This window comes from Peromyscus eremicus, chromosome 15 (assembly GCF_949786415.1).
Source record: "Peromyscus eremicus chromosome 15, PerEre_H2_v1, whole genome shotgun sequence".
In the NCBI taxonomy this organism is placed as follows: Eukaryota; Metazoa; Chordata; class Mammalia; order Rodentia; family Cricetidae; genus Peromyscus; species Peromyscus eremicus.
The window spans coordinates 71,534,474-71,674,502 of NC_081431.1; the positions used below are offsets into that span (position 1 = coordinate 71,534,474).

At 48.0% G+C, this 140,029-nt stretch overlaps 2 protein-coding genes across 2 annotated transcripts; both read left to right on the plus strand.

Moving 5' to 3' along the window:
• The first annotated feature begins 9,625 nt into the window (after positions 1-9,625).
• On the plus strand, positions 9,626-87,602 carry Cfap221 (cilia and flagella associated protein 221). The gene is made up of 24 exons (XM_059280584.1): positions 9,626-9,688; positions 11,543-11,728; positions 15,459-15,559; positions 19,813-19,899; positions 20,069-20,167; positions 22,928-23,028; positions 42,890-42,993; positions 50,197-50,356; positions 51,763-51,880; positions 51,958-52,069; positions 52,272-52,380; positions 54,597-54,684; positions 56,687-56,776; positions 58,198-58,296; positions 60,487-60,592; positions 64,648-64,775; positions 65,868-65,948; positions 67,300-67,407; positions 67,777-67,908; positions 69,014-69,172; positions 71,218-71,309; positions 79,727-79,819; positions 85,573-85,668; positions 87,317-87,602. The coding sequence occupies exons 2-24, from the start codon at positions 11,590-11,592 to the stop codon at positions 87,423-87,425; spliced, it is 2,511 nt and encodes an 836-aa protein (XP_059136567.1). The 5' UTR covers positions 9,626-9,688; positions 11,543-11,589; the 3' UTR covers positions 87,426-87,602.
• Positions 87,603-100,305: 12,703 nt separating this feature from the next.
• Tmem177 (transmembrane protein 177) lies at positions 100,306-101,767 on the plus strand. Its single transcript, XM_059280492.1, has one exon. It carries the CDS (start codon positions 100,384-100,386, stop codon positions 101,317-101,319), a length of 936 nt encoding a protein of 311 aa, XP_059136475.1. The 5' UTR covers positions 100,306-100,383; the 3' UTR covers positions 101,320-101,767.
• Positions 101,768-140,029: the final 38,262 nt, after the last annotated feature.

Here is a 140,029-nt window from a genome sequence, read left to right on the forward strand (position 1 = left end):
TCTGTGAGCCTTGGGTAAGAGACCCTGTTTCAAAAATCAATCAATCAATCAATCAAGGTGCATGGTGCCTAAAGAATGACTCCTGAGACTCACTTCTGGCCTTCACATACATCGCACATGTGTTCACATGCCTATACGGCACACATACACACACACACACACACACACACACACGAACACACACACACACACACACACACACACACGAACACACGCACACACAGCATATAGGAAGGTGTCAGACAACCAAGCCTGGTAGATTTGTACATCAGCTAAGCCCTCCCGGTCACCAGGCTTATAGGCCACGCACATTTGACTCTCTATATTTTATAAGGGCCAAGCCTGCAGCCATGTACAGTTTTGTCTGCCAGCCCCCATTCTTCTTTTTAATTACACAAATTTCTCTTGTCTGCTCTCAGACCATGGACCCTGTTGGGGCTTTCAGGAAGTGAAGCCCAAGAGTTATCACATGACCCAGCATGGAAGCCGCATCAGCACCCCTCAATCAAGTAACGAGTGATTGGTTCTGAGACAGGCATGGGGCTCATTCCAAGCAAGAGGAGTGGAACCAACACCTATGTGGGCATCATGAGCAAATTAACAGCAAGCTGTCAGTCTTTCCCAGAGCATGGGGACATCCTCGTTGAGAATGAAACCAGGCAGAATGGAAAGAACCAGTGATGGAGAGAGGAATGACCCAGCGTGTGTCATCTTGGGTCAGCCATCACTGAAATCCCAACTTGCTGTTCTTGGTTATTGACTTGACCACATCTGGAATTAACGAAAACCCAAGCAGCTGGGTACATCTGTGAGGGTCTTATTTTTCTTTTTTTTTTTTTTTATTAGTTTTTAAAATTTGGGGGCTGAAGAGATGGCTCAGAGGTTAAGAGCACTGACTGCTCTTCCAGAGGTCCTGAGTTCATTTCCCAGCAACCACATGGTGGCTCACAAACATCTGTAATGAGATCTAGTGCCCTCTTCTGGCCTGCAGGGATACATGCTGTATACATAATAAATAAATCTTTAAAAAAAAAAAAAAAATTTTACATACCAACCACAGTTTCCCCTCCCTCCTCTCCTCCCGTTCCCTTCCCCACCTCTTTTCTACCCACCCACCCCCATCTACTCCTCAGAAAGGGGCAGGTCTCCCATGGGAGTCAGCAAAGCATGGCATATCAAGTTGAGGCAGGACCAAGCTCCCCTCCCCTGCATCATGGCTGAGTGAGGCATCCCACCATAGGGAACAGGTTCCAGAAAGCCAGCTTATCCACCAGGGACAGATCCTGGTCCCACTGCTAGGGGCCCCACAAACAGACCAACCTACACGACTGTCACCCACACGTTTTTATTTTTTTTCTTAATTAAATCATTTGAAGTGGGAAAACCCACTTCTAATCCCGATCTTGAGGTGGGAAGATCTGCCTTTAGTCTAGACCACACTTAATGGCTGGCGGCCTATACAAAGGACAAGGAAAAAGGAAGCTTCCTCTCTTTACCAGCTTGCTCTTGCTCTCACTGAGAAGTTCATTCCTTCACTGGCATTGGAACCTTCTTCTTCAGGATTCCAGTGTCATCGAAGACCAGTTGAGACATCCAGCCTCGGGAACCTAACAACTACTGGATTCTTGGACCTTCTATTGTCAGACAGCCATTGTTGGACCAGCTGGACCACAGCCTGTAAGCCGTTCTAATAAATCTCCTAGATAGATGGATAGATAGATAGATAGATAGATAGATAGATAGATAGATAGATAGATAGATGATGGATTCATTCTATAAATTCTGTTCCTCTGGAGAACCCTGACTGATACACTTACCCTCCGCAAGGCTTCCCTGAGGAAGTAATATTTGAGATTTAGTGGTTTGGAGGTTCTGGGAAGAGATAACAGAGAAAAGAAGAAGAAATCGACTGCTCCAGGTGTCTGAGTCCAAGGTCTGCATCAAATGACCGCGCAAGTTCAAAGAGAGCCATCAGAGGCCTGGAATCAGCTACCTGTGCCCTGAATGGCAGCTTTACTGAGAGCAGAACTGATGTTTTATTGATGAGCCGTAAATAATGGGCCAGAGTGCTTTCCTATTGAGCGCTGAACTACGAAGGTTTAACATTCACATTTTAATGAGGCTTTTATGGGCCGGCCACTGTGTTTACTCTCTAGAAATATAAACTGCCTTTCGCAGGGAAGCAGTTTCTTCTTCACTTTTTTATTTTCCTCCACCACTTGTCAGCATTCTTTTGAACTTTTATATGAAATATGAGAGTTTAAGCAGAACCAATGAAAGAGCAAACAAAGCCACCTCTGGGAGCGCGTCAGCGGGGTGTTCACAACCTCCCCTTCCCGGGAAGGTCAGGAGCACCCAACCTTCCCGCAGAAACCCACATGGCATCTGGTAAGAAAAGCAGAATACTTGTGGGGGGTTGAGAGGGCTCAGCAGGTAAAGGTGCTTGCCCCCAACTCTGATGATCTGAGTTCAATTCCGGGGACCCACATGGCGGAAGGAGAAAACTTACTTTCTTAACTTGTCCCCTGACCTCCATGAATGCTCTGTGGCACACGCACACACACAAGATAAACAAATGTATAAATAAATAAATAAATAAATAAATGTTATAAGAATTAAAAAAAAATATTGGTAACAGCCAAACCTGGATTCAAACCCTGACTTATCCATCAACTACTACTAGAACCTTGGGCAAATTACTTGTACCCTGGAGACTTGGGTTTCTTTATTTATGCAGTCGGCGGGGGGGGGGGGGGGGGGGTGTAAATATCTGTCTTTTTTACCATGTAGTAAAGGGACAGACATTGTCTTCAGCCCTGTGTCTGCTGCACCCACGAAGTTCCAGTAGACAGCTCCAAAGCCCTGTTCACACTCAGCTGGCCCTGGTCACACTCAGCTGGCCCTGGTCACACTCAGCTGGCCCTGGTCACACTCAGCTGGCCCTGGTCACACTCAGCTGGCCCTGGTCACACTCAGCTGGCCCTGGTCACACTCACCTGGCCCTGGTCACACTCAGCTGGCCCTGGTCACACTCAGCTGGCCCTGATTACACTCAGTTGGCCCTGGTCACATTCAGCTGGCCCTGGTCACACTCAGCTGGCCCTGGTCACATTCAGCTGGCCCTGGTCACACTCAGCTGGCCCTGGTCACACTCAGCTGGCCCTGGTCACATTCAGCTGGCCCTGGTCACACTCAGTTGGCCCTGGTCACACTCAGCTGGCCCTGGCCACACTCAGCTGGCCCTGGTCACACTCACCTGACCCTGGTCACACTCAGTTGGCCCTGGTCACACTCAGCTGGCCCTGATTATACTCAGTTGGCCCTGGTCACACTCAGCTGGCCCTGGTCACACTCAGCTGGCCCTGGTCACATTCAGCTGGCCCTGGTCACACTCAGCTGGCCCTGATTACACTCAGTTGGCCCTGGTCACACTCAGCTGGTCCTGGTCACACTCAGCTGGCCCTGGTCACACTCAGCTGGTAATGAAACAAAAAGACTTGGGTGAGAGACAAGGACGTGTAGGGAGGGAGACTAAAAGGCACCAGAGTGGGGTTCAGAGAGAGAACACATTATACATGAATATATAAAATATATAGTGAATATATCCAGTGATCTACCTTAGTGAGTAAAGGTGCTCACCTCCAGCCTGACCACCTGAGTGAACCCCCCAGCTTCCAGTGGGTAGAAGGAGAGAACTGACCTCGCTGGTACCCGCTGCTTTACACATGTATGCCATGACACATCCTCACAAAACAAATAAAATATAAAAAGAAAAGAATGTACTATATACATGTATGGGATTGTCAAAGAATAAAGTTAGTAACTGTTTTGTTTTGGTTGGTTGGTTTTTGGTTTTTGTTTTGTTTGTGTTTTAAGAAAGAACAGAATTTAGTGCATGTAAATAGTGTGTGTAAAAAATGAGATGTCCAGGAAGAGTCCCAGGGAGGGCCCAGCATCGATGGTTAAGCAGAGACCAGGGGCCTTGAACCCGACCAGTGATTCTTTGCAATGAATGCCTGCATGTAAAGATGTGTGGATAAAGGGGTTTACAGTGTGACTCACTGTGTCACACTGCAGCTTCCACGATGAGATTTTCCCTTCCTTCCTTTTTTTTTTCTTTTTATCTCTTAAGTGTTATTTTGTTTTATTTGAGGGGGGAGGGTTGCAGGGGCAGGATGGATGTGAAGGGACAGGAGATGGGTGGGATTGGGAGGCATGATGTGAAAGACACAAAGAACAAATTTTAAAAAAGTTAAAAAAGAAAAACTAATAGTTGGCTGAGAGCTTCCTTTAGAGTCCCAGCTGACAGCATTGGTGTCCACCATCAGATGATACCTTCGAAGGTCTGCCTCCAAGATTCCTGGCTTCAAACTGAAGTTCTAGCCATTGGGGAGGAGAGACAAGCTTTCTGCTGTGTCTTACTATATGTGTGTGTGTGTGTGTGTGTGTGTGTGTGTGTGTGTGTGTATACATATATATATGACAACTTTTGAAAGATTTATTTGTTCTATTTTATGTGGATGAATGTTTTGCTTTAGTGTATGTATGTGTACCACATGCATGCCTGGAGCCGTCAGAAGTCAAATGAAGCCTTCAGATCCCTGGAAATTGGAGTTACAGATGGTTGTGAACCACCATATGAGCGCTGGGAATTGAACCCAGGTCCTCTGCATGAGCAGCATCTCTCCAGTCCCCTGTTGTTTCTTATTTAAATCATTGTTTCAGAGAAACCATGGGAGCAAGAATGAGAGAAAGATCATAAAGGATTATAGGAATCTGAAAGGATCATTAGATAAATACAGCACATTAAAAAAATCTCCAAGACGGTGGGACAGTGTTGACACACACCTTATTAATCCCTTTATGTAATGTGGATCTCTCTGAGTTCAAGGCCAGCCTGGTCTACAGAGTGAGTTCCAGGACAGCCAGGGCTGTTTCACAGAGAAACCCTGTCTCGAAAAAAACAAAAAATATAAATAAATAATAAATATATTTTTAAAAAATCTTCAAGACAAAAATCATTAATAGCATATTCAAATATCAAGTGTGGTGATTAATTGTCAACTTGACAGGATCTAGAATCGCCTTGGAGACAAGCCTCAGGCATACCTATAAAAGATAATCCAGGTTAGGTTAGTCTCTTGGAATGACTAAAGAAATAATCTTGATCAGGTTAACCGAGGTGAGACTCGCCGACTGTGGGTGGCACCATCCCCTGGCCAGTCCTGGACCGTATAAACGGAGCAGGCTTGGTAGTCGCTCACGTTCCTGACTATTTGATATTGCACTATAAAACAACCACCATGCTACTCTATCTCACAAACGTGAGGATCTTAAATTCAGGTGGGGCTCAACTGGGTAGTGAAAACAGTCACGGATTCATTAAGATCCACGAGGAGAGGACAGGGACCACAGCCCTCCACGGGAGTAGAGCGGATCAGTAACCGGTCTAAACCACCACACTGCAGGCAAAGGACAGTGGGGGAGGCTGGCAAAAAGAGAAGGGTAGGAGCAGGGTGGCAGCTGGGTCCTGCCTATCCCTGAGAACGTGTTAAGCATTTTGAGCTTTATTCCCCATACAGTGTGAAGGCACCAGAGAGATTTAAACAAGGAAATCAATGGCCCTTCCTGTTCTTGGAAACTTGTGACAAGCTTCTGGGCCTGTTGTCTTGCTCATCGCCTCTTGTTCTCCTGGGGCCTGGGGCACCTCTCTGTCTGGTCATTGTGAATGCCAACTGCGGCATGCACATGAATAGAGGAAGTAATTGACCATCTAGACCAGCCATAATTGTAGGGCATCCATGGGATCCAGAATTCTCGGACTTTAATGAGCTTGCAAATATCCTGGTGGAATTTTATTAAAATGCAGTTTCTGATTCGGGAGGTCTCAGCTAGCCTGAGATCCTACAGTCTTAACAAGCTCCAGTGCCATGGCTTATGCTGAATGAACGTCGAGGGTTTAGAAGTCAGGCTGGCAGTGGGGCTGGGGATAGCTCGCTCAGTCAGTAAAGTGTTCGCCTCGCGAGCATCAGGACCTGATTTTTGATCCCCAGAGCCCACGTAAAGAAAGCCAGGCATGGTTTCACCAGCTTGCAACTCTAGTGCTGGGAAAATGGAGACAGGAAGATCCCTGGGACTTACTGATCCCATCTAGCCAGCCTAGATAAAGCGGTTTAGTTCCACGTCTCATGTCTCAAAAAACAAAGTGGGTGATAATTGAGGAATGACAGCGGAAGTTGTGTTCTGGCCTTCATATGTTCACATACATGTACCTGTACACACATGAAAGCATGTGCAGGTACACACACAAAAGAAATCACTGTGTCAGGTGTTGGAAGCTTAAGGGGGATCGTGGGATGTAGGGACTTAGCAAGCAGAGGTGAGAAGGTGAATTCAGGTCTTCCTTCTGGTCTCCTGTCCTTGGCATTCCTTTCACTCTAACGCTTCTGACGGCTGCTGCAGCTCCGGAAAATATCTTCAGACACCCCATCGCTCAGAAAGAGAAAGATACGGCAATGGCTCAGAGGGACGATTAATCCCACAGGACCCAGAGTCACCCGGGAGGCAAATCTCTAGACTGGTCTGCAAGGGAGTTTCCAGGCTGGCTAAACTGAGGTGGAAAACCCACCTGGAATGTGGGCAGCACCATCCCACGGCCTGGGGTCCTGGACTGAAAAGAAAGGAGAAAGTGAACCCAGCACCAGCATCCATCTGTCTCTGCTTCCTGACTGAGGATAGAATGTGACCAGCTGCCTCACATATCATCCCCATGGCAGACTATGCTCTTGAACTAAGCCAAAACGAACCCATCTTCCTCAAGTTGCCCTCCAGGCTCCTATTTCCCCCCACTAACACCGCCGGCCCCCCCCCACCCCCGCAGCACGGCACACACTTGCTGTTCTGGCACTGGGGAGGGAGAAGCAGGAGAATCAGACATTCAAGGCCATCCTTGGCTACACAGCAAGTTTGAAGCCAGCCCAAGATGCATGAGACTCGATCTCACAACCAAAATCAAGGCACACGCACAAGTAATGATGGGTGTAACTCGTAAAGAGATAAAGATGCTGGAACACAGTTGGGTGTGGTGGCACAGGCCTGCAATCCCAACACGTGAGAGGTAGAGACAGGAGGATCAAGAACTCAAAGTCATCATATATTATTTGGTATTTTACTCTTTTGTGGGGGGCACCATCCAGCTCCCAAATAAATCACACAAGGAGGGTTATTCTTTTTTTTTTTTTTTTTAAGATTTATTTATTTATTATGTATACAGTGTTCTGCCTACATACATGCTTGCAGGCCAGAAGAGGGCACCAGATCTCATTACGGATGGTTGTGAGCCACCATGTGGTTGCTGGGAATTGAACTCAGGACCTCTGGAAGAACAGCCAGTGCTCTTAACCGCTGAGCCATCTCTCCAGCCCCTAGGCTTATTCTTAATTATGAATGCCTGGCCTTAGCTTGGCTTAGTTTCTGGCGAACTTTCCTCAACTTAAATTATCCCATCTACCTTTTGCCTCTGTGCTTTTCCTGTTCTCTTCCTTCTGTATCTTACTCTTACTCTGTGGTTTGCTGTGTAGCTGGGTAGCTGGCCCCTAATGTCCTCCTCTTTCTCTGGCTCCTAGATCTTAGAGCTCCAATGCCTCTTCCCAGGTTTCTCCTCTATATATACTCTCTGCCTGCCAGCCCCCACCTATCCCTTCTCCTGCTTTGCTATTGGCAGTTCAGTTCTTTATTAAACCATTAGGTGTTTTACACAGGCACAGTAACACAGCTTCACAGAGTTACACAAATGTAACACAAACAAAAGAAACACACCTTAAAATAGTCTACTTAAAATATGAAGAATTCTAGGCCATTCTAAGTTAAATGAGACCTGGACTCAAAAAAGGTGTGGAAAAAAGGTCTATGAAAACCCGAAGAAGAGTCTCTGTGGCTGGGAAAGTTATGAGGAGGGTTGAAAGTGAATCTTCCCTGATGCCAGTGTTGACAGACACTATTTTCATTGTGTGTGTGTGTGTGTGTGTGTGTCTGCTCGCACATGCTCACACATGCACTCATGCCACAAAACACATGCGGAGGTCAGAGGACAACAGCTTGCAGGGGTCACCTCTCTCCTTCCATCATATGGGTCTAAGGATCAAACTCAGGCCCTCTCACTTGGAGCACATCTAACCACTGAGCAATCCTTCCAGTCCCAAGATGAGGTTTTTAATAGGTAGTAATGACGGTAAGGAGAGAGGGGAAAGTGGAAAAAAAAAAAATCAATGAACCTTTGCAGGTGGGGGAAGGGCTACATCCAGCACAGCAGATGTAGGAAGTCCACAGTTTGTAGGAAGTTAGAGTCTTCTGGAGTCTTATCACATATGGCTGTAAATAACATCAAGTGCCAAGTCATACAGGAAGGGAGAGAGACCAGAAGAGCACGTGGAAAGAGGGAATCCTGAGTCGACTTTATAAACTTCCAATGCTTTGGGATTAGATTTGAAGTCTTCTCCACAAGTAGGAATCCAGGCCTGGTACTTCAAACCCAGTCAAAAACTCGTGGCGGCTGAGGTCCATGCTCTAGGAAAGAACCTACTACTGTGGTTTCGCTAAACCAGATGTTGCCGATCGGTCTTCTAAATATTTATGCCTATACCATAGATGAGCACAGTCCTCCACCGTGGCCCCAGAAGCTGCTCTCTGCAGTGGGCGGCAGAGATTCACAACTGATCGCAGCGCTATGTGTCTGTTGAGTGCTCAGCCTAAATAGAACATCTGCATCAACCCCACTTCTGATCCAGTGCTCAAGGAAAATCAAAGGAGAGTAGAAAGACCGTAAGAGCCAGAGGACGGGAGGAAGGCTGTGAAATGCTGGCTTCTGGGACGACACACACGGCCATTGCACCCGTGAACTCCCTGCAGCTGTGGTTATCTGCCCCAGACCTGCACCAGACCTGCACAAGGTCAAGTCAACAAGATCAGTCAACATTCCCCCTGCAGCGCTAATTAGAATCAGTGGGTTATTCACAAAAGAGGAAGGGGAGGGGGAGGGGATGTGTGGAGGGCTCTTGGTCAGGGCTGGGGGTGCGGATCATCAAGATACATTGTTTGCATGTATAAAATTGTCAAAGAACAAGTAAAAGATACACTATTTTCAAAAAATATGGATAGAAAGGCATGTGGGAATGTCTTTAAAGTAATAGAAAGTACAGACGAAATTTGGTTGGCTGAGATTTGATCATGGTTGCAGCTCGGGAAGCAGAACTTCTTTTTAGCGGTCTGCCTACCTTTGCTAGTGTATAAACTTTACCATAAACCAAACCTTGAAACCGAGGGTGGGGTGGGGCGCAGAATGCACTGTAGGAGGCCCCGCCCACTGTGCTGGGAGGCCCGGCCCCCATCTGCTCCGTCAGACTCCCCAGTCCATGGTGTCGCCAAACTTTCTCAGCTCCTCTGGGGAATTCACTGGTTTTCCACATAGTTAAGAGGCTCTCTCTAGTCTTTCTCAGGCTCTGCACACTGCTCAGAGCCCTAAGAGTCCTAGCTCCGAAACAGAACCGCCCAACTTCCCCCATGTTTGCGGACTATTTGGGCGCGTCCCTCAGCATATCCTGGGAATGCGTCCACGTTGTCATGGCGACGCTCTGAGTAGGTTCCTGCACGCCGCGGAATCCCGCCCCGGCCCGGAACTATCATCTGCAGGGTAAGAGGCCTCGGACTTGGGGTTTGAGTGTCTCATGGTGACCGCTGAGTTGCTAAACGGGGGAACCCCAGGCAGGTGTCCAAAAGGTGTTCACCTTGGGACTGGGCCGGGCGTCGGGGTGAGGGCCCAAAGAAATGATGAGGGGTAGTGGGAGAGTCTGCTTTCCACCCAACCCTTAGCATGGATTGGAGTTAAAGGAAGAAGGGATTAGCCAGGGTGAGGCCCTGCCCAACTTGACCCTACCTGAAATACAGGCAGTGACTGTGTGGGACCCAGGGCTGCAGGGCCTAGAGGGGTGAAGTGGGGCACCGCATTGGAAGGCAGGTGTGCAGGAGGAGGGTTTAAGCTGTGCTGCAAACCGCCTTTGCTACTGGGAGGGGGTGCAGGGGAGAAGACAGACCAACTTATTTCTGAAAATGATTGTTAGGCCGCTACTCTGTACCTCCCTGTATTTCTGCGTTCTCCGGGGTCTTCTCCAATGCTATAGGACTTCTCCAAGAAAAACAAAAGCAAAACTCATAAACATTCATTCTTAATTTTACCTTCAATTTCAGGGGCTTCTCAGAGCAGCCCCCTCCCTGGCTTGTGCAAAGGCCTCTAGTTAAGAGTTACGTCTGATATAGAAAATGTGGGGTTTGGGCCGGGGAGATGGCTCAGTAGGTAAATGTGCTTGCTTTGCAAGCCCCAGAACCCACATAACAGTGGAAGGAGAGAACCAATTCAGGTTTATCCCCTGACGGCCACATGTACACCGCTGCTCCCCACCCCGCGCGCACGCGCGCGCGCGCGCACACACACACAAAATAATAAATAAAATTTTTAAAAATGTGGCATTTATAAAGTCCTGTTTCAAGGTAATAAATTATTAATGCCAAATGACTTATAAAATAGTAATTGACAAAGAATGCTGAAGGGGTTGGGAATCAGTGTTTATGGGGAAAGCAAAGTGGAATTTCCAATGACTGTCAAGGACAGTAGGGACCCCCAGGTTCCTAGGCATGCCCCAGGTCTGTGCGACCTGGCCACCTGCAGGCTTAGGTGACTTAGGAACGCCTGTATCTCGCCAACATCAAAATGTTGAAGGGACCCTTGTTCACATATCTCTGAATGTGATGTGGAGACATGTCAGAAGAATTTTAACTGTCAGCTTGACACAGTCTAGAATCGTCTGGGAAGAGGGTCTTCATGAGGAAATCGGGATTAGATTGGCCTGTGGGGATCTGCCGATTGACTGTTAACTGATGTGAGAAGGCCCAGCCTGTGGTGGGCAGCACCATGCCCTAGGCTAGGCTGTGCCCTGTGAAGAGTGAAGAAGGCCAGAGGGCACGTGGCACGGGAGCATTCATTTTTCTTGGCCTTTGCCTGTGCATGTTAAAGTGACTAGTTGTTAGAGTTCCTGCCTCAACTTCCCCTTGATGATCTGGAGTTGTAAACCCAAATAAACCCTCACCCCCCCAATCCCCACCCCGCACTGCTTTTTGTCAGGATGTTTTGTCATAGCAACAGAAAGGAAACTAGACACACTTTCCAAACTTATTAAGCTTTGAAAGCCCCAAACCTCCCCCTCCCCCCGCTTTGTGTGCCCATGAAGCATCCCAGGAGCATACTTCAGAAAAGCTCTGAAGAGCCATGAGAGAGTTTGGAGTGTGTTGCCATATTGGGTTATGGTGTGTGATGTCAAATGATTAATGAGACAGCCGTGTGTGGGAATGCAGCGTCCAGCAGACCAGAGCGGGGAGGGCTGGGGCCACAGCACACCATGCACGGGACAAGAGGTACATTTGTCAGAAGCTAAGAAGAAATGTGTGCGTGATTTCTCAGCATGAGTCTACCACTCCTGTTTTCCTCCCCCAGGAAATGACCTTTGACCCTAGAAGGACAGCTCCATTTTTCACGAGAAGATGGCAGTTGTGAAAACACCCATGCAGGAACTAAGAAGTGCAGAAGAACCCTTCGATAAGGCGTCATCCGTCCTCCTGAAGAGCCTGGTGGAGGAGCCCAAGAAAAGAGCGGAAGTGCCCAACCACCTCCTGGAATCCAGTGAGTGGCAGCGGCCATTTGTCTACGAATTACGTCTCCAAGGCATCGAAAGCCCAGGAAGCTGGGATTGTGGGTGCTGATTAGCTGTATCATTTTATAGGCTCATAACAGTTTTTATTGTTAAGAACGGTAGTTCTATTTAGATCAAACTGTTTGCATGGCAGGTTTAAAAACATATATTTTTATTTTCATTTATGTGTATGTTTGCATGTATAAGCCACATACATATGTGTGGGTGGCCATGAGGCTGTAGGAAAGCCTCAGATCCCCTGGAGGTGGAGTCACAGGCAGCTGTAAACCATCCAGCGAGGATGCTAGGAACCATACTCTGGTCCTCTGGGAGAGCTGAAGTGCTGTGACCATTGAACCATTTCTCTTGTCTCCAGACAATAGGTTTTTGTGGTGTAAATTAATCACCAAGTTCCATGGCTTCATTCCCTCTCACGTCTTTTTGTCCTCGCTGTGTGAGGAGAGTAGGGTGGGAAGCAAGGCAGGATTAGAGCCCAGTGAGTCAGTGCCTGTCTGAGGAGCCTGAGGACAGAGTGGTGTGCACTTGTTACCCCAGCTGCACCGAAGAGGATCCCCGAAATTCGGGATCCCTGAGGCTCTCCGGCTGGCCATCCTAGCCTAAGTGGCTATTGCCAGGCCAGTAAGAGACCCTGCCTTAAAAAACAACATGGACAGTGGATGACAGCCAACAGTCTACACACACACACACACACACACACACACACACACACACACACACACACACTCATGGTTAACATATGAATAAAAATCCAATGTCAGAGAAAGACTGGAATACTCTCCCACCAAGGCAGATGTGTAATAAAGCATTTGCAGAGAGTGTGAAGGCTACTCAGATGACCCCAAAGCACACCACACTGGGGGGATATGAGGATCCTAATGTACACCATCCACCACTGAACTTCCGACCTTTCTCCAGTCCTGCTCCTCTTCTGTCTCCTGAAGTGCTTTTCTCTCAATAAACTATTTCCATTTTACCACCACTCACATGTCCTGGTGCACGATTCAGTTCCTTGCTCTGGGATGCAAGAACCTGGAAATCCCAGGGAGCACCCTCGGGGAGCACCCTCAGGGAGCACCCTCAGGGAGGATCCTCCAGTGTCTCATATTTGCCTGTAACACCACAGACAATCTCCATCCTCAGCAGCTCTTGGGACCACCACACTCCTCACCTCAGTCTCCTCCCCTTGGCTTCCTTCCCTTACACCCATCTCTGTCCTGCTTGAATACTCAGGGACTCTCTGTATACCGGATAAAGTGACAGTTCTGCTCAGCATGAGGGGATAGAGACAGGGCTCTACACTGTCACCCTTCACAGCCTGGGGAGCTCCCCTAATCTTTTAGGGACCTCACTTGGGCCAAACCAGGATTCATTTCTTTGACATGGAAAAAAAAATTTCATAACTAGCCAGTTTAGGAAGCAGAGCCGGGTTTATTAAATACATTTTGACAAAGGCTTAGGCACAAGGGTTAAGAGAAAGAGAGGCACTCAGCAGAAAGCAGAAAGACAGATGGGAAGCCGTTGATGCGAGCTTCTCCAAGAAAGTCCCCGGGAGTAACACGTACCCCAGTGTGGTGCAGGCTCCTGGAGGGACAGCTGTAATTAATGGCCTTATGATTAGGTGTATATTCCATTTTGGTGGCTCTCAGGTGACATTTCAAAAGGTTGCTAAGAACTCTCTTCTTTCCTTGTCTCTCTCTTTTGATGAGATTTCAGGGTGACTCTGGCGATTCTTTAGACGGACTTACAATCTGATAAAGTAAAACAAGAAACCACTAGGCTTGTGGAAGGGGTTTCCCGCAGTCCCTTCCCTGTAAAGGGGGTCTCTGGCTGCTTCAACCGGACCCCAGGGCGAGGGGCTCCTCTCCCTTCTGTCTCTGTTTCCCACCTCACCCTGAGCCGTGGGACCTGACACCATTGCTGTGCACATGTTGTGTCTGACTCGTCCCCAGGACTAGCCACACAAGTCACCCGCCAGGAAAGACTCTGGGAGAATCCTGCGGCTTGATGGGAGAGGGTCACCATTGATCTGCATGAGTTTCACCTGGCGGTCCTACAACAGCTTCCTGAAAACATTCTAGTTCTGTTTCACTGTTGGAGCAGCTGACGCGTGGGGAAGTCCCACCGGTTACCCAAAGTGGACACCTTGTGAGGGAGGAGGTGACATTCAGCTGGTGGCCAGCCATGGCCAGCTCTGCATCTTCATGTTTAGTAACCACATTCTAGTTTCATTTCCAATGCTGCAGTCAAACACCCTGACAGAAGTGACCCAGGGGAGAAGGGTCAATTTCTGTCCACAGTTCCAGGTCACAGTCCATCCTAGCAGGGAAATCAAGACGGGGGTTTGAAGCAGCTACTCACATCCCACCCGTAGTCAAGAGCAGAGAGAGAGAAATGCATGCTTGTGCTCTCTGATAGAGCCCAGGACCCCCAAATCAGGGAATGGTGCCTCTGGCCTCAGGCTGGGTCTTTCCACATCAAGACAGTCTCCCGCAGACATGCCCACAGGCCAACTTGATCTGCAGTCTAGATTCTAGACAGTCCGTCATTGAGACTCTCTTCCTAGGTGATGGTAGGTTATGTCAAGTTGACAGTTAAAACTAGCCACACCCCCAGCATTTATACCCTGATCCTACAAGCCCCACCTTAAACCTCAGCACTGCATTGGTTCCGCATCACTCTTTGTCACCTCAAGACTGTCAAGGACACATTGGTATACCTAACCGTTTCTGGGTCGGAGCACAGCATGCTGCTTTATGACCCCAAACCAAAGAAAACTGCAGCATTAAAAAATGGCTGCAAAGGATGGCGCCCAGTTGGTAGTGCCCTGCCTGACACGTGTGAGGCCCTGACTCCAACACCGCAGAAAGGAACGCGGTAACACGTGTCTGTAGGTCCACACTCAGGAGGGAGCTTTCCAAAGGCATGTCAGATATGAGGTTGTGATCCCAGCACTAGGGAGGCAGAGGCAGGCGGCTCGCCAGCCAACTGGCCTGGCCTACTGAAGACTGACACCGGAAGTTGTCCTCTGACCCCCACAAGTACACACACAGACACGCGTGACATGTGAGAGTAAATAACTAATAGGTCATAAGCGTGTCTGAACAAAAGTGAAAAGGAGGGGATGGTGAGAAGACCAGTCCTTCAAGGGCACGGGCTGCTCTTGCAGACCTGAGTTCGGTTCCCACCACTCCTATCAGGCAGCTCACAGCTGTCTGGAACTCCAGCTCTGGGGATCTGACATCCCCTTCTGGCCTCTACAGACACACACACACACACACACACATGCACACAGAGACATACACATGCACACACGCGCGTGTGCGCACACACACACACAGATACACACACATGCACCTACACACACACACACACACACACAGACATACACATACATGCACACTCACACACACACACAGAGACATACACATGCACACGCGCACGCACACACACAGAGATAGATACACACACATGCACACGCACACACACACAAATAAAAATAAATCTTTTTTTTTTTAAATAGAAAAGGAGACTCAGTCCAGTTTATTTGAGACTCATCATCCATCTTACTGGCAGCTGTATCCACTGTGTGCACATTGCACGTGCCTAAAGTGCCCTAAACTGAAGACAGCCCCCACCAATAAGACCTTCTTCAGTGCGGTATTCTCCATAGCTCACGACGGACCTGTCTTTCCATTACAGAGGTTTATGCCAAGCTTCTGAACAACAAGGCCATCCAGGCCAGACCAGGCATAGTCCATTTTGGAGGCTATGAGATAGAGAAACAACATGAACAGATTCTGGTAGGTACTTCTTAAGGGCATGGGGTCGGGAGAGCATCTGTGGTACTAATCCAGATACAGAGCAGAGGCCAGGGGGATGGCTCAGCTGGAGAGGGGTGCGCTGCACAAGCCTGAGGACCCGAGTTCGATCCCCAGCACCTTGTTAAAAAGCTGGGTTTGGTGGAATGGGCTTGTACGCCCATTTGCCAGGAAGGTGGGGACAGGTGGATAATGGGGCCTACTGGCCAACCAGACCAGGTGAATTGAGCTCCAGGTAAAAGTGAGAATTCTTGTTTCAAAAAACGATGGTGGTGGGCAGTGAAATGACTCTGTGGGTGAAGGCACTTACCAACAAGCTTGACAACCTGAGTTCAAGCCGTGGGACCCACACAGTAGAGGGAGAAAACTGACTCCTACAACTTGTCCTCTGACCTCTATAAGCAGCCATGACACACGCCACCCCCACAAGTAAATAAATGTAATAAAAATAATTTTAAAGGTAGGGCCAACAAGATAGCTCAGCCGGTTAAACACTTGCCGCCAACCCAGACAGCCTGAGTTCGATCCCCAGGATCCCCTTGGCAGAGTGAGGGATGTTGTCTGAGCTCCATACATGTGCCACGGCACATGCTCACCCTCCAAATAAATAAAAAAATTGAAAAAATTAACTAGAAAATATTAAGAAAGACACCCAAGGTTGACCTCTGGCCTCCATACACACATGCACAGGTGTGTACAAGTGCTTGAACACGCACAATACACAGAGAGAGAGAGAGAGAGACAGGAGAGAGAGAGAGGGAGAGATTGCTTACTCAGAAAGGCAGTTCCTTGTTAGAAAGGGACATCGGTGTCCTGGAATAAAATAACTCCAATCTGCCAAGGGTCCCCTCTCAGCTCTTTTTCCTGTGTCTCAAAACTGTGTCCCTCCTGTGCCACTGAGACCAGGGTCTGGGCTTCCCAGCAGCCCTGTGGACGGGGCATCTAGAGAAACTCCCAATTGCATAAGTTTAATCCACTTGTTCAGTGCACGGCATACTGAGTGAGAGGTTGGGACTGTCTTCCTCCAATACTAGGGAAGATGATATCCCTTTCATAGGACGTCCCAGGCAGGGCTGCCTTTGACCTGCTCTGGTCAGATGCCAAGCCTGCCCAGAGAAGATGTGTCTAGGTCTGGGAGGAGGCGGTGGTCACTCCAGTGTACACATTCTCTCTGCCAGAATGGCCGATTTAGGCATGGCACCTCTTTGCTGTCCTTTTTACCCTGTGGGGTGGGATTCAGATATATCATGAACAGCAGGAGGGGACTGGAGAGAGGCTTTAGTAGTTAAGTGTACCTACTGCTCTTGCAGAGGCCCTGACTTTGGTTCCCAGTGCCCAGGTTGGGCAGTTCACAACTACCTGTAACTCTAGCTCCATGGGATCAGACACATCTTCCTGGCCTTCACAGGCACCAACATGCGTGTGCACAAACACAAAGGCATACATGTACACATAGTTGAAGGTAAAATCTTTGAGATCTGAAGTCTCCACTCTGCTTCACCCTCTTGGAGGGCAGCCACATGCCTGCCTTTTTTTTTCACATGACTACTTCCTCAGTGCCCAGCGGCGCAATGCTCGACACACAGAAGACATTCAATAAACCCTAGCAAAGGGAAGACTCTGGACTCACTCTCAGACAAGGTTGACTTGGCAGTGTGACGTCTAAAGCATCACATTGATCCTATCAGCCACTAAAACAAACAAGTAGATAAAAGTACAACATGATTTCACCTTACTAGCATTCTGGGAGATGCTGGGAAAGCCAGCTTCCTGTTCCCATCAGTAAAGCTAAACAGAAGCCCAAAGCATTTACCTTAAGATTCTTATCAAAAGCATTCATAACTGTTAGAAGCTAGGAGTAAGTAAGTGTGTGGGCTCAGCCGCAGAAGAGACGTCTATATGGACCCGCTTCCCCACCCACAGAGCTCAGGGGACAGTAATGAGCAGGGAGCAGAAAGAGTGGAAGAGCCAGGCGATGGGAAGATGCTATGAAATACGGCCTTCCGACAGGACTTGGCTTTGCACATAACTCACCACAGTCATGGCTGCCTGCACAAGACCTTTGCAAGATCGAGCCAGTCAAAATGCCAGCAAGGCTTGGGGAAGGCTGCCGAGGCCCCACCCCCAGCTGAGGAGCTACTGGCAAGAGGGAGAGTCGGTTTTCTTCTGAGGTGTGTTCACTGCAGGTTGCTTATGCCTCAGTAGATGACCTCACACTCCTGCACATATGGGCGGCCCTAATTTCTTGCCAAACAAGGGGAGAACTCTTAACTGTTATGTTTTACTAGGGTTTCCTCCCCTCATCCCAAACCCTGCAGTTCAAACCAAGAGATCCCTTGTTCTGAACGGTGGTGTCGATGGGGACGTGGGCACAGGCTTGGGCACCTTTGGAGCTCATCTTGAAGTGGAAGCTGAGTCTCCGGCCTTGGCCATGTTCTGGGTGAAGCTACAGATGGTCCAGGTAGCAGCCAGCTCCTGGTGGTTTGCTCTCCTGTTCAACTGGAGTCTCCTTTTCTTTCCAAGGAGATTGAGCCCTGCATAGACACCTTTGAGGTCCCTCAGGACGGTTCAGGGTAATCACATCCCCTCAGAGTGAGGGAGACACTTTCTGGAATGTGAGTAGTCTGATTGCTGAGATGGTCTCCATTCTTGTAGTAGATGAGACAAGGACTTCTACTAGGTTTTGGCACAGGAAACTATGCAAATTGCCCACAAGTGGAATGATCGAGTGTATGTTCTTTAACACTGAGGTCATGTAAGGTTTGAAGCATTCTGTGTGCATGAATATTAATATCAGTGCTTCAGTCTACTTGGAAATTTTAAATGATCTTTGTTTTGTTTTGATTTTTCAAAACTCAAGACCCCTTACATTCTTTTTTTTTTCCTTTAGGGGACCAATTTTTTTTGTCTCAGAAGTTATATTTATTAATAAATAAGCCATCACTTTTCCTAGGAGACAGCCAGTGTGGTTGTGGGCCCAGACAAAACTCATTAACCTGTAATGAGCGGTGCCCTCTGGCTTTCTGTTCAACCCCCTGTTGCAGCTTTTAAAGACTCTATCCTTCCCAAGATGTTGATTCTCAAAAGTAGGGCCAGGACGAGCAATGTCTTCTCCTCGGGATGAGGGATGCGGGACCTTAACATACAGGCATGGTGCATCCTACCTGAGCGTTAGTGTGGTTTATTTATTTATTATAGTCATTAGCTGGCCATGAATGCAAGAGTTAGGCAAAAATCAACAAGATCATTTAGTTATCTATTTATTCATATATGAGAATGGTCTGTATGAATGTATGCCACATATGTGTGGGTTCCCTCAGGAAGTCAGAAGAGGGCTTTGTATCCCCAGGGCTGCAGGTACAGGTTACACTTTACATGTGTGTTGTATGTGTGTGAGGGGGTATGTGCATGTGAGTGCTAGTGCCTGTGGAGTCTAGAAAAGGGTGTGGGATCTGCTGGAGCTGGAGTTAGAGGCGTTGTGAGCCTCCTGGTGTGGGCACTGGGAACTGAACTCTGATCCTCTGGAAGAGCAGAAGGTATTCTTCACGGCTGAGCCATCTCTCCAGTCTTAACAAATCATTTTGTGATAACCAATTGATAATCTAGAACTTTAAATTAAAAGTCATCATATGTCTTTTTAAAGTTGTGTGATATTGATCATATTAAACATTATATTACATGTAAACATATGTGCATAAATGCACATGTATAACACACATGTTCTAAGAAGATGGGAAAAGCCATTTTTTTCTAATTACCACTCTCTACTTTCTCTTTCGTGTGTGTGTGTGTGTGTGTGTGTGTGTGTGTGTGTGTGTGTGTGCATATGTGTATGTGATTGCATGCACCCATGTGTATACACAAGCCAGAAGAGGGCGTGGGTGTCTTTCTACCATATTTTTTGAGACAGAACTGGAGCTAATCCGTTCTTCCAGGCTTGATGGTCAAGGAGCCCTAGGGCTTCTCCATCTCCTCCCCAGCACTGGGGTCCCCAGGTACAGCTGCTGCACTGTACCCAGCATTTTACATGGGTGCTGGGTCTGAACTCAGTACCTCGCACCTGCCAAGCAAGCAGTTCCCTGGCTGATCCATCTCCCATCCCGTATTTCATGTCTTCTAAAAAGTTGAAAATAACATGTGTCCTCGAATCCTCTTTGTCATAAAGATGAGGTGTAAGCAGTGAAGAGATGAATCTGTAAATAAGTCCAATTCTAACTCACCTTCATCTCCCCCAGTACATTGCCAATATTTCAGATGAAGACACACACCTTCATATTTTACCACCGCAGACCAAATACTTCAGGATCGCCTATGAGAAGAAGGTACTGTCCCTGCGTCACCTTCCCTGCTGAGGGAGATGTGGGGTGGGTGGTGGTTTCTGTCTGGGGCCTGCCGGGTCAGGAGTGTGTGCATCCTCCATCCCACCCTACCCCCAGTGCTGCTGTCTGTCAGGTCTGGGGCCTGTCCCAACACAGCTTCCCTGACTTCCAGGAGCATCGCCTCATCCCAGGGTTGTCGCTCATGGTCACGATTACATTTTCTCCAGATGAGTGGCGTTACTATTATGACTGTATCCGCATTCACTGTAAGGTGAGTTTCTGGAAGAAGCTATCCTTCGGGCTGGGATGTGTGTGGAATGGGGGTGGGGGAAGGTTACACTTCATATCCTGAAGGAGGATGAAGGAGAGCTAGAAGGACCTTGGTTTTTCAGTGTTGTAGGAGCTAGATGGTCCTCGGCTGCACCTTCCTCCTAACTGGAAAGAGATTTGGACATGGTGATCCCCACAGGCTCCCGAAACATCCTGCTGGTCTCCCCTGGTGCCTGACACTTAACACATCATCTCCCGAAAGAAAGAAGACAGAGCCAGGATGACCCCTCAGCACTCTCTGAGTGGCAGATGAGGCTGTAGGCTCAGGGCTGTGCCTGCATCCCAACTGGGAAGACCTTAAGGCACAGAGAACCTGGGAGGACTCCCAGGATACCGCCCTGCAAACCTCTGCTGTGTGTGCCAAGCCTCCATTTATCTTGTGGTGCTGGGGCCCCGTGAAAGCTTTGTCCAGTGACTTTTATGTGCTCCTTTAAGTGCAGGGCTAGAAAATAAATAGTGCCCCGTTCTGCAGTTATAAACACCGGGACTGGCCGGAGACTCCAGCAGCAACGTCCACAGACAGGGAGGCCCTGGAGAGGTGGCCTGAGGTACCCGCACTGGTTGAGCCCTCGGGAGTCTATCCCAGATCTCTTCACCGACCCTTCGGCCTCCAGCCTGAGTCCGCAACTCCCACGGTCACCTCCACTCGCCTTTCTTTTTGGTCACAGGCCCTAGTCTCGGAAGTTCAGAAGCCACAAAGTCAGCTGCACGCAGTGGAAGGTTACAAATTAGCAGCAAATGAGTTTCTTCTTTCTTTCAAATAATGTTATTACTTACAATTTATATAGTAAGGTCCGGCTTAAAGATAGTTTCCCTTTGAATTTCGTTTTTAAAAGGCCTATGCCTATGCCCTGAAGAGGCTGTGGCAGAAGGGTCTCAAGTTCAAGGCCATCCTGGGTTATATAGCCAAACCCTGTATAAGAGGTAAAGTCAAGGCTAGGGAGACAGTTCTGTGGGTAAAGCACCTGTTTTGCAAGCCTGGGGACCTGAGTTCAAATCCCCAGGACCCAGGTAAAAACCTGGGCATGAATGTACACAGCTGTATCCCCAGCACTGTGCCGGCACAGAGACAGGAGGATTGCCCGGACTACCTAGTTCTAGGTTCATGGAGAGACCTGGTCTCAAGGGAGTAAGGCAAAGAATGACAGAGCAGGGCACCCACACCTTCCTCTGGCCGCTTCATGCATTCACAGGCGTGCATGCTGACACACACGTGTACAAACATTACATACATAGACAATAAAAGTAAAAAACAAGCAAATACATAAAAACTGAATATTCTGACATAATACAATCCAAAGATCCACTGATTTGATACATGCCAAGGAGTAATAGAGAAAAGAAGAAGACACCATCACTGCCCAGGAGCAACAGAATAAAAGTGAAGTCCGCATTTTCCATGATTAAAGCATTATGTTCCTATAAGAACAGAAATATTTCAGATGTACAATTAAAAGAACTCCACAGTTAATAGTGTGCAATAGTCTTGACTCTGAGCCCAAGTGTTTCAGACAGTCTCGACCGTCATCGTTTGGAGTCACAGCACACAAGTGTACATGTCCCATATTCAGAACCAAGGCTACAGTGACATCAAACGATGAACCATGAGTGAGTGTTACTAGAAACATCTCAGATTCACCACGCATTTGATTTTTAAATTAACCTTGGATCTTTGTGCATTTAGAAAACTTTTACTATTACCAAATATTTTATAGCCCCACATTCAGTTATGTGACCTCATACAGAGTCAAGAAGCTGGGGTGTGGAGTCCCAGGGGCACATTCCATAAGGCAAATATAGTCCATATTGACGCAGTACTTTTTGTATTTTAAGGCCGTAGCCTGCTTTGATTTTTAAAGATATCCTCAAGGGAAAGAATGATTATATCCACTTTGTTGAGGACGAAACAAACCCGGAGAAATCAAAGGCCTTGTTCAAGGCCACCAAACTAGAATGAACTAGAACTGGTCTTTGTGCTCTTCCTGCTGATGGCTTTGCACTCTGCCTTGCGCTTCTCTTGGTCCCCTAAATAATGTCTTCCCTTATAACCTCTCCAAGTGGAAGCAGATAGGGCAGCATCTTTGTATCTACACAGGGGGATTAGCACCTTTAGCTTCCATGGGTAATAGCGAGCATTGGTCCCGTAAGATAGCCTTAAACATCTTTTGTGCTTTGTCTGTGGTTTACGAATGCAGTTTTTAGGGGTCGAGAGACGCTCAGTCAGTAAAGTACTTGCCATGCAAGCGTGGGGACCTGAGTTTGACCCCCGGACCACACTTTTAGAAATGCTGCTATGGTGATGTGGACTTGCCATCTCATTGCTGGGGTAGGGTGGAGACAAGAGGACCCTTGGGGCTCACTTGCTAGCCATTCCAGCGTGTTTGGTTAAGTTCCCGGCCAGAGAGAGACCTGTCTACATAACAGAAAGGTAGATGGCACCTAAACAGTGATATCCAAAGTTCCAGCTTCCACACACACGCACACACCTGTGCAAATGCACCTACACACACACACACACACACACACACACACACACACACACACACACACACGTCCGCTCACAAAAGAAACCCAGTATTTCTAATGTTTTACTTAAAGCACTGAGGTTTCCTAAGGAAATTCTCTAATGGTTAAAAAAAGTTTATCTTTCAAAATGATAGTTTTCTAAATGCTAAACTTAACCTCCTTTCCCCAATTTCAGGGAGATGACACCTTGCTTGTTCCCATTCACGCCTACCCTGTCTTGAATAACCTGGACTTCCCCACATTTATAAATCTACCAGATGTCCTCCTCGGAGAGAGGTAAGTTCCTGGAGTGAACCAGTAAGACATCACAGGGGTGGAAGGTTAAGGAACTGAGTGCTGGAGGATGGCTCAGCAGTTGAGAAAGAACACTTGCTGCTCTTGCAGAGGATCAGAGTTCAGTTCCCAGCACCCATGCCCTGTGGCTCACAACACCCTCTTTCACCTCCGCAGGCACCCATGCACAAGCGCACACAGATATGCACACATACACATAAAGAATTTTTTTTTAAATTAAGAAACACATATGTGGGGCTGGGGAGAAGGTTCAGTGGGTAAGAGTGATTGTCACACAGTCATGAGGACCTGAGTTCAAATCCCAAGTGTATAAAAAAAAAAGCTGGGTGTGGTGTGATAGTTTGAATGTAATTGGCCCCCATAATCTCATAGGGAATGGCACCATTAGGAGGTGTGGCTTTCTTGAAGTGGGTATGGCCTTGTTGGAGGAAGTGTGTCACTGTGGGGGTGGGCTTTGAGGTTTCCTATGCTCAGGATATGGCCCAGTGAGTCAACTTCCTGTTGCCTACAAGATGTAGGACTCTCAGCTCCAGCACCACGTCTGCCTGCACGCCGCCATGCTCCCCGCCATGATGATAATGGACTGAAGCTCTGAACTGTAAGCCAGCCATCCCAACTGAATGTCTTTCTTGTAAGAGTTGTCGTAGTCATGGTGTCTCTTCACAGCAATAGAAACCCTAACCAATACCTGTGATCACACGCACCTGTAACCCACGTGCTAGAGTTAGTGGAGACAAGGAGAATCACAGGGTCTTCATGGCTAGCCAGCCTAGCAGAAAAATGACGAGCTTGAGTGTGCTGATGAGTTGTTTTGTCAACTTGATACATACAAGTTAGAGCCATTTGGGAAGTGCGCCCAGCAGTTGAGAAAATGCCTCCATCGGATTGGCTTGTAGGCAATCCTGTGGGGCATTTTCTGGGGTAATGGTTGATGTGGGAGGGCACAGTCTACTGTGGGCGGTGTCACCCTAGACAGATGGTCCTGGATTCTCTAAGAAAGCAGGCTGAGGAAGCCATGGAGAGCAAGCCAGGAAGCAGCATTCTTCTGTGGCCTCTGCATCAATTCCTACCTCCAAGTTCCTTCTCGGCTTCCCTTTGTAATATACTGTAAGGTGTTAGATGAAACCAGTCCTTTCCTCCTCAAGCTGCTTTTGGTCATGGTATTTACCCCAGTGGTCAGAAAGCAAAGCAGGACATTCAAGGCTCAGTGAGAGATCCCATCTGAGGGAATAAGGTGACAAGTGATAGGAGAAGACACCTGGCATGCTTCTCTGGCTTCCACACAGAAGCACGTGGGGTACACGCCTGTACATACACACACACACACACACACACACACACACACACACACACACACGTGCACATGCGTGCGCGTGCGCGCACACACACACACACACACACACAAATATGTTCACAAGAGAAATTGTAGGCTTGTGGTTTTTCTGATGGAAGTTAGTCCTTGCACCTCAGTTAGACAGGATTTACAGTAACAAAAGACAAAACAACACAGTTCAAACAGTTCAAACAAACTCGTTCAAAGCACTGGTAAGGAAGGAAGGGGATGGACTGGGTCGTTTGAACTCCCCAGGTATGGCTGGATCCAGAATCAGTTGGAACACCCTGGCTCTCGCCATGCCCTGTGTCTGCTACCCGAGCTGTCCTCCTCATAGGGCCCTCTCACAGAAGGCCCATGCTAGTGGCCCATGCTAGCCTGGAATAGAGGTGATGGGTAGAGGGGACCTGAAGAATTAGGTCAAAACTCATGACTCTGTCTATTGGTCCAGCTCAGGTCACATGACTTTCTATCACCCAGTCTTCCTTTAGAAGAAGGGAAAGCAAGCGAGACCAGATCTCAGAGTCTGCTCTTCCTGCTGAGGAAATGGCTAATTATTCCAGTGGTTCAGTTTGTATCTCATCTGTGTGTGTGTGTGTCTGTGTGTGTGTGTGTGTGTATGTGTGTATGTGTGTGTCTGTGTATGTGTGTGTCTGTATCTGTGTGTTCATGTGTGTGTCTGTGTGCATGTGTGTGTCTGTGTGTTTGTGTCTCTGTGTGTGTGTGTGTCTGTGTGTGTCTGTGTATGTGTCTGTGTGTCTGTGTGTGTCTGTGTATGTGTCTGTGTGTGTCTGTGTATGTGTCTGTGTTTGTGTGTGTATGTATGTGTCTGTGTGTGTCTGTGTGTGCATGTGTGTGTTTGTCTGTGTGTGCATGTGTGTGTCTGTGTGTGTCTGTGTGCATATGTGTGTCTGTGTCTGTGTGTGTATGTGTGTGTCTGTGTGTGTCTGTGTGTGCATGTGTGTGTTTGTCTGTGTGTGCATGTGTGTGTCTGTGTCTGTGTGCATATGTGTGTCTGTGTCTGTGTGTGTATGTGTGTGTCTGTGTGTCCGTGTCTGTGTGTCTGTGTCTGTGTGTATGTCTATGGCAAGAGCCAGAAGATAATCTCAGATGTTGTTCCTCAGGTGCCACTCACTTTTTATTTATGTTTATTTATTCTTTTGAGACAGGGCCTTTCATTAGCCTGGAACTTGGCAAGTAGTCTAGACTGCCTGGCCCATGAGCCCCAAGGATCTACCTGTCTGCACCTCCACAGCACTGGGATTACAAGTGCACACACCACCATGTCTGGCTTTCTCTTATGTGGGTTCTGGGGGTCAAACTTAGGTCCTTAGACTTGCAAGGCAAGCACTTTACCAACCGACCTGTCTCCCCAGGCCCATGTATCTCATTCTTTCAGCAAATACTAAATGCTAAATACGAGATGGCATAGTGCTATCTGCCCTAGAGATGTCAAGGAGATGGTATTTGGCTGCTCGTTATACATAGAGTGGGGCCATGTTGGTTGTTCAAAGCTTAAAACACTCAGCTCAGGTTACATAGAGAGCTGGTCTCTAAAAGAAAAGTACTGAAATCTTTTTTCAGCCAGAGAGGTGACTCAGTGGGTAGATGTACTTATTTCCAAGCCAGACAACCCGAGTTCAATTCCTGGAACCCATATGGTCAAAGAAGAGAGCCCACTCCTACAAGTTATCTTATCAGCACACAATGTGACACTCCCAATGAATAATAAAATTAAAAAACATTGTTTTGGTTTTCTTCAAGACAGGGTTTCTCTGTATAGCACTGGCTGTCCTAGAACTCACTCTGTAGACCAGGCTGACCTCAAACTCAGGCATCCGCCTGCCTCTGCCTCTCAAGTGCTGGGATTAAAGGCGTATACCACCACCACCCACCATAAAATAAAAGTTTAATTTTTTATTTAAATAAATCTTTCTATTCTGTTGGGAAATACCTACTGTCCTGAGAACTCCATCTCTCCACCCCAGCTGCCTGGCTCTCTCCTGGCCCACCTCCCCTCTTTCATTGTGACAAAATACCCTGATTAAAAATGACTTAAAGGTGAAAAGTGTTATTCTGAATTACCGTTGAGAGGGATAGTCCATCTTGGTGGGAAAGACAAAACGCCAGGCAGAGAAGGGATGGCCGTAGGAGCAGGAAGCTGGCTGATCACATTGTCATCCCTACAGAGGAAATAGAGAGAGAACTGAAGAAGGAGGAGGCATAAACACCCGAAGCATACCCCGATCCCTGTGACTTATGGCCTCCAGCAAGGTCCGGCCTCCTAAAGGCTCTGCAGCCTTCCCAGAGCTCACCATCAGCCAATGTTCCAACACCTGCACCACTAGGGGATGCTTCACATCCAAACCACAGCCCACCGAGCCATCTCCCAGCACACAGCTTGTACATTCTTGGCCCCATGCCTTCCTAGTCCCCATTTTCCCAAAACCATTCTGACAGAACTCCATGCACCCCGGTACTTTCTCCTTCTCCCCCTCAACCCTTCCTGTCCTCACCATCTCCTTCTCAGACCAAGTGGTCCCTATAAAGACCCCAAGCATCTAAAATGTGAACTTGCTGCACTTGCAAAATAAATAGCTACTTCCTGTAGGTGGGCAATGCCAGGCATTTTATCAAAATCAGCGTGCCAGGGAACAAGAACTCCCTGATTTGAGAGTTTTTCTTTCTGTCTGTAAACCACCTCTCATTTGGGTCATAAGCAAGGCTTATGGGTTGAGGAGAAAAAATGGTCTAAGTGGTGCAAACAGCATGCCTTCTACTGTGGTCATCAGTCACCGGCCCTTGAAACAAATGTCCACCCTCCCGGGGGCCTCCCCCAAGCTATTTTCCACATAATGCATCTCATTTGTATTCAGAATGAAAAATTCAGCTAAACAATTTACTTAATTGAGTTACTGTTTATAATGGTATAATATATTTTTTTAAAATCTCTTAAAAGATAAACACGCTATTTTTCTCCTCCAGACATCCTGGCAGCAGGCGGTACCTTCCCAAGACTTTCTGCCTTTTACAGTCTCCTTAGCAACATTTAATCACTCAGACCCTTCTTCACTTCATTTGACCCAAACCATGCGCTGCGAGAATGATCTCTTTGAATAGGCATTTCCCGAAAGTGTTCCGTATGAATCCCAGACCACCTTAGTGGTCCAGTGTATCATTTGGATGGGTTCTTTATCCAGCATCCATTTCATTCATTCATTCATTTCCTGAATGCCTGATGTGTTAGGTACTGTCTCAGTCAGTTGTTTTGTTGCTATAATAAAATACCTGAGACTGGGTAAGTTATGAAGGAGAGTGTACTTCAGCTCTTTGTTCTTGAGGCTGGGAAGAGCATGGTGCCAGCACCCCTCAGCTTCCAGGCAGAACCTAAAGGAGGTAAAAGAGACAAGACTTGGGGCGGGGGGCGGGGGGCGGGGGTGTGGGTGGGGGTGTGGGTGGGGGGAGCTTATCAGTGACGTCACTGCTGTGGCACGTAGGCAGGAGAGTGAAGCAGCTGGTGTCATGTGACCACAGTCAGGAAACAGAAGGAGATGGACGCACACTGGTCTCAGCTTCCTTTCCTTTTTATTGAGTCCCAGACCACAGCCCATGGGATGGTGCCATCCACATTCAGGGCGGGTCTTCCCTCCTGGTTACCCAGTCTAGAAACTCACAGACATGCCCAAAGGCTTGACTTCTACTTAGGATTCTAGATCCTGCCAAGATGGCCGTCAGCATTGACCATCACCGTTCCCCTGCAACCCCCCTGGGCATCATGCACAGAGACTGAAGTGGAAGGGCAAGTGTGAGGCATCCCAAGCTAGGCTTTCACAGAACCAGTGTCCTTCTCTTTTTGATGTGGATCATTGGGCTCAAAGTCAGGTCCTCGTGCTTGGCCCGGCAAGCACTTTACGGACTGAGCCACCTCCCCAGTGATGTGTGTGTTCTCTTAAAATGGCCCAGTAAGATAGCATTTCTTCTTCCAAAGAAGGACCACTGGCCGTTATGAAATGGAAAAGCGATGGAAAGACGGAAATCCACCAAAGGGCAGGGTTCTGGTTTCATCCTTTCTGTGACAGATACTCTGGTCAGAAGCACCTTAGAGGGGGAAAGAATTCCATTGGCTTGGGAGTCCAGGTCATGAACTTGAAGGCAGGGCTGTTTGCTGTTCCATGCAGCATTACCTCCCAATAAGGGGCTCACCTCACAGACAAGTACAGCAGGAACCCTGGAGGACGCTGGGTACCGGGATGGCTCGAAGGCTGCCTTATATGATTCAGGACCACCTTCGTAGGGATGGTGCCACCTACAGTGGGCTGGGCCTCCTGTATCTATTAACAATCAAAGCACCCCAACCCCCCAACCCTCACCCCCACACAGATATGCGGGCAGGCTAACCTGGTCCAGGCAGCTTCTGCAGCAAGAATTCTCTCTGATGGCTCTAGGCTGTGTCAAGCTGACAGCCAGAGCCAACCAGGACACGTGGACTCAAAGGAGCCTGTTTTTCCCTTTTCACATAAAAGAATTTGGACAAAATTGTCAGAATCTGAGGACTTGTGCTGAAGTCACTCATGTGGCTTCCTCGCTGTGGGGTACTTGTATACTGTGGGGTACTTGTATACTGTGGGGTACTTTCATTCTGTGGGGTGCTTTCTTGCTGTGGGGTATTTCTGGGGAGGAACAACCGTGATCTGACCAAAGCTTCTATGAAATCCGGACCGTATCTCCATCCATCTTCCTCTAGGTCCCAGGGTGGACTTGTTCACATTCATCATCTGCATTTTTTGGTGGCTGATCTGACCGTTGTTAAGTTTTCCTTACTGAGATAAAATGCCGTGAGGACACTTGCCAGCTAGCCATAAACAACTCTGGTAGCTTAAGATCTGCTAAAATGCACCCTGACAGTCCCTGTAAATAAGAAAGTTGCATTCCAGTGTCCATCCAACATCTCTAAATCAAACAGTGTCACTGGGTGCAAAGGACCTGCAGTTCTCTGTCCCTCCATAGGGTCCCTTTATAATTTGCAACTAGATAATTCAACCGTGCTGGCTTGTTGAGTGTGGTAACCATGGGGCTAGGGAGTGGCTCAGAGAGCAGGTGCTTGCTGCACAAGCTTGAGGACCTGAGTTCGGATCCCAGCACCCACATAAAGCCCAGATGTGCACCTGTGGCCCTGGCACTAGGTAAGTGAAGATGGGAAGGTCCCTGGAGCACATTGGCCAGCCAGTTAGCCAAACCAGTGAGCTCCAGGTTCAGGAAGAGACTCTCAGCAAAGTAGGTGGAGAGCAATAGAGGAAGACACCCAATGTAGACCTCGGGGCTCCTTCCACATGTATGTACACACACACACACACACACACACACACACACACACACACACACATACATACAATTCCCATATACACAATTTGATAATCACTTGATATCTCTGAGAGTATTGTAGTTACAATGGAATCTTAGTCTTCCTATATACCAAAATAAATAGCATACTTACTTGTATTAGATACAGAGATTTTGTACTGTTTCTGCTCCTGGATCTGTGTTAACTCACCTTCTGCTGTAGTTTTTGCACACTGTCTCTCTGGCTGGGTGTGATGACAATACCCCTGGGATTCCCAGCACCCAGTGCACAGAGGCAGGAAGATGTACGTTTAGGGTCATCCTCAGCTATATAGTGAACTGAAGGACTGTCTCAAAAAATAAAACAAGAGTCTTTCTGGTACCACACAGCCAGCTGAATCCCAGAGGCATGTTCTCCCATCATTCCATCTGCCTCGCACCATGCAACCACTGACGACCAAGCGGCTAGTGAGTTGTAAATAACTTGGGATGGTTCATCTTGATCGTCAACCCAATAAGACTTAGAATCGCTGTAGAAACAACCCTGGGTGTGTCTGTGAGGGAATTTCTAGATGTGGACCATTGAGGTAGGAAGACCCACCCTGAACATGGACAGCACCATCCCATGGGCTGGGGTCCTGGGCTGAGCACAAAGGAGAAAGTGAGCTGAGCCCCATTATCCATCTGTCTCTGCTTCCTGACTGTGGGTGCCATGTGAGCAGCCGCCTCCAGCTTCTGCCATCATGCCCTCGCCACCATTATGGTCTGCGTCCTCAAAGCATGAACCAAAGTGACCCAACAACAGTGAGAAAAGTGACTAATGCAGGTGTTGGGCCTCGTGGCTCACTTATGTGTGGGAATGGCCAAAGTCGGAATGTGACGTTCTGCCTGGCTTTTAAAGCCCATGGGCTGCATGGGAATGTGCATTCTCCAACCAGCGCTGACAGGAAAGACTGTTGACACAGCCAACAGCCAAGCGCGGCTTGCTCTTTGCAGACTCTGAGCCTCTATTTGAGGATCCGAGAACCACTGCAGCAGGTCACAGCAAACACATTGGAAGAAGGCTAGAAATCCATCTCCATGAAGAGCTTCCAAGAAGAGAAAAATTACCCTTCCTCATAACAAGGACTCTGTTATGTGTCTCAGACTCAAGGTAGAGTTAAAGACGTAGCAGTATTCTACTAAAGTGTCCCCATGTTGGCAAAGATAACAGCACATTTAAGAGACTGAAGAAAACGAAGCAGTTTTTAATACACTGTTCTGCAGGAAGAGATGCCAGCATAGAGAGAAGGCAAAAATGGCTAGCACACTGATTTGTGTGGTTTTCTCATACAGAAATGGAGAATAGCAGTTTGTTTCTTATACCAATAAGGATGACTTGACCTTGGAGAAATGTGTCTTTATTTCAGCTTCTACCTGGGTCTCTGGGACAGCGGTTAGTTTACATCTCAAAGTCAGTCTTTGGAAGAAAGAAATGGCCATGGGCTGAAGAGATGGCTCACTCCACTTGTAGGCTGCTTGCCTCACGAGTATGAGGACCTGAGGTCAATCCCTAGAAGCCCATAAAAAAGCTGGGCTTGGGCTGTGGTGGTCTGAATGAGAATGCCTCCGATAGGCTCATGTTTGAATACTTGGTCCCAGATGGTGGAACTGTTCGGGAAGGATTAGGAGGTGTGGCCTTGTTGGAGGAGGTGTGTCACTGAGGGTGAGCTTTGAGGTTTCCAAAGACTGTTAACCATCCCCAGTGTGCCCCTCTCTGCCTCCTGCTTGTACATCAAGATGTGAGTTCTCACTTGTTTGTGCCACCGGGCTTTTGTTCCACCACCATGAACTCTAGGCCTCTGAAACCACACACCCAATTAAATACTTTTTTTTATAAGTTGATTTGATCATAGTGTTTTATCACAGAAACCGAAAAGAAACAAATACAGTAGTGTGTTCTTGTATTCTCAGTACTGGGCAGGCAGAGACAGGAAGATCTCCAGGGCTCCCTGGACAGCCAGTCTACCCTCCTGGTGAGCTCCAGGCCAAGGAGAGACCCTGTCTCAAAAAACAGGAAGAGTGAGGAACAATATCCAAGGTTGACCTCTAGCTGCTACACACATGTGAACATGCACACACACACACACACACACACACACACACACACACACACACACGTGTGCATTCTCCCTGTCAGTCAACAAGCACCCACGTTTTTGTTATCTAAACAATTCTCTCCTTTGTGGTTAGAATACCTTTGATTTAAAGTGCTTTCACTGTACACACATCTATCTAGTTGTTCTTGAACCAATCTCCTTTTCTGAATCTTAGCAGGAAAGGAAACCATTTCCACTCTAAACTCGAAGGATCTCTCTGAACAGAGGGGACTTTCACCGGAAGACCTGAGTTAACTAATTTTTTTGTCTTACTCTAAAATCCTGGACATAAGGATCCTGGAGAAAGCAAAGGAAAGCCTAGCTTTAAAACTCTAACAGGCTCTTCTCCTGTTGACTTTGTGCTAACCGTTCAGGTGGCTTGCATGATGGGTAAAGTGGCCTAAATGTATGATAGACCCCAAGAGCAAATGAGTGTGTGCATGGGGAGCAGTTAAAGGTAGAATATTTTTCAAGCTAGGGTCATCCAATCTACAATTCACACGGTCAGTATTCATGCTTAAACAGCCAGGCTAGCGTCACACACCAAGTCCTGATGATCTTTATTGTTGGAGAAAGTCTTCACAAGGGCTGGGGAGGTGGCTCAGTCTGTAAGTACTTGCTGGGAAACATGAGGACCTGGGTTCAGATCCCTAGAACCCTCGTCAAAAAAGCTGGGTGTGGTACATGCTTGTGATCCCAGCACTGGGAAAGTGGAGACAAGGCGACCCCTGGGGCTTGCACACACACACACACACACACACACACACACACACACACACACGGGGGGGGGGGCACTGACACATACAAAGTATTCCTGGATAAATTGCTAGGCCTAACACTTAAGAATATATCATAAAGAATGGCAGTGTCTCCCCAAAGCACAGTCCTTCCTGGCGCGAAGGGAAGTCTGGATGGTCTCCAGTGCTTGAGCAACAGGGCTCCTCTTCCTCATTTGGTTCACATGACTGCTATCTCCTACACTTACGTCACCCCAGAAGCCAGTTGGTCAGAATGGCTGCTGCATCCCAGATCTGTAGTACTGCACACATGACATGCGATACATGTGCACAGGCCCACATGAATGCACACGTAGGCACACAAAGACATGTGCATGTATTAAATGTGCTTTTTACAGTATGAAGATTGAGGGCCTGTCGAATAGTGAGGATGAAGGAGTAGCTGCCAGCTCCCAGATCTACGATTAAAATTCCTTTCTTTCCTTCTTTGTCACACCGTAGCCCAGGCTAGCTCCAAACTCCCTATATGGCACTGAGAGCACAGATGTGTACCACCATGCCTGGTTTGTGTGGTACTAAGATTCAAACCTAGGGCTTCCTGCATGCAGGGCAAGCATCCTGTCAAGTGAGCTACATTCCCAGCCACAGCTGTAACTTCATGCACAGCTGTCTTCTCTTGTACGTGGCCCCAGTTCTTACACACAGCAGCTTCAAAACCAGAAGTATTTGAGTTTCACTTGTTTTACATTACAGGGAATCAATTTCCTTTCCCTAAGGGAAGAGCACAGCAATTGTTGTCCAATACCAAATGGTCAGCCCTGGAAGCATAAGTACAAGTAACATTACACAGACTGAGCAGGTTATATTTATGTATTTGGGAACACATGCACAGCAACAACAACAATTAAAGAAAAGAGACCATGAATTTGACAGAGAGCTGGGGGTGGGGTACCTAGAGGGTTTGGAGAAAGGACAGGGAAAAAATGATGTCATTATATTATAATCTCAAAAGAGAAAGTCTATTTTAAATAAATGAAAGAAATACATTTCTTATGCCAACAAAGAAGGAGCCTTTTCTTTTGATAGCTGCAGGTGGTCGGGCCACCAGGACAGGCAGGCTGGCAGCAGGGTGCCCTGCTGGCTGTGTCAGTCAAATGTTCTTACAGGCTCTAGCTGGGAGGAACAGGTTTGAATACAGTCAGCTTCTATCCCTCTCTAAAGGATAGCTTCTATCCCTCTCTAAAGGAAGCCGTTGTTCAAAGCTTTTACTCTTCATATCTTACCCCAATAATGCTCTATTTTTCTCCCTATGAAAAGCCGGTACCTGCGGGAGGCCTTTCTTCTTCCCTTCAATCAGCTGAACCCCTCCCTGCCCCCATCCCCTCTCCCCCCATTCCCTCTCCTTCCAGCTCCCTCCCCTCCCCGCTCCCCATTCCCTCCCCCCCTGCCCCCCATTCCCTTCCCCCCACCTCCCTTCCTGGATCCCACCACCAGCTCACCCTCTTCTCTAGGCTCCAGACACAGACCCGGCTTCCTACTATGGAGCTGTCCCTGAATTTCACTCTTTATCTCCTCTAGCCCGCGTTCCCTACACCTGTGGGAACTGTAAAGCACTGTTTGCTATCAAACGCATTGTTTCTATTAAGAATTTTGTGTTGAGTGAATTTAACATTTAGTTTTTTCGTGTGTATGTTTAGGTGTGTGTTTGTGTTCATATACAGGGGTGGGGGGGGCGGCGGGGTCTGATATACATTTACACATGCGTGTGGAGGCCAGAAGACAACCTTGGTGTCATTCTCTGTAGCAATTTAAGACAGGTTCTGTCACTGGGACCTGGGGCTCCATGGTTCCACAAGGCTGGTTCGCCCCCAAGCCTCAGGCATGAGTCTGCCTGTTTCTGCCTTTTCAGCACTGGGATTAAAAGTGCAAAAACCACTCCACCCAACTTTTTACATGGGTGTGGGGATCTGAACGCAGGTCTCTATGCTTTCATAGCAAGTGTTTTACCGACAGCTAGCCCCCAGCCCCCTTACTATGTAGTCTGTAAAGACATTTTATTCGGCAAGATTCTAGTCATAGGAAGGACCTACAGTCGTTACATTCTTGGAGATGGGTGTAGTTGTGGCTGCCAGTGGCTGGGGAGGAGAAAACGTGAAATTAGACAGAATGGGGACAGGGTTTAAACAAAGAGAAAGAGTCCTGTGGGTGGCTGAAGGTGGCGTGGCAGTGTGGTGTATTTAATGCCTCAGAATGGCATGCTTAAAATGTTTATATAGTATATGTTATCACGATTTTTTTTTTAAGAGTGGGTTTTGGGGTTTGGTGCTGAGATTTGAACCTAGAACCTCACACATGCTAAGCAGGTGCTCTACCATTAAGCCGCAACCCCATACTTGAAGGTGTTTATGAAATGTGAATAGGCTGTATATTACCTGTACAGATGACAGATACCCTATCACCTCTGCCTTCTGTGTGTGTGTGTGTGTGTGTGTGTGTGTGTGTGTGCTAAAAGTTGACATTGAGAGGCCATCTTCTCCTACTCTCTATCTTATTCTTTTAGACAGGGTCTCTCTGAATCTGAAACCTGCTGTGATCCCAGACAGGCCCTGGGATCCACCTGTCCCCACTCTCCCAGAGCTGGGATTCCAGGTACACCGGGCCACACCTGGCTTCTGCTGATCCTGGGGATCAGAACTCAGGTCCTCGTGCTTGCACAGCAAGACTTCACATACTGGGCCATCTCCCCGCCCCCAACTCCATCTTTTTCTAAATTCAATTATGTTCCAATGCCCACAAAAAGAGTATCTTCTATCAGGTCTGGAGCAGCAAGTTCACTGAATCCAGGCTGTTCCCTAGTGTCTTAAACGGCTGGTCATAATTGCACATGTGGGTTGTAAAAACTTTGGCAACAGAAAAAGTCTTCCAAATGTACGTCCACCAAAAATTAATTCAAAATCCAATGTGTCATGCATGAATCTCAGGTGTTTTGAGCTGCGCTTGCCTGTGTTGCATGCAGATACCGTGTGTGCTCACTGAAGCCTCTGAACACAGGGCATGTGCATTTTACATGCTGTCACACAGCACAACGCTGCTCGGATAGGAGACTGTTGCATTCTATGAACAGCACATACCAGCTTTTTTCTCTAATAGAAACATAATGGACCCCACCGTAGAGGAACTGTGTCCTGTGTTTATTGCTGCTTTATTCACTACAGCAAAGTCCTGGTCACCTAGTTGTCCATCAACAGATGAATGGATAGTGAAAATGTGTTTATATATATATATATATATACATATACATATATGCATATATATAAACACATACATACATATATATATATATATATATATATATATATACTATTCGGCTCTAAAAATGAATTTTAAATTTTGCAGGAAAATGGATAGATTCAGAATGTATAATATTAAGCAAGGTCTCATAATCTCAGAAATAAAAACATCTACATGTTCTCCTTCATATGTGGAATCTAGTCAATAATACATATTCACATGTGAACAACTGTGCATGTGGTTAGAGAAAGGACAAGATGCATGTAACATGAAGAAAGGACAGGAAAGGCCAACAGAAGAGGGAGAGGACTGAGTGCAGCTGACAGACACGTCATAAGGAGGATATAAAGCCGATTGTTTTCTAGTTGTAACTCTGTCATGGAGTTTCAGGTTTTGGTGCTAATTCTAACTGTATAGAAGTTCATTGAGTTGTGTACACTTTGGGTCTGCTTCATTTTGGTGTGTGACATTTATATTTATTTGCAAGTTTTTCTGCAATAAAGTTTATAAAATTAAAAAACAATGATTTAATTCTAGAAAACCAAGACTTTACTATTAAATATTAGCATTAATGTTTTAATATTTTCCTCATGTAAGCATGTAAGCATGAAGTCAGTATCTTTGGATATGACAGCATTCTCACAGTTCTGGGCCCAAGCTCATGGTGTCAATGTGAGCTAGTTCTAGTGAAGGTTGATTTGTGTGTTTCCACTTAAAAGAACATTAATCCTACATGTCCAAGGTCCAATGTGCATGATGGAGGTGGGATGTGTAACTAGGTGTACTTAAGGTCGTATGAGTGGGCCCCTAACTCTGGCAGTGTGTGTGTGTGTGTGTGTGTGTGTGTGTGCATTTTCATCCTGCCCATCTTTTTATGTGGGTTGTGAGGATCTAACTCAGGTTCTCACATTTGCAAGGCAAGTACTTCGCCAGCTCCGTTTCCACAGGCCTTTCCCTAATGTTTTATGAAACACAATAACTAACAATTAAATTGCCATGGCTGCTGAGTCCAGCCATCGTGCAATAGCCCACATCTGTCATCCTTATTGTCCCTTGCCCTTCATTCTCTGGCGAAGGAGCCAAATCCTATTATGGTAAAGTGTTCAGGACTCTCTCCAGACACGCAGGGTTTTAAACAATTTATTTGATTTTAAGTCATCTCCAATAAGTTCACTTTAAAAAAAAAATCAGAGATGGGATGAGAGAAATTTGAATTTATTCTCTCTGTCTCTGCCTCTCTTTTCCTCTCTCCCTCTCCTTTCTTTCCATCCTCTCCTTACCCTTTCTCCCTCTCTCTCCTTCCTTATGACAAGGTCTCATGTAGCCCAGGCTGACCTCAAGCTCACTATGTAGCTGAGGATGACCTTGGTCCTCCTGACTGCTTGGATTGCAGGCGTGTACCACCGTGCTGGGTTTATGCAGTGATGGGGCTGGAACCCAGGGCTTCATGCATGCTAGGCAGGCACTCTACCAACTGAGCCACATCCCCAGCCCACCCTTCTCATACTTACTTTTTTTTTTTTTTTTGGTTTTTTCGAGACAGGGTTTCTCTATGTAGCTCTGCGCCTTTCCTGGAACTCACTCTGTAGACCAGGCTGGCCTCGAACTCACAGAGATCCGCCTGCCTCTGCCTCCCGAGTGCTGGGATTAAAGGCGTGTGCCACCACCGCCTGGCTCATACTTACTTTCTATAAGGTAAATTTGTGATCTCTTCTGATGATAATGAAACTTGTACATAATATAAAGGCTTAATATTTAAAAGCTTTATGCTGTAATTTATTTAAAGACAGGAAGTGATTCTTTTAAAGTATTAATGTACTTTTATACACAGTCCTAACAAGATTGATGAAATGATTAAATAATAAAGTAAGGGGGATAAGCGTTAAGGTTCCCCCCCACCCCAGAGCACTAACTCCCACCTGCTTTTCTGATTTAATTACCTGATTCTTGTCAGTTAAAGAACAGACTTAAGGTCCTGTTTGCTTCTGAGGAACAAGAATGAGGTGTTTTTCTTTACTGTAGATCATTTTAATGTATTTATCAATAGGGATTTAGCTTAGAGGTGAGTATGTGTGAGAGAGAGAGGCCAAAGGAGAATATCAAGTTCCCAGCTCTACCATCTTCTGCCCCATTGCCTTGAGTCGGAGTCTCCCTGATCCTGGAGCTAGGCTGGCGGCCGGCAAGCCTCAGCATCCTCGGGCCACTCTCCGCTCTCGCGGTACTAGAGTTGTAGGTGCCCTGAAGTCTCACCCAACGCTCTAGGTGTTTGAACTCAGGCCCTCAGACTTGCACAGAAAACACCCTTAGCTGGCTGAACCGTGTCTCCAGTGCCGAGGACGTTTATTTATTTGAGATGCTGTCTCAAGAAAGTTGCCAGGCTGGCTTTGAACTTCTGATCCTCCTGCACCTGGCATTTCAGATTTGCACCATCAATCTCAGCAAACACCAAAGGACATCAGTCTTTTTTTCTGGTACCGGGCTTGAACCCAGGACCTCACGTCTGCTCAGTTTCCTTTCCTGCTGCTGCTGTTACAAAAGACCCTAATTAAGCAACCTGAGGAAGAAAGGGTTCAGTTGGCTCACAGTTCCAAGTGCTTGGCTGGCTTCCTCCATGTTTGTTTGCTTGTTTTCTGCTGTTTTCCGGCTCAGAATCCCACTCGCCCACCCTCACCCTCTGCCCAGGGAACCTCCTGAGGTCTCCCTCCCTTAGTTAACGTAAGAAAGATAATTCCACACAGCTGGAGGCGTTGTGGTGCATGCCCTTAATCTCAGCACTGTGGAGGCAAAGGCAGGCGGATCTGTGAGTTCAAGGCTTGTCTCTCAGGTGATTCTAGATTCTGTCACTTTGGCAAATTAAAATTAGCTGTCCCTTAGGGAGTGGAGAGACGGCTCATTGGTTAAGAGTGCAAACAGCAGAGGACCTGAGTTCATTTTCCTGTGCCAACATCTGGCGGTTTACAACCACCTGTAACTCTAGCTCCACAGGTTCTCACAGAGACGAGCACTCGTGTGAACGTAAACACACACACACACACACACACACACACATACATGCACATACATGCACACAAGGCTGGAGAGATAGCTCAGAGGTTAAGAGCCTTTGCTGCTCTTACAGAAGAGCAGGGTTCAGTTCCCAGCGTCCATATGGTGCACATACATACATGCAGGGATTTCACACATACGCAAATAATAAAAATACAAACAGCTAGTCACTGCGGTAGTTGAGCACTGGGCTCCTGAGCTGCAGTCCAGCCCCACCATCCCGACTGCCCTGACACTGATAAAGGAACAGCAGTAAGCGGAGCACAGCACAGACTCGTTGCGACCTGGGTAACTGGCGTGGGTCTGCTGCCTTCTGAACCTGTGCTTGGAATTCTGTTCCTTGAGGAACTGTTTATTTTTCCAGGCTGGCAAGTGCATCAGGAACTTGGCTCCTGGTAATCACCACTAAACAAACACCTCAACACCTTTTCTGAGAACTGTCAGAGCTTAGGGGTTTGTTGAAAATGGGCCATTTATCACCAACGGGAAGAACCCCCAAGGGAGTTTTGGGGGAATTGTTTCAGTTCAAAAACATTCAGCCATGTAGCATTTATCAGAAGAGCCTTGAACATCAGACAGGGCCTCACTGGGACAGCTCTGAGCTGACACCTGCAGGTGTTGGGGGAGCTGTAGAGTTCCCTGCCTTATCCCCAGAGACCGCATGGACAGCAGGAAGCCATTGCCCGCACCCTGCTTCCGTCTTCAGGGTGGATTCTGCTCCCTGCTGCTGTAAGGAAGGGTGTTAGTTCAGTCTCAGCAGTTTGGTGGGGCGGCTGACACCAAGAGTGTCTCAGTGTCTGCCAGGCTCATCTTGTGCAGTAGACAAAATTGGGAGCCTCCAGCGTGGTATGACCTCCCACAGCCATGAGTTTTCATACTTTTCTGGATGCTGTGACAACAGCAATAACAACAACAAAATGATAAAAATCAACTAAAGAAATGGTTTGTTTTGGCTTGAAGTTCTAGGGTACAGTCTGTCATGGTGGGAAGGCATGGGGCAGGTCATGGGACCACGAGGCCGCTGGTCACTTGGCATCTGCACTCAAGAAGCACAGAAAGGTGAATGCGGGTGCTCAGCTCCCTCTCTCCTTTTATTCAGTCTCGGGTCCCAGCCCATGGGATGCTGTTGCCCACACTTAGGTAGGTCTTCCCACCCCAGTTAATCCAAACTAGAAAATTCCTCACGGACATGCCCGGAAGTCTCCATTCATGGCAACTCTAAATCCCATCAAGTAGACAGTTAAGATGGACTGTCACACCTTAAAATGCAGCCACCATTACACACTGGTTTTCAGAATCAGAACACTTCTCAGGGAGTTCTGGTTGGCTGTACACCTCTAGCAGAACCTGAGGTGGATCAGAATGTATAGGTTTGGTAGAAAATCCTGTAAACTGGGCTGAAGAAAGGAGCCCGTGTGACTATTACCCAGGATTTATGCAGAAAGTATCATTGTTGGAAGCCTGGGGTAGCCTTGTCTCCTGTGGGGGATACCTACCCTAGTATCACAGAACATCACAGCTAAGGAACAACATTTAAACAAGAAATACCAGCGGAGGGCGGGGGGTGTGGCTCAGTGGGTAGAGTACCTGTCTACCATGCAGGAATCCCTAGGTTCCATCCCCAGCACCACATAAACCAACTTCGGTAGCACGTACCTGTCATCCCGGCATTTGGGAGGTGGAGACAAGAACAATAGTTCAAAGTCATCCTCAGTCACACAGGAAGATTGAGAAGAACCTGGCCACCTGCAACCCTGTTTCAAGAAGGGAGGGAGGGAGGGAGGGAGGGAGGGAGAGAGGGAGGGAGGGAGGGATCAATTACCAGTGGACATTGCCTGGCAGGTGTCAGGAGTGGTCTTCAGTCAGAGCACAGATCTCTTCAAAGTCATTAGGTACACTTCCTCAAATGGAGCAGGAGAGGGTGAGATGTCTAGTCAGTAAGGTTCTTGCTGGGCATGAGGACCTGAGTTCAGGTTCCTAGCATGAATGTAAGAAAGAAAAAGAAAAAAAAAAAAAAACCTAGATATAGCCCCCTGCACCTGTAATCCCAGAATTTAGGAGGCAGAGACAGGTGGCTCTTTGGTCACCCAACTGAATTGTCAAGTTCTAGGTTCAGTGAGAAACTCTACCTGTCTCAAGAAAATAAAGTGGAGAATAATAAAGACACCAGGTGTCTTCCTCTGAACACCACACACACATACACACGTGTGCACACACATGTACACACACACAGATGGAGCAGGGAGTGTACCCTTGCCCAGCACCGCTTCTACTCCTGATACCTATCAGTGAGCACTGTGACACCAAAGAAGACCTCAGAGGGACCTGTGCAAGTGAAGCAATCAGACAATGCCCTTCAGCAGAACAGGGAGAAGCTGCAACATGCGGGCTCAGGGGCTGCAGCGGGCTTCAGGCAGGCTCAGGGGCTGCAGCAGCGGGCTCAGGGGCTGCAGCAGCGGGCTCAGGGGCTGCAGCAGCGGGCTCAGGGGCTGCAGCAGCGGGCTCAGGGGCTGCAGCGGGCTCCTAGCTGTGGAGTTCATTCCCGTGGGATCAAGGAGGCCACGGTCCCACTGATCCCGGGGAGTAGCACCCTCCCTTGCCTGGAAGCTGAGTGGAGACAGGTTCTCTTCTTCATCCAATGAAAGAAAGCCAATAAACTTCCCTGACCTGGGCCTGGCCCTTCAGACCCAGCTGGGGATAGAGGCAGGTAGAGGACAGTGACAATCAGGTTATGATGCTGAGGGGGCCGAGCTGCCCTGCTGGCCCAGTGGCTGGGGGCAATGTCCTCTAAGACAGCTGCCCTATAGGAGCCCCAGTGTGACAGCTAACTTTTTATTCTTAGAGATCTCATACATGAATACAGTACACCCCGATCCTTCCAGCTTCTCCTGTGCACCCCATCCAGATCTTCCTCTCAACTTCATTTCCTGGTCCAGTTTTTTAAACGTATCACCTGCGGAGTCCAGTTGGTGTCACCTGAGTGCCCATGGGTGGAGAGCTGGCTCCTAGAGCCCGGACAGCCTACCAAGGGCCGCGTCCCCGAAGGAAACTGGCTGGCTTTCCTAGTAGCGCCTGACGCAGGAATGGGCTTTGTGAACCCTTCTCCCGTCCATGCTGGAATCAGCTGATGTATCTTCTGCAGGTCTCAGGAAGTAACCGCAGCCGTTGAGAGTTCTCTAGTGCACTGGCAATTTGACTCAAGTTTGAAACCACCCAGAAAACACACATGGGTGTGCCTGGGAGTATTGGTGCAATTATTAAGGCCACTCCACATAGTTAAAAGGGGGGTTTATTTAGTGGCGTAACTTACAAATGAAGGGATAGGTAGGTTGCAGGGTCTGGGGAAGACGTAGTGCAGTCCGGCAGTATTCTCTGGAGAACTCGGTCTACCTCTAGCGTGCAGGGTCCCGGAACCAAGAGAAGGCAGCGCATCTGGATCTCGGGTCTTCAGGGCCCTCTCTTGGCCCCGCCTTGTAGGCGTGATAGTTACCGAAGCCTCAATGGGGGTTGGAACTTCCAGATCAAAGCTGGAATGGCTACCCACTACATGGGAGGGCATTTCTAAAGGAATTTCACTGAGCTGGGAAGACCCATCCTGTATGTGGGTGGTGCCATCCTGTGGGGTAGGGTCCCAGGTTAGTAAAAAGGAGAGAGCAAGCTGAAGACCATCATTGCTCACCATCTGCCTCCCTGACTGGAGATGTGGCGTCATCAGCCGCCTCCTCCTCCTCCTGTGGCCATGTCTTCCCAAGCATCAAATGTCGTGATATTATTAAATACATAGAAATTTTATGTATTTAAGAAGATCCTCAGTAAGGGTCACCCCCACAAAGGAAGAAGGAACAGAGATAGACAAGGACTGTCCATCGGTGATGCTTTATTTCTTTGGAAATGCTTTAGAGTTCTTAGGGATGAATAAAGAACGACGTGTTCCACTTCCTTCTTGTGCTTTTTTGCAGCAAAAGCTACGTGATCCCCCTGCAGTGCAGCTGTCCTGTGGATTTCGAATTCCACATCACTCTGCTTCGGTCTCATCAGGCCTTTACAATTGCGCCGAGGTCAGGTGAGGAGGGTGTGACGTCACACAGCCAGTTGCCCCAGCAGTCTCGGGTCAGAGGCAGGGCTTGGAATAGTCGTCGCTTTCCTTGTTGCTGTGGCAAAAACAATGTAAGGAAGGAAGGCTTGTTTGTCTCACAGTCTAAGGGGACAGCCCATCCTGGTGGGGAAGGCGCGGCGGCGTGAGGCAGCTGGTCACATGGCATTCGCAGTCGGGAAGCAGAGAGGGATGAACACTGGTGCTCAGCTCACCCTCCCCTTTTTGTTTAGTCCAGAATCCCAGCTCATGGAACAGCGCTGCCCACATCCAACAGGTCCTCTCAGCCGGGTTAGACCAGTCTGGAAGCACTCTCATGGACACACAGAGCTGTGTGTTACATGGTGACTCTAAGTCCAGTCCAGATGACAATAAACATTAGCCAGCATGCTTGAAGAACACACACACACACACAAGCAAACATGTATATACATATATGCATCACACACACACACACACACACACACACACACACACACACACACGAAAACGGGGGAGGATAAAATAGGTCAAGTGCAAAATGTTTCAAGACACATTTCCTCTTCCAAACAGCTTGGTGGTAACGGAGCCCACTGTAAGTTACTGCTTGCTTGTGTGGCCTAAAGGCTGGGGAGTTCAGTTTTCAGACAGATGGTATGCACCAGCGTTCATCCCAGACCTTTAAGCCTTGTCCCATTTTACAGATGAGAAAACTGAGCCTCAGTTTAAGGCGTTCAAGCTGAGTTGCAGAGTTCCTGAGTGACCAAAGAGAATTGTGAGGAGACCCAGTGACCCTTGAGGCCACTCTCTTGTCCTAAGCCCTGGGTGACGGCAGTGGCCTGGGACTCACCACTGTGAGGCAGAATGGGTGGTCCTGTCTTCTGGGTGCCTTCTTCCACAACTCCTGTGGTAGAGCTTATCATCAGCTTGTCCGTAGATGACTTTTAAATCATGCAGCTGTTAACTAAATCTTACAGAGGTTAGTTTACCCCAAACCCCACAGTCAGTGGGACCCTAAATCTTAGAAGGTTAAAACACAAGACTCCAAGCATGAGGCTTGGGGGCGCCATGACAATTCATGGCGAATAACCTGTACTTCTGAGCTGCTGGGTGGAAATGTTCAAAGCTTACGATAACATCGGTGATCCCACTTACATGTGTGGAATCTAAAAAGTTTGGTGTCATGGGGTGTAGCTCAGCTGGCAGAGTGCTTGCCTGGCATGCAAGGAGCCCTGGGTTCCACCCTCAGCCCTGCATAACTGCACAGCGGTAATCCCAGCGCTTGAGGGATGGGACTGGGATGCCAGGCACCCAGGTCATCTTCAGCCACTAGAAAGCGAAGGCCTGGGACACATAAGACCCTGCCTCAATTTTTTATTTATTTTTTATTTTTGAGGGGCCAGGTGTGTGCTGATGCATGCCTTTAATCCCAGCGCCCAGGAAACAGATGAAGGTGAATCTCTGTGAGTTCCAGGCCATCCTGGTCTACACAGGGAGCTTCAGAACAGCCAGAACTACACAGAGAGACCCTGTTTCTAAAATCAACAATAACAAAAAAAATTTTTTTTTTTAATTATTTCATGGAGATAGAGACTAGAGCAGTGGTTACCGAAGGCTGGGACAGGAAGTGGGATGGTCAGCAGGGGACAGTTAGAAAGAGCAATGCACAGTAGAGTAAGTGAGGCCAATAACACAGATTTCAAAATGACTCGGAGCGGGGCTGAAGAGAGAGAGGTCATGAAAACCCCAGTCTCCGGCACCCGCCTAAACCCAGGCGTGGAGGTGCTTGCCTGCAATCCCAGCACTAGGGATACAGAGTCGGGAGGCCTGGCACTTGCTGGCCCGATAACACAGCCAACCAGTGAGCTCTGTGTCCAGTGAGAGGCCCTGTCTCAAAAAGTAAGGTGAGTGTGGTGGTTTGAGTAGGTGTGGTCCCCGTAGACTCCTGTGCTTGAATGTTTGGCCCATAGGGAGTGGCGCTATTAGGAAGTGTGGCCTTGTTGGAGGAAGTGTGTCCCTGAGGGGGTGGGCGTTGAAGTCGCATATGCTCAAGCTGTGCCCAGTGTAGCATACAATTTCCTTCTCTTGCCTGCGGATCAAGAGGTAGAACTCAGCTCCTTCTCCAGCACCATGTCTGCCTGCATGCCACCATGTCCCACCATGATGGTAATGGACTGAACCTCTGAACTGTAAGCCACCCAATTAATTGTTTTTCTTTATGACAGAAGCCATGGTCATGGTGTCTGTTCACAGCAATAGAAACCCTGACTACGACAGGATGGGATGATTTTTTTTTTTTTTACAAGTTTTCCCCGTCTAGGTCTTAGTGCTCTGTGTTATAATGTACTTTTATTTTCTATTCTCTTTTAGTCACCGCCCATGCCTATATTTTCTATTAATTTACTTACATATTTTAAAAGGTCCTGTTTGTATAACTTTATTTACATATTTGAATATGCCCGTATTTGTTTTATGTTAGTGTCACCTAGGATATGACACAGCAGTATTTCCTGGTGTGCTACAGGCCACAGGGATATATTATAAGAACTCAGCTGGTTATGACAAAGCCACTACCTAAGGGGATCAAGGAATTCCTTCAGAGGAAGCCAAATGTCAGGGAGTATTTGGTGCTGTATGGCTTGTTATATATCAGCTGTCTTCTGCTATGAATATCATGTGTGCCTTCATAGCTTTCCCAATTGATTTTTTCCCCTAAGAATTGCTAACAGTGTGAACTGATCACTCTTTGGACATATACATTCAAGGTATTTGGAGAACAGCCTCAAGAGAAGCTTCCTTCCCTCAGACCCATCTGTTTCTCCCTTTTTAGCACCAGAATCGGGTATCTCCCTTAGCACATCTAAGGACTAACAGAAGTAACAGTCCAGACCACCACATAATAGTCTCCTGAATTAAGGTAAATTCCACACGGAAACATCGCGGAGGTCAGGTGGACCTCAAGTAATAGTTTCGCACAGTTTAAGCTTGGTCCCTCTTTTCTTACAGCTTTACTAACATTATAGACTCCTAACTTCTTACCTAGCCACTCCTAGGAATGTAGATTGAGCACATAAATTGCCTTTTTGATCTACTAACTGATATTAGCTCTCAGTTGACCTTCTCCTTTAACCACTCCCTCTTTGGGTTGTGAAAGAAAGCCTCACAGTCACTGCCAGAGGAAAACTCTTACCTGCCTTTATGACCTTGCAGGAATTCAGGCCTGGTGGCCTGGCTGGAGGGGGAGGATTGCTATTGCTTGGGTTTATAACTGTAAACCTGAGAGACTGGGGAGATGAAGAATAAACCAATGGACTAAGGGCTCGGTGTGCTGAGATTCTTTTCCCGAAAATAATTCTTGACATTTGTAATTTCTCTCCTGGGCCCCTGGGAAGAATATTATTAAGGCTGGTCCTTAATAATATTCCATACCTGTTGCCCAATGTGGGGCCCAAACCCACAACCCTGAGATTAAGAGTCTCATGCTCTACAGACTGAACTAGCTGGGCCCCACGTGACTTCATTGTTCAGTGTTGTTCTGTGTTCTTCATAATGCTTACATTGATAAACTGCGGCCTTCTTTATTTTTATTTGGGTGTGCCTGTGTGTGTGTATGCCACCTGCATATGGTGTTCATGGAGGTCAGAAGACAGCCTTAGATCCCCCTGAAGCTGCCTGATGTCAGTGCTGGGAACCAAACTCAAGCCATCCACAAGAGCAGTAAATGTTCTCACCACTGAGCCATCTCTGCAGTCAGGACTTTCTTGGCTTTGAGTTTTTGTTGTTGCTGTTGTTTGTTTTTCTTTGCTTCTGTTTGTCTTGCTAGGTAGTGTAGACCAGCCTAGACCTGGAGATCCCTCCTGCATTAGTCTCCCAAGTCCTGGAATACATCACGCACATCACCACATCTGTACATCACATACATCACCCACATCACCACATCCGTACATCACATACATCACCACACCCAGCTTCCCACCCTGTGACTTAACATTATTCATTATTCCTGGTTGTGCTGAAGGTAGTGATCTGTAATTGATCCAAGAATAGTATTCATGACCTTTTCATGTGTTTATTTCATGTACTTGTGTATGCATGTTTGTGTTGTGAGCAGAGGACAAGTTTCTAGTTAGTTCTCTCCCTCTACCATGTGGGTCTGGAGATCACACTCAGGTGATCAGGCTGGGCAGCATTCACCTTTACTGAGGGCCATCTCACTGCCTGCTCCACAGACACACTTGTTTGCAGGATGGCCCAGAAGTCACTGTGTAGCCAAGGATAACCTTGAATTTCTGATCTTGCTGCCTCTACCTCCTGAGTGTTGGAACCACTAACGCTGGTTTGTGTGGGGTCTAGGGATCTTCATGCATGCTGGGCAAGCACCCTACAGACCGAGCCACACCCCCAGCCCTCAGGGAGACTTTTCCAAATGAGGTTGAATATTGAGAATACCTGTCTCACTTATAAAACACAGGACATCACTCCTTTGTGCCACTGTGAATTTTGGCCAAGCAGTGGCTGTCAAAACTTGGCACATATTCTACAACTGTCAACATTGCACAGCCTGCCACCATCATGTACAAGTGACAGAGCTGCACTAACAGAAAAGAAAAAGAAAAAAACAGCTTACTCGGGTTGCCTGGGCTATGTCTCCACAGTGGGTTTTATTATGTCTAGGCTGGGAGCACTTAAAAAACTAAATCTCCCAGGTCAAGGTAAACATGAATCCTCATCCTCACCCCCAGAGCTTGTCCTTATGTTTTTAAGTTAATGAGCTGGAGATGCTCTTGGCCTCAAGTCCTGAATGGTCTGAGGTCCCACAGGGTGATGCTCTGACCAAGTGATGGTCAAGGTATTAAAATCTCTTTAGTTAGGATTCCTACCCAAATGACCTGCTGTTGGCCCGCAGACCCATTGTCTCTGATGACTCTTTCTACCTGGCCCCGGGCTTAAGATGCAATAGTGGCCATCAATTAATAATTTTTACCTCTGTCTGTGCTCAGGAAATTAACAAACGCCTACTTTGTAGGTATGTGTGTGCATGCTGCAAGCGTGCATTTGTGTGTGAGAGAGAGCATGCACTCATGCACTTGGTGCATTGGGATGCCTACCATAATTATTCCCCCACCTTTTTGAGGCAAGGTCTCTCACTGTCCCTGCTAGGCTGGCCTGTGAGCTCCAGGCATCCACCTGTCTCCAGCCCTCCCAGTGCTGGGGTTACAGATGTGTTTGCTTTGTCAGGTTTTACATGGGTGTTGGGGATCCAAACTCAGATCCTTCTGCTTGTGCAGCAAGCATCTTACTCACTGAGCCATCTCCTCACTCTTCCATATTATTTATATGATATAATGGCTTGTGATGGTATTTTCACATGTGTGTGTAATGTATGTTGTTCATATTCACCCCTACTACTCTCCCTTGTCCCCCTACGATTCCCATTGATCTTGTTCTTCCCAGTTAGTTGTCCTTCTACTTCCATGTCTGTGTGTCACAGTGTGTTTCATGAGGGTGGATTACAGGAGCATGGGTGAGGGGTTGTTCACAGGAGCATGGGTGAGGGGTTCCTCACAGGAGCATGGGTGAGGGGTTGTTCACAGGAGCATGGGTGAGGGGTTGTTCACAGGAGCATGGGTGAGGGGTTGATCACAGGAGCATGGGTGAGGGGTTCCTCACAGGAGCATGGGTGAGGGGTTATTTACAAGAGCATGGGTACCTTACCAGTGGCAACACCACTTAGAGAGAATGTTTCTCCCTCTCTTAGAAACTATTAACTACCTGTTTTTAAAGTACCGTAGGAAGGGTTCAGGTAGATAAAAGAGCTGTGAGCTGATGTCTGTCTTGGAAGCTTGCAGTTTCCCTGGAAAGTAACATCCAGGTAGGACCCACACAGAGACGTCACACAGTTCTAACAGCCTGTCAGACTACCTTACAGGGAGACTGACCCTGAGATAATGATGGGTCAGTGATGGGTAGGACCACACCATGACCAGGACAGCTTAGCTGTGCACACACCTCTTGCCTTCTATTTAAACCTGAACCTCATGTCAGGACCCCATGGGTGGACTTAGGGGGTCATTGCACCTCTTCATTGTCCTTCTCAGTGGAGGCGCACTGGCTAAATCTCTTTTTTTTTCTATTTTTCACTATCAATTTGTCTCTTTAATGACTTATTGAGGATGAGTGGTACAGCCTGACTTGTTCAGGCTGTGAAGGCCCAGGCTGAGACATACAGTGTTCTAAGACCCAATTGGCACCAGAGATACAGTAATATGTCATGGTGAGCTGTTTGATGGTAAAAGGAACACCAGTTCATCTGAAAGATGTGAAAGGAGGAGGTCTGGGGTGTAGCTTTATGGTGGAGCACTTGCCAAGCAACAGCCCCAACACCAGAGGAAGTGAAGGAGGGAGGGAGGGAGAGAGGGAGGGAGGGAGGGAGGGAGGGAGGGAGGGAGACTTGAGAGGAAAGAATAAAGTTACAGAAAAACACAGGGAACTAAACTGTCTGGACCCAAACTCCTGGCTGTGTGTTCCTAATTTTCCGTGTTGCTTATAGCTTTGGCTTTGCATTCTGGTCATTTGCTCTAGGGTCAGCATTCTGGGAATTTACATTTGAGGCACAAATGCAGATGGCTTCGACCATATTTGTATAGCTACATGATCAGATGATTGTTGGAAAGGATTTGTGTAATCACTGATAAGCAAGGCTTTGTCAACACTCAGAAGTTGGGTCGTGTGCACTTACTGAAGAGATTGTGGAGCAAGCAGAGGCACACCCACACTGTGCTGGGAAGATGGGGTTTGTGTTGCCTCTTCAGTGGCACTTGGTGAGCAGAGCAGATACCTCTGTAATGGTTCATCTTGCCTAGCAATGTCAGAGAGGGAAAAAACTTCTGAACAGGGCATGGGTTCATCAAAGTGGGAAGTCCCTTCCCATGGCCTGGGGTCCCAGACAGAATAAAATGGAGGAAGTGAGCTGAGCACAGCCTCCATCTCTCTGCTTCCTGAATGTGGATGCTGTGTGACCCGCTGCCTCATACTCCTGCAGCCGTGACTCCCCTACCGTGATGGACTGACCCCTTAAACTGTGAGCCAGAACAAACCCTCCTCCCTTAAATTGCTTTTGTTAGCTATTTTGCTGCAGCAATAAGAAAAGTAACCGATGCAATCACCACCACCCACCTCTCTCTCTCCTTACAGGAATAATTCCAGCTAATGGGAAGACAAAAGTAACTGTCACGTTCACACCCATCCAGTATGGGACGGCGCAAATAAAAATTCAATTGTGGATCTCACAGTTCAACTCCCAGCCGTACGAATGTGTCTTCACTGGAACCTGCCACCCCAATATGGCCTTACCGTATGGCTTCTTCATGGTGTTTCTGTCTACCCATGTAGCCCAGGCTGGCCTCAGACTCACTGTGGAACCAAGATGACTTTGACATTCTTCCTGCCTCTGCCTCCAGAGTGTTGGGATTACAGCCATGCACCACCACACCCAGTTTAAATGGTGCTGGGGGTGGAAGCCAGAGCTCTGTGCATTCTAGAAAAGCACTCTACCAACTGAGCAATGGCCACAGCCCAATTTCCTCTTAACACTTCGTCAAAAATCCAATCCAGTTATGGGCATTGTGGTACACATTTGGAATCCTATCACTGAAGAGGCTGAGGCAGGAAGATCATGAGTTTAGAGCTAGCCTGGACTACATAGCAAGAACCTGCATTTAAAAAAAAATAAGAAAAATCCAAATGTTCTCTTTTCTTGTGATACCCCCAGAAATTTGTTTCTAAAGCTGGGAGTTCAGGTCAGTCATTGGCCTCTTGGCTGGCATGTACATAGCCCCGGGTTCAACCCAGCACTACAAAAACTTTTATATTACAAGACGAATCTACATAAAGTGCTTTCAAGCCTAGGGGCTGGACCTCTACCAGCCCAGCTAGATCCTCACCCCCATTTTGTTTTTGTTCTTCAAAGAGCATTAATTTTTCTTTTACGAAGAAAGTAAATCAAAGTCCTGGTTTCTAAAATAATCAGCTTACGCTGTTGAAGAACTACAGGCTAGAAATAAATTATACTAGACCACCAGAGCATTCCCTAGCTTGTTGTGTTTCCACTTACCCTATTCATGAGGAATTCGAAGGAGAGAGGGATCAGGTAAAGGTGCTCGCTGCAGAGGCTGACGACCTGAGTTCTGTACCTGGGACCCACACAGCAGGAGTAGAGTGGTGCTGTCCTCTGACCTCCACATGCATGGTACACACATGCACATGCACACACACATGCACAATAAATAACTACTCTTTTTTAAGAATGGGAGGGAAGACAAGCACTGGTGTGTATATGTGTGCATACATAAGTACATATAGCTATATATGATTATATGTTAATATACTGGTAAGAAATTTGTTCCCATGGACTCCTTTTAACCCACAAACTTACTTTTAGTTTAGTTATCATATTGATTTATGAGTGATAGTTTTATTAGAAAGAACACAGAAACAAACACCTTGAGCTTGGGGGGTGTAGAGATGGGTCAGCAGTTAAGAACACTGGCTGCTCTCCCAGAGGACCTGGGTTCAGTTCCCAGCACCCCCATGGCAGCTCACAGCTGTCTGTAACTGCAGCTCCAGGGAATCAGATGTACTCTTGGCCTCATCAGGTACACAGGCAACGTGCAGGCAACAATCATAAAATAAAAATAAATCATTCAAACAAACCCAAACTGTTGGATTATACACTAATTTAACATCTGCTTTAAACTCCAGACTAGAAGAGTTCAAAAGATTAAATACTCGTTCTCAGAAAGTAAGTGTTCCTCCAGAAAAAACAAGATATGTACACTTTTACCAAGCTCCCACCATGGCCAAGCCTCCGAAGATGAAGGTACGTGGGTGGGGGCACCCCCCAGTGCAATGGAAAGGCAGGGAGAAAACTCATTTCCCTCCCGGTTTGGTCCCCAGGAAATCGAGTACCACGACCTGCGGTTTCCAGCAGATCTGTCGAATCCATTTGCTGTGGCCACCGTCCTAAACCAAGAACCGGGAAAGTTGAAGATTAAGGAATTAAAACAAGGTAACAGCCACTCAGTCTGCCATAAACCAGTCCCTGGAGCAAAATAAGAAAGAAATGTGTCCAGTCACATTTATTATTTATGATTATTTATGAACAAAACTCAGTTAGATGTCTGTTAGGCGGCATGGTTAGAAACTTGTGTTTGTCTGGACAAATGACTGATTTGATTATGGCCGTGATCTCTGCCCGTTCCTGCCTGAAGTCCTGGACCAGGGTGATGAAATCTCCAAAACCAGACAGATGAAGGAGGCGCTCTTTGAACAGAAGGTCAGACAGAACGTCCAGGAAGAGAGCGAGAACCATCTTAAGTGGTAAATATTGGGGGTTAATGTGTCTCAAGTGACAGGTGACTGCTTTTAGGACATGGCCTTTGACGCAGGAGACACAATGGCATGCCATCCTTGATAAACTCCCTTGGTAAATTCAATTAGTCCTTCTCCTCAGCTGGTGTTCCTAGCTCAGAATGGGTGGCTATTAGAATAAATTATTGTCGCTAAGACATGGTGTTTCCTTCACAGAGAGGACGGGCCAGGACAACAGTGAGCGGTGTGAGGCTTGGCCCCTCCTCCCTGCCAGCTCCAGCTGCCTGCCACCCCGGCCCCTGTTCCCAGACAGACCTGGGGTGAGCCCCTGTGCAGCAGGAGCCTTTGGGGACAGTCCTGGCAGCAGAGGTTCAGAGGGAAGCATTCTTGTGCTGCTGGGGTCAGATGGCTTGCTTGGTGGCAAGCCCCTCCTCCTGCTAAGCTGTCTCACCTGTCCATTTAGTTTCTTCTGACTTACAGTTTAAAATAGACACTAAATTAATGCACCCGCCAATGGTGCAAGGTTTAGTCACAGGCTTCTGTCAGCTAAAACATCTTCAAGCTCCATCCACAGCTCAGCATTTGTGACTAGTTCAACACCTTTTGCGACTGCATAATATTCCATTGTGTAGACACACCACATTTCAACCACTGGCTTGGGTTTACATCTTCGTCAGCATCACTGGAGAGCTGCAGCTTTTTTACATCCTCAGAAACACCTGTTGCTTCGTATGGCTTAAATCTGCATTTCCCCCACTGCTAGTGATGCTGAGCATTCAGGGTACATGTGTGCATGCGTGTGTGTGAGTGTGTGTGAGTGTGTGTATGCATGTGTGCGTGTGTGTGTGTGTGTGTGTGTGTGTGTGTGTGAGAGAGAGAGTGTGTGTGTGAGAGAGTGTGAGTATGTGTGAGTGTGTAAGTGTGTTTGTGTGAGAGAGACAGATGTATGTGAGTGTGTGTGTGCATGTGATAGTGTGAATGAATGTGTGTGAGAGTGTGTGTAATAGAGTATGTGTGAGTGTGTGTGAATGTGAGTCTGAAAGAGTGAGTGTGTGATAGTGTGTGTGAGAGTGAGTGTATGTGTAAATGTGTATGAGTGCAAAAGACTGTGAGTGTGTGTGTGTGTATGTGTGAGAGTGAGAGAATGGGAGGAAGAGAGTGTGCTTGTGCAAGCTAGAAGTCAGCCTCAGGTGGTGTGTGTGTGTGTGTGTGTGTGTGTGTGGTCAGAGTGTGCATGTGTGAGAGTGAGAGAACGGGAGGACGAGAGTGTGCTTGTGGAAGCTAGAAGTCAGCCTCAGGTGTTGCTCCTCAGGTACCATCCACCTTACACTGTTTGCTTTAAAGACTTATTTATTTTATTTCATGTGTATCCTGTTTTGCCTACGTGTTTGTCGGTGCATGTGTGGTACCAGTGGAGGCCAGAAGAGGGCACCAGACCCCTGGTACTGGAGTTACAGTCCCTTGTGAGCCGCCATGTGGGGGCTGGGAATTGAACCGGGTCCTTTGGAAGAGCAGCAGTGCTCTTAACCACTGAGCCGTCTCTCCAGCCCCAACCTTGTTTTCTGAGACAGAACCTCTCGCTCTCCTGGAGATCACTGAGCAGGCTGGGCTGGCTGTCCTGGGATCTGTCTGCAGCTCCACTGTACTGGGATAACAAGAGCGTATCACACTCCTGGCTTTTTGTACAAGGCTCCTGCTCCTGGGGATCGAACCCGGGTCCTCATGCTTGCAAAGCCAACACTTTACTGAATGAACCATCTCTCGGGCCCTTGTTGTATTAATTTATAAATATTTTAGCATGAATCACTAGAAGATGAGCTTGATTTCGTCTCCTCCTCCCCCTCCTCCCCCTCCTCCCCCTTCTCCTCCTCCTCCTCCTCTTCCTCCTCCTCCTTCTTTATTGGTTTTGGTTTTTCGAGACAGGGTTTCTCTGTGTAGCCCCTGCTGTCCTGGAACTCACTCTGTAGACCAGGCTAGCCTGAACTCAGGGATCCTCGTGCCTCTGCCTCCTAAGTATTGGGATTAAAGGCCTGTAGCACCAACACCCTGTGATAAGCTTCATTTCACGGGACAGATTATTCACCCCAGAGGTGGCTCCTTCCAGTTTCTCCCCTTCCTTCTTGGTTATAAAATATAGCTAAAGCACTCATTGCAGAGATGGTGTTTGCTGACGGCTTCTGGAAGTTGGGTGTTTTTGGTTTTGTTTTTGTTTTTTCTCTCCACAGGCAGGTGCACCTTGGTAGTGACCACACCACTTTTAGGTATAGAAAAGAGCTCAGCGAGGAACGGCAGAAAGCACAGGAAAAGTACAAGGTCAGCATGGCTGCGAATTCACTGTCATTTATTTCCCACGTCTTCCTCATTCCTGCTGTATGCGCGATTGCCGAATCAGGAGAAAGAACACGCACAGACAAGCTGAGCACTCGCTTGCCTTGCGTGTGTGAGGCCCAGGCTCAGTCCCGAGAGAAGGCCCTGGGAGGAGAGGCTTGGCATAGAACTGTGAAGGCAGGGGCCTGATCACACATAAATTGCTAATTATGAGTCAAGGGTGTCTGTAGATGACACAAGAGACCTGTGCTGGGTCTGCTGGGGACATTCAGAAGCCAGAGCAACAGTGAGTTCCATCTTAATAGAAAGCAAGAGTTAGCAGAGAGAACAAGACCTTCAAAGAGAGATGACTCAGACCCAGGCCGTGGTTCCGGATGTGAGGCACCTGTCCTGTGGTCCACAGAGCATGAAGAAGAGAGGCCCCAAACTGCTGTCAGGAGCCACCCCAGAGCTGGACGCCAAATATAGTCACGTGCCAAGGTGCTAGGTACCCTCATAAAATTTTCCTGAAGATCAGAGAACAGAACAAGCCACTAGATTAAACATAGAGGCCAGACAGTGGTGACACACACCTTTAATCCTAGTGCTTGGGAGGCAGAGATCTCTCTGGATCTCTGTGAGTTCAAAGCCACACTGGAATGAGATTGACTTAATCTAGGAGAGAAACAGAGCCAGGCAGTGGTGGCACACGCCTTTAACCCCAGCACTTGAGATCTCATGCCTCTGCTTGGGAAAGACACATGCCTTTAATCCCAGGACTAAGAAGGAAGTATGGCTGGGCGGAGAAAGATATATAAGGTGTGAGGAGACAGGAACTGAGGCTTTTCAGGCTGAGGAGTCCTAGAGGTAAGATGTGGCAGTGGCTTGTTCCTTTGTCTGTCTGATCTTTCAGCATGTACCCCAAAATCTGGCTCTGGGTTTTTTATTATAAGACAGATTTAGTAATTTATGTTACAGGCACTGGCATATGAATTATAGGGAACCCAGTTCACCACCACCACTACCTCCCCCCTGCAAAAGAATAAAAACCAGCAAAGCTTAGTAGTGTGAACTTCAGGATCTCAGTGAGTAGGAAGGATGTGGACATGGTTAGTCTTGTTTTAAAAAGATCTATTTATTGGTAATTATATGCACCTGTGAGTGGGGTGCCCGTGGAGGCCGGAAGAGGGCTTCAGCTCCCCTGGAGCTGGAGTTCCAGACAGTTGTGAGTCACTCAACACAATGGTAGGCTCCTCTGCAAGCCCAGCAACCACTCTTAACGACCAAGCCACCTCTAGGCCCCTGTGGCCAGCCTTTTGGGTGTTAGCACCTTCTGGGCATTATTGCCTTTGGGGCATTACAATATGTTGTCCTATACAGAGTCCATGCTGGAGGACCTGCAGTTAAGTTACAAAAAAAAAAAAAAAAAAAAAAAAAAAAAAAGTCCCATCTTTTGTGAGAGATTGATTCCTATCTAGCCTGGGGCACTCTGTGAGGTGGAGGCAGGAGGATAGAAGTTCAGGGTCATCCTCCAACACATAGTGAATTTGAGGCCAGCCTGGGCTACATGAGACCCTTGTGTCTGTTAAAGCTCCCCATGTCGGTAAGAATAGTGAACACTTTCACCTGCTAACACTCCATGGCAGGGCATAGGTAACCCATTGTCCAGTTGGTTCCTACAAGCTTTATTGTTTTGTTTTTTCTTTGTTTGCTTTTGAGGGTTTTTTTTTGTGTGTGTGTGTGTGTGGTGGTTTTTGTTGTTTTTTTTTTGTTTTGTTTTTGTTTGTTTGTTTGTTTTCAAGACAGGATTTCTCTGTATAGCCCTGGCTGTCCTGGAACTCAATCTGTAGACCAGGTGGTCTCGAACTCAGAGATCCACCTGCCTCTGACTCCCGAGTGTTGGGATTAAAAGGGTATGCTACCACCACCCTGCTTCCGACAAGCTTTAAAGAGAAAGTTTTATGCATTTGTCTTTGACTTTAATGTGTCTATTCATATAAAAATCTAGCAAAAAAGAGACGACCCTGTTTTTGAGGAAGAGTTTCAACGGCTCGAGACTGAGCAGAGCAACAAGCGAGTCGTCCGTGAGCTGGAAGAGGTGAGTGACTTCCCTTCACTTGGCATCTAATCAAGTGCCAGTTCTTCAACTGTTCGTTTCCAAAGGCACCAGTGAGTTTTATAGAAACCCCTTCACTAGGAGGGAACAATTGTTTTTAGTGTGCTTATATTCCCAGGGTGCCGTCTTACTGGGTGTCTTGGTTTCCTTTCTGACCAAAAGTAACTTCAGGAGCCTAGAGAGGTGTCTCTGTGGTTAAGAGTGCATGCTGCTCTCTCCAAGGACCTAAGTCTAGGTCCCAACATCCATGCCAGACAGCTAAAACCTGCTGGAACTCCCGCTCTAGTGTATAGGATGCCCCCTTCTGGACTCCACTGGCATCTCACTCACAGGAGCACACACCCACATACAGGCACATGATTTAAAATCAAATACATTCTTTGTATAAAATGGCAGCTTGGGGGAGTGAAGGTGTATTTGGCTCACAGCTCTGGATCACACTCTGTTGAGGGGGCTCAAGGCAGGAGCTCCCAGGCAGGCCTGCCTGCCTGCCTGCTGTTCCACACAGCATCACCTCTGACCACACACTCACTTCACAGCCAAGGAAGGACCCAGAACCAATGGAGGACACTTGCTAGCTGGCTCACAGGCAGGTTTACACTTAGCTTTCTTAAACATTTCGGGACCACCTACGAAGGTGTGGTGCTGCCGAGGGTGAGCTGGGCCCTCACACCACTTAACAGTCAAGACAAGCTCCCGGACCCCCAACACTACCACCCCCACACACCTGCCCACGGGGCAGTCAGATCCAGGTGAATCCTCCTCTGAGACTCTCTTCTCAGATGTCTCTAGGCCATGACAAGCTAAAGCTAACTAGGATAGTACATATTTTCAAGGAAAATGTCCAAACTTATAATCATGGTCTGGGAAGATGCTCGGTTGTTACAGTGCAGGCCACGCAAGCTTGAAGACCCGAGTTCAATCCCAGCACCCACATAAAAAGCCAGATATGGTTGCCTGTGCCTATATCCCCAGCACAGAGCCTGTCTATTTAAATTAGTGAGTTCTGCTTTCAGCAAGACACTCTGTCAAAAAAAAAAAAAAAATGAAGTGGGGGCTGGAGAGGTGGCTCAGTGGTGAGAGCACTGGCTGTTCTTCTCCCAGAAGACCAAGGTTCGATTCCCAGCACCAACATGGCCGTTCCGGAGGATGAGCTCAGGTCATCCGGCTTGGTGGCAAGCACTTTTCCTCTCCAAGCCACCTTGCTGCCCTCTGTTTCTGCTTGTTTTGATGGTCTCAGCTCAAATTCACAATGCTCCTGCCTCAGCCTCCTGAATGCTGGCATTACAGACTCGTGTATTACCACACCCAGCCAGAGATCAAACTCTAAAACATTTATGAAACGCTCATGCCAAAGAGTCTGTAATTGAATGTAAGCTGTGCCTGTGTTTTTATATTCACAGAAAGTCCAGGAATTCCATCCTAACTTTGATCCTCTTATTAACAACATGTGGCTCAGCAGGTTCCGGGCACAAAGACGGTTCCAGCAGGCGTCGCGCAGGGTAACTCTCCGCTCTAGATCGCCTTCTTTAGCTTCTGATTGTCTAGTTGTCAGCAGGGGAAAATCAAATAATGGCTTCTTAGGAATGATGTATTAGAGATGCAGTTCACACGGTATAAACATCACCTCTGCAAAGTGTCCCATGGAGTAAGCATTCCAGCTTCCTTTCTGTTGCGGTGATAATGCATTCTGACCAAAAGCAACTTGGAAGAGGTGTACACTTCCAGGTCACAGTCCATCATGAAGGGAACCAGAGCAAGAACTGAAGCAGAAACCGTGGAGAAACGCTGCTTGCTGGCTTGCTCAGGCTCGCACTTAGCTGCGGGCTGGGTCTTCGTACATCAGTTAACAATCGAGACAATATTCCACAGATGGTCTGATCTGGGAAATCCAGATCAGACTCCCTTCTCAGCTAGGATGGAGTTAAAGCTAACTAGGACAGTAAAGTTTTAGTGTAGTCACATTTAGACAGTCATCGTTGCTGTGTGATATTTACCTCTTTATTTATTTGGTCAGGGTCTATACCCCAGGGGAACCTTGAACTCGTGTAGCCAAGGAACTCCTGATCCTCCTGCCTCCACTTCCTGATTATCAGCATTACAGGTGTGCACCACCATACCAGGTTTATGCTATGGATGGAAGCCGGGGCTTTGTGTAGTCCAGGCAAGCCCCCTCAGACTGAGCTACACCCTTGCCTGCTAGCTAATTTCAGAACATTTTAATTACCCAGAAAGGAGCAGTTCCTACCCTCTCCCTTCCTCCCCAAGCAGCCACTAAATCTACATCCTATCCCTATGGACTTGGCTTTTCCAGACATTCCATGTAAATGGAATCATACAGTATGTGGCTTTTTGTAACTGGCTCCTTTCACTCTGATCTTCTAGTTCAGTGATGTCATAACGGGCACGTCACCCTTTTTTATCACTATGTAATATTCCACTGTTGGGGCAGACCAGGATTTCTTTATTTGTTCACACACTGATGGGCATCCCAGCAATTCTCACAACTTGGCTGTTCTGAGCAATGCTGCCATAAACATTCACACCCAAGTTAGAGGACACGTGGTTTTTCACTCTCCAAGGTACGCACACGTAGGAGAGGAGCTGCTGGGATCATACAATGGCTCGGAAGCAATGGGATTGTTTCAGTGGAGAATGGGAGATTTCAGAGGTGACATTGTGCTCACTGCTCTCCTCTCAGAGTCCCCTCCCAACCGCGGCTCCCCTTCATACCTGTCAACCATCAAGCACATCCACAGCCTCCAGGGACTTCCTACTGTCAGGGTGAATAAAGCGTCTGATGGGGCTGGGCAGATGGTTCAGGCAGTAAAGTACTTACCACGTAAGCATGAGGACCGGGGTCCGGATCCTTAGCCCCTGCGTAAAAGTCAGCTGTCCTGGGACTCCAGCCAGCATAGCCAAATATGAGAGCTCTGGGTTCAGTGAGAGACCCTGTCTCAAAAATAAGGTGGAGACACAAATGAGGAGGATGCCCAGTATTGACCACTGCTCTTCAGATGCACAAATATGCTTATACACACATGCATGGACACATGCGTACACCACACCACACAAACCAGGAAAGTGGGAAGGAAGAGGGAAAGCTTCCGGAATTCTAATACAGTAGTTGTGAGGTGCTGTGTCTGGCTGCAGCCACACCAGTGTCCTTTACACTGTCCCCATCCTCTTCCATGAACATCATCCCCTGCTGTGGACCTGGGTTCCCATTCCTCCTCCTGACCAGAACACTTCCCTGCCTCCTTAGGGCTCACCCCTGTGCTTTGGACCAACTGGTCTACCTGTCCTCAAAAGAGCAATCCTGCTGTTCTTTGATGCAAAGGGTGTGCTGAGCCCCTCTGGCATCTTCTGCCACCTGCAGACCTCTCATCTCTTCCTCTTGAGTGTGGCTTCAAGAGGGGACAGAGCCCTCCTCAAGCAAGGGAGAGCAATGACTAAGACATGGTGTGTTATTCAACTTTCTGCTGTCATGACAAAATCACTGAAGTAATCACCATAGACCAAAAGAAGGCATGTGTTGGCTCAGTTTCACAGGTCTCACTCCATCCCACTGGAGCCCGTGGCAAAAGAGCCTCACAATGGGGAGTGTCTGCTGGCATGAAGCTGCTTGCCTTGTGATAGCCAAGAGAACCGTGTATCAACTCCTAACCCGAAGCTGTTTTTTCCAATTCCAGATCATGATTGAACGAAGGATGCTCGTTGTGCTGGAGGCTATCCGTGACATGGACAAGGAAGACATAAAGAAAAGGCTCGACAAAGCCAAGCAATCACTAATACAAGGTAAGGAGAGCTGAGTGATGCTGATGACCATGGCCTCTTAGAGGTCTCTCCTCGATGAGCTCAGCTCTGGCGATGTCAAATCTCATCACAAATTCTATACATCAGTTTCCTGTTGCCATTAAAGTAACCAATACTGATTTCACGGCTTAAAGTGACGCAAAGTCGGGGATGGGACGATGGTTCAGAAAGCAAAGGACTTGCTTTGGAAAATGTGGGGACCTGAGGTTCAGCCCCTGGGAACCACAGAAGAGGCGGTACAGTCGTCCCAGTGACGATGAGTTGGGAGGCAGAGCCAACAAGGTCCCCAGAAGCTCCCTGGCCACCTAGCCCAGCCTTTGGTGAAGTTCCAGGTCTATGGGAGACCCTATCCCAAACAAAAGGTAGGAAGTGCCTGAGGACTGACAGCCAAGGTGGTCTTCCAACCTCCACGTGATCTGCACAAACATACGTGTGCGCACACAAACAAACACATCACGGCTTCTGGAGATCTGGAGTCACAAACCAAGGTGTCAGTGTGGCAGTTCCTTGTCTTGGTGGCTCTTGTTAAAAACTGCCTGCTTCCCTTGGCTCCTGGCTCTTCCACATGTCACTGTCACCTTTTATACCAACCCTGCGATGTCATCGGGCCTGCCTGGAAAACCAGAGTCGTCTCTCCACTTCGGGAGGCCTAATTTACTTAGATCTACTAGCTCCCTTTCGCCATGCGTGAATTACCATGTGTAATTGCCCATCCTTGAGGGTGGGGATACAGATATCTCTGGGAGTTATGTCCACACCTACCTCCGATCTCCATGACAGCTTTGGCTCAAGCGCCTGCCCCGTTAGTCACAAAGGTCTGCCCACCCTAGACGGAGCGGTATCACCTGTGCAGTCTGGCCTCAGCTCGACCTCTTGTTGCCCTTTGCTGCCTCTCATCAGCAGAGACACAAGAATGCTTGTCATTTATTGTAGCCGGAAGGTTTCTCTGGTCCGCCCGGTCCCACAGTCCCTTAGCCACTTACAAAATAATCATTCAGAGGCTTAATATTATTTACAAACTGTATGGCCTATGGCAGGCTTCTTTGCTATCTAGCTCTTATAGTTTAACTCAATCCATAACTATTAATCTATGTACCACCACGTGTCCCATGGCTTTAGCTGCATCCCATTACATGTTGTTCCTAAGATGGCAGTCTGGCATCTTCTCCATTCTGCCTTTCTCTTTCCTGTCTCTCTCCTTGGATTTCCCGCCTGCCTCTATGCTGCCTTGCCATAGGCCAAAGCAGCTTATTTATTAACCAATGGGAACAACATACATTCACAGTGTACAGAAAGACATCCCCCAACAATTTACAGTTACTAAATGACTGATTGAATCTGGTGTATACTCAACCTAGCATTTACACACTAAGCTTTAGGCCGCATACTATCTATTGTTTCAGGAAATTCTGAGTTATCAGGGCTGGGGACATAGTTCCGTCAGTAAAGGACTTGGCTTGTAAGTGTGAGGACCTGTATTTGATCCCCCAGAACCCACACAGAAAAAGCCAGCCATGGTGGCACATGCTTGTAATCCCAGCACTGAGGAGGTGGAGACAGGAACCCTGGAGCTGGCTGGCTGGACAGCCTAGCCTACCTTGCAAGTTGCAGGCTGTCTTAAAAAGCAAAGTGGACTGCACCCAAGGAACAAGAGTTAAGGTTCTCCTATGGCCTCCACATGCAGACACCCACATGCTACGTACTTGCACATACGTGTGCAACATACAAACCTAGACATGCACATCTCGATCAAGAAGGAAGGAAGTTAAAGTTGAGAGAAAGAGATCGGTTCATTCTGACCCTCTGATCCACAAGCTGCTTCCAAGAACCCAAAAGTCGTGTCATAGTTTTCTCCCAGCCTGAGTTCACACGAAGGAACACAGGCAACTATACCAGCCCACACTCCTCCAGGTCTGCCTCTATCACTCCCCCACCTCCCCAAGCAATATGGCGCCCCCCCCAAGACTACCTTGCTTCCCTCCCACAATGCTTTGCAGCATTTTGATTACTCTTTTATTCCTCCTATAGTATTTATTTCTAATATTGAAGTTTCTAACAAGGGAAGTGTTTTACCAATGAAACAGTAAACTTCACATGAAAATCACACATGGCTACTATTACGCCCGCCCGTGTCAAGAGTCCCCCAGAGACCACCAGGAGTCCAAATTCATATGCAAACACAAAGAGCCTTTATTGCAAGCTCAAGCTTGGGCTTCCCTTCTGACACAGCTGTTGGATCAGGGAAAGTGTTGGGCTCAGCCGAGGCAGGGATTTTAAGGAGTAAAGGACAGGGATGTAAAGGAATTCCAGATTCAGATGGAGGTTGGACTCCTGATTGGGCAGGAGTGAGGTAACAGAGGTCTTGTCAAACAGAGATTGGAACTGGCGCTGCTGCAAGGAAATTGGCAACCTGTATACAGATGATGTAAGCTGTCCTTCACGTTCTGGAGCATCTAGTACTTGTTTGTCTCAATTCTGATTGGTCTCCCGCAGGGTACAGTTTGTGGCTTTTCCTGGTTATTGCAGTGGTGAAGCCTAGTCCCAGTATTGTTAGTCTGCAGCCTGTCATGGGTGCACTGATGTTAAGTTAGGCCTCTTCAGTTATCTACAAAAGCTCTCTAGAATGCAACTTTTTCTTTGTTAAATCCATCAGAGGTATTTTAAGAAGGAGTTTGGTCTCTGGGACTGGAGAGGTGGCTCAGCTTGCTGCTCTCGCGGAGGACCAGAGTGTGGTCCCCAGTGCTCACAGTCACCTGTAACTCTAACTCCGGGGATTCTAACGCCCTCTTCTGGCATCTCTGGGGACTGCACTCATCTACACAAACCCATAATTAAAAATAACAATAAAATCTTTTAAAAATAAAATTAAATTTTAAGAGAACTGTAACTTAATAAGCAAAATTAAATAAAAAATTTAAAACTAACATGAACCGGGCAGTGGTGGCACACACCTTTAATCCCAGCACTCTGGAGGCAGAGACATGCAGATGCCTGAGTTCGAGGCCAGCCTGGTCTACAGAATGAGATCCAGGACAGCCAGGGCTACACAGAGAAACCCTGTCTCGAAAAAGAAAATCACAAATAAATAGATATAAAGGGAAAGAGGACCGAGAATGTTGCTTAGTTAGTAGAGCGTTAGCCTAACGTCCTCGATGCCCTGGGTTTCATTCCTAGCACCCCATAAACGTAGCTTGACAACACACACCTGTGATCCCAGCATTTGGGAGGTGCATGCAGGAGGGCCAGAAGTTCAAGGTCATCCTCAGCTACATAGTGAGTTTGAGGCCAGGCTGGGCCACATGAGTCCCTGTCGCAAAATGAGAGAGAGGGAACAAATGCAAGTAAACTGACAATGGACATATATGCCATGCATGTCTATGTATGCAAACATGCTTGAGCATGCATAAATCTGAATATTCTCTCTAAAGTCTACATAAGCATACATTATCGTAGTAATGATTTTCAGTATGACATTTTCATCCATATATATGTCTTTTAATCATTCATATTCACCTCATAGCCATCGTTTTCTCCTTTCTCCTCTACTTCTGTAGATCCCTCCTCTGCCTTCGTGTGTGTGTGTGTGTGTGTGTGTGTGTGTGTGTGTGTGTCTGTGTGTGTATGTGTGGGTGTGCTGTGTGTGCAATAGTGGTGTGTGCTATGTGTGTGCATGTAACACTGTAGGGATATTGTATGTTTATGTATGTGTATGTGGTATGTTGTGTGTCTATGTGTATGTATATATGTTATGTGTGTATGTTTGGCATGTGTTGTATGTATTACATATCTTGTGTGTGTATGTTGCATATCTTGTGTGTGTTGCATATGTTATGAGGTGTGTGTGTGTGTGTGTGTGTGTGTGAGGGGGGGTGTGTTTGGTGACCCAATACATTTAACTAGGGCTGTTTGTGGGAGCGTGGCATATCAGTCACCACACCACTGAAGAATGTAAACACGAATGCTCTGTTGCAAATGGTATTTGGTAAGTAGACAGCTAAAGATGCTGGTTTCACACAGAAATGTTTGTCTTTCCCTAGCTCAGACTCCCTACAGATACCCATGGGGCCACCTGAGTCAGGATGAGTGCCCCGGTCCGTTCTCACTGCAGCCTGAGGAAGTGCTGCCCTTCGCCTTCCCATCGGACTCCCAGAGCTACAATGAGCTGGTGGGTGTCTCCTCTGTAAGGGCAGCATGCACCTGCACATACACAAGCTGTGCACATATCAGCACACACATAGTAATAATATGCCATAGTAATAATGATAATAGTTAATTAACCCTTACATGGCACTTCCCTCAAGTCACATCTTAAGGGCTTTGGGTACCAGACTTCATCAAGTCTAAGATGCATATTTTTAAAAAACATTCAGCAAATTTGACATTGAGACATCTCTTTCAAACGATGGTGCATTAGCAACCCACCACACTGGAGTGTGCTGGGCCTAGCTGGACAAGGTAAACAATGGTGTCTGACATTTGTTGGGTACCGGAATGTACCAGGCCCTGCCCCAGGATCCCTGGGTGTCTGAGGCAGATGGCTATGCAGGAAGCTCTCTGGGGACCAGCACCTACGGAAGGCCAGCACAGAGGCAGGGCCTTGCTAGAGAGGTGGGACCATGATGCTCCTTGGCAAAGCACTCAGCTGAGCCCATGAGGAGCTCTGAAGCTCCCACAGGTTGAGAGAAGCTAACCTTTAAACTTTGACTTCAAACTGTCCTAGGAGGTAGACATTGGTCCTCAATCCACAGTGGAAACCCAGAGAAGCTGAGTTCTGATCTCAGCACAGAAATGTAGCAGCAGTGGCAGAAACAGAGGAGATAAGCTTCCTGGTGAGACACCCAGGCAATGAGGCAAAAATCAAAGCTTCCCCTCACACCTCCTTCTATCTGGCTGACACTGGATGGAGCCACCCTCACTCAGGGCACAACTTCCAACTTCAAAAAGCCTGATTAAGAAACCCCCTCACAGATGTGTCCAGCAGCTTATCTCTTAGTTGATTCCAAGGTCCAGTCAAGTTGACAACCAGGATTATCCATCACAGAGGGACATGTTGCAGCCTCCATGATAATCCATAAGATTCACACACAAAGAGCTATGAGGAGGGTCACCTTTGTGCCCACAGCTCAGGGAGCAACTGTGGTCACAGGAAGAGCTGTTTTGAGCATAGAACTCTTCAGGTAATGTTTCAAAACACAGTGAAAACACACACAGATGTTTATCTGTCCTTTTATAGTTTTCTTTTCATTTTCCCATGTAGGCTCTTGATGGCCTTGGACTAGTCCCCATTAAACCTTCAGATGTTCAAGTCAAGCACAGTTATCCCTACTTCACCTTGAAGGTGAGACCTGCATAGAACATAAGTTATCCTGGTTGCTTATAGCTGTCATCTGTCTGTCTGTCATCTGTCTTCCTGTCTGTCTATCATCTATCTATCATTGAGGAGGCACATGTGCCACAGTGCCCGTGTCAAAGTCAGAGAACAACTTTTGGAGGTTGGTTCTCTCCTTCTGCAGTGAGAATCCTAGAGTTGAACTCTGGTCATCACTCCTGATGACAAGTACCTTAACACACTGAACCATCTCACTGGCCCTCAGGTTCCTTACCAAGTGAGCAAAATACGCTTGAATTTGAATTGCATTATTTTGTTAGTATCACTCAATTCTAGCTGATATAGAATGGTACATTGTAGTTTTCTCTATTATTTGATGGTGTGTTGAGCACACCTCAGGTTCTTTCTAACATAAATATGGAAACAGATTCTTTCCTGTGGGTACAATATATATTATATATATAGGAAACTGTGGCTCTACTCAGGACACAAGTTAGTCAGCCTTTCTTTCCTTTTTCTTTCTTTCTTTTTTGGTTTTTGAAACAGGGTTTGTCTGTGTGGTCCTGACTGTCCTGTAACTCACTTGGTAGACCAGGCTGGCCTTGAACTCAGAGATCCACCTGCCTCTGCCTCCCAAGAGCTGGGATTAAAGGCATGCTGGCTAGTCAGCCGTTCTTGAAGTATATGTAAGTCCTACCACTTGTGCTTTTGAAAGTAAAAATGTGTTTATGTATGTCTCCAGTGAAGCTATCTGGCATGAGAAAATAATTTGAATACTGACATGTACCCAGACTCAGAATGAGGCTCAGGACAGGCCCTGTTAGGCAGCTTTTGTTGAGACATTAATCCTACCAAACAGTAATGGGTTCCTGTGAGCCTTTTTTTTTTTAAAGGAACTACAAATATCTATTCACCCTAGATAGGGCACTGATGTCAGACCAAAGAAATTATTTTCCCCAATCTAGTTTAATGATCCAGAATGTTTATTGGGATTGCTTACAGGTGTATGGGTGAGGGGATTCATATAGGAACATGGATGACTCAAAGGCAGCTGCATCACTGAATCCCCACATTGTCATGGGTGAGGATTCACTAAAGCTACATCTCTGAAGCACTGTGGACAATTTGCAGGCAGCTCAGCTAATCAGAGAGGCTCCTCTCCCCAGCAATTGTTAACCTTGGAGAAGGAGCTTTTTGTGAATCTTGTAAGTTTCAGGGACTACTTGAGACTTGTAAGTTTCATTCACTACCTGAGCCTCAGTGAGGCTTCCTCCAGGAAGGAATGTTCCCGTTTGAAAGAAGTAGCTGCACAAAGCAGGCTCTTAAGTGTCACCAATCTGCTGTCTTCTTTCAATTCCAGGTTCCTCAGATATACAAAATCAAGGGATATCAACCATTTTCTGTCAACAAGTCCTCAACAAATTACAGACTTCAGAAGCTTGCTCGACCCCTGAAACAAGGTGCTGAGGTAATGCATCTGCAACTTTAAGAACTGCTCTCACTACTTATGTTCCTCCACTAAGAATGGCAGGTCATTGAGCTGAAGGGATGGATAAGCAATTAAAAGCATTTGTTGCTCTTACAGAGAACTCAGGTTCAGTTCCCACTACCCATGTGATGGCTCACAGCCATCTATAATCTCAGCTTCATGGGATCCAACAGGCATGCACATGGTGCACATACAGGCAAGCAAACATTCATGCACATAAAGTAAAATAAATAACTCTTTAAGAAGAAAATACAAAACCCTGTCTCAAAAAACCGTAAAAAAGAAAAAAAAAAGAAGAAGAAAATACGACTAATAATAACTAACAAGTCATTCTTGGTCTTTACACAGGATGAGGTCACCACCATCATAACTCTACCCGAGCAGGACACCACACAGCTCTCAGCCAAGCCCTCCATCTTGAGTATGAAGGCACCGGAGGGCTTGGCCATGTCTGTGGAATATGAGCCGCTGTATATTTTCGTAAGTACCAGTTGGCAGATGCCTGTGTTCTGTGTCCCTTTATTTCAGCAATTATCCTTCATGAGAACAGAAGCATGAGTTGGAAATACGTTTTCTCTTTTCGTTTTAGTTTTTTAATTAAATGTTTCTTTACTAAATATCTGTGTTTACTTTTGTTATTTATTTGTATGTATGCCAGGGGGTGGGGACCAGAGAGGGTATCAGATCTCTTGGAGCTGGAGTTACAGTATTTGTGAGCCATCCAACATGGATACTGGGATTTGAACTCCAGTCTTCCATGATAAAGCAAGAAGCACTCTTAACCCCCGAGCCTTTATTCCAGACCCATCTTTTTTAAACAGTGTCTCATAGCCTAGGATGGCCTCACACTCACTGTGGAGCCAAGAATGACCTCGAACTTATAACCCTCCTGCATCTACCTCCCAAGTACTAGGATTACTGGTATGCAACACCACATCCATTTTTATGTGGTGCTGGGGACTGAATGGGGACTTGATGTGTGCAGGCGAGTACTCTGCTAACAGCTACATCCTCAGCCCTGGAATGTTTTCTCTTTGCACTTCAAGCCAGCTGAGCGCTCAGCGCCCTCTGCCTTCTGATTCTGGATGATACGATATGGCAAACGGCTTCAGCTCCCTACCGCCCTGACTTCCCCACCATGGTGGACCGGGAGCCAAAACGAATCCTTTCTCGATAAGCTGCTTTTGTTGGAGTATTTTATCACAACAGGAGAAGAAACCAAGGCAGACCCAGAAATGGATTTGCTCTTTAAATCCAGTTGGCTTATTTAATAACCCCCTCATTGATCATGACTAGAAGCAGTTTCAAACTGTAATTCCAGTGACTTTTTTTTTCCTCGTGAGGTCAGCAAATCTAAATAGCATCTAATGAAGCCCTTAAGCCAGAAAATGCACCCATGAAGATGGTGGTGTTGGAAAGACAGGCCAACCTGAAGCTCTGCTCCTGTGCCCGGTTTGCTAGAAGAGCTGACATGCATCCCCATTGTTAGTGCTAGTGGGAGCCACAGAGAGCTTGCTGACGCCTGTCCCGGGCCTGGTACGGAGATGGGTAAACACCATCAATCTGGTCTCCCTCTTGCCCACAGAATCCCAGCCCAGGACTCTTCGCCGTGAAGCACCCTCTGACCTACGCAGAAACTCTGATAGATTACCATCTGTGCTCTCACCCCAAGTACAAGTTCACCCACGAGTCCCACATCGGGTCCAGCATTCCTCTCACCCAAAAGCAGTTTCTCCATCATACGGTAATGTCAGCCCCAGGCTCCCTTGGCAGAACTGGCCTTGGACTATGGGGAGGGGCAGGGGACAGGGAGAGAGGACACCAACGGGGACCGAGAACAAGAAGACCGGGCTGGCAAGGTGGTTCAGTGGGTAAAGGTGTTGCCACCAAGTCTGACGGTCTGAGTTCAATCCCTGGGACCCACATGGTGGAAAGAGATCCAGGAGAGCACTGACTTGTACGTGTTGCCCTCTGACAACTTGTGCACACACATACAAACACACACTGGCACACAACACACACAAGCACAAACATGCACACACATTCACACACTCGTGCACATGCATGCACACACATGCAGATATGCACACACATACACACATGTACATACACAAATGTTTAAAAGTAAATAGATGCCACTTAAACCACAAAAAAAGAGGGCTCGTAGCCTTAGCCGTGGACCAAGAATGGTGACCACAGTCCTCACACTGCCAGCTGTGAAGGACACAGGACCATTCTCAGCACCACCGCTGTCCATCTCTACCCACCTCCTGCTGTCTGCTCCCCCTTTCCCAACACTCATTTTGACTGAAAGGGAGAAATGATTACTCATTACTTTTTCAACCATATGAAAATAATCATGTGGTACTATGACTCTGGGCTCTGCCTCCTCTTAACTTTGGACCCTCTAAGTATACAAATATCAACCACTCGCTCCTTTGTTCCGAGGCACAGAACTCACACAATTCTTGACCTACCAGCTCTGGAACATTCCCATGTCCCACACCAGCCTAACTCTTACCTGACTGAGGATCCCCTCTCATCTCCATGGTGATTCACCACTACCACAACTTCCAGGCTGCCACAGGAAGTTTCTGATCATCTGGAAACACCTCAGTGGGTCAGGGGACTGTGGGGATGGCTAAGCCCCACAAGCATGAGGAACTGAGTTCAAATCTCCAGTGCCCACATAAATCCAAGCATGGTGGCATTGACATGTAATCCCAACACCGGGGATATGGAAACGGATGGATCCCTGGAGGTTACTGACTAGCCAGTCTAGCAGAAACTGCAAGCTCCAGGTTCCCCAAGAGATGCTATCTCTTAATTGAGAAGACAGGGACACTGGCCTCTGGCATATCTCTCTCTCTCTCTCTCTCTCTCTCTCTCTCTCTCTCTCTCTCTCTCTCACACACACACACACACACACACACACACACTCCTCAGTATGTATCCATTGCCCACATTGCAGCTCCACTGGCCTGGCCCTCAAGTCCCTTGGTGACCTGCCACCCCTCCAGCCACAAGCACTGTCCCTATCATGTTCCCTGCTCTTAGCTGAACTGCTGGTGACCTCCTAATACTGCCAGCGCATCCCGCTGCCCGGCCTCCCTCCCTGAGTGCTGCCCATCCTCTTTGGATGTTGCATCAACGGCACTTCCACAGCCGTCCAGACAGGCTGGGAGACCACATGTGCCCTCGGTCACCACCACATACCCTGTACTGGAGCAACTGTCTGTGTGTTAGAGCAAGTCAGTCAAGCTTAATGAGGTTTAGATCTAACCTACTGTGACTGTAAGACAGTCGGCTGTACGAAGTGAAGGTCCTCTGAGACATTTTCCCACTGCGTTAGTTACTCTTCTTGGTCCTCTAACAAAACATGTGGAAACACAACTTAAGGAAGGGAGGCATGGTGCAGGAGCGGAGGCATGGTGCAGGAGCGGAGGCATGGTGCAGGAGCGGAGGCATGGAGCAGGAGCGGAGGCATGGTGCAGGAGCGTGGGGCAGCGGGTCACGTGGCGTCCAAAGTCAGGAAGCAGAGAGACAGATGCCATGCCAGGGGCTCAGCTCACTTCCTCCTCTGTGTTCACTCCCGGACTCCAGACCGTGGGATGGCTCTGCCCACATTTAGGGTGGGTCTTTCCACCTCAATTAATCCAGTGTTTAAAAATCCTGAGACGTTCCCAGAGGTTTGTCCCTTAGGTGACTCTAGATGCTGTCAACATGGACTCTCAGAACCACCTAATGCTTTCTCTTCATGTCCTGCCCCTGCACCAACTTTCATCACAGGATATAATTCCTGGAATCATGAACTGGAAGAGGTTCCAGCCCCTGGTGTTCTCCTCCTTGTCTGACCCCTCTAAGGTGGAAACCACTCCGAGGTAAGCTGGGAAACTGCTGCCCCCACCCCCACCCCGGGACGTTTGCACTGTAGATGACAGAGGCTGGGGGACCGGGTGTGAAAGGCCAACCGTGACAAACCACACTTCCAAACTGTACTTTCAAAACATGAGGGAGGGCTTGCTTGCCAAGGAGCCATGATGGTAGAGAGCTGATTTTCAGGGTCTGAATGTATCTTAATCAAGACACACTTTTTAGCTGGGCAGTGGTGGCGCACACCTTTAATCCCAGCACTCAGGAGGCAGAGGCAGGTGGATCTCTGTGAGTAAAGGGCCAGCCTGGTCTATAGAGTGAGTTCCAGGACAGCCAAGGCTGAACAGAAAAACCCTGTCTTGGAAAAACCAAAAACAAACAAGATTTAAAAAAAACACACACACTTTTTAAAATTAATGCAATGCTAGCTAATTGGCAGTGTTTCAGCACAGATAGAGAACTAACTGATCATATAATTCTGCTGAAATATTCATGGTCTAGTTTTTCTTTTTGAAGAATATTTCTTTTTGAAATATTCATGGTTTGTGCATGCATGCACGAGTGTGTGTGTGTGTGTGTGTGTGTACCTGTGTGCAGGTATGCATGTCCATGTGTGCACATGCTTATAGAGACCAGAAGACAATCTTGAGTGTTCTTCCTCAGAAACTGCAAGTTTTGAGGGGTTTGTTGTTTTGTTGTTGTTTTTGAAATAAGGTCTTTCATCAGCACTGGAGCTAGCTGATTCACTGGGGTCGCCAACCATGAGTGAGGGCAAAGGAGCCGCCTGACTCTGCTTCTTCCACTCTGGGATTACAGGTGTTCACCACCAAACCCAGCTTTCTTGAGTGTGTTCTGGGGCTAGAGCTCAGGTTCTTGGGATCAAATTCGGGTCTGCAAGCTTGCACAGCAAACACTTTCTTGATTCATCCCTTGCACCCCACCCCTGGTCCTTACGAAGTACCTCCCTCAAGGGCGGTGATGACAACTTCTCTGGGCTGTCGCAAATGGCTGTATAAAGAAGCATTTAGGATCTCTTACTTTCCACTGAGCTCACAAAACTGTGCAATCACTATCTCACCACTAGATGGCAGCATCAGCCCCCACCCACCCCCTCAACCCTCATTTTGCAGGAAGACTGGAATGCTTTCAAATTGACCCGTTTTCTAGTTTCTCTGTTGCTGTGATAAAAACACCCTGACAAGAAGCAGCTTAGGGAAGAAAGGGTTTGTTGGGTTCCAGGTTACAGTCCGTCATCGCAGGGAGGTCATGGCAGAAACTCGAGCATCACTTCCGTAGAGACTTGCTTGCCTGTTCTCAGCCGGCTTTCTCCTCTTAAGCAGTCCAATGGAATGGTGCCACCCGCAATGGGCTGGGTCTTCCTACATCAATTAACAATCAAGAACTCCTCCCATACACACACAGGCATGCTCACAGACAAACCTGATCAAGACTGGCGCATAACTCAGTAGTAAAGCTCTTACCTAGCATCCTCGCCCCTGCAGTGGGGGGAAAAATGATGCATGTAATCAGCAAACTGGACTCTGCTGGGTCTGGGTTGTGTCTGGACTCCGGTGCACCCACTTTTAACACACATGGATTCCAAGTATTAAATATTAGCCAGTTCATTTTTCCATGTCCTTGTAAACATCTCCCAAGGCTGCTCTTTTAATGGGTTGTCTTGGCCCCAAATAGCCATGCATTAAACATAAAGGCCACATGAATGACAACCTCCTGCCATGACTTTTTGCCTCAGTTTCTGTGCCTGAATGCTCTGTCAGGCCAGTTTGTTCCGATGTAAACTACCATTGCATAAAAGCTCAAAATTCAAGAGCAGGGCCTGGGCAGGGTGCAGCTCAGCTGATAGAGTGTGTGTGTAACACACACAAACTGATAGAGTGCATGTGTAATATACACAGGCTGATAGAGTGTGTGTGTAACACACACAAAGCCTTGGGCTCCATCCCCAGCAGTGTGGAAACTAGACCAGGTGGCACACATCTGTAATCCCAGCACTGGGAGGTGGAAGCAGGAGAATCAGGAGTTCTAAGTCATTTTCAACTACATAGTGAGTTCAAGGCCAGCCTGGGCTACGTGAGGCCCTGTCTCAAAAGAAAAAAAAAATCTTTATTTTTGTATTATGGGTTTATACTGGTTGTTGGAGCAAAGGTCCATGCTGTTGTTTCTGAAAGCAGTTACAAATAATAATGGTAATTCTTTTTCTAAATTCTGTATTAATCCATTCAGGGCGCTATACAAAATGCTATAGTCTCTGTAGGTTATAAATAACATGTATATTTCTCATAAGTCAAGGCACCAGGCAGATTCTGTGTCTAGTGAGGGCTTGCTTCCTGGTTCACAGGCAGGGCCTTCTTTTCTATTTTTATTTATTTTATGTGCATATGTGTATGAGCGTGGGTGCACTCAGGCCCCATCTGGCCTCTCTTCTCACCATGTGGGTCCCAGGAATCAAACTCCTGGCGTCAGGCTTGGGCAGGAGCTGTCTTTCTTGCCTGTACCCACACATGGATGGAGGTGCAAGCTGGGATTTTTCTCCTCCTCCTCTTCCTCCTCCTCCTCCTCCTCCTCCCTCTCCTCCTCTTCATCCTCCTCCTACTTCTTCTTCTTTTTTGTACAGGGTTTCTTTGTGTAGCCCGAGCTATCCAGGAACTCACTCTGTAGACCAGGATGGCCTCACAGAGATCCTCCTCACAGAGATCCTCCTGCCTCTGCCTGGCTGAGGCTCAGCTCTCATGAGCTAATCAGCCCCCAAAAGTTCCATCTCAACATCAACACATTAGGAGTGAGTCTCAATGTAGGAATTATAAGGGGTCACCTTTAGTCTCTGGAAAGTTCTGCAAGTCCATTAATGACCTTTCAACTTTGCGGCCATTTTGCCTGAAAAAAAAAAATGACCTGCAATTATGAGGTCACCCTTGTGACTTTTAAACCTGAGATTTACTGTGTGTTGTCAAACCATGCAGTGTGGTTATTTAGCACTTACTTATTCCAAATCACTTTTAAATTTTTTTACGTGTTGTATTTTGGAGGGAAAGAAGCAGGCCACAGTGCCCATGTGGAGGTCAGAGGACCGTTGGCAGAAGGCAGATCTCCTCTTCCACCATGTGGGTTCTGAAGACCAAACTCCGGTCGTCGGTCTTGGCGGCAAGCACCTTCACCGGCTGAGCCATCTCACCAGCCCTTGAGTCATTTTGTACCATAAGAATCAAAGCAGTGTTGAGGAGATGGCTCAGAAATACAGTGCTTGCTGAGGAAGCACGAGAACTTGACTTCAGATCTCCAGTGCCCGAGCCACAGCTTGTCCATGTGATCCCAGTGCAGGAGGTGGAGACAGTGGGTCCCGAAGCTCAGGACCAAATAGTCTAGCCCAATTGGTAAACTCCTGTCTCAAAAATGAAGGCACAGGACAATCAAATATCCATGGGAGGCCTGCCTTTTCTGAATAGAAACAGACAGAGGAGGAGTGTATTTTTAGGGAATTTCTAAATGGTCTTATTAAATAAAAAACACGGAGCCAAATATAGGGGTGAAAGCCTTAGATCAGGGAAACAGGGAAAGCCACCAGCCAACCTTACCTCACCAACTCTGCAGCTTCCAAAATGCGAGTTGCTTCCTGTCTACCCATGCTTTTATTGCCTTGCTGGTCTGCCCTCTCATTGGCTATCTTAGCCCAGCTACCTCACTCCCTCTTCCTACACAGCTCTGTCACTTTCTGTCTGTCTGTACAGACCTCCAGGTCTCTATGGTTGGTCCTGGGATTGGCGGCGAGTGTCACCATGCTTGGCTCTGTTCCCTAGTGAGGCCTTGAACACAGAGATCTTGCCTGCTAAGTGATAGGATTAAGGGCGTGTGCTACCACTACCTGACTTCTTTGTTTACTTAAAATGGCTGGCCTTTTCTTCCTGCTCCAGGCAAGCTTTATTTATTAAAGCACAAATAAAATATCACCACATGGATAGGGGGAGCAGAGGGAGGTAGAGAGAAGGTCTGGGAGGAGAGGAGGGAGGGGAAACTGCAGTTGAGATGTAGAAAAAAAAATACTGTTATGAGAAAAAAATAAGAACAACACCTTGATCTTACATTTAAAAAAAAAAAGGACACCTGATGTCAAACTCTGACCTCACATGATGTACACACTTTGCCCATTATACCCACATACTCATACGTGCGCGCGCGCGCATACACACAATCAAAGCAGTTTATTGATTTCATTACTCTCTATCAACTAAGAATGTGCTCAGTCCCTGCAGATATCCATGAAATCTAGGCATGAACAATACCCAAAGAATATATCTAGTAATTACCACATAGTCAGGAATTCCCGAATTTACTGATCTCACAGACAAGTGAACCACTCAGAACTCTAGGAAGTGACCCGGGGTAATCGCTTTCACTTCAGCAAGGACATACAAATGAACAAACAAACCAAATTCAAACACCCTCCACCACCACCACCACCACCATCACCACCACCATCACCATCACCACCATCACCACCATCACCATCATCACCACCAACACCAACACCACCACCATCACCACCATCACCACCACAACACCACCACCATCATCATCATCATCACCATCATCATCACCACCTCCATCATCACACCATCATCACCACCACCATCATCACCATCACCACCACCATCACCACCACCATCACCATCACCACCACCACCATCACCACCATCACCATCATCATCATCACCACCACCATCACCATCACCACCACCACCACCATCACCACCATCACCATCATCATCATCACCACCACCATCACCACCACCATCACCATCACCACCACCACCACCACCACCACCATCACCACCACCATCACCACTATCACCATGTCAGTTATAAAAGAAAATGTTAGCACCAGAAAAAAAGCAAAAGGCACAATCTCAGGGATTTACTTTTTTTGGTTTTTCTCTGTAGCTCTGGAGCTTGTCCTGGATCTCGCTCTGTAGACCAGGCTGGCCTCAAACTCACAGAGATCCACCCGATTCTGCCTCCTCAGGGCTCAGATTAAAGACCACCACCGCCCAGCCTGGATTTTACATTTTTATTCCATGAAAGTCTCTTGTATGCTACCATTTCATCATCCTAGACCAGTGTGGATGCTGGAAAGGGATCCAGCTCCACACATCCCCATCCCTCTTCTGCACAAGAACCCCTGATTACACAGGTTCCACTGTTTAGTGCCTGGGTTCTGGGGATGGAGAGGTGGCGTGGAGGTTCAGAGCATGCTCTGCTCTTCCAGGGGACAGGAGTTCAGTTCCCAGCATCCCTGCCACAACTGCATGTAACTCCAGCTCCAGGGGGTTCCATGCTGCCTTCTAGTCTCCGTGGGCGCTGTCCTCATGTGCACATATATACTCACATGAAAAATAAAAACGCCCACACCCCACTCCCCTCAAGAAAGGATCGTTGTCAGAAAGTCAGTCACAGGGTTACCCGCTGGGAGGAGCAGGCCAGGGGTCTCAAGTGGAGAAGAGGGTGTGCAAGTGTGCAAATCGCTCCTGTAGAGGGTGTGTCATAACCTTTCTAACAGACAGAGCTGCAGAGCACAGACACACGCTTCTTGTATGTAGACACATATGCATACATAGGTACGTAAAAACACATCTGCACTGGTGTACATGTTTTAGAAGTAACAAATTCACACCAATGCTTTATAATTCCAGTCCACGCCCATAGTTTATACTTGCTTTCCACCGTTTCATATTTTGTATGTTTGTGTTCATATGTGTGCATGTGAGCACCAGAGGTTGACATCTCCCGCCTTCCTCGATCTATCTCCATGCGTGTTTTGAGAGAAGGCGTCTCATTGAACCGGATTCACTGGCTCTAGCTACATTGGCTGGCCAGTGAGCCCCGGGGTCCTTCTTTCTCCACTTCCTCAGCACCGGGACTCATGGCCAGCTTTTTCCATGGGTGCTGGGGTCTGAACTCAGATCCTCATGCTTACCAGACAAGCACTTTGCTGACTGAATCATCGCTCCAACCGCTAAAGAAACTTTTTAGCAATTTGACTCCGAGTGTGTATGAGTATGTATGTGTGCACAGTCGTGTGTGTGCATGTATTTGTGTGAGTGTATGTTTGAGTGTGTGTGTGTGCAGTCGTGTATGTGCATATGTGTGAATGTGTGTGTATGCAAAATCATGTGTGTGCGTATGTGTGTATGTGTATGTGAATATGTGTGTGTGTGTGTGTGTGTGTGTGTTAGGTACTTTTCTGTTGCTGTAATAAAATACCATGACCAACACTAACCTAGAAGAGAACAAGCTTTATTCCGGCTGCAGTTCCAGAAGGAGAGCCCCCATCGTGGCAGTAAAGCATGGAAGCAGGATTGAGGCTGTCCTGGTATCAGTTGTCGAAGATCGCATTCATCCACACACAAGAACTAGAGAGAACAGCAAGTGGGGCCAGGCTGTAAATCCTCAGTCCACCCAGTGATGTCCTCCTCAGCAGGGCTCCCCCTCCTGAAGGTGATGTCCTCCTCCAGCAGGGCTCCCCCTCCTGAAGGTGATGTCCTCCTCCAGCAGGGCTCCCCCTCCTGAAGGTGATGTCCTCCTCCAGCAGTGCTCCCCCTCCTGAAGGTGATGTCCTCCTCCAGCAGGGCTCCACCTCCTGAAGGTGATGTCCTCCTCCAGCAGGGCTCCACCTCCTGAAGGTGATGTCCTTCTCAGCAGGGCTCCACCTCCTGAAGGTGATGTCCTTCTCAGCAGGGCTCCACCTCCTGAAGGTGATGTCCTTCTCAGCAGGGCTCCACCTCCGGAAGGTGATGTCCTCTTCCAGCAGGGCTCCACCTCCTGAAGGTGATGTCCTCCTCAGCAGGGCTCCCCCTCCTGAAGGTGAAGTCCTCCTCAGCAAGGCTCTACCTTCTAAAGGTTTTGTAACCATTCTCCAAACAGCGCCATGGGGACCAGCGTTCAACACGTGAGCCTGTGGGGGACATTCTCATGCAGACCACCACAGTGTGGTGCTGTGACTGAACACAGGGCCACATGCTACCCAGGGCTACAGGGGCACTCAACCGCTGAGCTGTCCTTGCAGAAACCTCCACACGCTTGTGTTTCCTTTCTTCTGTGCTGTGAGAACCTTCGAGCTGATAGCTCATCTGAGCACGGTCTCAGAAATGCCTCATGAGTAAACACGTTGATGAGCAAGTAGAATAATAAAGCTCCGAGTTATTTAATTGCCTTTTGCTCCCAGCCTGCCTAAGTCTGGGGGGGTGTGGGTGGCATCACACACCATGCCTGTACGTTACTGGGCTGTTGTCTTTCTTCGCCCCAACCCCCTTTTTTCTTTCTTTCTTTTTTTGTTGTTTTAAAGATTTGTTTTGTTTGATTATGTGTATATGTGCTTGTCTGTGTGGGGGAATGTGCCAATGGTGTCCGGAAGAGGTCGTCAGATCCCCCGGTCCTGGAGCTGCGGGCGGTGGTGAGCCACCCAAATTGGTGCTGGGAACTGAACTCGGGTCCTCTGGAAGGACTCTAACCACTACTCTCTCTCTCCAGTCCTCTTTTTCTTTCTTCCCCTCTACTGTAACTGTGGAACTAACTGTTCAGTTTCCTTTCAGATTCTTAATCCCCCCTTCTGACTAATTTAATGTTATTTTCTCAATATGTAGAATACCCATGTGTATCCCAAACTCAGAACTACTCAAAACTTTTTAAAAAAAATTTTCCTTTGCACAACTGTTTTAATGTCCTCCATAAGCAAGGCTTTTTAAATAGTAAGCTATATTTCTAGAGGCTGGGAAGATGGCTCAGTGGGTAAAGTGTTTGCCATGCAAATATCAGGACAAGAGTTCAGATCCCCAGCACCCATGAAAATGCTGAGCAAGATGGTGTGAGCTGTAACCCCAGCCCTTGGGAGGCAGAGACAGGGATTCCCCAGAGTAAGCTGTCTAGCCTGGCTGGCCCGATCAGTGAGCTGTAGGTTCAGTGAGAGACTGTCTGAGTGTATAAGACAGAGGCCGGTAAAAGAAGACACCTGAAATCAACCTCTGGGCTCCACATGCAAATGCATGCAGATCTACACCCACACATGTGCCCACACATGCAAACACGCACATATATATGCACACACTACACATACATACTCTATATCCATATCCTAGGGGCTGGGAATGTAGCTCAGTGAGTAGAGTGCTTGCCTAGCATTAGGAAGCCCTGGGTTCCAGCCCCAACACAGCATAGACCAGGCATGGCACCATGCCACACACCTATAATCCCAGAACTTGAGAGGTAGAGGCAGAAAGATCATAAGTTCAAGGTCATCCTCAGCTAAGTGGTGAGTCTGAGGCTTCCGTGGCGTCTGTGAGAGCCTGTGTCGCAGGAGGGCCCACGTGAGTGGCGACGCAGCTGCAGGCCTCACTGCTTGTGTTATGTTCCACAGAGGTGACTGGTACAGTACTGTGATGCTGCCGGAAGACACCCCCGCCCCGCTGGACGGCCTGCCAGAGGAAGACAGACTGGAAACTACCGAGAGGTATTTTTCCAATTTTATTTTTGGGGCTTTTGGTGTATAAGGTGTTGCTTTCCATGGGGGGGGGGTGCTGTGAGGGATTGTGGAAGCACACACAGCACCTGAGTGTCTACCCTAAAGGATCAGGTAAGGCCGATGCCCAACTGTGCCACCAGGAACTGAGACACTTGGCTCATAGTGCAGAACAGACTACCCCAAACGTCTAAGACGTGAGGAGCGGGGAACATGGCTAGTTAGTCACATGCTTGCCACACAAGCGTGAAGACCAACTTCAGATCCTCAGCACACACACACAAAGCCAGACATGGGCTGGAGAGGTGACTCAGCAGTTAAGAGCACTGGCTGCTCTTGCAGAGGACCCAGGTTTGATTCCCAGCACCTGCATGGCAGCTTACCACTGCCTGTAAGTCCAGTTCTGGGGGATCCAATACCTTCTTCTGGCCTCTGTGGGCACCAGGCACACACATTGTACACATCATGCATTCAAGCAAACAGCCATAACTTAAAGAAAGAAAGAAAGAAAGAAAGAAAGAAAGAAAGAGAGAGAGAGAGAGAGAGAGAGAGGGAGGGAGGGAGGGAGGGAGGGAGGAAGGAAGGAAGGAAGGAGGAAGGAAGGAAGGAAGGAAGGAAGAAAGAAAGAAAGAAAGAAAGAAAGAAAGAAAGAAAGAAAGAAAGAAAGAAAGAAAGAAAGCCAGATGTAGTAACACACACCTGTAATCCCAGGCTGATGATGCTGAGGTCATGGAGGCAAGCAGATCGTTGTTGATGCTTACAGGGCAGCCAGTCTGTCTGAATCAGGGCTCTCCAGATTCAGCAAAAAAGTCTGTCTCCAAAAAGAAAAAAAAAGAGAGAGCAATAAAGGAAGATACCAGATACTGACCTCTGGACTCTGTGCGTACACACAGACCACATATACACATATACCACATGGACACATGTATCCCACACACATACTCACACACACTCACATACACACAAGAAATATAAGCTAGCAAGGCACCTGCATTTCCTTTTACTAATCAGCATCTAACACGTGTCCTTAAATCCAGCTAGAGACCCAGCAGCAGACACAAGAACAGGAGACGGGATCCAGACAGGGCACAGGTTCAGGCCCCAGAGCGTCTTCTGTACTGTGAGCCCCTTGATGTGATACCCAAACTCCTCGGGCACATGTGCCTCAGCTACACCACCCGCCACTGCCCACTCTGCAAATGCTTCTCCACAGGGATCATCACTTTCTCCATGTGTGTGTGCCTGTGTCTGCCACATTGTGCCACACTGCCCATGCATGTGGGGGCTAGAGGCCAACCCATGACACTGTCCTAGTGTGTTGTTGTTTGAAACGGGATCTCTCACCGGCCTGGAGCTTACCAACTGTGCCAGGCTGGTTGGCCAGCAAGCCCGAGAACCTGCCTGACTCCGCCTCCCCAGTGCTGGGGTCATAAACATGCGCTACTCCACCCCGGTTTCTGGGGACCGGACTCAGGCCCTCGTGCTTATACAGCAAGCACTTGATCGACTGAGACATCTCCCAGCTCTTACTTTCACTCTTAATCAACCCAAACTTTCCTGTTCTGAATTATACCATAAGTTACAATGACGCAAAAGAACCCCGACAACCCCCTAATTACCATCCAACCATGCCGTAGACAAGGGCCCATGCTTGCTGAGCACAGGAAATGCCTCATTCTTGCCAGGTGAAGTCTCTCACACCCACTACACACTCAAAAATAGTTACTCATGGAAAACTCTATTTCTCTCTCTTATCAACACATTTCCATGCAAAATAACCAATTAGTGAAATCCTGAATATCCGAGGCAGATAGCCAGTTCCTCTGATGCCTGCCCACGTGCTCTGAGAGTTGATGCACTTGGAAGCAAGCTCTTCAAAGGAAGATTGAAGGTCTACCCAAAGCACTACATAAGACCCTTTCTTTTTAATTCTTTGAAATAATATTTGTTTAAGTGTGTGTGTGTGTGTGTGTGTGTGTGTGTGTGTGTGTGTGTGTGTGTATCCTCATGAGACAGTCAGAGGACAACTTGTAGGAGTCAGTTCTCTCCTTCCACCACGTGGGGCCCAGGGATGCAGATGGCCAGGCTTCACAACAAGCACCTTTACCTGCTGCGCTCTCTCTCCAGCCCATGTCGAAGACCCTTTCTTGAGAGTGCTGCAGGCATGATAGGGTGGTCTCTATTTGCTTCAGGCTGAGAAGGAGTCCTGTCTGGCCCTGCCTGTGGTGATGCATTGTGCACCCTAATAAACTGGCCTGAGGATCAGAGGACAGAGCCAGCCACTAGATTAGACAGAGGCCAGGCAGTGGTGGCACACACCTTTAACCCCAGCACTTGAGATCTCATGCCTTTGGTTGGGAAGCACACACGCCTTTAATCCCAGGAAGTGATGTCGGGGCAGAGAAAGGTATATAAGGCGTGAGCAAACAGGAACTCACTCGTTTGAGGCTGAGGATTTCACAGAGGTAAGAACTAGTGGCTGGCTGCTCTGCTTCTCTGATCTTTCAGCTTTCACCTTGATATCTGGCTCTGAGTTTTGTATTAAAAGACTATCTAAGATTCAAACAACATCTGACGTCCAACTTGTGGGGCATGAATCCACGAAAAAGTGGCTTGCCTGTGGCCTGAGCAGGGGCCTACAGAGTTACCAGGTACTTCTCAGGCAGAGTTTTACCTAGACAATATGCTCTATACCTGCCCACTTACAGAGACAGAAGACCAGAGCAGAAATACCGCCTCCTTCGTTCACCACTGGTGTACACACTGTTGTGACTCAGTTTCCTCATCTTTGAACTGGTACCTGATTCTTGAGAGTCGTGTATCAGAATTAAATGAGACAATGTGGTGCTGAGGAGGAGGCTAGTGATCAGAATATAACATTTCCAAGCATTAAATGTACATCAGGCAGTGCCTGGCAAGCAGTATCATGCATGGCCCACAATGAGGCCTCATTGTCATGTCCCCTTTGGTGATGAGGAAGCTAATAATAATAATAATAATAATAATAATAATAATAATGTTTGCAGAATCACCAGTGTCATAAATGTTCACTCCCAACTATATGGCACTACAATGCTTTTTGCAGTTTTCAAGGGTATTTTGTGTGTGTGTGGGGGCGGGGTATGTCCACATGTCAGGAATGCACAGGAGTACATAGGTGAATGTGTACATGTGTGTGCAGGCATGTGGAGACCAGCACACCCAGCTTTTCACCTGGGTGCAGAGGATGGAATTCAGGTCTTCATGCTTCCCTGGCAAGCACTTTCCCAACTCAGCCATCTCTCCAGCCCTCAAAGATACTCCCCCTAGCAGGGAACTGCCAAGGCCACCTCTCTTGATGTAAGGTGACTAGATAAAGTGCCTCTGTTTGTAAGTCCAAGCCTTGAAGATGTCACTGCCTTTACTGCACTTGGAAGCATTTCACTTTGATGTAGTGGAAATGACTCTTTTCCAACATGTCATTCGCCTTTTCTCCTACAAACATTGACTATTTGAAACCAGAGGCTAAATTTCCCAGCCTCCTTTGCAGCCATGTCCTGCATTTGACTAGGCCTTTGCAAATGGGACGTCAGCAGATAATATGTAGGCTACTCATGAAGCTGCTTAACAAGGTAAGTGTGTCTCCTTCACACTCTCACTCCCCACCGAAACCCAAGCAGTCAGTGACCAGTTTCACCAGCCAACAAGAGGTCACAGGTCAGCCAGCAACAGCCCATGTGCAAACCTGGCCTGCCACCTGTGTGTAAGTAAAGTTGTGGTGTAACCAACCATACCTCCTCATTTATGTATTTCCTACACTTCCTATGATGGCTAGCCTTGGTTTTAAACTTAAAGGATCTGGAATTATCAAAGAGACAAACCTCTGGGCATACCCGTGAGGGACTTCCCAGATTGTGTTGAGGTATGACCCTAACTATGGGTGGAGTTTCTTTCAATGGGCTGGAGTACCAGGCTGGATAAAAGGAGAGAGCAAGCTGAGCGCCAGCATTCACTTCCCTCTGCATCCTGAGTAGTGATCCGATGTGACTGTCTGCCTCAGGCTCCTGCCACTACACCTGCCCCACCGAGAGGGACTGTCCCCTTGAACTGTGAGCGAAATGAATTCCCCTGTCTCTGTTACTTTTATCAGATATCTTGTTGTAGCAAAACATTAGTTACTAATAAAGTCTTTTCACGCCACATGGCAAAGCTGAGTAGTTATAACTGAGGCTCACGACACACAGAGTCTTCAGTGAAAACATCCACTGCTCTCGTGGTACTCAGTCTCCCAGCACTACGGCAAAACACCCAAGAGTATCTTCAAAGAGAAGGGGTTTGTTCTGGCTCGTGGCTTCAGAGGTCCATAGTTGGCTGGATCCGTTTCTCTGTGCCTGAGACAAGGCAAAAACCGTGGAGGCAGGAGCCTGTGGCTCAGTGGCCAGAAAGCCGAGAGAAGAGAAACCGGAAGTGTCTGGGGATCGTACATGTCTGAAATTGTAGCATCCCTGACATGTGAACATACCACCCTTGCCACATGAAATACCCTTGAAAACTGCAAAAAGCTGTTGTAGTGCCATGTAGTTGGGAGTGAGCATTTATTACACCGGTGATTCTGGAAACATTAGCCCCTATTATCAGCTTCCTTATCTCCAACGTGGAAGGCAGAGACAGGAGAGTCACTAGACTCTCACTGGCCAACTAGCCAGGGGTGAACAGCTGTGAACAGCAGAGACCCTGTCTCAAACAAGATAGAAGGCAAGGTTGTGGCATCCATGGCATTCACCTCTCTCTCTCTCTCTCTCTCTCTCTCTCTCTCTCTATCTCTATCTCTATCTCTATCTCTATCTCTATCTCATACACACATACATACACACACAAAGACAGAGAGAGAGAGAGAGAGAGAGAGAGAGAGAGAGAGAGAGAGAGAATAAATAATAAAGTAGATCCTTTGAATTTCTTTCACTAAAGACTATTTAGAAATAGATTGTTCCCAAGGTGACCCAAACTCAGAAAGACAAAAATGTTCTCTCTCTCGTGTGCAGGTCCTGACCTAGAGTGTGCACATATAAACATGTAAGCAGATGTGTGTGTGTGTGAATAAAGCCTGAAAATCTGGAGGAGACGGAGAGGGTGATAAAGGGGATGAGGAAGGAGGGGGTAGGTGAAGAGACACATGGGACATGAAAGAGTAATTAATCTCGAGTGGGAAGACGCAAGGGAGACACAGGGTGGCCGGAGAGACGGGAGATGGGGGGAGAGAATCACAAAAACACACTTCGCTCTAAAATGTCACAATGGTACTTAACACATTGTGTGTTGTTTTTAAAAATAAAAGTTTTAGGAGAAATACTCTGATCTCACAGCAGCTGTGGATTTCTAGTTATCTGTGGCCTTGGATCTATTTTAATCCCATTGTGTCCAGAGAACATCCTTGAATGACTCCAATCTTTTGAAATCTTTTGGGCTTCATTACAGTAGGGACATGGGCCATCTGATAAATGGTCCAGGTGCACTTGAAGGGAGCCTGGAATCTGTGGCCCCCTTTTTAAGAACAGCTTTTCATTCCCTGGTTATAAATATCTCCCCCAGCATCGTTGGCCGGTGGAAGCTGTTTGTCTGTCCTCTGCTTCTCTGCACATGGACTCAGCAGAAGAAGCTGCGACACTCGAAAGTGCCAGAATGAAGGCTCCCAAATGACCTGTAGTCCGTCCTGTTTTTATGCTGAGAAAGAAGCTGTTCCCACTCAACATCTTACTCTCTTCCAGGGATATCTGTGAGCAGAGTATAGAAATCATGCTAACTCCGGAAATGATCCAAGTGGAATTCCCCGTGCTCAACAGCAAGGAATTCAAGAAGGAGAAGTAAGTGGGTGTTTTTACCTGGAATAAGATCCATCCTAGGTGAAGGTCAGAACTGTCATAATGTCTGAATCTCAGCATCTCAAGCTTTGAAAGAGGCATAACTCCAATGCTTCAAATATTTAAATGTGTGTCACATTTATACACAATCATCTCCATCAAATGCTTTAACAAGTAAGCCTTTAAAAATTGAATCCACAGGGCTGGAGAGATGATTCAGGGGTTTAGAATGCATACCGCTCTTCCAGAGAACCCGAGTTCGATTCCCAGCACTCACATCAGCTCAAAACTGCCTGTAACTCCAGCTCCTGGAGATCCAATCCCCTCTTCTGGGCACCGCATTCATATGCATAACCCCACACATGTACACATACACATAATTTTTCAAAATAACAATAAAATATTTTTAAAACTTGAATCGAGATATAGGGAGGATTAGTCACTAAGTTTGTGCTCAGCAAGCATGAGAACTCGAAATTAATCCCCCAGAATCTATGGTTTGTTTTGTTTTTTAAAGAGGCAAATTGGACGCAGTGGGGCATTCCTTTATTCCCAGCAATTGAGAGGTAGAGGATCTCTGTGAGTTCAAGGGCACCCTTGATAGTGAATATCAGAACAGCCAGGGCTACATAGAAAGACCTTGTCTCAAAAATTAAAAAAAAAAAAAGTAAGACATGAGAGTGTGTACTGTGATCTCAGTCCTGAGGGAGCAGAGACAGGAGGATTGCTGGGACTGACTGGCCAGCTGAACTGAATTAGCTCCAAGTTCAGTGAGAGACCCTGTCTCAAAAACTAAGGCTAAGAGCCCCCAAGGGAGACACCGAACGTGTACCTCTGGCCTACACACACACACACACACACACACACACACATCCGAGTACACACGGATGCAAACCCAGCTATTGCTGTCTGAGCATTGCGACAGTACCTTGTTGAATCTGTGTGACTGCTTTCTCACTTCACCTTCACGGGGGTGCAGAGTGACAGGGTGACCAGAATGGGAGGTGGAGACTGTAGGAAACTATGGAGCTGAGACCTAGGTCCAGTTTGAGTCACTCAGGGACTGAAGGTTCTCACTGGTTACTAAGTTACAAGTAGAGTCAAAACTTTCTTTCTATATCAAAGCAGAACTTCCAATCCTCACAGGACATCAGAGTAATTTGTGTGTGTGTGGTTTTTTTTAAGTTTGCTTACTTGGTGTGTGTGTGTGTGTGTGTGTGTGTGTGTGTGTGAGAGAGAGAGAGAGAGAGAGAGAGAGAGAGAGAGAGAGAGAGAGAGAGAGAGAGAGAGAGAGAGGTTCTCTCCTTCCATGATGTGGGTCCTAGGAATCAGACTCTTGTCTCAAGGCAGGGCAGCAAGTGCCTTTACCCACTGAGTCAACTGTCCAGCTTCTAAATTCTTTCAAAGAACATCATTGATTGAATTTGTGTGTGTTCATATGAATATATGTATGGGCCTGCATGGGCCATGGTAAGCAGACCGTGGAGGTCAGAGGGCACTTGTCTCTCGCCTTCCGTCCTGTGGGCCCCAGGATGGGACTCAGATCATCAGCCTTAGGGCTGTTGCCTTTACCCATGGAGCCATCTAGCTGGCTTGACTTGTGCATTCAGTAAGTGGCTTAGTGTATTTTTGTTCTGTTTCCAATATTCAGGGATGTCAAAGACACAGCCCAGCCACCAGAGAAGGTGGGGGAAAAAGTGCTAGAGGAAATGAAGAATCTTCGGCTCAAAGCTCTCAATTCGTACTTGATTCTAGAATAAAAACCACTGTTGTATCAGCTGTCCCCTTCACCTTACGAGGTCACGGAGGTCCTCTGAGTCCATTTACAGTCGAGCCGTTTTTGGAATTAAAGTTTCTAGAGGCGGGAATTGGAATGTAGATGCCTTGTTTTTAAACTATATTTTTTCTTTCTGAAAATAAAAAGTATGTCATTGCTATGAGGACTCCCTGAGAGACTGTTAGTGCAAGACTGTGCTGTAACAAAGCCTGCCTTCCTGAGCAAGGCAAGAGTCACCAAGACAAGGGGCTAAGGGCCAGGGCTGAGGAGAAGGCTCAGTCAGTAGAGTGCTCGCCTTGCAAGCGTGAAGACCTGAATGCTATCCCAAGAACCCTGTAAAAGGCTGCCTATAGAGGTACACACGCCTAATCCCAGTGCTGGTGGGCAAGAGGTTGGGGAAGGGAGAAGATCCCGGGGCCAATGGCCGGCCAGTCTAGCCTACTTGGTAAATTCTGGGCTAGTGAGAGGCCCTGGCCTTTTTTGTTTGCTTGTTTTGTTTTGTTTTGTTTTTTTGAGACAGCGTTTCTCTGTGTAACAGCACTGGCTGTCCTGAACTCACTTTGTATACCAGGCTGGCCCTGTGTCAGGATTAAAGGAGTGTGCCACCATTGCCCTGCTGGAGAGACCCTCCCTTAAAAAACAATGTGGACAACATCCTGAGAAATTACACCTGAAGTTGTCCTCTGGCCTCTACCCACATTTACACATGCACCCAGATTTGTGACATACACACACACACACACACACACACACACACACACACACACATGCCAAGAGACTTTCTGGGAGTCTTTTGTGGTGTCAGAAGGATCTGGGAGGAATCTGACTTCCCCCCTCTGCCCAGAACCTCACTAGGACTTTGGCCTTAGCAGCCACTCCCAAGGAAACCACCTGGGTGGGAACACTGGCTCCTGGACCAGCTGTGCTGCTGGATGAGCCTGACTGGGGCTGGCACAGGGGTGGACACTGTGAGACTAGAACCTGCAGACTCATGGGAACAACTGGACAGGATCCCTCTGGGAACTCCCAGAAGCACCTGGGGCAGGAAGTCATTGCAAAGATGCCAGGAATCCTGGCCTTTTAACAGTCCTCCATTCATATGCACAAGCCAGGAAGATTGATGGTGTTTGAATTTTGTCACACTCCAGGTATGTTTGGATGTATTCCTTCTAGTCCCTTCTCTGTTCGTGTGTGTGTGTGTGTGTGTGTGTGTGTGTGTGTGTGTGTGTGTAATTACTTGTCTTGTTGCTGCAACAAAATACCCAATAAATTTGAGTTAAGAAAAGAAGGCTTTATTCTGGCTCATGGTTCCTGGAATAAAGCCCATCATGGCAGGAAAGACATGCCATCCGGTGAAGAAGGTGTGGTGGCAGGAGCTTGAGGCAGCTGGTCACATGGCATCCACAGCCAGGAAGTGCTCAGCTCACTTTCCCCTTTTTCCTCAGTCTGGAACCCCAGACCATGGACAGTGATGGCCACATGTAGGATGGGTCTCCCCATCTCAACCTAAGCCAGATAATCCCTGTATAAAGTTCCTGGTCTGACAGACACACCCCAAGATTCATTTCCAAGGTGATTCTAGATTCAAGTTAACAACCAAGATCAGCAGTCAACAATAATTTTAAATTGTCAAAACCTCTCTTACACACACACACACACACACACACACACACACACACACACACACACACTGATTCCAGGACTACTTACCCCTTTGGAACAGCATACTGACTGTCAGGAAGCCACAGGAGACCGTCATGGCTCAGGATCCCTTCAGCTGCCCATCATCTGCAGGGCAGCCGCTCATTTCTCATCCTGTGGGGTGGGCAGCCTGTTCATCTGAACCTGTCTGACAGAGAGAGTTGGCTTCCGCTGTGTTGAGGGTGGGGCCTGGCTGCCAGAGTGTCTGTTGAGCATCTGTGATGTCCAAGTCCCAACCCCAGCGCTGCATAAACTGGGCCCTGCATTCAATATGTCTACTTAGCTCTGGCACCACAGAGGACAAGTCCAGGACCTGACTCCCTCCGAGTTCAGAAGATACACTCGTCTGCTTCGTTCAGCGGCTCCCGGCCACCAGTTCCTAAGCCTCTGGCTGGCGCTACTGCCACACCCTCTCTTCTCCCAGGTGCCCAACATTGCATTCAGACCTGTATTGATGAATTTTTCACTGCTGCGACAAAAGCAACTTAAGGGAGAAAGAATTTGTTTTGGATCATGGTGCCAGGGTACAGCCATTGTGGTGCCAGGGTACCAGGGTACAGCCATCGTGGTGTCAGGGTACCAGGGTACAGCCATTGTGGTGCCAGGGTACAGCCATTGTGGTGCCAGGGTACAGCCATTGTGGTGCCAGGGTACAGCCATTGTGGTGCCAGGGTACAGCCATTGTGGTGCCAGGGTACAGCCATTGTGGTGCCAGGGTGCCAGGGTACAGCCATTGTGGTGCCAGGGTACCAGGGTACAGCCATTGTGGTGCCAGGGTGCCAGGGTACAGCCATCATGGTGCCAGGGTACAGCCATCGTGGTGCCAGGGTACAGCCATCGTGGTGCCAGGGTACAGCCATTGTGGTGCCAGGGTACAGCCATCATGGTGCCAGGGTACAGCCATCGTGGTGCCAGGGTACCAGGGTACAGCCATCATGGTGCCAGGGTGCCAGGGTACAGCCATCATGGTGCCAGGCTGAGTGTGAGGCAGCTGGTCACATGGCATCCACAGTCAGGAAGCCGAGAGAGGTGGATGCTGGTGCCCAGCTCACTTTCTCATTTTTATTCAATCCGGGACCCCAGCCCATGGGATTGTGTCACTCACAAGTAGGGAGGGTCTTTCCACCTCCATCATCTCAGCCTGGAAACTCCCTCACAGGGAGGCTTGTGTACTTGGGAGATTCTGGACCCTGTCAAGTGAAGACCAAGATTAACGTCACAGTGACTTTCTGGCTCAGGCTTTGTTACATGAACTTGAATCTGTTCACATGTCAGTGAGTGTTTGTGTCTGCCTCAGTTTCCTCACTCATGAGCAAGCACCCACTTCTTTTATCTCACTCCCAGCTTTTCCAGACCTTCCTAAGGCTACCACACCTCAGAATGGGTGTGTTGATGGTGTTGGGGAACCTGTGCCCTCTAGTGGATGTTACAAGAAATAAATCTCTTGACTTGAAAGTTGTAACCTCAGTTCCTAAGTGACCCAAATCACCTTCCAGATCGTCCAAAGAGCTTCCCCCCACCCCATTCTGATCTCCTGTAGATGAAAAGAGGCAGGGAAAGGTCACCTGTGTTTTATTCTGCAGTCGATGACAAGGATAAAGTTCCTTCAGTGCAGCCACTGGCCATGAGATATTCAGAGGTTCTCTGGGATCAGTCGCCCAGGTTCTAGGGATTAGTGGGTGGAACAAGGGTTGGCATTGTGTCTGAGTGACTGGAAATCTCAGGTGCACTTGCTTCTGGAGATCCAGTAGCAATCCTTCTCTCACACTTACTAACATTATCACGCCGTTCCTGTTAGATTTAAACCAGGGGCTAATCAGGCCACCCTAACCTGTACCCTATGGAGAGCTTGTCTGTGAATCTGTAACAGGCCCCCAGTATCTGGTACCAGGACTCCAGAAAAGAAATATTAAGTTCCAGACCAGATGTTGCTCAAGTTAAGCCCATCTGGAGCCTCCCTCTCTGGTCCTCATAGTTGATCCTGGGACCCCTGCTGCTACAGAGAGACATGGACACTCTTCTGAGAGCCTGGGAGTCTGTAAATAGACTCCTCAGGTGTCAAGATTCCTGGGAATGGCAGGAGGCTCACAGAGCTCAGATCGCCAGCCGTGAGGGGGCTAGATGTTAAGGAAATGCATTCCTCCTCCACACCTCCGAATCACGTAGTCACACATTAGCAAGAGCCCTTCCCCCTCCCACTGGTCTGAAACATCCCATGCCTTTTCCCCAAAGCCTTACAAAAGACTTCTTGACTCCCCTGGGCAGTCCATAACCCTTTCCTCACTCTCTCTCTTGTGGCCTCAAGAGATAATCTGCCTCAGTGTGCGCTATTGAATTTAAGGTCTTACGGTCTCTTAAGACTCCTGGGCTAGAGAACCGAAGATCTTGAGGATTCCCTCAACAGTTCTCCTTTCCTACTAGTTATAGCTGCTGCCTCTCTCAAGGACTTTCAGTTGGTGAAGTATTTTCTACACAGTGTTGCAGAACTTGGGGATCACTGCCTGTGCTCCCACAAACCAGGTTTGGCCGCTGTCCACCGAAAGTCAGCTCTCACCTCAAAGGAATAAAACATGGAACGTTCTAGAGCCAAAACCGTGTGTCCGTGGCTTGGGAACACAGATGTAGATCTCCCCAAATATCACCTCATATAAGAGTCTTTTCTTTCAAATTAAGTCTTTGAAGGGTCTTCCTCCCCTAACTTAGGGTCAGTGGCTGATTGGCCCACAACTGCTGTATAAACATGCCCTGATCTGCTTTGAACTTCTTGGGGGAGCAGGAGGGTCCAACTATTGGGGGGGTAGGTCCTGTAGGCCTTTAAGTTTCCAGGTGTGGGGGTCTCTGCAACCACCACAGCCAACAGAGTGTCGGTCCGAGGGAGGCAAGGAGGAAGTCTGGTTTGACGCAACCCAGTAGCTGGTGTTGGTTCAAGCTTCAAGAACCTGGCCATGTCCATACCCAGGATTCCTAGAGAATAGTCACAAATTACATTAGTTAGGTGTTTATAAAGGCAAACCCCTCAAGGCTCCTTACTTCCTGCCTTCATCCAGTTGGTAGCAAGTATACATCCTGATGCATTTCCTGCCTATGTATCTCCTGCTTATGTGTGATCATTCACATCCTGCGACATTGAGGCAACCAATCTTGTTTACAGGAGTGAAAATATGTGGCTTGTTATCTCACATGAACAACAGCCCCCAGCATTTCAGGAAGTTATCTGTCCTTGGGCAAGTGGGGCTTACAGGTTAGAGGCATTTTTATTTTATAGAGCTGGACCATGTGGGGAGTCAGAGAGGGTAAGGAAGAGGGGAGAGAGGGGAACCAGGCGCAGCAGCCAGGAGGCCAAAGGTACAAAATGGGGAAGGTAACCAAAATGTCTGGGTTACATAGGGAAGAGCCTCTGGGGGAAGGGCAGCCCAGCCCCTGGGTTGCAGAGTTAAAGGTAGAGTTTGCCAGCTATACCCTGTAACAGGGAGGTACTGAGGGATGCTGGGAGAACCTGGCAGCCAGGTCCTTTGATATGTTAAATAGACACATTAGCCATTTGTCCTAGGTTTGAAATTCAACAGGAACTAGATGTCCTTGTCCAATGTAGTTGACCTTTAGGGGAAGGTCAAGAGAGGTTCTGTGACAGGGAAGATGTGCAAAGCTTCCTCCATCTTGTATTCTTGCTGAAGCCATTACGGGCTTAACTAGAATTTGGTCTCCTTGATGGAAAACCCTGTGGAAAATTACCCAACTCTATTCTAAGAACCCAAGGTCAGGATGCCTCAGCTAGCTTACCTTAGCTTCTGTTGAACTGCCTGCTTGTGCAGAACTTCTCCCTGCAGCTGCCAAGTAAGATACCAGGATGTGGTTTTTGCCTTTTAAAACCCCTTACCCTAAATACTCAACACTATACTTGGGTCCTGTAATACTTGAGTGTAGTCCCAGCCAGCTGTAATAAAGACTTTCAAGTGGCTATAAACTGTGTCCAAGTGATCATCTCTGGTGGGCTCCTAGTAACAGTTTCTGGAGGATTAAGGTGGGTTCCTATTTTCCAGGGACCCACCTTAGGAGATCTGCTTTTCTTTTAAACAGAAACTCATCTTCAGGTTTGTTTACCTAATAACAGTCCTTCTATTTACTGTTGCAGAATATTTGATCACACTGTGGCCCCCAAGTTGGTGTTTGCATTAATTAAATAAAATCAACCATGGGTCAGGAGGTGGAGCCAGCAACTAGTTGATAAAAAGTAACCATGGAGTCAGAGGGAGTCTGGAAGCTGAATAGAGAGACGCACAGGAAGTAGCAGGGAGGGACTTTGAATGTGGCAGAGCAGAAGGATGCTCTCTTTCTGAGATGTAACCTCTCTGAGCTAGGAAGTTTTCACCCCAGCCTCTGACTCCCAAATCTTATTGAGAAATAGAATGATAGAGATTTAGTTAAAACTACATTTGGTGGCAGCGGCAGGAGGCAGATTGGGCTGGACGTAAAAGTCCCACTGGCTGCTGCCTGAGAAGCTGGCCAGCAACGGTGGAGCAGAAATTGCTGGCTGAAGCAACAGTAGATTCAGGTGCAGCTGCTGTGCCAAAGGAAAAACAAGTTTATTATGTCACAGGCCTTCTGTTTAGGACAATGTCATGAGCATTGCCACTGGGGTGTGGGAAAGGGTTTTGGACCTAACACTGAGCAACTACATCTGGAGGTTGACCTGACTCTGGTCTCCATGCACATGCGCACACAAACACACAGAGCAAGAAGCAGGCCAGGGTGGAGCTGGAGTATGCCCAGCCGTGAGCTGCCCTGAGTGCAGCCAGGACAAGTACACCCTCTTTCTCAGAAACAGCTTAACTTTAAAGGGCCTCATTATAACTTGGGCTTGGTCAAGGTGGGGACCAAGAGGTCTGTCTGATGATAGTCTCCGAAATTGGTTTGCTTCCTTTAAATACTCGGCAAGAAGTTCGTTAAAAACCATTTGTGAAAAGACTTTAGAGGAAATGACATAGAAACAAGACCTTTGGAGACAGTTCGGCAGGTAGAGCACTTTCTCCTGCAAGTGTGAGGACCAGAGTGCAGATTCCCAGAACCCATGTCAAAGCCTGGTGGGAATGGCAGCCTGCCTGTAACCCATTCCATGACAGGTACAGACAGGGCTTCTCAGAATGAGCTGGCTTGCTAGACTACCAAACTGGCAAACTCTGGATTCAGTGACAGACCTTGCCTCAGTAAATAATGTAAGGAGTGACTGAGGAAGACACATGGCATAAGCCTTAATCAGCACACATGCACACACACACACACACACACACACACACACACACACATATATATGCACACACATAAATATGCATATACAAGTGTACACACCACACACATATACATACGAAAAATTTAAAAACCAAACCTTGAAATGCATATGGAAAGTAGTCAGAGGGCCCTACCCCCAGTAACCAACAATGTACACCTTACACAGAGTGGTGGACCAGCCTACCTCTATCTTAGGCTTGAAAGCCATCTTATAGTCAAGACAAACTAGGCTCATTCCTGTTTATGATTAAATCTGTTTCTCAAGGATTGGGCTCTGCCCCACCCGTAACCTCAACTGCAAATGGTTCTGTACTGCCTGTGCCAGGAAATGGCAACCGTGTCTTTTTCAAAGGTTATTATGACCACCTTGTAATGATTACCTTATGACCATCTTGCAACCATGCCTCTGTTTCAGGAGGTTGTTATGACCAACTTGTTATGCTTATGTTCTGCTTCTGTCACCCCACCTATTTGCCTGCCAAATCCCCCATTTGGAAACCCCTACTCCTGAACTATAAAAACCCTTATCTTGCTGGGCATGGTGGCACACTCCTTTAATCCCAGCACTCAGGAGGCAGAGGCAGGTGGATCTCTGAGTTTGAGGCCAGCCTGTGCTGTGGGACGGTCCTTCTGTACACTGTGAATGTGTGCTGCTCTCATTGGTTAATAATAAAGCTGTTTGGCCTATGGCAAGGCAGGGTAAGTTTAGGTGGAACAATCAAACTGAGGACTGGGATGAAGAGTATGCAGTCGAGAGAGAGAGAGAGAGAGAGAGAGAGAGAGAGAGAGAGAGAGAGAGAGAGAGAGAGAGAGAGAAAAGAGCTGGCCGCCCAAGAAGTAAGAGGCCAGAGGTCTGATAAAGCCATGGTTACATGGCAATGTAGATTAATAGAAATGGGTTAATTTAAATGTAAGAGCTAGTTAATAACAAGCCTGAGCCATTGGCCAAGCATTTATAATTAATATAAATTTCTATGTGTTTATTTGGGACTGGGCAGACTGGTCTATACAGCAAATTCCAGGTCAGCCAGAGCTACACAGAGAAACCCTGTCTAGAAAGCAAACAAACAAAAAACAACAAACAAAAAACCCCACCTTATCCTGTCTAGGGCTAATTTCTTAAACCCCACCTTCAGAGAGAGACAGCCCATGTACACAAATTTTAAAAAAGCTTGCTTTAATTGCTTGCTTTAATTAATTTGGCCATGATGATTTCGGTCGGTGGTCTTTCTCCTTGCATCTGTCAGATTAACAAGAGATACACAAACACACCCCATCCCAGGTCCATCCCTATAAACATGGGACCTTTTTATTAAAGGTGTTTCTGCACATGTTAATTAAAATCACCAATGGTTTCTTTATGATTGTGGTATTTTCGCACATGTACGTAATGTACGTTGCTCAATTTCAGCCTCTTTTGTCCCCGCCCACTCCCACTCATCCCCTTCCTCTCCCTAATTCCTCTCTCCTCTACTTTCATATCTGCGTGTGTAACAATGCATTTCACCAGGGTTGCTTACAGGAGCATGGGTGAGGGGTTATGTGAAGGAGTGTGGGTGTCCTCCCAGTGGCTACACAACTGAGGATAATGTCTCTTTGTCTCCCCAGCAACCATGAACTTGTCTGTAAATCCTCAGGGAGGGGTAAGGCCTGTGAGGACCTCCATGCTCTGTGATAGAATATGGACAGACACAGTCTATACAGGCATTCACAGCTGCTGTCAGGGCACCAACTTCACCCCTTAGTTTAGAGAAAGGCAGTGGAGAGCACTGCTGTCTTGATATCTTGGCCCCCGATCATTCAATCACCACCATTATCTGACACCCCGTTTCAAGGCCTAGATGTGGTCATCCATTGTTCTTTATGCCCGATGTTGGTGGGCTGTGGATCAGTCCCTTCCACAGCTGACCTCCTGCCTAACACGACCAGTCAGGGCAAGAAAGAGTTATCCCCCACCCACCTTAAAACTGGGACATGGCCAGGGGTGTCCTTAGAGAGCTTCTCTGAGTCCCAGGAGTTTAGTTCTTAACACAGAAAAATAAGCAAACCAGCCAGCCTAGGAGGTCCGTGTTTTCCTGGCTTTGGAGTAAGACTCAGATCAGGTCCTCTTGCTCTAAGGGTTCTGATTTTGACCAGTGCTAGACCATAAGCAACCTTGGTTGTGCAGCTGAGAGCAGAGCCTGGGACTTCAGGCTTCTTAACTGTATGAATGAACCACAGAGAGCTGCCTGCCTCCGCCCCCAAGTGCTGGGATTAAAGACACACGCCACCGTGCCATGGAACCCCGAGTGCTCTCTATTAAACTCTTTCCACACACCCTCACACTGTAGGTTCTTTCACTTGAGAACCCTGACTAATCCTGGGGGTTATTGTATTTAAAAGAACCAACTAAGCCAGGGGTAGGGGAGCATGTGGGGGTGGTGGCACACGCCTTTAGTCCCAGCACTTGGGAGGCAGAGGCAGGCAGATCTCTGGATTTGAGGCCAGCCTGGTCTACAGAGCAAGTTCCAGGACAGCCAAGGCTGTTACACAGAGAAATCCTATCTCATCACCACCACCACCACCACCACCACCACCACCCCCGCTGCCACCCCAAAGAACCAACTGGTAGGGAAGGGTGTTGGAATGGGGGCGGTGGTGGTGCAAGACTTTAATACCAGCATTTGGGAGGCAGAGGCAGGTGGATCTCTGAGTTCAAGGCCAGTCTGGTCTACAGAGAGTTCCAAGCCAGTCAGGGCTACACAGAGAAACCCTGTCTAGAAAAACAAACAAACAAACAAACAAAAAAGAACCAACTAAGTTCAATCGAAGTGTGGTGTGTGGTTTGAAATGTCTCAGGAAACTTGATCAATTAAAGATGAAAATTGTGACATATAAATAAGGAAAATAATCTGTAAGGCTTGTGGGCTATTTGAAAGTTGACCATAAATCAAGCAGAATAATATCTTTATATAAAGATTCCTGGATGGGTTAAGGCAATATTTATAAACAGATTTTTAGGCTTAAAAGATATGAGATAGTTAAACATATTACTCTAACCTAAGGAATAGTAATTAAAATACTAGTAATACTCAGGATTATTTTCACACCCCAAAGCACCTCAGGATTGTTTTTAGAAAACTCGTCAGAATATTAATGAGATGACTCAATTGGTAAAGCGCAAGGGTCTGTGCTCAATCCTCAGCATCCACATAAGAAGCTGGGTGTTTTGGTGCATGCTTGTAATCCAGCACTGGGGCGGCAGAAGCAGGTAGATCCTGGGGCTCACTGACCAGGCAGGTTAGTTTAATTGCTGAACCCCAGGTGCCAGTGAGAGATCCACTCTCCAAACAGTGGGTGGCTGGTTCCTGGGGTACACCATCCCAGGTTGACCTCTGGTCTTGACACGTACATGTGCTATCCACGCTTCTACAATTTGCTGGGTGTGCCTTCCAGTATGTATTTCTTGCTTAACCCTACTCTAGTCAATACCTACCTCACTCACTTCTTGCAGGCCTCCCAAGGTCACTTGACCTTTGGAATGCAGGGGTCGTTCGTAGCAAACTCCAGACCTTCCTCACTAAGCTTGGCTCTCCTCCCAGCGTACTGCACAAATACTTATTGTACGCTGTTAGATGAAACAGGACCAGATGACCATGGGGTCCGCGACACGTGAACCGGATGACAAAGTCCCCGAGCCGCTCCTCCGCCGCCGTCTGAATACAACCCTAGAGAGCTCAGAGTCCAGAAAGGTTACGCCAGGACCAGCGTGCAAGTCCCTCCCACCAAGCCCCGCCCCAGCCACAAGGCCCCGCCCCTGAAGGCCCTAGACCGGCGTGCTTTGCGCTTGCCGGGCCCGGCGCGGGAGTCTCGCTTTCCAAGGGTTCTGCAGAGGTGAGCTGTCACGCGTAGCTATGTGCAGGGGAGTTCTCCCGCGACCCGCAGCTTCCGGGTGCTGTCGGGTTCCGGCTGTAGGAAGCAACCCTGGGGGGCATGGCGGAGCCGTGTGGGGGACCCTTCCAAAGCCAGAGTCCTACACCCGCTGCTGGGCCAGCTCCGGGGCTCACAGGCCGACCTGGGAGAGTCCGTTGGCGCTCTCTCCTGGACCCCGCTTTTCCTAGCCTCAGTTTCCTCTTGGAAAGAATGACTTAATGCAGAATCCTGCGTTATGTTGGCAGCAGTGCATTGCTTATCAAACGCTCTGCGTAGATAGGAATACAGTGAAGTTGTATCCAAAGGTAAATTACAGTGATAATTAGTGACAAAGTCATAGACGAAATAAGGTGCCCAGAATGTTCAAAAGTGCGCCTGTGAGACCCTGTCTCAAAAAAACCAAAACAGTATTGACTATGATAATGAATCCGGCTGATGGGCAGTTTTGGTCTATTTGTGTACATGTAAAGATAACATTTTTTTTGAAGTGAAATGCTTGCTGTGGACCCCTAACGGCCTGTGGTCAGGATACTGAGCCCGTACTCTGAGTGACCAGCATGCCAAACAAAGTACCACACAGTGCATGTCCTGACTGACAGTTTATTTTCCCTTAATGCGAGATGCTGGGGGTCCAAGACCGAGGTATGGCCAGGCTCAGCTCCCTCAGGCGGTTCTCCTCAGCTAGCAAATGGCCATCTTTCCCCTGTGTCCTCATGTGGTATTTTCTCTGCCTGTGTCCTAATCTTAGACTGAAAGCAGTGAGATTTAATTAGAGCCATCCCAAGAACCTTAGGCATTTTCCATCTCACAGGCCCAAGCTCCAAATACAGCCACATCCTGAGATAACCAAAATCTGGCCTCAAACATGGGAACTTGGGGTTGGGGGTACAATTCAGCATATGACACTGTCACTTGGGATTTTGGAAAAAAACAAAACCCAAAAAACTCTAATTTCACAGCTGAAAAAATCAACCGTTGTGGTATAGGTTCCAGAGTTATGAGGATTTTTCTTGGACTGACTATATCGAGTCAGCCAGCTGCAAATCAAAAATGTTTGGGGGAAGTTTTCATCTGTGGTGAACACGGCATTGTTTCCCTAAGCATACAGCGTCACAAGGTCAGATGCGGCGATTGCATTGTATCGTACTGGAAGTCATCTATCGGTGACTTAGAACACAGGTAACGTACAAATGCTAAGCTGTTCTTGTCGGAGATGAGCGTCTGAAGGTCTTGGAGTCTGTGGAGGTCTTGAATCTAATCCCCTAAGGATATGCATATGTAGTGGGTGTTTATGTACAATATCTTTAGTTTCCCTGTTTATTAGAATTACAGGTGTTTCCTAGTACAGTTAGCCTTCTGTGTCCGTGGATGCATAATCAGTCAGCCAAGAATTAAATTGTGTCTGCTGAGCTTGCAGACATTCAGTAGAGTAACTATATGTAGCATTGTGTTGTATTGGGTATTATAAGTAGTATCGAGATAATTTAAAGTATATAAGAGATATGCATAGGCTATATGCAGATGCTATGCTATTTATATAAAGCAGCTGATGGTCTTTGGGATCCTGGAACGGAACCCTTGCAGCTACTGAGAGACATCCGTATGTGGTCTCAGAACTGTGTCTAGCATATAGTAAGCTCTCTGTAAACTATACATGTGGCTCATGTCAGTTAGAGATTCACTATGGGATGAGTGGTGGGTGGAGTGGGCTGTTGAATACTTAATGCTGTGTCTAGCCATGGCAGTCAGAGTAATTCCAGCCGTTGCCAGAAGGATGTCCACTACACTTGGAGACACTGACATGCTTTCTGTGTATTTACTCACCACAGCCACTGAGGCCATTGTCACGCACCTGCCTGGCAGATGGAGAATTGATGCTGTGAAGCCCCCAGGTGGTCTGACGCTGGAGCCCACACTGAGTCACGATGCAGTGTTAACTTCAGTTAACCGGGTGTGGCCCCGGAGGCTGCTCGGTCTGTAACCTGACAGAATCACCGGCTGACTTCTCTTATTCTCGGAAGTTATCCGCAGAGACAATACTCATGGCTGGTCCTTTGTGGAGGGCTACAGCCTTTATACAGAGACACAGGACAGGACTGTTGGTGGGGTCCTGTGCGGGCCTGTTTGGGGTTCAAATCTCATTTCACCTCTTCTCAGATCCCATAGTCCAATGGCTGTACCAGTACTGGCCTCAGGGCCAACCGGCTCCTCTTGCCCCTCAGCTGCAGAGCCTCTTCCAGGAGGTGCTACAGGACATGGGTGTCCCCTCAGGTCATCACTACAAGCCTTTCACCGCCTTTACTTTTCAGCCTGTGAGTGCTGGCTTCCCAAGATTTCCTACCGGGGCCATGGTGGGAATCCCTGCCATCTTCCTGGGTGGCTCTGTGACCACCATTGACCGTACTGTGATCATACATGGGCAAAGAGTGAATTGGCAAAGCCCAGCAGGTGCCAGGCTGAGAGACGCCCTGACCCTGTCTCATAATGCTCAGAAGTTTGCCTTAGCCAAAGAGGTGGTATACCTGGAGAGCAATGCGGCTACCTTACAGGCCCTGCCAGCCCCAGCTTGCCTAGCAGGAACCTGGGTACTAAGTGTGGGTATCAAGCATGCCCTGGGGCTCTATAGAGGCCCCCTGGGCTTTCGAGCTGCCTTCAACTTGGTGGCAGCAGTGGCAGGCTATGTGGTCTACGCCTTCTGCAAGGACTCGCTCACTGTTGCCCTGGAAGGCTGGCTGGACCGCCACACCGCCTCTCTGTCTGCAGCCTATGCCCAGGGTGGAGTGGAATTCTATGAGAAGATCCTGTCAGGCAACCTAGCCCTCCGAAGCCTTTTGGGCCCACAAGGGGAGAAACTGTACACACCAAGTGGAAACATTGTCCCCGGACACTGGTTCCGCATCAAACATTTACCCTACACCACCCGCCGGGACTCTCTACTACAGATGTGGAGGGGGACGCTCAACCCAGGGCGCTCCTGAGACGCCAGTCAACAGGGCGCTCCTGACTCACATAGGCACCACCCTGTGATGAATTCTGGGGGAATCTTTGGATATGGCTGCACCCACAGCCCAAGGTCAGAACAGTGACCATCTTTGGAGTTAAACAGCTCAGTTCTGTCCTCATCATGAGTGAACTTGGTGGCTGTGGGTGAGTCCCTAAATGAATCTGAGTCTCGTTTACCTCAGCTATGAAGTGGGAAGGATTGATTGCAGGGCCGAATGAGATTGGGAGGCTGAGGGCCTGGTAGAGAGCAACGTAAATAAACAGGGTGTTCGTTCTTCGTGGTCTCTGAATGCCAGTGGGCTGTGGATGTCAGCCTGAGTCAGCACCAGACTCGTTTCTGGTACATCAACCCTCTCCTACAGTGGAGAACCACCCCGATCCTGATGTCAAATAGCTAACTTAGACCTAGACCTTAATCCCTCAGCAGTGTGATGAGGAGAGCTGTCAGCTCTCAGAGAGAGCCAGGCCTCAGGTGGCCATTTACGTTGTCCTCTCACTGGAAATTACATCTTCCCTGGGCCGGTCAGTCTTGAAGGATGTCGGCCTGGGACCGTGTAACGCAGGGGAAAGGGATTAGGCCACCCCGAGGGAAGGGCACTCTGTGGCATCTGGTTATTCCTGGTAGAACAGGAAAGGAGGGTGAACCAGGCCAGGCTGGAGAGGGACAGCGTGGGATACCACTGGCTTCTGCTCAGACTTTGTGTGTGGTCTGGAGTGCAGTGTGGTGCCAGCTGCAGGCCCTTCCCCTTGGCATGGCAGGCTGAGCGCGTGTGGACAAGGGACTTCTCATCTCACAGGTCCCTAGCACCCAGGACAGCATACAATATGGGCCTGATAAATGGATCGTGCTCTAGTTTCCTTTTCTGTGGATGTGGTAAAAATACTCTGACCAAAAGCAACTCCAGGGGAGTTGGCTTACACTTCCAAGTCATGATCCATCCTTGAGGGGAGTCAGAGCAGGAGCCACAGAGGAACACTGCCTGCTGGTTCACTCTGACTCCTAGGCTTATGCACAGCTGGCTTTTTTATACAGCCCAAGACTGCCTGCCGATGGAAGGGACCGTCCACAATGGGCTGGCCTTCTCATCACTTAACAGTTGAGATAATCCCCCAGGGACACACCCAGAGACCAGTGTGACCTAGGCAGTTCCTCAGTTGAGGCTTTCCCTTCTCAGGACTCCAGGCTGTGTCAAGCTGACAGCTAACCAGGACAGATGGATAGTTCCTGGCTGACAACACTCCACAGGTTCTCCGGGCCTTCTCTCAGCCGCTGCTGTTGCTGTATCCTAAGGGCCAAAAGGCCACGTCAGAAACCTAATTCTTAGGTGGAAAAGTCTGGACACCGTGGGCTCCATCTTCTCCACACTCTCCAGTCCCACACTGTCTATTTCAATCTTGCCAGGAACCAAGATGGTGGCGGCAGGCCTCTGCTGGTTTGCTCAAATGCTAGGGTTTAAATGGACTTCAGTCCCATTGTGGCAGGGTTGAAAGGGGTGAAACCTGAGAGGCAGGGCCCAGTGGGCGGTGATTTGGTCATTTGGGGCATCGTCTTCAGGAAGAATTCGTTCTGGTCTTGCACGGTGAGCTTTGCCGGGCGTAAGTAACTGGCTTTGGTTTGCTTTAAGATTTGAGATGAGGTCTCAGTGTTGCCCAGGGTGGTCTTGAACTCATGGGTTCAAGTGGTCTTGGCACCTCAGCCTCCTGGGTAGCCAGCACTGCTGGTGTACCACCACACACCCAGCACAGACTGCTGCACACCTGTAATCCCAGCACAGGAGAGGTTTGGGCAGGAGGATTACTCGTTTGAGGCCAGGCTGTGCTACATAGTGAAACCCTGTCTCAGGACAGCAGAAACCTGGGCATGGTGGCTCACATCTGTGATCCCCAACACTTGGGGGGTTGAGGCAGAGGGGTTAGAGGCTAGCATGGGTTATATAGTGATAAGTTCCAGGCAAGACTGAGCCAGGCTGAGACCCTGTCTCAAAGGACAAGACTAGGCCTCCCCCCGCCCAGCTTCCTGTTGTGCCCTCTTCTTTTTTTTTTTTTTTTTTTTTTTTTTGGTTTTTCGAGACAGGGTTTCTCTGTGTAGCTTTGCGCCTCTCCTGGAACTCACTTGGTAGCCCAGGCTGGCCTCGAACTCACAGAGATCCGCCTGGCTCTGCCTCCCCAGTGCTGGGATTAAAGGCGTGCGCCACCACCGCCCGCCTTGTTGTGCCCTCTTCTGAGACACCTTCCATGAGGTCCCACCAGAGATGAGCAGAAGCAGGTGATGTTTTCCTGAACCTCCAGAGTGATGAGCTAAATAAACCACCTTTAAAAAATATCCAGTTAAGTATCTTTTTTGTAACAGCAGAAAACACCAGTACAGGAAGGGAGCCCCAGTGTAGGGGAGAGCTGGTCCCCGAGGCAGCTCCTTATTTCTCTCTCCTGCTCCTGGGCAGTCTTAGCTGTGCGTGTGCGTGTGCGTGTGCGTTGTTCCCCTCTCTCTCACACAGTCAAATATACACAATCAGGCCAGAATACAGGGAACAGATCTGAGAGGTATGGCTGGTATGGCATAGTTCTGCCCATGCCTGATTCCAGCTGGCCCTCCTGCTTCCGTCTCCTCCATTGTCCACTTTTCAGGGCCACCCAGCCGTGTCTGAAGCTGGACAGTTGCAAAGAAGCCGTTCTGTAGCGAGAATAGTTTGGAAAGTCAACGCAGTGGGCTTTGAAAGATTGGTTCCCTAGACTTTAGGGCTTTCGCACGGTGCACATACCAGGATGTTGGGGATGTGGAGCCTTGGCCATCCTAGCAAATCCTTGTCCTGTTCACGGAACTCACTGCTGCTCATGCAGCTCTTCCTCAGATCCTTTCAAAGCCTGTCCTGGTGATCCGAGGGTGGGGGGTGGGGGGGAGGCGGGGTCTCACTTTGTAGCTCTGGCTGGCCTTGAACTAAAAGAGATGCTCCGAAGTGCTGGGGTTAACGGCGTTTGCTGCCACTCCTGGTAATTCTGTAGGCTGCCATTGTTAGGTTGGGATTATGGAGGCGACCAGCGTCTCCAGAAGCAGCACTGTTTGTCACTTTAATCAGAATGACTGAAGGGCCACCGTCCCTGAGGAAGTGGAGACTGTGCATGGCACAGGGGCGTGGAGGTGTTCCAGGAGGGAAAGGGGACGTGGGGAAGATTCCACCTGCGGGTCCGTTCTGCTGCAGACCCATCAAAGAGGCGTGTTGATCCTCTCCTCAGAAGTGAAACCTGACGGGCCACCCTCAGGTGTCAGCAGTGGCCTTTCCTGACCAGAGCTTCTCAGTCCACTTGAAGGCCATTAACCCTCCAGCCATCGACTGGGAAATTCCTTGTCGGCAACGAAGAGGAAAGGACCCATGTGCTCCTCTGGGGGTAGAGGATGCTGGGAAATGAACATAAAGTGAGAGGTAGGGGCTGGGGAGACCAGAGAAGATAGCTCAGTGGGTAAGAATGGCTCATGCACAGGCGTGAGGACCTGAGTGTGAGCCCCTAGCATCCATATCAGAAGCTGAGCACGGCTTCCTATGTGCATGTCGTCCCCTCAGTGATAAGAGGAGCAGAGACACTGGGGACATCACTGGGGCTTGCTGGCTGCCAGCGTAGCTCCAGGTACAGTGAGAGGCCGGCTCAAGACAATGAGGCAGAGAGCTGGAGAGGCGGCTAGGGAGTTAAGTGTGTGCATTGTTCTTTCAGAAGACCTGGGTTTGGTTCCCAGCACTTATATTGGGCTACTGATAACCCCTGAGCGGCTAATAAGCCCATGTAACTAAAGCTTCAGAGGATCCAACATCCTCTTCTGGCCTCTTTAGGTATTGCACTCACACATACATACCACACACAGAAACACAACTAAAAATGAAAATTTAAAAAACAAAACAAAACAAGTGTAGACCAGGACATGTGACATCTTCCTCCAGCCTCTTGAGGCACACACATGGGTGTATACCACACATGCACACACAGAGTGAGAGATGGTCTTTTACAACAACTATACCAGTCCTATAACAGTGAAGAATATCCTGAGTTGTACAGTTGATACAAGCATATGCTCTTGGTGACAGTCGACTCTTTTGACCCAGTAACTTCAGGCATTGAAATTTGTGCTAGGAGTATAACTCACAGGCTTAAACAGTGTGTGTCTGAAGATATACATAAGAACATGCATATGCTGTAAGTAGTTTTAAAAATAGAAATAATGGAAATGTTGAATAGCAGTGACTTAGGAAACCATGAATGTTGTTTAGGCCCTAAACGGTACTCAAATGTAATTAGGCTGAGGATGGGGCTCAGTTGGTAGGGTGGTTGCCTAGCAGCACAAAGACCTGGGTTTGAGTCTCAGCACCAGGCATAGTGGTGCACCCCTGCAAATCCCAGCACTCAGGAAGTAGAGGTTCATGGTTATCCTCGGATTTATGAATTTGAGGCTAGCCCGGAAGACATGAGACCCAATTCCAAAAAAAAAGACATTAATCTCGAGAACTTGTAGGAATGTGTGGGAATATTAGTTATAACCGATACATATATCAAATATATATTGATAGTCAAAAAGAATTAAAAAAAAAAACACCCAAAAAACAAGACTTGTGTTTGACAGTCACAACAATGGAAACATGTAAGACCTGGGAGAAAACTCAGTGTGTGTGTGTGTGTGTGTGTGTGTGTGTGTGTGAGAGAGAGAGAGAGAGAGAGAGAAATAATATTCAAAGGGCGTGGACTTTACACTCTCTTTCTGCCTCAAGGTGACAGATCCTGGCACCCTGCTTCTGGCCCTGCGTTCTTGGGGTGTGGCCAACCTTCTGCCTGTCGGTAGCTGTGGAAGCCATGAAAGCCTCTTCGAACCTGCTGTGGAAGCAGATTTCCCTGGCAATTCCAGTTGTTTCCCCAGATCCATCACCACCGTGGCATGAAGCTGAGCGTGGGCACAGTGACAGCGCCCCCTGCAGGCAGCTCCATTACCACCGTGGCATGAAGCTGAGCGTGGGCACAGTGACAGCGCCCCCTGCAGGCAGCTCCATCCCCACAGTCACATGAAGCTGAGCGTGGGCACGGTGACAGCGCCCCCTGCAGGCAGCTCCATCCCCACAGTCACATGAAGCTGAGCGTGGGCACAGTGACAGCGCCCCCTGCAGGCAGCTCCATCCCCACAGTCACATGAAGCTGAGCGTGGGCACGGTGACAGCGCCCCCTGCAGGCAGCTCCATTACCACCGTGGCATGAAGCTGAGGGTGGGCACGGTGACAGCGCCCCCTTCGGGCAGCTCTTCTCCAGTGGAGACTTCGGCGCTGAGACGCCTCATGGTCCCAGGCAGCCTTTCAGAGAACTCTGGAGCCTGGGGCTCTTCCTCTGCCCTCTCTGGTGTCAAGAGGAGTTTTTGGAGCTTGGGAGGTAGCTCAGTCAGTAGAGTCCGTACTTTGCAAGCATGGGGAATGAAGTTTGATTCCCAAAACCCATATTTAAAAAAAAACAGGCTTGTAACTCGGGAGGCAGAGACTGATGGATTCCTGGGGCTCACTGGCCAACCACCCTAGCCTGTTCATTGATTTCCAGGTAAATTGAAAGACAGTTTCCCAAAAAGCAAGATTAAAGACAAAGACAGAAGAAAGACATTTGCCGCCAAACCCGACAACCTGATGCGCATGGAGAAAAGAGAGAAGCAACTCCACAGCCGTCCTCTGACCTCACGTGTACTAGTAGTGGCACTGGAGCACACACACACACACACACACAAATGAATAAATAAATGTAATTTTAAAAGCTTTTTAAAAGATGGTAGCAGGGCTGGAGTGTAGCACGGATCTTAAAAAGTCTTATTAATGAAAATAAACCTGGAGCAAGGTTTTGGGGGTGAACGCTGGAAGATCAGAGAAGCAGAACAAGCCACAGCTACCTCACCCTGCAAGTTCCTCAGCTGATCCTGTTTCCTCAGACTGGAAGCCTCTGTGTCCTCATCCAGAATGAATCTCAGCTGAACTGCTTCTTAAAAGCCTAAAAGCTTAACCAGGCTCTGGTTCCTGGTCCTCACGCCTTATATACCTTTCTGCATCCTGCTATCACTTCCTGGGATTAAAGGCGTGTTCACCATGCCTGGCTGTTTCCAGTGTGGCTTTGAACTCACAGAGATCCAGACTGATTTCTGCCTTTGGAATGTTAGGATTAAAGGTGTGTGTGCCACCATTTTCTGGCCTCTATGTCTATCTAGTGGCTGTTCTGTTCTCTGACCCCAGATAAGTTTATTAGGGTGCACAGTATTTTGGGGAACACAATGTCACCACACTGGAGAGCTGGCTCAGTGGGTAAAATCACTTGCTGTTCTTCCAGAGGACCCAAGGTCAGTTTCCAGCACCCACACTGGGCAGCTCACAACCACCCATAACGCCAGCTCCAGGGGATTCAACACCTTCCTTTGACCTCCTTGGGTACTCACATACATGCGGCATATATATAAATAAAAGTTTTTTTAAAAAGATGGGTAGTGACTGAAGATGTCCAAAGCTGACCTCTGACCGCCACACACATGCACACATGTGCTCCACCCCAGACACACCTCCAACCTCTCCTGTCTCTTCCCCCTTGGTCCTTCAAACGCCTTCCACCCGGTGTTCTCCCACCTGATTGTCTAATCTCGGGGTACCTCAACAAACACCGTAGCCCCCTCATCCAGGCAGATGTATGAGCTCCATGGGTCTCACCTCTGCCCTCAGGTAGCTCTCAGTCCTACAGTCACACCTGCAGTGATAACATGTGAGACCAGAACGTGGGACATGCTTGAAGGAGCACAGGAGAGGGCATCGAACTCAGCTTGAAGGGACAGAGAGGACATTCTAGGAGAGAAGCCCTGCTGCCCGAACCCTAAGGGTTGACCGACATCATAATGCCCTGTCTTTATATGATACTCTTATTATGTGCCATGTGTTTTGCATACATTAGCTTTGGTGAGTCCTGCAATAGTCATATTACTCTGCTGTAGTCTGAATATTGGTGTCACCCCAAAATTCATGCACTAAGACCTGAGCCTCTGTCTGGTCATTTTAAATGGTAAGGCCACTGAGGAGGTGTCCTGGTTTGATTTTCTGTTGCTGTGACAGGTCATTGACCAAAAGCACCTTGGGGAGGAATGCATTTATTTGGCTTACAGGTTGCAGTCCCTCATTGAAAAGCCAGGGCAGGATTGACGCAGGAACCTGGAGGCAGGAGCTGAAGCAGAGACCGTGGAGGAATGCTGATGAATGGCTTGCTTCCCAGCTCACATGCAGCTACCTTTCTTATACAAGCCAGGACCACCTGTCCGAGGGAGACGTGACCCATAGGGGGCTTGACCCTCCTTCACTAATTAGCAATCAAAACAATGCCCCCACAGACATGCCCACAGGCTAGTCTGATAGAGGCAGTTCCTCAACTGAGGTTTCCTCTTCCCAGGTGTCTCTAGTTTTTAGAGTTGACAGAAACCAACCATCACAGGACATGATTAAACCGTGAAGGCAGACTGGAGATGAGGTGCTTATAGAATGACCAAAGGAGCCCATTTGCCCCTGCTGCCAGGTACAGGCACATAGGAGATACCACATGTGAATAATAGACCCTCCCCAGACATCAAGTCAGCCTGCACTTTGACCCAGGACTTCTCAGCTTCCAGAAGGAGGAGCCAAACATTGCTACTTGGTCATTTCGTCACAGCAGGACCAATGCACCAGGACACCTCCATTCTTACACAGGACATGAAAATAGAGGGAGGCTGAGTGGCTTTCACCAGCCAGTGTGTGCACTTTGAACCCAGGTGGTCTGGCTCAGCGCTGTCACCACACTGGCCAGTTCTATCAGAAGACCGTGGGCAGGAGCCACCAGTGAGGTGGCTCTCAGGCTTGTGTGTCAGTTTAGGTCCAAGCAAGAGACTGAAACCCCGCAGTGATTCGAACGGGGAACGTTCACGGTGAAGACTCATTACTCAGTAAGACATGACAAGAGGTGACGGACATCTCAGTTGGTAGACTGCTTGCCTATCACGCACAGAACACTGTCTCATCCCCAGCTCCTCCTAGACCAGGCGTGGTGGTGCATGCCTGCAACCTCAGCACTCAGGAGGAGAATGCAGAAAGATCTGAAGTTCAAAGTCATCCTCAGCTATATAGCAAATATGAGGCTAACCTGAGCTACATGGAACTCACTTGTAAGAAATCAAACAGATTTTAAGAGTACATAAATAACAGCTATAAGAGGCAGCCCCTGCCTACAGCAGTGCGGTCCAGATCTCTTTGAAGAAGATACGCCCATGAGCCATGGGTGCTGAGATGTTCAGAAGTGTGACTCCAGCAGAAGTGGCTGGAAATTGGCACTCTGGGTTGACAAAGAAGCCATCTACAGGAGATGCTCAGAACACCATACAAAACCACCCAGGAGCCAGCTGTGATGACTCATATTTGGGAGGCTAAGGCATGAGTTCAAAGCCATCCTGGGCTATATGCTGAGGCAGTTGTTCACAGGATAGGGAGGGGTCTCACCAAAGCTCACTGCTGCAAAGCCTCAACAGGACCAAGAAGGAGCCAGGGCAGGACACAGTCTACTCACAAACTTGGTTTTCCAAGACATCTAGTGAGTCTTGGTAAGTTTTCCCTAAGTGTGTGTGTGTGTGTGTGTGTGTGTGTGTGTGTGTGTGTGTGCAGATGTGAATGCACACATGTTCAGAGGCCAGAAGACAACCTCAGCTGTCACTCCTCACGGCTTTTTAGCTTTGTTGATTTTGAGACAGTCTGTCATTGTCCTGGAGCTCACCAAATGAGCTAGGCTGGCAGACCCTCCTGTCCGCACCCCACCCCCCAACCCTGGAATCACAAGCATATGCCACCATGCTCAGCTATTGCTTTTCTTCAGCATGGGTTCTGGGGACCGGAACGCAGGGCCTCCTGCCTGTAAGGCAAGCATCTGAAGCCAGGCAGCCTGGATTAGGATATAGGTTCTGGGGTCAGCAGTGAGGAGTGCTTGCGGCTCTTCCAGAGGATCTGAACTCAGTTCCCAGCATCCACACAAGGTGGCTTACACTGCCTGTAATTGTCGCTATGGGAGATCTGACAATACCTTCTTCTGGCCTCCTTGGGCACCCCCACACATGTGGCATGTGCATACGTGCATGAGCACGTGTGCACACACACACACACACACACACACACACACACACACAAGGTGGGGGGAGAGCTTGTGGCTGGGTGGATGGTTCTGTGGGTAACATACTGTGGGATCCCCAGAACCCATGTTAACAAGCCCAGTGTGGCTGTACCTGTAACCACTGTGGGGGATGAACACAGGAGGATCCCTGGGGCTTGCCGGCCTGCAAGCTGCAGGTGCAGTCAGAGACCATAACTCAATAGAATAAGAGAGATAATGATAGAGCAAGACACCCAACATTGTCCTCTATCCTCCACACATGTGTACACAGACACATGTGTAACCCCACACACACACACACACACACTCATACACCATGCCACACATAACACAACACACATACAAACATCTGCCTCTGCAACTTGATATCCTGGGCATGCTAACCATTCTGTGCCTCTGTCCCCCCCCCCCCCCGTGTGAAAGTGGGGGGAAATAGTGACAATGTCCACTTCTTTCCTATCACAAGCTTTGATTTGTAAAGCACTGTCAGCAGTGCCTGGCCCACAGGTGAGTCTGAGGCTGAGCATCACTTCTGTTCCTGTCTGTCAGGACGTCACTGAGTCAGAGCTAGCCTGGCATGGCACTTACAGAATCATGTGATAATAGATGTAGTGGCAGCCATACCCAAACTACAGTAGAGCATCTCATTTATGTAGTGTGTGCATGTGCATGTGCGTGTGCGTGTGCATGTGTGTGTGTGTGTGTGTGTGGTGTGGTACATTTGTTAGTATGGATAGATGCATGTGGACATGTGTACGCATGCGTGTGGAAGTCACACATCACTGTCACTTGTCTTTCCCTTGTCTCTTCATCTTTATTTTCGACATATGGTCTCTCACTGAACCTGAAAATCATCAGTTCAACTAGGCTGGCTGGACAGTGAGCTTCCGGGGTTGGCCTGTGTCGTGGGGCTGTAGCTAAGCCCACTGCTGTGATCAGCATTTTAAAAACTATTTATTTACCTATTGTATATGAATGTTTGCGTACAGGTATGTATGTTCGCCATGCGCATGTCTGGTACCTGTGGAAGCCAGAAGAAGATGCTGGATCCCCTGCAACTAGAGTTATGGATGACTGTGAGCTGCCATGTGGGTGCTGGAGACTGAGCCAGGGTCTGGACTTGGAGCATCTCAACTCAGGTCCTAGTGCTTGCATAACAGGCACTTTACTGACTGACCCATTTCCCTAATCCATTTGTGTGTTTGGCTCCACCCTGACCTGGTTCCCTTATAAAAGCAGCAGTGGCATCAGGCGGTGGTGGCACCAGGCAGTGGTGGCACACACCTTTAGTCCCAGCACTCAGGAGGCAGAGGCAGGTGGATCTCTGTGAGTTTGAAGTCAGCCTGGTCTACAGAGCAATTTCCAAGCCAGAATTACACAGAGAAACCCTGTCTTAAAAAAACTAAAGCTGCAAAAGGAAAAAAAAAAAAAAAAAACAGCAGCGGGCATCACTGACCTTGTCCTAGCCTGGCCCCTGACAGTCAGTGTTCAGGAAGTATTTGCTGAAGGAACTGAGGTGAGATGGCTGATGGATAGAAGAGGCATAAGAAAGAAAGATTGATTGTAGCTCATGCTTTGGAAGGTTTTCAGCCCATCATGACCAAGGTGTAATGGAGAAGCTTGGTCCATGGCTCCAATAGTGTGTGTGTGTGTGTGTGTGTGTGTGTGTGTGTGTGTAGCTGTTCACTTCATGTGGATGCGCTGGTTAGTTCTAACAATTTAGAGTCCCCTGGGAAAAGGGTTTCAGCTGAGGAATTGTCTAGATCAGGTTGGCCTGAAAGCATGTCTGTGGGGGAGTAGTGTCTTGATTGTTGACTAATATAGAAAGACCAGCCTGCCCAGGCAGCACCATTCCCTAGGCAGTGGGAGTTAAGAAAGCTAGCTGAAAGCAAGGACGCATTAGTTCCTCCCTGCTCTTGGCTTGTGACTGTGGTGTAACCTGTTGTTCGGTGGTTTGAGTGAGATGATCCCCATATTCTCAGGCATTTAAATACTTTGTCCTGGGGGCTGGAGAGATGGCTCAGTGGTTAAGAGCACTGACTGCTCTTTCAGAGGCCCTGAGTTCAATTCCCAGCAACCACATGGTGGCTCATAACCATCTGTAATGAGATATGGCACCCTCTTCTGGCCTGCAAGCGTACATGCAGACAGAATGCTGTATAATAATAATAATAATAATAATAATACATACATACATACATACATACACATATACATACATACTTGGTCCCTAGTTGGTGGCACTGTGTAGGTTTAGGAGGTACAGCCTTGCTGGAGGAGGTATGTCACTGGGGGTTGTGCATTAGTCAGAGTTGTCTAGAGTAACAGAACTTATAGAATGAATCTATATATACTTATATATATAGAGAGAAAGGGGATTTATTAGAATGACTTACAGGCTGCAGTCCAGTAATTCAACAATAGGTGGCTGTGAACAGTAAGTCCAAGAATCCAGTAGTTACTCAGTCTATGAAGCTGGATGTCTCAGCTGGTCTTCAGTATATGCTGAATCCCTAGGCAGTAGAGAAGGAATGGACGGTTGGGTAATATTATTTTAAGGTGTATTATTTTTGTTTATGTTATATTTGTTTAACTCGGTGAATCTGTGTTACTGTGCCTGTCTAAAACACCTGATGGTCTAATAAAGAGCTGAATAGCCAATGGCAAGGCAGGAGAAAGGATAGGTGGGGCTGGCAGGCACAGAGAAGATATAGAAGGAGAAATCTGGGAAAGAAGAAGAAGTAGCCCAAGAAGGAGGAGAACATCAGGAGCTAGCCACCCAGCTACACAGCAATCCATGGAATCAGAAATAATGAAAGGTATACAGAAATAGAGAAAGATAAAAGCCCAGAGGCAAACGATGAACAGGATAGTTTAAAGTTAAGGAAAGCTAGCTAGAAACAAGCCAAGCTAAAGCTGGGCATTTATAATTAAGAAAAAAAGCCTCCATGTGTGATTTATTTGGGAGATGGATGGTGGGCCCCCCAAAAAGAGTAAAAACAACAACAACATTTTGGCACCCATCATGGGGCTTGAATTTCTATAGTGCCTAAGAAAGTTTAAAAAAAAAAAATGTCTCCTTTAAGAGTTCCTGTTGGATAGTTTCTGCTAGACAGTGAGCCCTTGAGTAGCCAGTATGTTAAATAGGAACAAAAAAGTAAGTAAAAATGCCCACCACAGCTCAAGCATCGCATTCTAGGAATCTAAGAAGGTTGAATGCAGTTTTTAGTCACAAACCTCCAACCCGCTTTAGGCTGGCTTTCACTAGCCCAGAAGCAGGCAGAGCCAGGCGAGAGCCACTCAAGAAGGATCCGGGTGTAGGTTAGCAGTTTAAAAGTTTGCTTGTGCAGTCAAAAAAGGCTAAAAGATACACAGTAAAAGAGGTCCAGATGGAAAAAATACAAACCTCTAAACAGGTTCCAGTGTGCTTTACAATGTGTGTAGGCTTAAGAAAGAAAAGAAAATGGGTATAGGCACTTATAGAAAGAAATAGTTTAAAAAATAAAGTCTTTAAACATACAGGACAAGTAATATAAAAGAAAAAGGCCACGTAAGATGGGAATACATGGTGTCTGGATGCTGTATGTTATTGTGTTGATTTTGAATTTTTTGATGGCTGATGGGCAAGAGACATCTGCTGACAGACAATGGGATTGTGAGCAGGACTGCAAAATTGAACCAACCGAGATACTTTAGGGCTATCTAAACTTTAAAAAAGAAGTCAAGAAATACATTTTTCAAATGGAAATCAACCCTTCAGGAATGGGATGGATCAGGTTTGATCCAGGGGAGACCTCCTGAATCTTGACAGGTGATATCTATCAACAAAGATTATAGTTTGTCTTCCCAGGACTTGGCCATTATTTCAAATTTTCTCAGGGACCCCTAAAAAAATGCCTTTGCCCACAGACAGCAGGAAGCAGTTTGGAGAAAATGACATCCACGTTCCCAAGAGTTACAGGGTGTGGATGGTCTTTGGTTATTTGGTGGGTCATGAATGTTTATTATAATTTAGGGGAATAGAGGATAAAAAGACAACTATTAATCTCAGATATTTCGCATTGGCATGGATTTTGATATATTGAGACAAATTTAAAGATTTTTTTGTTACTTGTATATATGTTTCCACTCTTGTTTAAAGAATTTTTGTATACTAATAAAAATTTAAGGTTGTTTTGTTACATATTGTATGTATGTTTCTATTTTTGTTTGAGGAATTGTGCCAATGCAGTTCATTTGGAAATGTAGGATGAAGTCCTAGTTTTTGAAAGCTATTATTATAAGCTATATAGGATAATCAGGAAGCATAGGTTAGTGGTTAGTCATTTATAACAATCTAAATTGTAGATATGTTAGGTATGCTTTCCAGATCATATAGAGATACATTTTAGATAGATAGATGGTCTTCAAACCTTTCAAAGATATACAGAATATGGCATTTAAAATGTTTTGTTAACTTAGGGCTTTTCATGACAATGAGACATGTCTGCTCCTGGCAGTACCAATTTACTTCAGAGATGATGGGCATTGAAGAAATTCTTTATGGAGTTTGCTTTCAATGTGGCAAAGCTAGCCATTTAGGCAAGAAGCTTCCCTTGCCAAGACTGTTTGACAGTTTGTTGTATAAACTGGACATGCAGAACCCACAGGAAAGTGACCACTGAACTTTGCCAAAACAAGGTGGGATGGTCCTTCAGGGTTCACAGAAGAAACTGCCAGACATTCTGCAGGACACAGAGGAAAGTGACTGACAAACTTTCCGGACAGCCTTTCAAATTTCCTGCTTCATTGGGCCTGTAGGCTGAAAATGGATGCTCCAATGTTACAGAAGAACTCTGGGTGACTGTCCAGGCAGTCAGATGTCTCTGTCATTGCTAGAGTTTTGGAAGTTGTTTGCAATGCACTTTTTGTTTATTTAAATAATATTACATCCTTCTGAGTCTTTGATGGAGTTGAAGACTACATAGTTATAGTTTCCATATATATAATTTTCTTTAGATATGATAAAAAGTATATTTTAGGTATAAAATTTTGGATTTTCTAAGTTAGGATAGATTATGGAGTATTTTCTTAAAATTTACCAGACACAAATGAACTGGAATTCAGTATACTGTGAATGTAATCTTTACTTGATAATTGTTCTTATTGTATACAGTCTTACTATGTTAAAGTTAAAACCTTTCGTTGTTTGTTTAAAAAAAAAGAGGGAAATGTTGGGGGACATTATTTTAAGGTGTGTTACTTTTGTTTATGTTACATTCGTTTAACTCTGTGAAGCTGTATTACTGTGCCTGTGTAAAACACCTGATTATCCAATAAAGAGCTGAATAGCCAATGGCAAGGCAGGAGAAAGGATAGTTGGGGTTGGCAGGCACAGAGAAGATATAGAAGGAGAAATCTGGAAGGAGAAGGAAGTAGCCAGAGGAGGACACCACTGGTCAGCCACCCAGCTACACAGCAAGCCATGGAGTAAGAAACAAAGAAAGGTATACAGTAATAGAGAGATATAAAAGCCCAGAGGCAAAAGATTAACAGGATAATTTAAAGTTAAGGAAAGCTGGCTAGAAATAAGCCAAGCTAAGGCTGGGCATTTATAATTTAAAAAAAAGTCTCCATGTGTGATTTATTTGGCACGTGGATGGCGTGTCCCCAAAAGAGTAAAAACAACAACAATGGACGTGCTAGCAAGGCAAGGGCAGGCAGCTGTGAGCAAACCTCTGCTTCTTCCATATCCTATGTCCAGGCTTTTTCTTTTGGGACACCAACCAGCTCCCAAATCATGACACAGAGACTTGTTATTAGTTTTGAATGCTCTGCCTAGCTTAGGCAGGTTTCTGGCTAGCTCTTTTAACTTAAATTAACCTGTTTCTCTTTACCCTTTGCCTCAGGGCTTATTACCCTTTTTACTTCTGTATATTTTACTTTCACTGCTTCTCTGTGTCTGCCTGGCTTCTTGCCCTGGGCATGTCCCTTGCCCTCTCCTTCTTCCCTTTGAGCCTAGATTTCTCCTCTTATTTATTTTTTCTGCCTGCCAGCCCCGCCTATCCCTTCTCTGCTTAGCTATTGGCTGTTCACCTCTTTATTAGATCAATCAGATGCCTTAGGCAGGCAAGGTGAAACAAATGCAACACATCTTTTCATAATTAAACAAATGCAGCATAAACAAAAGTAACACATCTTTGCCTAATTAAAATAATATTCTACAACATCCTTATATAGACTCCAGCAGAAGGCATGGCCCAGATTAGATCTGGATTAAAGGTGCATCTTCCACCTCAAGATCTGGATCAAAATCATGTCTTTTCCCATCTCAAAAGATCTGGATAAAGTTGTGTCTTCCTACCTCAAAGATCTGGACTAGAAGTGGATCTTCCTACTTCAAATTAGCCAAAATAAAAAACAAACAAAACAAAACAAAAACTCTCACAGGTGTGCTTTCCATTTGGGGGGTTTAGTTCCGAAAAGCCATCACTGTGGGCTTTGGGAGTTTGAAGGCCACATGCCACCCCCAGTTCACCCTCTCTGTTTTGTGTCTGGGTTCAAGATGTGAACCCTCAGCTTCTGCTCCAGCTGGTATACTCACCTGCCTGCTGCCATGTTTCCTCACGGTGGTGGTGACGGACTCTTAACCCTCCGGAACTGTAAATCCATAGAACATAGAGAACTTTCTTCTATCAGTTGCCTTGGTCATGGTGCTTTATCACAGCGACAGAAAAGGAACTCATACACGCGGTTCCCGGCTCCGTCTCCCGTGACTTCCCTTCCATGATGGACTGTAGCCCGGGACTGTAAGCCAAATGACCACCCCACAAGTTGTTTCTGGTCAGGGCATTTTATGACAGCACCAGAAGTGAAATTGGAGCAGAGGACCAGGAAACAGAGAGCACATCAGGAAGCAGAGGCTGGGCATAGCCTTCTAAGGCCCACTCTTAGTGACCAACTCCTGCCAACGGGGCCCGGTGCCTAAGGCTGCCGGTGCCCAAAATAGCCCCACCGGATGCGGGCAGTTAAGACGTGGTTCCAGATCCAAGCCACAACAGTGACCGAAATGTGAGAGTCATCTCAGTGTACCTTTCCCAAGGGGCCACACAGCCAGAGATCTCAACCCCAGCCTCCCTCCCCACCCCACCCCCATCTCCCCACCCTATCCCACCCCACACCCACACCCCCGCCGCTAATGCAATTCAAAAGGGAACCCCCATCTTCTGACCCTGTTCCTAGCTCCTGCCAGAGGCTTTTCTCAACCAACGTTCCTCAAGTCCAGACCTGCCTGGTTGGTATCTGGCACACTGACTGTCCTGCCTGGTCCTTGGGGGAAAGTAGCTCAGTAATGCAGTCCTGTAGGGGACATGTGTGCAAATATCCTCAGCCAGCTCACAGGGTGAGGGAGTTCCCGGGAGGCGACCCAAACCACCTCGCCCTGCCATTGGTGCCCACTCCTGCCAATCCTGAAGAGTCACTGGTTTCCCCACCTCCCAACTCCTGTTCCACCCATTTTGAATGGCCCCTGAGGCTGTGTCTGCCAACCAATGAATGTCAGGCACCATCTGCTGCCTCAGCCTGTGGCAGCTGTTGGGGACATGCTTGCATACCTATGAAACGATTTTGGTTGGCCTTGTGATGAGGCCCGTAAATGAGCAAGGGGAGGGTTTGCTAAGTTCATCAGGGGCCGCATTAACCTGAGGGAGGCAGGAATCCAGAGCAAGGGAGGGAAGACGGAGGAGGGACGGGGAGGGGCCGGCCTGAGACAACCAACAAGACCCAGTAAGCTGCGGCCTCCTCAGGCCTGTGTGCCTATGAGAGGAACAGGCTCACGTCTCTGACAAGGCCAAAGCTGAGGTGGCCCTCAGCAGAGTTGGCTCGTGACAGTCCATGAAGGTGACTTTACCTCACCTAATTCTGCCCAGCTCAACACTGGAACTTATTCCAGGGAACAGTATTATAGCTATTGAACAGGGAGCCAGGCTGTTTCCTCATCTAATTGCCACAAAACTCGAAGAAAGGCAGAGCATCGGGGCTGGGGAAACGGCTTAGTGACTAAGTTCAATTCTGAGGACCTGAGTTCGATCCTCAGCACCCACATGAAGAAGCCGAGTGTGGCAGTGTGTACTTGCAATCCCAGCCTGAGGAGGTGGAGACAAGTGATCCCTGGGGGGCTTGCTGGCTGGGATGCCATCCTAGCTGAATGGAGGAGCCCTGAGCTAGTGAGAGACATTATCTCAAAACAAACAAACGAACAAACCCCACAAAACACCAATGTGGAGGGCTAGAGAGATGGCTCAGTGGTTAAGAGCACTTACTGCTCTTCCAGAGGACCCAGGCTCAATTCCCAGCACCCACATGGCAGCCCACAACTGTCTGTAACTCCAGTTCTAAGGGATCTGACACCCTCACACAGAGTGTATACAGGCAAAACTCCAGTGCACATTCAATAAACAAATAAGTCTTTTTAAAAAATCAGAATCAAGATGTAATTTAAAGTGGGCAGTGGTGGCTCATGCCTTTAATCCTAGTACTCAGGAGGCAGAGGCAGGTGGATCTCTGTGAGTGTGAGGCCAGCCTGGTCTACAGAGTGAGTTTCAGGACAGCCAGGGAAACCCTGTCTCAAAAACACCAAACAACAACAACAACAAAAAAAAAAAAAAAAAAAAAAAGAAAGAAAGAAAGAAAGAAAAAACAATATGGAAGCTCCTGAGGAACACCAGAGGTTGCCCTCTGGCCTCCATGTGCACACACATACATGTACACGCACATCTGCAAACACACACACATGCACATATATGTGCACACACAAAAGAAAGTGGGGTGTTTTTCCTGGGATATGGGGGGAGGCAGTAGCTCAGAGAGGTTAAGGAACTCGCCACGTCACATTGTTGATGGTGGACCCGAACAAGGACCCATGGCAGCATCATGCTGCTTCCCTAGGAGGGACCCTAGCAGCACACTTTCATGGACGGCAACAGCTCCTGGAGACCAGGGACTGCCGGGGCACTTGAGTGGATCGGAATAGTAGCGTGGATGGGGTTTCCCAGGAGTCTTGAGGGCATTTCAGTCACCTTTTCTCCCTAGGCCCAGCATGTCACTCCTGAAATCCATCCACGCAGAGGACAGTAGGGAGCAGAATTAGGTCAACTGTAGAGGAGGCTCTGACCCACCTGGGACCTGAGTGCAGACACGAAGGCCCACCTGAGGATGCCCTGAGACCCCGGGAGCTGCTGTCCTCACAGCTTCTCCTCTGCTAGCTTGTGCCTACCCTGATGTCTGAGAGGGCTGCTGTGAATAGTCAGTCCCACGTTGGGGTTAAGTGGCTTGGGAAATGAAAGAAGGGTCTCTTCAATATGGAGACTCGAGAGCCATGCTCTGACAGGACTCCAGATACTGAGTTCCCATCTGAGAGGCACCCATGGGGAGTACCACAGCTGAAACTGTGGTCTCAAAGCGCAGCATACTGGGGCACTGTGGGAGCCCACAACAGACTCAGTTTCCCAGTTTGAATCTGAAGTCTATTCTGAGTTAATAAAGTTCAGGCTTGCTTGCTCCAGGGCTGTGAGAAAGTCCTGATTAGCCCATGGGAAGGGACATACTATCTAGCTAGAAGCAGGCTGCTGATGTCAGCCGGAGGTACATCGAGATAAAAAAAATGAAACTGCCTACTCTTTGACTCAAGGACAGGATAGATAGTGGTTGAATGCCTGTGCTGTGCATTGTTCTACCTCTGTCCTTCAAGACTGTACATAAGCTGGCTGTGAAATAAACTCGGGGCTGTCCCGCATTGACTGGCAGACCTCTCCACTCTGTTCTGTCTTCTTTATTGTCTCTACAATCCGCACGCCTCCACCCAGCTACCCAGTCGGCTGGTCAGCAGGCTCTGACAGGACACTTGTCACATGGTACAACCTGTCAGCAGAGTGAGGTGGGGCCCAAGACACAGCTCCATGCTGCTGACTTTGGAGATCTTTCCAGAGGCAGCTTCTGGGGAAACTGGGATTCTTGACTTCGGTGCAGAAAGAATTTCGGGACAAGAAAGCGTGGAGCAGCCGGGCGGTGGTGGCGCACGCCTTTAATCCCAGCATTTGGGAGGCAGAGCCAGGCAGATCTCTATGAGTTCAAGGCCAGCCTGGTCTATAGAGCGAGATCCAGGACAGGCACCAAAACTACACAGAGAAACCCTGTCTCAAAAAAAAAAAGAAAAAAGAAAAAGAAAAAGAAAGAAAGAAGGAAAAGAAAGCATGGAGCAGAACTAGAGTTTCCAGGAAGAAAGTTTAGCACAGATTTAAACACAAGGGTTAAAAAGGAAGCTGCCGGAGGATGAGATGAGACACCCAAGTGCAGGTGTGGGCTTCTGAAAGACGAGCTTAACCTTCTATAACCCTAAATCGTTCTGCTAGCTCTCCACTTACATCTCAAAGGGTCACAAATAAACTTTTCCCCTCCTTTTACAAATATTTATTTATTTGCAGGAATATGTGGGCCCACGGTGCATGGGTGGAGGTCAGAGGACATCTTCTGAGAGTCAGTTCTCTCCTTCCACCGTGTGTGTTCTGGGGCTTGAACTCGGGTGGCCAGGGGTGGTGGCAAGTGCCTTTACCTGCTCGGCCATCTTGCAGCCCTTCCTCTCCCCCTTCTGTGATAATGGAGGTCACAGGGTGGTTCCGGCGGTACCTTGTGAAGAACTGCCATAAGGTAAGGTCCTAGGGTTGCACAAGACAATTACGACATGGCTTTTACTGTAAGTGTTATTTCTGGTGAGATTCCTAGAAAAGTGTAGGTTTACTGCTAGGGAAGGAGACTTCTTAACACTTAGGACATAAGCATGGCTCCCTGCTGTTTTGGCATCTTACTTGAGAACTCTCTGTAAAGTCTGTCAAGTGGTGGTGTGGGTGGGGGAGAGATACTCCTCTTTACCCCCCGCCCCACCCCTTACCGCCTGTAACTGCAACAGACAAGCATGATGACCCTCCCCCTTGCCAGCAATAGCACTCAGGAAAGCAGGCCCTGCTCCTCTAGGCAGCACAGCAGAGGTAGCCCAGATGTTGCCAGCAAGGGAGAGCTGCCCCATTACTCATCAGACATGTGGTAGCGTGGGTGGAGGAGAGATGCCCTCTTCCCAAGCCCCACCCATCAACACCTGAAACAGGTGGAGGAGCTGGCCCTGGGGTTACAAGAGCTCTCCCTACCCCTCACCAGCTGCAGCACTCAGGAGTGCTGATGGCCTCTGCATCTCGCCTGGGCAACACAGCAGAACTGGCTCTGATGGTGTAGGTGGAGGAGAGCCAACCCTGAGGGCCTGAAAGCAGGAGAACTGCCCCCCAACCCCTACTCCCCCTTAACCCCTTATCATTGCTGTAAGGATGAACTAGCTGGGGCAATGCTGGAGCGCTCACCCTGGTGGTGAGGACCGGGGAGAGCTGGTGGACTGACCAACCCTGCCCAGGCCCAGAACCAGGGTTATGAATTAGCCCACACTAACATCCACTCCATCTATGATCTGCTGGAGCACGTGAAGGAACTTGACCTGCAGATCCAAAGCTGCAGGATCTCCACAACACAGGACAACAGCTGGGATAGCCAAGAGGAGTCCCAGGGAGAGCCCGGCATGGATAGTGCAGCAGAAGCCAGAGACCTCCAACCTGACCAATGGCTCTTTGCAATGAACACTTGCAAGTAAAGACATATGGATAAAAGGGTTTACTGTGTGACTCACTGTGTCACACTGCAGCTTCCATGGTGAGAATTTTAATTTTCTCCTTTTTTTTTTCTCTTAAATTTTGTTTTATTTGGAGGGGGGGTGTGGGCATTGTAGAGGCAGAGGATGGATGCAAAGGGATGGGGAAATATGAATGGGATCAAGATGAATAATGTGAAAGACACATTGAATACATAAAAAAAGAAAGTAAAAAAGAAAGAAAGACAAGACAGCACCTCTGTGTCACCAGCCTTCACAGCAGGTGTCAGGTGCACTAGAATTCTTGCCATCGGAGAGACTTTGACCAGACTCGAGAGTGAGACGTTTCCTCCACTTACACATGGGCAAACTGAGGCCTGGAGAGGGTAACATGCCTAGAGTGTCATGTTGCTCAACCAGATGTTTTTGTTTGAGTTCATGTGCCCATACTTTCCCCTGTCTTTCTGTCCAGCCTCACTACCAACTCTGTGCAGCTCTGTGCAACTCCGGCAAGGGGCTGTATTGCAGCTCCTCAGCGGCTCGTGAGAATTCCACTCTGGGGAGGCCTTAGCACTTGGGCCTTCAGAGCCTGTGCTAGCTGACCCTGTAGAACCTTTCTCAATGCCGAACATCAAGAACTCATCAGGAAGCACTGAGCTGCAGGGCTGGGGAGATGGCCCAGAGGTTAACGCACTGGACCCAAGTTTGAGTCTCCAGAACCCGGGTAAATTCTCTGTGGACGTGGAGGCTGTCTGTGGACCTAGCCTTGGGAGGAGGAGACAGAGATCCCCAGAACACGCTGAGTATTGAGACTAGCCAATCAGCGGACGCTGGGATTGATTGAAAGACCCTGACTCAATGACAACATGGAAGGGTGATGGAGGAACATTCTTGGCATCAATCTCAGGCCTCCACATGCACACATATGCATTCAAACCCACCCATGTGTCGTCATACATATGCAAACGTGTACACATACACACACACACACACACACACACACACACACACACAAATGGAAAACAAATTTAAAAACACCTCCTTTATGAGTATCCAAGAATGTCCTTATGGCTCCCTGCTTGGAATCTGAGCCCTGGGGGACCAGGAAAGCTCTTTCTCTGGCCCCTCCCCCACCTTTCACACCCATGTCTTTGAGGCGCTGAAAGGCATGCGCAGATGTCAGGAGCTGCTCTCATCTGTGTGTTCACGGGCCCATCCCTCAGTTCCCATGGCAGCCTGGCACATGCTGCCTGCACCTTTTTTTTTTTTTTTTTTTTTCCACACTGCAGTCTGTCTGGCAACTTGTCTGGCTCTCCCAACTGTGCCGTGAACGGCTGGCGGGCTGGGCCGGGTCCTTTCTCCACACCTGGCTGGGCACCTGGCCCAACGTAGGTGCTCAGGGACTGGTGAGTGGGTGGGTGCAGGTGGAGAAGATGGAGCAAAAGCAGAGAGGTAGGAAAACGCACTGCAAGGTGAGGACTATGGGCCAAGAGCATTCCTTGAGCACCTGCTGTATGCAAGCTCTGAGGAGGCCAGCTTGTAAGATGCCCGTGCAGTTTCTAAACACTGAGTATATTGTTTTGTTTTTAAACTTCACGGCGTATGGGTGAGGTAAATTGCTTATAACTCGTGGAATAGAGAATGTATGAGTGGGGTAGCAAAAAGGGCAGTGGCCTTGGGCCATGAAGCTTGCTTTGAGTGCTGGCTTTACCCTAGCTAGCTATGAGGCCCTGATTTACACAGAAGGGTGGCTCTGTGCCCACAGTTTACAGCATTCAGCCTGCAGCCCAGGACTGCTTCCTTCATTGAATAAGAAGTGTGTGGCGCCCCCAGTCTACAGGTAGGCTTAGGCCCAGGAAAGGGACCAGAAGCCATGACCACCTCATCTCAGTGTCCACAGAGCATCCAACAGGGCTGGGCCCCCGAGGCACGTGTCCAAGCGAAGAATGGGCTGTCTGCATGAGGGCAATGTCCAAAAAGCCAGCTAGGGACTGAGGGGACGGGTCCTCGGGTAATAGCACTCGCTGCACAAGGATGAGAACCTGGGTTCAAATCCCCAGCCGCCATGTAAAAATCTGGGAGTGACGTCTGTAACTCCAGTGCTGTGGGGGATGGGTACAGGAGGATCCCTCTGGCTTGCTGGCCACCAACCCAGCTCTCGGGGACTAAGGTGGAGTGTGACAGAGCAGTGCACCTGATGTCCTCTTCTGGCTGCTGCATAGCACATGAGTACACACTCACAGCATGGATACACACACACACACACACACACACACACACACACACACACACACACGCCTGTGGTGACAAGTCCTTGAGGGTTGATTATACCTGACCAAGGGTGTGGCTGGGTAGACAGCTGCTGGTCCCTGTCCACAGCACTGTGAGTTTTAGGGGATTCCTAGTGTCGCTTTGTCCCTGACCTCAGTGACCGCGGAGCTGAGGCAGGGGGAATCAACACTTGGCACACAGCTCCTACATCGGTTCCTTTTCTCATGGCTGTAAGTAAATGGCTGACAAGAAGCAACCGGCAGGAAGAGCAGTGTCCTGGGGCTCGTAGGCTGAGGGCAAGGCGTGGCGTCAGGAGCATGAGACAACTGGTCACTTGGCATCTGAAATCACGAACTAGAGCGTGGACAGAAACTGCACCTAGACCACAAAGCCACCAGGCCCGCTCCCTGTGACCTACTTCCTCCCATGGGTCTCCACAGCCTTCCCAAACAGCACCACCAGATGGGGACCAATGAGCCCATGTGGAAACGTTTCACATTCAGACCACAACACCCTCCGTGTCTCCACCACCAACACTTCACTATGAGTACCCATTCATCAGGCTCCTGTGAGCTAGGCTTTAGTCTAGGCTCCGGAGAAACAGAACGTCGGTAGGAATCATGGGCCGCGAGACGGCTCAGTGGGTAAAGGTGCTTGCTGCCAAGCCGGAAACCTTAAGTTCAATCTTTGGGATCCAGGTGGGGGAAAGAGAAAAACAACCCCCACAAGCCATCCTCTGACCCCACACCGTGTGTGGCATGCTCACACTCCAACACACAGATAGGAGCAATAAAACCCCCACAAGTCGACCTCTGACCCCACACGTGTGGCATGCTCACACACTCAAATAAATGAATAGATGCAATCAATATTGTAAAGAAATCTTCACTTTTACATCCCTGCAAGGGCATAGGCAACTAACAAGGAGGAAGTAACCGCAGAGCGTGGGAAAAGGAAAGGAAGCCTTCTAGGGGACGGGGGATAGGAAAAGCTAGGGGGTGTCAAATATCTCCCTAAACCAAGCAGCAAAAGAGCTGATCCTGAGAAGGTGATGATGGCGTGAAGATGGGGGCACCAAGTGGGATCATGGGAAGGAACATTCTAGGATCACGTGACTGGAACATGTGAGGTTAAAGCAGGTAGAGGAGGTGAGACTCACAGGAAGGTGTGGACCACGTAAGATCCTATGAAGGAAGGGCTTGGGTCTGCCTCATCTTCAGGCAAGGCTGCCTCATCTTCACTCTGCTACTACACACTCTTTCTTTCTTGTTTATTTGGTTGTTTGGTTTGGTTTGGTTTGATTTTTTTTTTTTTTTTTTTTTTTTGAGACAGGGTTTCTCTGTGTATCCCTGGCTGTCCTGGAACTCACTCTGTAGCCCAGGCTGGCCTCGAACTCACAGAGATCCACCTGCCTCTGCCTCCCGAGTGCTGGGATTAAAGGCTTTCACTGCTGAGCACCGCCCGGCTTAGAGTCTCTGGGATGTTTAGGTTCCTCTGTAGCTCATGGCCTCCCAGCCAACCAAGGCTGTACTGGTGGCTGTGAGGAAATGTCGTGGCACCACCTGGACAAGATGGGAAGACACATGGGTGTCTTCTCCAGAAAATATCCTCAAGCACTGCCCTTCCAACAGAGTGACCATCACAGGTTGGTTATTGACAAGATCGGTCAGGAAGCACATGCCACCTCTAGCTCCCTGTATCTTGCTGCTGTCTCAGCATTTCTGTGGTGACATTGAGGATTTTGTTTTCCTGTGGGAAAGCTCAAGTGAATTATCTCTTCTATGGATAATCTCATGGATAGTTGCATGTAGAGTTGATAGAGTTCATCTTCTGGCCTTCCTTTCTCAGCAGCTGAAATGTTTCCCAACTGCCAATTACAGGCCATTTGTCTCTCCTTTCTGCCCAGAGAGCACCTCCTTCCAGTTCCCAAGGTCCATCCTGGAGATCACACCTTTAACAGCACCTACATCTTCACCTTTGGTGTTGATGCAGATGGGCCCTGTTATTTTTCGTTCAGGCACCAAGGATGTGAACATTTCTTTGCTTCCTCTTTACCATCTGTGGCAGGGGGATATCTCCTTTGGGTTATTTTTTGAATTTATTTTTAACTGTCCTCCTTCACAGTAGGAAGAGTGGCACACTTCGGGTCCAAACGAAAGCCTCCATTTTGAAATGAAGTTGTACCACAGTGTCTTTTAGAACATGAGTGAGTGAAGGGAAAAAGGAAAGGAGAGTCAATATTGATTTCCATGCATATAGAAATCACATAGAGATGCTGTCTTAGCCCTGCTTGAATGGCTGTCATAACAGATAACAAACGCCGGCAAGGATGAGGGCGGAGGCACCTTTCACACATGAGTAGTGGGAATGCACACTAGCAGAGCCCCTATGGCAAACAATATGGAGCTTCCTCGAACAAGAAATAGAACTGCCGTATGGCTGAGCTGTCCCATCCCTGGAAGTACATGTGAAGGACTCGGAGTCAACCTACTTCAGAGACACTTGCTCACCCTCATATTATTCACTACAGCCAAGCTATGGAGTCAGCCTAGGTCTCCATCAAGAGAAGAACGAACAGGAAAATGTTCCTCAGGGAAGCAGCCACCTCAGGGACGAGATGCTTCCGACCACACCCAGTTGCGCTGCTTCCCCAGAGGCACCAAAATCCTGGCTCTAGAGGTGCCTATCCCACCCAGTCTGCCTCGGAACGGTCCTGTGTTAGCTACTCTTTCCTGTGACTGTGGGAGCCGTGCATGAGGGGTGCATGTGTGTGCATGAGGGGTGCATGTGTGTGCATGAGAAGTGCATGTGTGTGCATGAGGGGTGCATGTGTGTGCATGAGGGGTGCATGTGTGTGCATGAGGGGTGCATGTGTGTGCATGAGGGGTGCATGTGTGTGCATGAGGGGTGCATGTGTGTTCATGAGGGGTGCATGTGTGTACAGAGGCCAGAGGGTAGGTTCCAGGTGTCTTCCTCAACTGCTCTCCACGTCATTCATTCATTCATTCATTCATTCATTCATTCATTTTTAACATCCCTGAACTTTGGAGTTCACTGATTGGCTGTACTGGCTGACCAATGAGCTCTCCTAAGATGTGGCATGTCTAAGAGTGACTTTTCTCCCAGCTTTACCCTAGAACCTCATTCCAGGGAAAGGCTGAGGAGAACTTGAAGTCATCATAAGCAAGCTGCAACAACTTCTTGATGAAGTTGGAGCTCCAAATAGAAGTGAAAAATTTAAAGCAAAATAAAATGACTTTTCTTTGTGTCAGAGTCAGAGACAAACTAAAGAAAAACAGTAATGTAGGGCTGGGGAAGGGAGAAAGGGTCTGGGGGGCAGGGTGTGGTAGTGGAAGGCTTCCTGGAGGAGATGAGGCCGAACCAAAGGTTCTTGGTCCAGGGGAGGGGAGGTGGCTCAATTAGTAAAGTGTCCGCCAGACAAGCATAAAGAACTGAGTCTGTCTCTGTGAGTTCGAGGCCAGCCTGGGCTACAAAGGGAGTTTCAGGACAGGCTCCAAAGCTACACAGAGAAACCCTGTCTCAAAGAACCAAAAAAAGCCCGGCAGTGGTGGCGCACGCCTTTAATCCCAGCACTGGGGAGGCAGAGCCAGGCGGATCTCTGTGAGTTCGAGGCCAGCATGGGCTACAGAGTGAGTTCCAGGAAAGGCGCAAAGCTACATAGAGAAACCCTGTCTTGAAAAACCAAAAAAAAAAAACAAAAAAAACAAAAAACAAAAAAACAAAAAAACAACCTGAGTCTGAGTCCCTAACCCCCACTCACAAGGCCAGGCATGGCGCCAGTCTCCTGTAATCATAGCTCTAGGGAGTGACACAGAGGGGTCTCTGATCCTGGCTGGTCAGCTAGTCTAGCTGTGTTGGTAAGCTCTAGGTTCAGTGAAAGACCCTGTCTAAAAAAAAAATAAGACAAAGGGACTGGGTAGGTGGCTTAGTGGGTAAGAACCCTTGTCCAAACATGTGGGTCTGGGTTTAGATTCCCGAGGCATGTGCCTGTGACCCCAGCATTGAGGGTGGGAACAGACGGATCCCAGGAGCATAAATCCACACACACATGCACATACACCAATTTGTACACATGCAAACAACACATAAGTTTAAAGTTTTTGTTACGTTTGCCAATTGAAGTATCACAGTGTCAGCCTCTGTTGCACCCCTGTTCTGTATTTCAGGGAGCAAATTCCAAAGGCTCTCAGAGGCATATGAGGACTTTGTGGTAGGGAGGGACTTGTCCAAGCTTGAGTGCCCCAGAATCCTGACAATCCCTGGAAGCCAGCAGGGCACAACTTAGTGCAGAGGCCCCTCTGGCCAGCAGGGGGTGCAAGTTCCCTGTGCCCAGGGGCCTGGCGTGCTCACAGGAGCCTCGGGGTGGAGGACAGCAGAAGCCCAGGGCACTGAGAGCTTCCAGCATTTATTAATAGCCCTTGAAGCGAGAGTGCACCTGTGATCATGGACACCCTTCCCCCCGCACCACCACCGAGGTTTCCAAGACCCGGCCCTGCAATTCCCTCCAGAGAGTCTTCCCCTTGCTACCCCGGCCTCGTGATCTGTAACCAGGCAAGGTCAGGCAGCGTCTGATGGTCCTCATGGTTTACAGAGGCCTCTGGGATGGCCTGAGGAAGACTTGGCCTCTGGTGTTTCTCAGGTTCTCAAAGCCTGTACGCTATGAAGAGAACCCTGTACACTATGAAGAGAACCCTGTCAACAGGAAATGACAGACGTCGAAAAATAATGATCAGAGAGACCAATCCAAATGCCTTCTAATCTTCCTAGTCCAAATATAATAAACTGTAGGCCGTCATGTTATGCGATGTTCTTTAACGGGTAAGAACTCTGTCTTGGGGTTGGGGAAGTTGCTCAGTCGGTAGAGTGTTTGTATAACATGCGTGAAGCTCTGGGTTCCATTTCCAGCAACACATCAGCACCATGGTGGTGGTCATAGCATTCAGGGGGTGGAGACAAGAAGATCAGGTATTCAAGGTCAGTCTTGGCTTCTTCAGGAATTCAAGGCCAGCCCGGGATACATGAAACCCTATCTCAAGAAAAGGACCTTGTCATCAAAGGATTTTTCATGACCTGGGTCAATGCTCACAGGGAGCGTGCTGGTTTTCTTCATTTGATCTTTCAGAAACTGCTCTGCCTTGTACCCTGAAATGTTGGACACCTCACAGCCACCACCATCACAATCTACAGCATCCCAAATCCTTTGCTTCCCACGTGATAGTTGGTCTCAGATTACGAAGACATCAGTAGAAAGGTGAGAAGAGAGCAAGGCAGAGGGACGTCTTCACCGTGCCTCCTGCCTCCTGCCTCCTGCCTCCTGCCTCCTGCCTCCTGCCTCCCAGCCTGCGCTGGGTATAGTCTCCTCTGGGCTCTGTTAGTGTGACTTTCCCCTTTTCCCCTTCAGTGCTGGAACTGGTCCCAGCTTCTGCTATTGTGGGTCCCTGGATGTCTGTACAGCTCCTGGTACTCTCCCTAGCTTCATCTCTCACTAAACCACCCCTCACTGCAAAGGCCCTGCACCTAGGTGCCTTCCGCCAGGTGTCTGACCTTTTCCCAGAAGAACAGAGAGATTACAGGAATTTGCAGAGGGGAGAATGGCCTGGTGCTTTATGGGCCGGGGCTGTCACAGCCATGGAGAGGGATGCAGCCGAGAGAGAGAGAGAGAGAGAGAGAGAGAGAGAGAGAGAGAGAGAGAGAGAGAGAGAGAGAGAGAGAGAGAGAGATACCAGGTTCAAATTTAGAAAATGGTTTGAAGGAATGGTCTAAAAAATGCTTGCCTGCAAGGGGAGGGATATTCTGACAAAAAGCAAAGAAAGGAGGCATCCTGGACCCTTGCTCCCTTTACAAGTCACCATGCATACCCACAGATATTATAAATCTTACGAGAATGTGCATCTCATAAGGAGAGGAGGTGGAGGAGTGAGGAGTGCAGGAGAAAGAGGGCAGGCAGCAGAGGAAGGCAGCTACATAAAGTAGGCCACATGAGCTCGGCTGGCCTGGTTTTCCTCAGCCAGGCTCTCACCAGCTTAGAACAGGAGGGGACGGCATTCCTTAGAACCTGTGCTCTCTGCCTGAATCTCTCAGTTTATCCACCCACGGAATGGGCTGATGAGCACATCCGCTATGCTCACTAGGATGACAGATGGATCTCTCTCTCTCTCTCTCTCTCTCTCTCTCTCTCTCTCTCTCTCTCTCTCTCTCTCTGTGTGTGTGTGTGTGTGTGTGTGTGTGTGTGTGTGTGTGTGTGTGTAAAGTGATTGGCCCTGTGCCCAGGGCATTATAGGGACTCATTAAGTGTGAACTTCCCTTCCTGTCCCCTCGTCACATCATGGTGGGAAAGTCACAGCTGTAGCTGTGTGCTGAAGAAGGGAGGAAGGCTTTGAGACAAAAGCCTCATGTTGTGACCAGCTTGCTCATGCCCCTTCGTAGGCAGCTAATATGTAGTGAGTGGACCTGTGAATGCTGGACTCAGAGCTGCCCTCCGTGAGCCAGGACGAGGTGGCCCCTTCCCAGCCTCCTCTCTGTCACCAGGTGTGTCCAACCTGCAGCCCGTGGACCACATGTGGCATGTGGAGAGCTACAAACGCGGCTCAACATAAAATCACACTTAACTAAAACACAAGGTGTTTGGGATTTCCCCCCAGGGGTTGAACTCAGGTCCTCCTGCTCACGCAGAGGCATTTTTACCAACAGAGGTGCCTCCCAAGCCCCAAAGTGCCTCTCGCTCTCCTCTAGCCTGCTGGGCACATGTGCATGTGAGTGTGCGCACATATATACTATTACCTTGGCCACAGGCATAACCTGATGTAGGTGGTGACAGTGACCATCACCACTGTCATGTCCTAGGAACAACCACCAATGCTACTTGGATAGCAAGGGGAGAAGTCACACAGGGTGTGATTCACTGCGGGTCCCACACCATACAGGGTGTGTCCACCACGCCTGTCCCCTCAGAGTCCTGCTTTTGGATGATGAGCAAACTCACCTTGTGTTTCCCTTCCATGTTAACCATCCCCATCTTTATCAGGGCATTCAGTGAGTAATTTGTCTTTTTTTTTTTTTAATTAAGACTTGCTTTATTCAATTTATTCATTTATTTAAAGATAAGCTTTTAACATGTAGATCTAGCTGGAGTCTTGCTATGTAGACCAGGCTGGGCTCAAACTCACAGAGATGCACCTGCTTCTGCCTCCCAAGTGCTGGGATTAAAGCCAGCCACACCTGGTATACACTCGTGTATACATGTGTGTGTTGGGGAGAGGCTCCTGCGCATGTGTGTGCAGATGCCTGTGAAGGCCAGAAGAGGGCATCAAAACCCCGGAAGCTGGAGTTACAGGAAGTTGCACGCTGCCTGTGAATTCTGAGAAGTAAACTTGGGTCCTCTCAGTGAGGAGCAAATGTTAACTGCTGGGTCATCTCTCCAGCCCCAGAAAGTGGGTTTTTTTGTTTGTTTGTTTGCTTGCTTGCTTGCTTTTTGTCTTGTTTTTAACCCTAGATCATCGTGATGACACCAGGAAGCCTGGTAATATTTGCTTCTGGTTTCCTGAGGGACACATTACGCAGTCTCACAGCAGCCCTCACACTCCTCATGGTCTCTGCTCCAGAGGCCACTCACTGGTCCACATCCATTCCCCATGCATTTCCTCCCCATGCATCTCTTCCCTCTGCTGAGCTGTAGCCCTGCGCCATAGAGCGCATGCTGGGTCGTAGTCGCCAACTTACTTACTTCTGTCCTCTCCCCACTTTGATTGAGCAAAAACTTGACTGCGTTTTTGCTTAGGGGATTGTGTTGTTTATTACTTTGCTTGGAGCAACAATCATGTACTCAGCTGAACACAGCCCATTCTGAGCCGTACTACCGCCGTACTGTGGCTACGGAGAGGTACACCACCAAGCATGGTTGGCTTGCCTTTTTGTTCTGGAAGGATCACCTTGCCCAAGGACTTTCACCTTCTTGTTGGCCTAAGCTTGATGACGAGGTCCCTGGTAACTTCAAGAGTACCCGGGAAAGAAGCCTTTTTTAGCTGCCGGGTACATTGTCAGCTTGAACAAAGTCTCGGTTTTATTCATAGGAACACAGAGGAAATGGATTTGGGGTAGGTCACCAGCAGGACCGCTGTGGGAAATGAGGCCAAATCTCCCCAGGTTCTCCGAGCTGATGGCTCTGTGCAACAACGGTTGACTCACTCTGGGTCCTCAATGACAGGCCAAGTTGACACACTACAGCTCTTGCTTTATTGGCCAGAGAGGGCCTGTCTAAAAGTGCTGGCCGCTGCCAAACAGTGCTGACGGTAGTGTCTCTGCCCAAGAGCCGCACTGTGCAAGGCCCTCCGAAGGCCTCCAGGAGTCTCCGTGCCGACCTCAAGCCGTGAGATGCCATGGGTAAACCGCACTGTGCAAGGCCCTCCGAAGGCCTCCAGGAGTCTCCGTGCTGACCTCAAGCCGTGAGATGTCATGGGTAAAGTGCTTGAGGGGTGAGAGCTTTAAGAGGCATGCACAGGGCTGGTATGTGGCTCAGTTTGTAGAATGTCTGTTTAACACGCACGAAGTCCTGGGTTTGATTCCCAGCACCACACAAAACTGGGCATGCTCTCCACTGTGGACTGGGCCTGATAGATTTGCCAGCAGTCAGGGGGAACACCAGCAAGAATCAAGAGACTTGGGAGTGGGAGGAAGACAGACTCCATGGGTAGTGTCCTTATTGTCACTGAGACGCTGCACACATCTGACCCCACTGGGGTTCCCACGTGGTCAAGTGACCCTGTCCCTGCTCCAGGGCCAGCATCTCCTGGATCTGCTCTTCAGTCCCAGGTTGGCAGTGACCATCACAACTCTGAGTTCCTTGTTTGGCTCCTGGTCTCATCTACTGCGTAACCAAAATTCTGCCTTGGAGGCTGTATGCTTTAAATATCTCCCGGCGGTTTCTCCTCCTGGGTAGATCCTGACTCATGCAGACAGCACAGTAAACTCCCAACACCCATCACTTAGATGTAGCAATGATTGCCACTCTCACTTTGTCTATTTTTATTTTTGTGGGAAAAAAAAATCCCAACCACCCTGGCTCTGCTGAATGGTTTCAGCATGTGCCTCTAAACACAAGGATGCTTTCTTACTTACATAACTCACGTGTGAAGTCCCTCACACCTGTGTTCAAACTTAATTTAAGTTCCTTATGGGTATCTAATGCCCAGTCTGTATTCACAGTCTCCCAAATGTTCCAAAGATGCGCACACTGCTGTCAATTTGCTGGAATCTGAGTTTAAGCAAGATCCACCCAGTTTGGCAGGTGCGTCTCTTCCCCAGGCGAGGGAAGGAACTCAGCTCAGTCAATGTCTGTCCAACAGATGTCAAGCATCATCATATACATACCACAATCATCTATAACCATACTGCGCACATAAATATAAAACAAAGATTTTTTAAAAAAAACATACCTGTGGCCGGGCGGTGGTGGTGCATGCCTTTAATCCCAGCACTCAGGAAGCAGAGCCAGGTGGATCTCTGTGAGTTCAAGGCCAGCCTCGGCTACCAAGTGAGTTCCAGGAAAGGCATAAAGCTACACAGAGAAACCTTGTCTCAAAAACCAAAAAAGAAAAAGAAAAAAAGAAAAAACATACCTGTAGACTTTGTTCTCTAAATATCTGTGCCTCACAGATACTCTGTGTGACAAGGGCCATTTAGAGATTGTTATTGTTAGCTAATGACTGGTGATAGCCAGCTAAAATGCCCACCCTACATCCCAATCCCTTTGAATTTTCACGGACAGTTTGATCACTACTAGTACCAGAAGCCTTGGATGATGACCGATAGGGACACCCAGATAATCTTAGGTGATATCACTACGCACCTCACTTGTAACCAATCAAGACAGAAAGTAAATCGGTGGTCCCCAGGGGCTGGAGGAGAGAGGAATGGGAAGCCTCTGATGGATGCATAGGGTGATGAAATGGAGCAATGAAGAGGCCTTGGAACAAGATGGGGGAGAGGGTTGCACCACACTATGAATGCCCCCAAATGCCACTGAATTGTTTGCTTTCAAGTGGTAAATTTCGTGTCACATGGATTTCACCCAATAAAAATAAATACATTCCACTTAAACCGTTTAAATGTTCCCAACTGAGTTCTGCTAGAATGAACCCCACCCTGGCCTTACCACTGTTCCAGACCATGTGAGCAGAAGACACAGTTCCTAGGGGACAGTTCACCAGAGTTGGGGAATCACAGTATCGGGAGTGTTTGGGGCATTTCTCAGTTCAGGGGCCACTGTAGGAGAATCGCCCTCCTGTGATTCATATCTGTTAGAAGTCTGTTCCTCAGCTGCCTGCAGGAAAGAGTCTGCAGGCAAGCAGTTCACATGCCCGACATGTGTCTATAATTTTAGGGGCAGTGTATCTCTTGGCTGTCCCACAGTACTCCCCCATGCGGAGGCCTTTCCCCTGTCAGCAGGACCCCAGGAAAGGCAGAGGAAGGATCCCAGAAGCATCCTTCAAGCGATGGTATTTGGATATCAGCCATCATAGAACAGATACCTGCCATAGAGAGACGCCCTAAAGCCCATGGGAGAGGAAGCCTCGAGTGTCCCCTGAAGATATTCACACTCTCCCTCCACCTCTCCTCCAAGTCCCTAAGTCCAGGAAAGAAAGAGTAAGCGGAGTGCTGGGGAGTGGGCTCCGCAGTAAAGTGCTCGCCTGTGTTTGATCCTGCAGAACCCACACAAAGAAGTTGGGTGTGGTGGAGCAAATACTTGTAAATCCCAGACCTGGGGGAGCAGAAACAGGTGGAACCCTGGTGCTCACTGGCCACAGTCTAGGTAGAGCAGCAAGCTGCAGCCCAAGTGAGAGACCCTGTCTCAAAAGCACAAGGTGAGGCTGACGGGATGTTCGGTGGGTGAAGGCTCTTGCCAGGAGCATGACGAGATGAATTTGATGCCTGGAACTCACCAAGTGGAAGAAGAGAACCAACTCCTTCAAGTTGTCCTCTGACCTCCATTTGTGAGCTGTGACACTTCACCTTTCCCACACAATAACAAATAAACATAACTTAGGAAAAAATTAAAACATCCCACATAATAAACAATAAATGTAGTTTAAGAAAAAAAAGTAAAACAAGCTGGACAGCACCTGAGGAACATTTGAGGTAAATGGCTACAGAGAGAGAGAGAGAGAGAGAGAGAGAGAGAGAGAGAGAGAGAGAGAGAGAGAGAGCGAGCCTGACGAGCAGCTCCAGGCTCCCCTTCCAAGCTCTTGGATAAGGCAGGCTGGTGCTGAGTGGACCGTGGTGTTAGGTGCTGTCCAAGCTACCAGCCCTGGGCCACACTGGATGGGATTTTAGAATCTGAAAATGACCAGAAAGTGGTGGCATCCACCAAAGACGTTGCTAAAGACTGTGAACAGGAGATGTGATATCAATCCTTAAAAAGATATGGAGAAAAAGACAGAATCATTTTATGCTTGTGCCTCATGGAGAAAGCTGTTAAATAAAATTGCTTAATTTCTCATCTACAAAATACAACTAGTCATGCCTTCCTGTTGAGTACTGGAAATGTTCAGGGGAATAATATCTGAAAACCACCAACAGTTAGGCCATTAAGAAAATACAGAGTAGAGGCTAGGGATGTGGCTCTGTTGGTAGAACACTTGCCTTATGGCACAATGTCCTGGGTTCAATTCCCAGCACCACATAAACCTGGCATGGAGGTGCATGCCTGTAATCCCAGCACAAGAGTAAGAATATTACCACCATCAGCAGGAAAGCAAGGGTTAATTTGTTAAATGTGTTAACCCACTGGCGGATAAATCTCAGAAGAATATGTACAGTAAGTTAGCATTCATAGAGCTTAAAAACTCACAAAAAGACCTGGTGAGATGTTGTAGATTATTATTTTAAGGTGTGTTACTTTGGTTTATGTTGCATTTGTTTAACTCTGTGAAGCTGTGTTACTGTGCCTGTCTGAAATACCTGATGGTCTAATAAAGAGCTAAATGGCCAATGGTGAGGCAGGAGAAAGGATAGGCAGGGCTTGCAGGCAGAGAGAATATATAGAAGGAGAAATCTGGGAGGAGAAGGAGCCAGAGAAGGAGGAGGACCAGCTACCCAGCCACACAGCAAGCCACTGAGTAAGAGTAAGATTTACAGAAGTAAGAGAATGGGAAAAGCCCAGAGGCAAAAGGTAGACAGGGATAATTTAAACTAAGAAAAGCTGGCTAAAAACAAACCAAGCTAAGGTCAGGCATTTATGATTAAGAATAAGCCTCCATGTGTGATTTATCTGGGAGCTGGGTGGCGGACCCCCCAAAAGAGAGCCAAAGATAACCAACAGTAGTGAGAAGGCTCAGTGGACAGAGGTGCTTGTTGTCAAGCCTGATAGTCCGAGTCCAGTATCTGGGACCCATATGGTGAGAAGAGAGAGCGGATTCCTGTGAGTTGTCCTTTGACCTCTACTCATGTGCTGTGGCATGTGGCCCACACTCATACATCCATGCAAGTCAATAACAAATGTAGAAAGCTTTAAACTCACACAAGAATATGTATTATTTAGGTGGGGCATGTTAAGTGAAGCCCAAGGACTTTCCTCGCCATCATACATCCAATTTGAGGCAAAAACCCAGTCCTTTTCTTTAGTGGAGAGGGTTGGAGGAGAGAGACCCATAGATGCAAATATGACATTTCCCTTCCTAAGCCAGTGGCTTCCTATGCTATATTACTGTATTAGACCCTGTTCATTTTTGCATGATTTAAGTATTTTATTTTGGAGTGCACAGTAGTAAAGGAGTCTGGGTTCCTGCCCACACAGGCAGGTCCACTACTAGACTCGCCTTTTCCCCTCTTTTTTGATAATTTTTATAGAGTGTGTTTGTCTGTGTGTACATATATGTGCTATAACACATGTGTAGATATCAGAGGACATCTCTGTGGAATAGGTCCTTTGTTTCAACCGTTACATTTATTCTAGGGTCAAACTCAAGTTGGCAGATTTGTGCACGCCTGCCTTTACCCACTGAGCCATCCCACAGGCCCAAGTTCATTGTTTTCTATGAACTTGACCCTCCCCTAACCTAGAGGCATGACTTAAGGCAGGCAGCCTTCCTTCCTTCCTTCCTTCTCCTCTTCTAGAAAGTGTGTATCCAGCCCTGACTCTTACTCTCTGGTCATTGAAAATGATCAACTTCTTTGTGCCTATGTGTGAACATAGGTACATGTGAGCTGAAGCAGGTGCATGTGGGTCCAAGTGCAGCTTCGGGAGTAGGGCTTCGCCTTCCACTGTGTTTGAGACAGGGTCTCATTGCCAGTCTGTACACCAGGCTAGCTGCCCTGTGCACTTGCAAAGGATTCCCTGTCTGCCTCCCATCTCACACCAGAGGGGATTGCAGACATGTCCTGCTGCCTCCAGCCTTTACATGGGTTATGGGACTCTAAACTCAGGTCCTCATACGTGTGCTTTACCCGCTGAGCCTCCTTCCCAAGTTCAACCTTGAACTTCTGGTCCTCCAGCCTCTGTCTCCCACATTCAGAGATTATAGGAGTGTAGCACCATGCCCAGTTCATACGCTGGGGATGGAACTTCATCAACACTAGGCAAGGGCTCTACCAACGGAGCTACATCTCTAGCCCATGACTAAGCCTTCTGGGTTAAGCAATATCAGAGTTCAAGACGTTTGAGCCCAACTGTGGGAAGGGGCAAGGCCAGGAATGCGGCCGAGCAGGTGAGCCATGGCTGAATGATGGCAGCTTGGGGGGCCATATTGGAGAACTCGGGCCTTGTGGGAAGAGAGGAGCAGCCAGGACAGAACCAAAGCTTGGCTCCAAACAGACCGGGTGGCATTGTGAACGTACGCGTGACAAGGAGGGTGGGCTCTGCGGTGGCAGAGGGGAGACACAGAGAAGATGTCATCAGGAGAAACAGGGGCAAGTCCAGCCCGGAGGGCTGTCAATTGCAAAATGACATCCGATCCAGCCGGAGGTGGAACTGTCCCGGGTAAAAATGGAAGCAGCCAGCGATTGCTATTTATAAAAATAACTACAAAGGCTTGACAACCCAGAGAGAATGCTGAAAAAGTAAATTGAGGGCTGTTGGGGAAATGTTCAGTGATTCTCATCTTCAAAGCATTTCTGAGACATGAGCTCACGGCTCCTCCTTCCCGAGAAGTACAAGGGGAAAGGACAGTGTGGGGAGGAGAGGCAGAGCTTGGGTGACCTCCCCACAGGAGCAGACTCCCACCAGAGAAGCTGTTACTGGTGGCTCCCAAAGGTTCACTTCTTCAAATGGCATCTTGTTCCGCACACCTGCCTGGTTAGGGTCTTGGATGCGTAATGACCACGGGTGGAGCAGCCACAGAGCAGCCAGCGCCAGGAATTGTACCAGGTCACCACTAGCCCCAGGACCTAAGATCAGGTGACAGAGGCCAGAAAACTAAAGACTGACTGGGCTGCTGATCAGGGGGTCACTCTGAGGAAGGGTCCAGAAAGGGACTTGGCATATTTAAGGAGTCCCCCTTCTGAATGGGCTCAGGGGACACAAACTCAGGTCCTCATCCTTGTGAGGCAAATGTGTCACTCAATCCTCAACCCAACTTCTCATTTCTGATCCTCCTGCCTCCACCTTCCAAGAGCTGGGACCATCAGTGGGTGTCATCATGCCTTCCTTGTTCATGCAGAGCTGGATGAAACTGAGGTCCTTGTGTTCGCCATGCACCAGGTCCACACCACAGTCAGTCTTATGGAGTGCTGTGGGGGAATCCAGGGCTTTGTGCATGCTGGGAGAGTGTCATACCAACTGAGCTCCGTTCTCAGCCTATGGCTTCATCTTCCGTAGTTTGCCAGGAGGAGGCTTGTCCTCAGACAAGGTGACAGGGAAGGGATGGAAGGCACCAGAGAGAGGAATAGGAAGTATATGCCACCCCCATAGTTGGAAAGAGCTGAGAACTGTCCATGTTCCCATTGCTGTGAGCCCTACATGACTAAAGCCTAGCACTCCGAGTCGGTCTTTCACAGAGGGAGAAACCAAACCGCTGTGGCGACCATCCTGTATGGCAGCAATGCTGAGATCTGAGCCCAACCCATCCTGCTTTGATGCCCTTACCCCTGCTCCTACTCATTCCTCAGTTTTAGTCTGCGTTCCTCTCCTCTGGAAGCTTCCATGACTGTCCCCAGAAGGAGAGAGCAGTTAGCTCTTCTGTGTCCCCAGCAGCTCAGAACTGGCTTCATCAAGACCATCCAACACGCTGCATTGTAGGTAACTTGTTGCTTGTCTTCCAGTGGAATCACAGCCCCCTCCCAGCCCCTCAGCCAACACAGGAGTGTGTGTGTGTGTGTGTGTGTGTGTGTGTGTGTGTGTGTGTGTGTGTGTGTATGCATGGGCACACAGTCACTTGCTGGGATTACATACGCTAGGCAAATTCTCTCTCACTGACCTACATCCCCAGCTGGGATTACCTTCTAGATTTGTGCATATGTGGTCCATCACTCACAGGAATGCAAACTCCGCGATGTTATTTTTTGTCCTCTGATGGCTCCCCAGCACCTGGTCCTTTCTGCCACACACTGAGTGCATTTGGAGTGTATCT

Bases quoted from the DNA above. Each gene is read 5' to 3' on its own strand.
- Tmem177 (XM_059280492.1), top strand. From the start codon at position 100,384: ATGGCTGGTCCTTTGTGGAGGGCTACAGCCTTTATACAGAGACACAGG.
- Cfap221 (XM_059280584.1), top strand. From the start codon at position 11,590: ATGGCAGTTGTGAAAACACCCATGCAGGAACTAAGAAGTGCAGAAGAA. The intron at 50,357-51,762 runs GTATGGCTTCTT...TTTAAACTCCAG, and splicing joins CACCCCAATATGGCCTTACC to ACTAGAAGAGTTCAAAAGAT. The intron at 56,777-58,197 runs GTGAGTGACTTC...TTATATTCACAG, and splicing joins TCGTCCGTGAGCTGGAAGAG to AAAGTCCAGGAATTCCATCC.